Source organism: Aythya fuligula, chromosome W (genome assembly GCF_009819795.1).
Source record: "Aythya fuligula isolate bAytFul2 chromosome W, bAytFul2.pri, whole genome shotgun sequence".
Lineage (NCBI taxonomy): Eukaryota > Metazoa > Chordata > Aves > Anseriformes > Anatidae > Aythya > Aythya fuligula.
In genome coordinates, this window is record NC_045594.1 from 17,280,833 (window position 1) to 17,425,011 (window position 144,179).

Genomic DNA, 144,179 nt, shown 5'->3' on the forward strand with positions numbered 1-144,179 from the left:
GAGATAATTTTCTTCCTAGTAGCTGGTAGAATGCTATGTTTTAGATTTATGATGAGAAGAGTGCTGATAACATGCTGATGTTTTAATTGTTTCAGAGCAGTGCTTACACCAAGCCAAGGACGTTTCTGCTTCTCACTCTGTCCTGCCAGCAGGCAGGCTGGGGATGCAGCAAGAGCTGTGAGGGGACAGACCCAGGACAGGTGACCCAAACTAGCCAAAGGGGTATTCCATACCATCTGACGTCATGCTAAACAATATATAGGGGTGGCTAGCCGGGGGGAGGGGGGCCGGACTGCTCGGGGTTAGGCTGGACATCGGTCAGCAGGTGGTGAGCAATTGCATTGTGCATCACTTGTTTGTACATATTATTATTACTTTCCGATTATCACCATTGTATTATTATTATTATTATTGTTATTATTACTTTTGTTATTATTATTTTCCTGTCTTATTAAACTGTCTTTATCTCAACTCACAGGCTTCACTTTCCATTTCTCTCCCCTGTCCCAGAGAGGGAGGGTGAGGGTGAGGGTGAGCAAACGGCTGCGTGGTGTTTAGCTGCCGGCCGGGTTAAACCACGACACTGGTCATGACTCTAACCTGGTATTTCTACTCAGCACTGTCGTCGACTCTATACTTTGGAAACCATATCTCGGAAACTATAAACAATTACACCTATTTCCTTTTTTCGTCAGGGAGCCAATCTGTGGAGGGGAAAGGGGGAGATATTTTTTCTTACTTGATCACTCTGCCTTTCTCCTTCACCACTCTTATTCTCCGAGCTTGTTACGATAGTTCTCCAAGATGTTGAATATCCTTGGGATACTCAGACCAGCATGTTCTTGTTGTTATGTCTCCTGAATGCGCTTCAGGTTTTGTTTAAGGTTAAACAACTATTTAAGAATCTCATCCAGAGATCTGTCCTGAGGCAGGATAGTTGTGAGTGGCAGGGAGTATGGGAGGATATGGGCAGGTTTCTAGAGCAGTGGGCACCTCCACTGTTTTGGAAATTCACCCCTGAACAACTGCAACATCCTAAAAAACTGGTAGAATGCTTGAAAAAAGGGTGTCATGACTCTGGCAATTCCAAAGAGACACAAATCACTATAGTGTGCTGGGGTCTGGCCCATGCCTATCGAGCTGCAATTGATACTATTGTAATAAATGACTGAGTCCCAAATAGGGTTACAATCAAAGTTTACAATTTATTAAAGGAGTAGAGGTAAGCAAACAGCGCTGGGTGCGCCGGGAGGCTCTGCTCCACCAAGACGCACACCAGTTACATCAGGCGGCTGGTTTTATATGCTCCTAGGCTAATACATATTCATCACCACTTTTGGAAAAGGCGGGGTTATTATAATTAGTTTCCCAGGAGCTGAACCATCCCACGGATGCATGCATATCAGTCTCTGGTGGTCCCTCTGGGGGTCACTCGTACTGAAGGCTCGTAGTCTTCCTCCCAGGCTTTGTCCTTCAGTTGTTCTTCAGCTTCCCCCCCTCTCCTTATTTAGTAGTCTCTGGGCCAGATGTCAGAAAGTTGTGTCTCATGCAATAATCAGCAGTTATCTCAAAAAACTCCCCCCTATTCTCTTGTCTCCCAGACCTGAGTCTCAAGGTTTACCCTTCAAACCCTCTATTGACACGAATTGCTAGACCATTCTTTTGCAAGATACAAGAACTATATACACTAACCACTCTGTTTCTCTTGGACTTGTGGTTATTTATACAAGGGAATGTAAGACAGAAGGTCACATTTCATTATGAGGCCCTAGCATTGTTCCACATTGACATGAATCAGATGAACATGTTTCACACTGTCAACCTAGTGACAGACCCAACGGCCACTCCAACCCCTATGATGGACCCTGCAGCCGCTCCATTTCCAGCTCCTGCAGCCGTTCCAGCTCCTGCAGCCGCTCCAGCTCCTGCAGCCGCTCCAGCTCCTGCTCCTGCAGCCGCTCCAGCTGCTTTAGCTGGGTCAGAGAAACGAGCTGTAGCAGTGCAAGTTGCCTCTGCAGAGAAGGTGAAAAAATGGCATAGCGATTAAGGTCATTTAGAACGCAGAGAGTCTTCTGCTAAGTCTAGGTATAGAGACGACAATGCTGGGCCATCACGGATTCAGGAGGAGGAAGATGACGATCACAGAATCACAGAATCACAAAATTGTCTAGGTTGGAAGAGACATCAAGATCATTGAGTCCAACCTCTGACCTAACACTAACAAGTCCTCCACTAAACCATATCACTAAGTGTAGGATAACCCGACCGAAAGCCCCGGGACAAACGGACACAACGACCAGCGTTCTGTGCCGTAAGCCAATTTATTGCTGCGTGACAGTTTCTTATATAGTGTCAAAGCGTCCCACCCAGGAACCCAGGACCCCACCCACTGTGCTCACAGGCACCCCAGACCCCTCCTTTCGTGCACGCAGGCACAACCCAGAATAATCCCACATCTCCCCCCTCTTTATGCAGTAACGTACCCCCTTTAACCCGTTACGCTAAGCGTGATTTAATCATAATTACTTAGGGACGAGTATCTGCCCCAGGAGCAAGCGGTGACAATGGGAACCCTTCATGATTTTTGGTGAGAATGGTCATCATGCTGCGATTCATTATACTGCTTCTAGCTATTTTTGCTTTAATACATGCATATACTAGCCCTATCACAATGAATACTATTACCAGTAGCAATATTGTTTGTAAGAGCGATTTAAGCCATCCTTCTAGCTGAAAGCCTAACCCCTCGAGAGATGCCCCCAGCCAATTCTGTTCTGCGTCACACTGCTCTTCTTTTATTTTGTCTTCTACCTGGGCTATTTGGGATATGTCACGTTCTACATCGGCAGTTACATTCGGAATGTGTATACAACAATGGTCAGTCTTTTCTTTCAGGTATCCACAGACATCGTGTTCTTTTAACAGAAGCATATCCAGGGCCAATCTATTCTGCAGGGTCATTCTTGTTGTGGCTTGTAATTGCATATTCAAGTCCTTAAACCCCTTTTTGGTAATGCCGGCCAATCTATGTCTAAAGCAGTGTCACAATTGAATATTTTTGTACAATTCCACCACGGGACTGCCTTTACTCTCTCCCGACTACTAGTTTCCCTCTGAGCTGTCTCATATAGTAAACTCTGGTCATTATTCATCCTTCCTACCCATTGCAAACACCAAGGAGTATTCCCCCCATATTGGTATTTCTGCAGTATACTTAATGCCCATGCTGACTCCCAACCCTCTAATCCTGCTATCTCGTTACCTTCTTTGCACTTCCATATAACCTTTTCCTTTTGTCGTGTGCGTGGTGCATCATACTCACACATCCCTAGTCGTCCATCATCGTTGTCTAGGTCCGTAAATATGTAATTTCTTTCCTTTTGACATCCAGAACGATAGCGAAGCTAACACTCTCTATAAAACCCTCCCAGCATTACTGTCTCTATGACCTTTTCTGTTTCACATTGGATTGTTTTGTTTTTCTCAATCTGGGGTATCGGTGATGTGATTATGCCCCAGGGTATAGGATCACCTGCGGATTTAGGTATAGGTAAACAAGCGGTCACCCGACTCACATTCTGCATTTTTGCGAAATCTGTAATTAATCCTATCATTAAATTTTTCTCTTGATTGCTCCTTGCTTGCTGTGTGTACTGAGCTGACCTTTTATCTCTCATTTTTAACAACACCGGAATTTTACAGACTCCTCGGGTTGCTCGTGGGCTGCGAGCAGTGCTATGTGGCCACAATAGCAGACCCATAGAGCACAAACCAAGTGTCGTGTTAGCTGGAATCACCTTCCAAGCACGTTCCTGAGAATAGAGCAACCAATAGGGGTTAGGTAAACGCCAATGAGCAGAGTTCAAAACATGCGCGACGCGGACCAATTGATAAAGGGCCATCGCACGGCTATTTACAGTCCAAGCATCCCCAGGGAAAAAGTCCACCAGTGCAGGAGCTTGGCCCGGTGGCCCCACCCACAACCAGGCCACCGACTGATTGCACACCATGGTCTTAACTCTCCATGGCGGAACGGTCACATCCGCTATTGTCCCAAACGTCAATGGAGCCGCACAATTGCGCCACCGGCAGAACGGCTTCTTTTCTGTCCTCCGTCGCATGCGTGGTGCCGTCCAATGACAAGTGTATTTCATGTGTCAGATTGATACCTGCTTGCACAGTGGCATTGATACGGATGATAGTCAGCTTCCTTCCCCGGCAAGTAACAGGTGGGAACAGCCCACGAAGTGTCCCGTTGAGTACTGGCTCAGCAGACCGTAGGTTGTAAGCGTATGGTGTTGGAAACAGCGGAGTGGTCCGGTAGCCCACAGCATACTCCTGCCAGTAGCCCCCGTACACTGCAGGACACAAGGCGAGGACAAGCAGGAGTCGCTTGAGGGAGGACAACCCATTCATACTGGGCTGCTGGCTGCATATTGTTCAATGATGGAATGGTTAGAGCAAAACGCTTGGTGTCATCAGGATGCAAAGGTATGCAATTGTTTTCCGGCCCGAGACTGGATGGCGGACTTGTCCACCCCTGCTCGATGGGGGTTGGGACCCACGCTTGCGGCCGAGACGGAGGGTCCCTTTTCATCCCGGCGTTGGCGTTTCCCGACAGCCCCCCCCTCTTTTCCTCTTTTACCTCCCCTTTTTGTTGTGAACACTCGCGAGCGCGGTGGCCAGACCGCCCACACACCCAACAATGGACATGGCTGTTTTCAATCACAGGTTCCCTTTTCTTGGAACAATCACGAGCTACGTGACCACACTGTCCGCAATGAAAACAACCTCCAGGATGAATCTGGAGAGCAAACGCCTGGAGGGCGGATGTGACCCCAACCATCTGCTCACTGAGAGCAGCAGCAAGAGGTTGTATCTCCTGAGCCTTGACAAATGCACAGCCACGAGCAATCAGCTTGCCCGCGCTTGCAGAAGCTGGAAGCACTGCAAGAGCGGCCTTGAACTCAGGCAGAGCTCCCGTTCTTAAGCATTCTCTCAAAACAACATCTTGCGCTTCCGGTGGTAAATTACTGCTCGCCACAGCTGTCTGCACTCTATCTGCAAAGCGCCCAAAGTGTTCCTCAGGTTTTTGCCGAATATGGAGATAACTGGGAGTCGGGCTGACTACAGCATTCATCCGCTCTAATGCTCTACGGCCCAAATCGGCAGCGGCAATCAGCACGGGTTGCGGCAGCAACAGCTGTTCCTGCGGAGTATTCCACCGCCCCCGTCCCAACAACGCTTCCCCAGGCATACCATGTAAAGGATCCTGGGGATTCGCCCATGCACGCACCATTAACACTTCACCTTCCTCTTCTAGCAAAGACTCAAACATGGGTACCTGCGCTGCCGTCGGGCAAGCCCGGGCAACCTGCCGCCAATCAAACATCAGGGGCCCTTGCAAGGCCACCGCATCCAACAAAACTTGTGTCTGTGGGCTAGAGAATCCACTCTCCTGTACAGCCTTTTTTAACTGTAGCAGCATCTTATAATCTACCGGCTGCCACTGATGTCCCTGAGACCCCGCGAAGACAGGACAGCACCCTATCCGCACAGGACTAGGCATTATTTCACAACCCAAGAGAAGACATTCTCGCGCGCTAATAGTCCATTTTTCTCTTGCCTTTTGCACCTCCTCGTGGATGTGCATCGGCTGCCGCGGGGTAGCCTGTCTAGGATCCCAAGACTCCTCATCTGTTGAACTCTCACTATCCACTCGTTCTCTCTCTCGGGATGCAGCACCCGACGGAACGGGAACGCGACGCACGGACGATGGTAGGGGCTTCTCCGAAAAAAGCTCTACCCACGCTTCCCCCCCCTCCCGCTCTCCAGGGTCAAACGCGGGGGGGGCTGCATACAGCGGCGGCCGGAGGGAGCCCGAAAACGCCGGTGCCTGCCCGGATGCCACCCCTGCCCCTTCAGGACCCCCAACAGGGAATAGAATAAGGGAGCCCTTCTTATTTACCCCCCAAAAGGACCCGTCCGATGAAGTATGTACGGTGCTCCCTTCCGCCGGAGGAGCACTAGGTGTTGCTATTCTTTCACGATCCAACCAAACTCGCAGGGGGGCCACAAAAGTTTTCCCACCCTCTTCTTTCTCCTGCTCCACATTATTTTCATCCCCCGATCGAGCCTCCTCCTTCGCCTGCCCTGACCCCTCCTCTAGATTGTTTTTTATCAGCAGCTCCATAGGAGCCTGCTTATCCTCACTGTCCCCATCGGACAAAAGCATGCAGTGCACAGTAGCCCACAGGCATGCCTCGTTGGCTACCTTTTCCAAAACCGCTCGTACCGACCCATATGTCGGTAATAAAGTCTGCGCCTCTTTGTTCCCGATGCAAGCGCTATCACATAAATCCCGTCCCACTGCTTCTAAAGTAGCCTGTCTCAGGCAATGGACAGGAGACCCCGCCAGATTCTGGAGTGTCGCCCAGAACAAGAGGGACTGTATGTCCTTCTTTCGTGAAGTTATTCCTACTTCCTTGACCAAGGATTTTAAAGTACTCACCACCTCATCGACTCTAGGCCCCCTGGCCACCCGCGTACCTAGCACGTATGCGCCGCGCCTAACTCGCGCCAACCGGTTTCACGTCAGGGTTTGTATCATGTCGGGGTCACCATATGTAGGATAACCCGACCGAAAGCCCCGGGACAAACGGAGACAACGACCAGCGTTCTGTGCCGTAAGCCAATTTATTACTGCGTGACATTATCTTATATAGTGTCAAAGCATCCCACCCAGGAACCCAGGACCCCTCCCACTGTGCTCGCAGGCACCCCAGACCCCTCCTTTCGTGCACGCAGGCACAACCCAGAATAATCCCACACTAAGTTCAACATCTAAACGTCTTTTAAAGACCTCCAGGGGTGGTGACTCCACCACTTCCCTGGGCAGCCCATTCCAATGCTTAACAACCCTCTCAGTAAAGAAGTTCTTTCTAATATCCAAACTAAAACACCTCTGGCGCAACTTTAGCCCATTCCCCCTCGTCCTGTCACCAGGCACGTGGGAGAATAGACCAACCCCCACCTCGCTACAGCCTCCTTTAATGTACTTATAAAGAGCGATAAGGTTGCCCCTGAGCCTCCTTGGGTAGGCTACTCCTTGAGTAGCTTGGCCGGCTACTCCGCCAGTTCTCTCAGTACCCTCGGGTGGATCCCATCTGGCCCCATCGACTTGCATACATCCAAGTGCCGTATCAGGTCGCCAACCATTTCCTCATGGATAGTGAGGGCCACATCCTGCTCCCCATCCCCTTCCACCAGCTCAGGGTACTGGGTATCCAGAGAGCAACTGGTTTTGCTGCTAAAGACTGAGGCAAAGAAGGCATTAAGCACCTCAGCCTTTTCCTCATCTTTTGTCAGTAAGTTTCCCCCCACATCCAGTAAAGGATGATGATTCTCCTTAGTCCTCCGTTTTACGCTGATGTATTTTAAAAACTTTTTTTATTGTCTTTAACGGCAGTAGCCAGAATGAGCTCCAGATGAACTTTGGCCTTTCTAATTTTGTCCCTGCACAGACTCGCAACATCCTTATAGTCCTCCTGAGTGGCCCGCCCCTTTTTCCAAAGATTATAAGCCCTCTTTTTTTTCCTAAGCTCTAGCCACTGCTCTCTGTTCAGCCAGGCCAGTTTTCTTCCGCGTCGGATTGTCTTTGGGCACGTGGGGACAGACCGCTCCTGAGCCTTTCAGATTTCCTCCTTGAAGAGTGCCCAGCCTTCCTGGACTCCTCTGCCCTTCAGAACTGCCTCCAAGGGACTCTGCCAAACAGTGTCCTGAACAGCTCATAGTCTGCCCTCCGCAAGTCTAAGACAGCAGTTTTACTGACCCCCCTCCTGACTTCTCCAAGAATGGAGAACTCTACCATTTTGTGGTCACTTTGCCCAAGACAGCTCAAGACCCTAGATGAAAATGGTGACTAATTAGAATGTATGGAAAAGAGTGTAACCTGAGCATGACATCAATGGTACGGAATAAGGGGTGGATAGATGTCCTGGTTTCAGTTAGAACAGAGTTATTTTTCTTCCTAGTAGCTGGTAGAATGCTATGTTTTGGCTTAGGATGAGAAGAGTGCCGATAACACCCCGATGTTTTAGTTGTTGCAGAGCAGTGCTTATACCAAGCCAAGGACATCTCAGCTTCTTGCTCTGTCCTGCCAACGGGTAGGCTGGAGGTGCAGCAAAAGCTGGAAGGGGACAGACCCAGGACAGATGACCCAAACTAGCCAAAGGGGTATTCCATCCCATCTGACGTCATGCTAAACAATATATAGGGGTGGCTAGCCAGGGGAGGGGGGCCGGATTGCTCGGGGTTAGGCTGGGCATCGGTCAGCGGGTGGTGAGCAATTGCATTGTGCATCACTTGTTTTGTACACATTATTATTAGTAGTACTATTATCATCATTGTATCATTATTATTATTATTATTATTGTTGTTATTGTTATTGTTATTTTCCTGTCTTATTAAACTGTCTTTATCTCAACTCACGGGCTTCACTTTCCATTTCTCTCCCCCGTCCCAGAGAGGGAGGGGGGAGGGTGAGCGAACGGCTGTGTGGTATTTAGCTGCCAGCCGGGTTAAACCACGACACACGGGTATGTGAGTTGCAAAAGAAAACAATCAGGAAAAAGGGGTTCTCTGAAAAGCTTGCTGCTTCAGCTTCCAGCAGGCAGTTCTTCAGACACAGAAACAAAGAAGATTCTGACCAGGATTAGAGGGGCCCTGCCTCCAGCCAGGGGGAGGAAGGGACAATCGAGTTTATTGGACTGTGTGGATTTGATGGCCTGGCATGTCAGACGACACAGAAGTATAAGGCTTTAGTAGACACCGGTGCACAATGTACTCTAGTGCCATCAAGCTATTAAGGGCCAGAACCCATCTGTATTTAAGGGGTGATGGGGGGATCCCAGCAGTTGACTGTATTGGAGGCTGAAGTGAGTCTGACTGGGAATCAGTGGGAAAAGCACCATATTGTGACTGGCCCGGATGCTCTGTGCATCCTTGGCATAGACTATCTTAGAAGAGGATATTTCAAGGACCCAAAAGGGTTCTGGAGGGCTTTTGGTATAGCTGCCTTAGAGACAGAGGGCATTAAACAGTTGTCTACCTTGCCTGGTCTCTCAGAGGACCCCTCTGTTGTGGGGTTGCTGAGGGTCGAAGAACAGTAAGTGTCAATCGCTACCACAACTGTGCACCGGTGGCAATATCGCACCAACCGAGACTCCCTGATTCCCATCCATAAGCTAATTTGTCAATTGGAGAGCCAAGGAGTGATCAGCAAGACTCATTCACCTTTCAATAGTCCCATATGGCCAGTGCGAAAGTTTAATGGTGAGTCGAGGCTAACAATAGACTATCGTGGCCTGAACGAAGTGACGCCACCACTGAGTGCTGCAGTTTCGGACATGCTGGAACTTCAATACAAACTGGAATCGAAGGCAGCCAAGTGGTACACCACAATTGATAATATTGATAATGCTAATGCATTTTTCTCCATCCGTTTAAAAGCAGAGTGCAGGCCACAATTTGCTTTCACTTGGAGGGGAGTCCAATATACTTGGAATCGGCTGCCCCAGGGGTGGAAACACAGCCCTACCATTTGCCATGGACTGATCCAGTCTGCGTTGGAGCAGGGGGAAGGTCCTGAACACCTGCAGTACATCGATGACATCATTATGTGGGGTGACACAGCAGAGGAAGTTTTCGAGAAAGGGAAGAAAATAGTCCAGATCCTTCTGAAGGCCGGTTTTGCCATAAAACAAAATAAAGTCAAAGGACCTGCATGAGAGATCCAGATTTTAGGAATAAAATGGCAAGATGGACGCTGTCAAATACCAATGGATGTGATCAACAAAATAACAGCTATGTCTCCACCAACTAACAAAAAAGAAACACAAACTTTCCTAGGTGTCGTGGGGTTTTGGAGAATGCACATTCCAAATTACAGTCTGGTTGTAAACCCGCTCTACCAATTAAGCCATAAGAAGAATGATTTCAAATGGGGCCCAGAGCCATGATAAGCCTTTGAATAAATTAAACAGGAGATAGTTCCTGCAGTAGCACTTGGGCCAGTCCAAACAGGACCAGATGTAAAGAATGGGCTCTACACCGCAGCCAGGGAGAAGGGCCCCACCTGGAGCCTCTGGCAGAAAGAACCTGGGGAAACTCAAGGTCGACCCCTGGGGTTTTGTAGTCGGGAATACAGAGGATCTGGGGCCCGCTACACTCCAACCGAAAAGGAGATATTGGCAGCATATGAAGGAGTTCGATCTGCTTCGGAGGTGGTCTGTACTGAAGCGAAGCTCCTCCTAGCACCCCGACTGCCAGTACTAGGCTGGATGTTCAAGGGAAGGGTCCCCTCTACACATCATGCAACTGATGCTACATGGAGCAAGTGGGTTGCACTGATTACTCAGCAGGCTCGAATAGGAAACCCCAGTCGCCCAGGATTACTGGAAGTGATTATGGAATGGCCAGAAGGCAAATGCTTTGGGATGTCATCAGAGGAGGAGGTGGGTCGTGCTGAAGAAGCCCCACTGTACAACCAGTTACCAGAGAATGAGAAGAAATATGCCCTGTTCACTGATGGGTCCTGTCGTATTGTGGGGAAGCATCGGAGATGGAAGGCTGCTGTATGGAGTCCTACACGACGAGTTTTAGAAGCTGCTGAAGGAGAAGGTGAATCGAGTCAGTTTGCAGAAGTGAAGGCCAATCAGCTGGCTTTAGACATTGCTGAACGAGAAAAATGGCCTGTTCTTTATCTCTACACTGACTCATGGATGGTAGCAAATGCCCTGTGGGGATGGTTACAGCAATGGAAGCAAAACAACTGGCAGCACAGGGGCAAACCCATCTGGGCTGCTGCATTGTGGCAAGATATTGCTGCTCGGGTGGAGAACCTGGCTGTAAAGGTACGCCACGTAGATGCTCATGTGCCCAAGAATCGGGCTACTGAAGAACATCAAAACAACCAGCAGGTGGATCAGGCTGCTAAGACTGAAGTGGCTAAGGTGGACCTGGATTGGCAGCATAAAGGTGAATTATTTATAGCCCGATGGGCCCATGACACCTCAGGCCATCAAGGTAGAGATGCAACATACAGATGGGCTCGTGATCATGGGGTGGGCCCGACCATGGACACTATAGCACAGGTTATTCATGACTGTGAAAGATGTGCTGCAATCAAGCAAGCCAAACGGTCAAAGCCTCTTTGGTATGGAGGACAATGACTGAAATATAAATATGGAGGGGCCTGGCAGATTGATTACATCACACTCCCTCAAACCTGCAACGGCAAGCGCCATGTACTTACCATGGTGGAAGCAACCACCGGATGGCTGGAAACATATTCTGTGCCTCATGCCACCACCCGGAACACTATCCTGGGACTTGAAAAGCAAGTCCTATGGCGACATGGCACCCCAGAAAGAAGTAGTCACTACCATGACTACTATAGGTGACTAATTAGAATGTATGGAAAAGAGTGTAACCTGAGCATGACATAAATGGTATGGAATAAGGGGTGGATAGATGTCCTGGTTTCAGTTAGGACAGAATTAATTTTCTTCCTAGTAGCTGGTAGAATGCTATGTTTTGGCTTAGGATGAGAAGAGTGCTGATAACACCCCAATGTTTTAATTGTTGCAGAGCAGTGCTTACACCAAGCCAAGGACATCTCAGCTTCTCACTCTGTCCTGCCAGCAGGCAGGCTGGGGGTGCAGCAAGAGCTGTGAGGGGACAGACCCAGGACAGGTGACCCAAACTAGCCAAAGGGGTATTCCATACCATCTGACGTCATGCTAAACAATATATAGGGGTGGCTAGCCGGGGGGAGGAGGGCCGGACTGCTCGGGGTTAGGCTGGGCATCGGTCAGCGGGTGGTGAGCAATTGCATTGTGCATCACTTGTTTTGTACACGTTATTATTAGCAGTACTATCATCATCATTATTGTTATTATTTTTGTTATTTTTATTTCCTCTGTCTTAATAAACTGTCTTTATCTCAACGCACAGGCTTCATTTTCCCGTTTCTCTCCGCCATCCCAGAGAGGGAGGGGGGAGGGTGGGCGAACGGCTGTGTGGTGTTTAGCTGCCGGCTGGGTTAAACCACAACAGCCGGGGGGTGTTTACGGCTGAGCTAGGAGTTTCAGCGCTATTGGCAGGTCTGAGGGCGGCCGTTCCCCGGAGCGGCTCATCTGGCCGGCAATAAGCAGCTGCCCGCCAAGTAACGCCTCCGGCGAGCAATCGAGTTCGCCGCTAGAGCGTGTGAACACTGGGACGCTCTGGCGAGCGCCGCACATTCTTGTCTGTCGTCAGGTCCGTCTCTCTGGCTGCGTGTGACACTGTCGCGAGCGGAGCGGTCGTGCGGACTCCGCCATGATGAACAGCGGAGGAATCGGAATGCCGCTGGGTTTTCCTTTGGGCCCCACATCTATCATCCAGGTCACGAACCTGTCCTCGGCGGTAACCAGTGAGCAGATGCGGACTCTCTTCGGCTTCCTGGGAGATATTGAGGAGCTGCGTCTCTATCCCCCAGAGTAAGTGGGGCCTGCACCGGTCTCCGGAGCGATGGGAGAATGAAACGGTCTAGAGGAGTTGGGAGGGTTGTGAGAAGGCCCTACTTGATTTCCCCACATCTTGATTGTGGGCACCGCAACCTCCCACACAGAGAGCGGGGTCACGTGGTCCTACCCCTTTGTATAACAGGAACGGTAGGGGAAAGGAGCTCCATCCGAGCTTAAGATGGCGGTCCTGTCCTGAAGTACCTGCGGCATCTCCGGAGTGGCCTGTAGGAGCACGGCGGGTTCTGTGGCTTAGTGGTAGCGGCAAGAGCTCGGCCGTTCGCTGGATGATGCCGGCACTGAGTCACAGTTTAAGGCCTAGGGAGACGCGTGCTCAGAGATTGTCCCCAAAGCGCTTCCGCGGCGCACGTCTCTCTTTTTCCTCCTTTTACTGAAATACCTATTCTGTAGTCCACTTCTTTTCGCTCAGGCACTTCCCTGAGTTATGTGTGTGTAGGTTGGGGGGGGGGGGGGGGGGGATGGGGATCAGACGGGAGGATGGTGGCATGGTAGTGTTCAGTCATTCCAGAATTCCAGTTCTTGTTTAAAGAATAATATAAGGTGTAATATTAAGAGTATTAGACTAACTTTTTAATAGATAAAAGCGTCAAAGAAAATTACATGTTGCACTGTGTACAATTGTAACCTGTTTTTTTTTTTTGTTTGTTTGTTTTGTTTTTCTAATTTGGTATTGCAGATATTTAGTGTACTCACTATTTTTATGTAATCAAGCATGATTTTTCAGAACGGTGAAGTTGTACTCTCCTGTATGTTTTTTTTTTTTTTTTGTTTGTTTGTTTTAAAGGGGCATTCAAGTTAAGAGGTTTGCTGTAACGTTTGTAATCCCATTCCCTTTGCTGGGCATGCTTATTTCTAATGGATGTGAACTTCCAATTCTGTTGATGATGCACAAGAGTTAACAGAACGTATATATGTGCATACACTTTATAAAGAATATAAGCTTTCTTTTCTTTTTTCCTAATCAAGTATTAAGGTATTTCCAAATAAAAGTATAAATTATTCCTTATCTCTTCCAAGTCAGTCATGTTTGTCAGCCTTCTACTTCTTCCCCTTAATTTTAGTATTTCATAGAATAGTTTTTATGGATTTAATTTAAAAAGATTTTTCATTAAAAAAGCTAGTTTTTTGGTTGAAAGGAAATAAGTTTTATTCTGGTATTTATGAATTAACTTGGTTAAAGACATATACATTTTGGAACATTGCTCTTGACAACTTTTTTTTTTTAATATCTTCCTATTTCTGGAAGATGCAGCATTATGTGTTATCAGAGGATTGGAAGGGAAAATTCTGAAGTTATTTTCCTCTGTCAGAGCAATCCAAAGCATTTGTAGCAATGGTGAATTTAATCAGGTGATAATTTCCACCTTATAGGAGATTCCTTTGATAGCACCATTCCCCTATAACTCATTATTAGCCACTTTACTGCTGACTTGAATGAAAAAAGAAGGCTATGACTTAATAGGAAGCAAGGATGATGTATCTGGTATCTATGGTGTTTCAGTGATTTTAGAACAAAATATAGGGCTATGCCATGGTTGTCTGAACTAGTATTATTAGAGAGAAGAATTCCTTTTTACTGATTTTTTTTTTTCTACTTTTTTCTAGTCTCCTATCACTAACATCCCTTGGTTTTATAGGATGTAGCAGAAAAATTATTAAAGGAAAAAACAAACAAACAAAAAAAAAACACACAAAAAACAACTAAAAGGAAGTCTCCAATGCTGAGTGTAATTAGGCGATTTAAAGTTCTTGTAAGCATGCAAAATGTGGAGGGGGAGAGAGAAACCACCTCAGTTTTCTAATGCATTAAATCAAATGTGAGTTCTTTAAGATGACTCTTTAGTGTTCTCAGTGAACTTCCTGAACCCAGTGACTTCTCCCAGCAATTAGTATCTGAAAGCTGGTTTTAAAGTAGTAGTTTCTGTTACAGTCCTTTATTTTGTATCCCAGAACGGATTGAGCAGACTTCTTAATGTTAAGTTAAATCGTGCAGTTTTGGTAGTTTGTCAATTCGTGTTTTATTTTCATTAATCAAAACCCTTTGGTTTCAGTACTTCTTGTGTGGTAAGCGATGCCAACATTTGAATATACAGTAACATGAGATAGAATGCTGTGTCCCCTGTTTTGTAGGCTATTCCATGAAATTTTTGTCTCTGCTGTGTGGTGTGTTTTTTGTTGTTGTTGTTCATTTTAACAGCCTAAAATTATTTATATTGAATCTTACAAAATGTGGTGATCAATTAAGTATTAATTTGGTATCTTTCTTTTGATTACTTAGAGTTTTGTGAGAACAGGACATATGGCTACTCTTCCATTATTCTAAACAAGACAAAACAGTTTTTATAAATCACTATGTTTGCAGTACAGTTGAAATCTGAAGCTGGTTTGCAGGGTGTGACAGGTCTTTTGCCTTGAATGTGTACTCCAGTATGCTAAATACTCATATAGCTTAGAAATGTTTTTCAACGTACTAGGAGACCAGTTATGTCTGTAATCAGATTATTAGTCCCAGTCATGCTTTGTACAGTTGAAATCTGTTTCAGAGAAGCCTTCAAAATTCAATTTGTAGTGATAAGCCTTCAAATGTGACTGTAAGATGATTTTCAAGTGGTTAAACGTTGAAAATCTTTGAGAAAAAAATTGGATTTTTGCAGACCAAGTTGTTGGAAAGCAGAGAGAGATGAGATGTCTGTATTAGGTGTTGAAAACCCTGCTATAATACTGTTTGCTTCTGGATGATCTGGAGTGGTCTTGGAAGATAGTACAATCTTCAAATGGAACTTGCTGATGTTCCAGCAATATTCTTTCTTTCTTTGAAGTATTCTTTCTTTGAAGACTTTATGTGTATTTTCTTCATATGAAGAAATATAAAAGAAAAAAGCTTGTATAAAGGATATAAACCTCAACTAAAGAATACATTTTTTAAAAACAAATATTTTTGACTTTGATTAAGATTACAATGTTTACATATTTTGCTTTCTGACATCTTTCCTGGTGTACTTTTTAATGAAAAAGCAAATTACCCAACATATATATTTGTAATTGTCTTCCTAATGCATAATACGATGAGTGAATTCCTATTACTTCTTCCAATGTTATTGCTTATTATACTATGTCAAACTAGGGTAGATGATATAAAGGATTTCTGTTACATTAGTGAACTAAGACCAAACACTTGAAAGAATTCTCAAGAATCACTTTAATATGAATAAGAATTAACAAAACACTTTTGGTGAAGACCTAAGACACTTTTTCAGTTAGTATGGGCTAATATTTGAAGGACTTGCTGAAAATGGCCAGACTTATTGTTTGAATTCCCTGAACAAGGCTTATACAGTGTAGGGGGAAAAAAAAAAGATTAACTATAAAATATTTACTTGACAAATGGGATGTAGTTTGTTTTGTGTTACTTAGAATAGTAATTGGAAATGTTGTATAGCGAGATCTGTAAAGAGAATAAGTCTTGTTAACTTGGCTTTTTGGCTTCTATAAGTTTCCAATAAAAAGGAGGAGGTGTTAATATCACTTTTTAGTGATATTAAGTAGACAAGTTAGTAAATTTCTATAGTCTTTTGGGTATTTTTTCCAGGAAGTCTAAAAAATATTATTTTTTAAAAATAAAAAATATATAATAATCATTGGGTTGAGAAGGACCTTGAAGATCATCTCGTTTCAACTCCCCTGCTCTGGGCAGGGTTGCTGTCGTGGTTTAACCCGGCTGGCAGCTAAACACCACGCAGCCGTTCGCTCACCCTCCCCCCTCCCTCTCTGGGACGGGGGAGAGAAATGGAAAGTGAAGCCCGTGAGTTGAGATAAAGACAGTTTAATAAGACAGGAAAATAATAATAATAATAATAATGATGATACAATGGTGATAATACGAAAGTAATAATAGTATGTACAAACAAGTGATGCACAATGCAATTGCTCACCACCCGCTGACCGATGCCCAGCCTAACCCCGAGCAGTCCGGCCCCCTCCCCCCGGCTAGCCACCCCTATATATTGTTTAGCATGACGTCAGATGGTATGGAATACCCCTTTGGCTAGTTTGGGTCACCTGTCCTGGGTCTGTCCCCTCCCAGCTCTTACTGCACCCCCCCAGCCTGCCCGTTGGCAGGACAGAGCAAAGGCTGAGATGTCCTTGGCTTAGTATAAGCACTGCTCTGCAACAATTAAAGCATCGGGGTGTTATCAGCACTCTTCTCATTCTAAGCCAAAACACAGCATTCCACCAGCTACTAGGAAGAAAATTAATTCTGTGCTAACTGAAACCAGGACAGTTGCCAAGCACTAGAGTAGGCTGCCCAGAGCTGCACCCAGCCTGGCCTTGAATGCCTCCAGGGATGGGGCATCCACAGCCTCCCTGGGCAACCTAACCTGTTCCAGTGCCTCACCACTCTGAGTGAAAAACTTTCTCCTAATTTCTAACCTAAATCTCCCCTGTCTTAGTTTAAAACCATTCCCCCTTGTCCTATCACTATCAACACATGTAAACAGGCATTCCCCCTCCTGTTTATACACCTTCCTTCAAGTACTGGAAGGCCACAATGAGTACACTTAAACACATATATACAAAAAAAAACCCAAAAAAAAAAAAAAAAAAAAAACCACACAAATGTATTCAATGTAACTAATTGTTTTTTTTTTTCTTCCCCTTTTATCTTGCAGCAACGCACCTCTTGCTTTTTCTTCCAAAGTATGTTATATTAAGTTTCGTGAGGCATCAAGTGTTGGTGTGGCCCAGCATCTAACTAACACAGTTTTTATTGACAGAGCTTTGATAGTTGTGCCATGTGCTGAAGGTTGGTATTTTAGACATTCTTCTGTAATTTTGGTCTTTGTCCTGTCTGCTAGTTGTTTTAAGCTTTCCATGTAAGGAGGTAGTGCTCTGTTATTTTGTTTTATTGCTTTTTGAAAAAAATATTATTGAAATAAAATTGAATGGAGTAACCTAATTGTATAGATTTAATTCAATTCAGCATTAGGGGGGAAAAAAAAGTCGCTTTTAATTAGGATAATTCTGTTTTCCATAGTTATATATTTTGGGGGAGAAAAAGGTAAAATAAATTGTTTTCCCCTTCAATATGATTAGTATTGGCAAGCTTATTCCCATATAAAGTTCTTACTGAAGTCAGTGGAGCACTGAAAAGATTAGGCAATTTCCTGTCACAGGTAACATTACAGTTTGGATCTTAATGTATCACCTTTGGTATGAGTGATGGTGGTGTTTTTAAGACTGAATTCCAGTATGTCTTATAGACATGTTATATATGCATTTGGCCACTTCAGTTTTATCTAACTTAAAATATTTGTTATTTATGGTGATAATTACTTTTCACATATAAATGTTTACCTGCTAGTTTAATAAAAAGACTTAAGTTTTCCCTTCTTACTGTGGAAAATATTACTTTATTTGCAATAAAAAAGCTTTCTTATGCATTCTGGTACTCCTTTTTGATTTTTAGATATCTCTTGTGCAATCATCTGCACAGAATGCTTTCAGTGTAAAATACTTCTATAACTCTTAATAAAATAAAAATGTTTGATTACTAAATTTACAGGTGTTCCTTTAATTAGCTCTGAGGCCATACTTTTAAAAATACATGGAATATAAGGAAATTCTTATTGTTAATGTAATATCCCAGATCTGAGTACAATTCTATGAAGAATGTCCCTACTATTGCTGAAGTGTATATATAGGCAGATAACTGCAGTTAGGTGAAGCCCCATTGACTTTGTTGGGATCTTAGTGGAATTGAGCATCTGCCCATTTGAATCTAGATATTTTTTTTAACCTATTTGGAGTGGAAACATGCCAGCTGGTGGAATAAAGCTAAATTCACTTCGAACATGGTAGCTGTTTTGCCACGAACAACAATATTTAGAATGATTGAACCATAAACTATAGCAAGTACAGAAATATCTGCTATTAACATGACTTTTCTAACGGCAGGAGCCAGGTTTTGGCTCAAAAAATGCTGTTGACTTCTTGGAGTTCATTAACAGTGGTCCCAGAGTACTATTTTTTTTTTTTTTTTTTTTTATTCTTTTGGCATGTTTGCAAAATCATGGCATGGATAGTATGAGATTAGTGCTGCTGTAATAATGGTCTGGGATGTTCATAGCAAACTCTGACGTGTCTCCAAAACTTCATAGATTCTAAAACTAGTTTAACTAAGGGTTATACTGACCTACAATATACTGTCAATTCTCATAGTCTTGTTAATATAGGCACATATTTTTTGTCTTTGTGAAACATAAATTTTTTTAGTTGATTTTATCCTTTGCTTCGGGAGCTTTTTGATTTTAATTTTTGAACTTATTCTTAAACCCTGAAGAAGTTATTGCTATAACTTGAAGCTTTTGTATAAGCAAAATGTATTAGACCAGAGTCCTTAATACTGTAAAATTGCCCCTAAATAATTGACTCTAAATTATTCAGGATCTTAGTTTTATGTTTCATCCAAAAGACCTTAACACTGGTTCAGTACTACCAGAGAGGGAAGATTGCCACCTAATGAACGAACGACACTTCCTGGTGTTTTTCTTGTGATGAGATCACTGCCTGACATGATAGGAGAACAGGCAGGTAAAGCTACATTTTTCCTGTCTCTTAGTGGTAGACAATGAATGGAAGGAAAATCAAGTCAGAGTTCTGAGAACTCTTCTTCCAATGCCATTTGTAGCTGACTTATTAGGTATTTCTGATGAAAATGTATTATGGAGAAAGTATTACTGTTCCAAATCATTCTAGACCCCAGAGATTTGTATGTAATTAGGTAAACAAGTGATTGGGTTGTGAGGTCAATTTTTTTCTTTAATGTCAGAATGCTGTTTGCTGTTTCCATGCAAGTTTTTAACAGAGTCACTGATCTTAAATTGTAAAGATGTGAAATCATATAGGTTTAACTTTCTGAGGAATTTATTGTGTAGAAGTATGGTTCTGGAGACCACAGTGCAACATTTTTTGATTTACTATGTATCATATAATACGTTGTTAATGGAATCAGTGGAGTGTATCACAGACTTTAAAAGTAGCAATGGCTATATTCTACTGGGAGGTTAAATTATATTGGTGGCCAACAGTGCCACTAATGAAATGGTTCATGCACTGAATTGAACACAGAGGAGAGGTAAAACAGAACTCTGAAAACTTTTTAAAGAATAAAATCTGAAATTTAGAGTGCATTTAAACAGTGGTAAATCAAGGGAGCATAAGGAGGGAATCACTACACAATTAAATCTGTGGGAAAGGAATTAGCAGGTGGCTCCGTGCTGTTTCACACGTTCCTGAATTGGAGATAATGAGGAAACAAGCGGTAGAAACAAAAGCTTGAGCAAGGCTGAGATAAAGTAAATTGGTTACAGTGTTAAAGATGAGCTTTGGGCAGTGGCCAATTACTGGCTGGCTTGAGACGCGTGTCTGAGGGTCTCTAACCAATTGTATGACAGATCCAGGCGCGTGGACAGCGTGTGGGGCTATGGGGAAAGCATATGTAGTAGTGAAAAATGGCAATAAATGTTTCCTGTTCAAGAGCCATCAGGAGTCCATGTCTTGCATCCCTTCATAAATCAATGTTAGTTTTGTGACGTTTATTAAACAATTTAACAAAATGTAATTGTAAATGATGTGGCATCAAACTGTCAAAATATTTCTTTTGTATCAGTAGTTTTTTCTTTAAATGTTATACTTCGAGAGCTCAAAGGTTAAAAGAAAAAGATGCCATCCTAACCATTCTAAATCTTATGACCATGCTATCTGGTAGATGAATTTTGACTATTAATTTGGTTGTGTATGTTTTCTGTGGGATATTTGTGCATTATTAGATGACTAGACTGGCCAAGATAGACCTGTTACACTTGCCTGACTTAGGTGTTGTTTGCCATGCCACTAAACCTGCCATCAAGTGATGGGGGAAATGAGTTTGAAGCCTGGCCTGCTGAAGATGGACGCCTTGTCTCAGTTTTTATTTTATTTTGCTTTATTTCCTTGGTTTTATTTTGTTTTGTCCCTTTTTTGTTTTGTTGTGTTCAGTCTCTTTCCCTTGTGTACTGGTACTTTGGTTCTTTAAAAATGGTATTTTGTAAAGAGTTCATGATGTTTTATTTTGAAGTTGACCTAAAGCTGTTTATCAATGGTGGATGGTACGTACTGAATATGGTTAACTAAGTTTCATGCTGTGAATGACAGACAAATTTGGTTTGGAATACATTTAAGCATCTAAAATCAACAGATGAGCACATCGTGTTAGAAGATTAGAATAGTGAAAAATATACCAATTTGCATGGTCTGTTTAAAAGAAGTCTTTCTATTTATGTCTAATATAAAGAGTTTAATTATTTCTGAAATTGAACTTTCATGGATATTGAATGTAATGAAATAATTGTGAATATAGTCTTGTTCCAGTGAGATCAGTGGCAGTAAGACTTCATCCTTCTCTAGTTGTAATTTTTAGAGAAAAGTGGGAAGATTGAATCAGTTTTGTATGTGTGTATTGCACTTCTACGTGCTCCAGTGGTGGTTATTTCTAAAAGAGGTTTTAACACTTTTTTTTTTTTTTGTCTTGGTCATCTCATAATCTTACAAGCCTTGGCAGTTCATGCTGGAGTGACTGAGAAGGTTATCGTCTCTAGGTGATGGTCTTACTTCTTTCTTGTGAAATGGAACCACTGAAGTAGAAGTGATGGGGTGGGTGGTGTATCTCATCTCAGACACTGTTCTTCCCAGCTAAGTGCATTTAAATCAATGGGTTTCACTTTGGTAATGCACCAAGCTGTGAACTGCAGCTGGAGAGAGCTTCATGATCTCTGTTGGATTTAGTTGTGGCAGTTGAGGTAATTGCCAGTAGTTGTAATCTCTTTAATCACTACTGCTAAATCCAATAAGAATCATAAATGGAATCACACAAATTATTTTATTTATAAGTGTGTGTTTGCCATTGATTTAAAAAAAAAAAAAAAAAAAAAAAAGCAGAAAAAATCTTTATGTTTAGAGTAGATGTGAACAGAATGTATTTTTAAAACAAACTTAATGTCAAAGCAGTTTTGGGGGGAGGATTAAGCATTTATTTTCAGTAAGAAGAATACGAAATTATTTTTTTCTGAGTACTTGGAGAAGAATAAAATACTGTGATTAGCACTTGCTTAACATAGATACTTTTATTCAGCGTTTAGCAAAATGAATGCTGGTATGGATTAGGTTAACTATAGGGCTCTTAAGCACTTTGGAAAAAGTAACAATCATAACTTATATTTAGGATAACTGTATGCTTCCTAAGAAGCATAAAATATTTCTAGACAATGCAGAGCTAATCTGTTTGCTTACAGATTGCTTTACAAAGCAAGGAGTAAATAAATAAAGATGTGAGGATCAAACTCATAGAATGCTCTGAGTTGGAAGGGACCTTAAAGATCATCTGGTTCCAACTCTCTGAGTATGTGAAGGCCAGTTCAGGAGTTTCATCTCAGTTGGGTGTGCAAACATCAGTTCTGTTCATTGGAAGATGTTGATCTGAAAGTAGCCAGATATAGCCTAAGACCAGACTCTTAACTCAAATACGTAGTATTAACAGAACAGGCTTCAACTGGCAAGAGACATAGGAGGACACCTGCTTGATGTGCCAGCCCTTTAATGAAAAAGATCTCAGAGTACTATTTCTATTTATAGAATCACAGAATGGTTTGGGTTAGAAGGGACCTTAAAGATCATCTAGTTCCAACCCCCCTGCCATGGGCAGGGACACTTTCCGCTAGACCTGGTTGCTCAAAACCCCATCCAACCTGGCCTTAAACACTTCCAGGGATGGGGCATCCACAGCTTCTCGGTCAACCTGTTCCAGTGCCTCACCATCCTCAGAGTAAAGAATTTATTCCAAATATCTAATCTACACATCCCCGCTTTTAGTTTAAAACCATTGCTCCTTGCCCTGTCACTACACTCCCAAAGAGTCCCTTCCCAGCTTTTTTGTAGGCCCCCTTTAAGGTACAGGAAGGCCTCTATAAGGTCTCCCCAGAGCCTTCTCTTCTCCAGGCTGAACAACCCCAACTCTCTCAGCCTCTCTTCATAGGAGAGTTACTCCAACCCTCTGATCAAGGTAAAGCTCAAAAACTTCTAGGAAATATTTCTAAGTATGTGGTATATATGCGGCATATTTATTTTTGACAATAGCCCCTTATTAGAACATAAATATCTTTACTTCGTTTCCATTTGTCTTAAGATTAAAAGCATTAATTTAAACACCAAAGCAGTTATTTTAAATAATTCTTAATGTCCAAAATAGTTGTATTAACTGATATGTTCTGCTGTATATATTTGTGAGCTTTGTATTCCTTTTCTAAATATTAAGGAGATAAAATTCCAAAACCTAATGGCTGTTAGGTTAGTTTAGCTTCACTTATTGATTTATTTTTCAAAAATGTCTAAAGAACAGGAAAGGAAATTTATAAGATATTTTAGCCCCCCCTCTCCCCAATTCATTTTCTATAGAATTGTTAAAGTTTGATTAGTTTGATCTGATTTTAAAAACTGGAGGGTGAACTTGTGAAGACAGTTTATCTGAAAATACAGACAAATTTTCAGGGTTCTGTCTGTAGAGAGGGACCCTTCTCCATTACTGAATAAAATAAATGAGGACATCTTTGTCTGTGGCATGGAACTCACCATTGGGATTTTGTACTTAAAACAAAGCATTACGTTGTTGAGAGACCAAAATATCTTTGAAAAAATGCTGCTAACATATAATTTAGATATGTATGTTTTTCATTCTTTAAACTGCTATAATAGTTGACTATTGAATATGAAAGTGCTTAGCGTATTCCTTAAGCAACATTTGAGCAAATTAATAATCCAGTTATTCGGTAAGATGGGCTGTATTCTTAAAGTTTAGGCTTTTCATTTAAGTACATTTTTGAACTGAACTCATTGTTTAGTTATGTGCTTAACTCAATTCCTATTTATGTAAAAAGGCTAAATACCTTAATCTGTTAAGTGTGTATTAATTGGCTGTGTTTAAGTGCATACTTAAATTAGGCATGTTTATGTACATGACTGACCAAGGATCTAAATTAGAATGCAGTTGCACAGTTTTAGGAACCATTTCTGTCACTGGATTTACTTGAGCTGTCTGTTGGTCCTGTGGAAACCTGCATGAGTATACAGTTAATTGCAAGATGCTGGCTGTTCAGAATAAGGTCCAGTAAGTTAATGGTCTAGTTCATCAATTGTTTGAAAACAATTATTTTGATTTTTTTTCAGAAGAGCTGGTATATAATTGAATGCCTAATTTGCGTGCAGTTACTGCAAGCATGTATTTGGAAGGTTATTTAGTTAGATGCAGAGTACCTCATTCTCATGAACAGTCGGGCAAATCAGGTACACCTCTCGTTGCATGCCTGCCTTCAAAATGCCTGACTTTCTCTTCTATTCCACCCATGCTGCATATTTCTTAAATATTTTTAATTGTTTAATAATTTTAATTTAGATTTTTTTGTGCTTTGGTTGCATCCTATTGTAACTCAATCCTTGCTGCAGACCTGCGGAGTACTGGCTTGCAACAGTACTTTTAAGTACTTTTTTTTTTTTTTTAGGTAGTATGATTCCTGTGGAGTTTATTGGAACTTGCGTAGCTAAAATTGAACAGTTTTGAAAATTCTCCAGTATTTTGTTTTTGATAAGAATATTAATATATTCTTTTTAAATCCCTAAAGTTAGGGGGTTTGTATTAAAAATACACAGTTCTAACCAAAGCAGTAAAAGACACTGGCACATTCTTTGTAGATATCTTGCTTTTATTTAAATGTTCTAAAAGTCATTTACTTCAATAAAATCTATGGGGTAATACCAGAGGGTTCAGTTAGGTGTCATTTATAGTTACACCAACAATTTTGAAAAGATGATCGATACCTAGTATAATTAGAACTTTTCAAGTGTTTGTACTAGTTCAAATCCTTTTGCATTTCAAATTTAATATGTCCATTTAATAAATTGCTTAACTATTGTATCTTTTACTTTTTGAAGATTTTGGGGGGTTAATTTAGCAGTCTAATTGTAACTGACTTTGAATTAAACCTGCATTTAGTTTAGATAAGATATTACTTAAACTGTTATCATGACAGGGATAATATAATCTGTTTGAAATTGTAGTAAATACATATTTTAGGAAAATATAGCTTGCTTAGCTGATTGGTTATGATTTTCTTCAATCTCAGTAAATTTGCAGCTTACATCGAAGCTTCAGATAACCTGAGGTGACCTAGAATGTAAGACAGTAAAAATCTAAATTTTTCTGCCCTCCTCAACTCCCAACTTCACTTGTAGTATTTATTGTGTAGAATCACAGTAGTTTATTTTTATTTATTTTTATATCAGAGATAGGTAACACCAGATTTGGGGGGGGGGGGGGTTGGCACAAATTTCAGATAGCAAATACTTTTTTTTTCTTCTTCTCCCCCTCTTCTTTTACTGATTGGGTTATTTGCCATTTATGGGGATTAAACTTTAAAAACTGATATTCTTTTCTGTATCTGATGTTCTGTGTGCTATTAGTGATGCAGCTAACATGAACAGTTTTCATGTGTAAAACAACTTTCGATCACCGTGAAAACATCGTCCTGGGAAATCGTCCATGCTTGATATCGTTTGGTTCATGAACATTTAATTTCCAGTACAGGTGATCCACAGTTCAAAGTGTTAAATGATTGTGTGCATTGTTCAGTTTTTAAAATAATCCATTAATGAAATTGCTAGTCTTTGAAGTATTGCTCACTTGTGTTTTTTAAAGTAGAGCAGGTTAAAAGGGAAAACTTATTCCTTGCATTTGTTCTTACTACTTTCTTTGTAAGGATCTCATAGACAGGTAATAAATAAGAATGAACCTTTTTAAATGTAAGGATAATTGTAAAATCATAGAAAATGTGTAGAAAATCTGTGTAGTGTTCCAACGCCGTATAACGCTTTCAATTGCTTCTTCAGGTAAAATCCCAGATGAAGCCAAAGCCCTTTCTCTATTGGCACCTGCTCCTACTATGACAAGCCTGATGCCTGGTGCAGGGTTGCTTCCTATACCTACACCAACCCCTTTGACTACAGTAAGTAAAATTCAGTTGCTATTTGATTTCTGGTTTCTTCTATACTCGATAGCCTTTTCTGTGTTCAGAGAACAACAGCTATCTGATCCATGGATGTTGTCCTCTTATATGCTAAATAAATGAAGATTTAGCTGTGGTGCCTCTTCTGAGGGTAGACTGCAAGATGTGCATGTGCAGAGTCCCAAATCTGTCCTTAAATTATTCTTTTGTCTCCATTACTAGAAACAATATTTCCACTTCTATATTCTTAACATTCTTGATCAGCATCCTAAAATAAATTAATGTTTAGTATCTTCCTTCTTTCCTTCCTTTCGTAAAAAAAAGAAGTTGCAGAATAAAACTTGGTTAAAACAACATTTAATAAATCTGCACATACAGGTCAGCATCCTTTTTGAAGATTGTCCTCCAACACCTGTTTTAGAGCATACAAATAATTAAACAGTGGGATCAAAATCACCAATTAGATGTTTTGATGTTAATTCCATGTATGGTTCATAATGGTCATTGTATAAGAGAAATTGCATGGATTTGAAAATCACTTTTAGTTGACAAGAATGATGGCTTTTATTTTCCTCTCTTGAAATAGGCGATATTGCACTCATTGACTTGGGAAGTGATAGTTCAGGCACTTCACAGACAAAAACGTGCTTACTTGTGCTTCCACTTTATAATTGTTTCTAATCAAGTATAATTGTGTTATTTAGAGACGTTTGTTTCTAAATTAACCTTCCAAGGTAAATTTGCTTGTTTTTTATATAAAATATCTAATAAATTATTTGTGAATTTTACACTATAAAAGAGGAAGTCAAGCTATCTGACCCTTCCTGTTGAATAATGAAAGGATGATTTCAAGACAAAGCTAAGTAGTATCTTTTTGTTACATTAAAAAAAAAAAAAGTTACTGGTGTCTTGCTGAAGATTTCTAACACCTTAGAATTGGGCCACTGAAGGACATCAAAACAACCAGCAGGTGTATTGGGCTGCTGAGATTGAAGTGGCTCAGGTGGACCTGGACTGGCAACATAAAGGTGAATTATTTATAACTCAATGGGCCCATGACACCTCAGGCCATTGAGGTAGAGATGCAACATACAGGTGGGGTCATGATCAAGGGGTGGACCTGACTATGGACACTATAGCACAGGTTATTCATGATTGTGAAACATGTGCTGCAGTCAAGCAAGCCAAATGGTCAAAACCTCCTTGGTATGGAGGATGATGGCTGAAATATAAATATGGGGAGGCCCAGAAGACTGATTACATCACACTCCCTCAATCCTGCATTGGCAAGCGCCACATACTTCCAATGGTGGAAGCAACCACCGGATGGCTGGAAACATATCCTGTGCCCCATGCCACTGCTCAGGACACTATCCTGGGCCTTGAAAGAAGGACATCGAGGTGCTCGAGCGAATCCAGAGAAGGGCGACGAAGCTGGTGAGGGATCTGGAGAACAAGTCTTACAAGGAGCGGCTGAGGGAGCTGGGTTTGTTCAGCCTGGAGAAGAGGACGCTCAGGGGCAACCTTATCGCTCTTTATAAGTACATTAAAGGAGGCTGTAGCGAGGTGGGGGTTGGTCTGTTCTCCCATGTGCCTGGTGACAGGATGAGGGGGAACAGGCTAAAGTTGTGCTGGGGTGTTTTAGGTTGGATATTAGAAAGAACCTCTTTACTGAGAGGGTTGTGAGGCATCGGAATGGGCTGCCCAGGGAAGCGGTGGAGTCACCACCCCTGGAGGTCTTTAAAAGACGTTTAGATGTAGAGCTTAGTGATATGGTTTAGTGGAGGACTTGTTAGTGTTAGGTCAGAGGTTGGACTTTATGATCTTGAGGTCTCTTCCAACCTAGAGAGTTCTGTGAAAAGCAAGTCCTGTGGTGACATGGTACCCCAGAAAGAATTGAGTCATACAATGGGACTCATTTCCGAAAGAACCTTATAGACACTTGGGCCAAAGAGCATGGTATTGAGTGGGTGTATCACATCCCCTATCATGTACCAGCCTCCGGGAAAATCGAGGGTGGATAGGGTGAGCAAACATCCATGTGGTTCTTAGCTGCTAACTGGGTTAAACCACTACAAAAGCACACAGAAAATCTTAACTATATATGGTTATTTGTGGGTAGATTTTTATTCTTAAAAAAATAATTACTCAATTGGGATCATGCAGTTTAAAATAGTGTCTACATTCATTGAGTTGACTTTTACAGAAAGGCACAAGGAAGATAAGTATTAACAAGTGAAGTATATTCTGCCTGTGTATATTCTTTTTTTTTTTTTTTTTTTCTCTCCTCCAGCTCAGTGTTTCACTTGGCAGTTTGGGGGCAATATCAGCAGCATCATTGGACCCTAACATTACAGCACTGGGAGAAATACCACAGCCACCAGTTATGGGGAATGTGGATCCATCCAAAATTGATGAAATCAGGAGAACTGTCTATGTTGGAAACTTGAATTCACAGGTAGATTTTTTTTTTTTTGTTGTTGGAAATAGTAATGGAGGATGTAGAGTTGTAACTCATAAATTACAATCTTAAGTGTTAAGAACTTTTGTTAATCAATTTCAATAGGAATTTAAACAACCAAAAGAAAAAAAGAAAGGTTCTTATTGTTTACTAGTGATATTTTGAATGTTCCTGTGACAATAAGTTCAGTCTAGGCTGTGGAATTCATTCTAGCAAGATACCAGAGAAATCATACTCTACTTGAATTCAAGAAACATGCATATAATTGTGTGCATTGATGAAATATCCATCTGGGTTGTGTTAGCTGAGCAGTGTCTCAGAAGTTGTAAGATCATGGTAGCTGTCTCATATAACAGCATGCAGTTCCCTAAGTACAGTAAGAAGGAATTTACTTTTTGACATACAAGGGATTAGCTATGGCAAAAGGTTAATGATTTTTCCTAGTGGAAATTTGCAAAATTAGCATAAATATCTTTGAGTTTCATAAATATCTTGTGACCACACACAAATAACTCAAAACTCAAAGGCTATGATTTCATTGTAATCACAGAGACATGGTAAGATGGCTCACACGAGTGTAATGCTGTCGTGGAGGACTACATGCTTTTAGAGAAGATCGACCAGGAGAAGAAGGTAGTGGAGTTGCTCTTTATGTGAGAGAGCAACTGGAATGTGTGGAGCTGTGCCTAGGGGTAGATGAAGAGCGAGTTGAGAGCTTATGGGTAAGGATTAAAGGGCAGGCTTCCATGGCTTTCACTGCCTCCCTGGGGCCTGGGTCAGGGACATTACCAGGAAACTTCCTGACATTTTTTGCCCCTCTGATTATTACCCCTTACTGATAATTCAGGCTGGCAGTGAAGAAATTGCTGAGAGAAGCTGAAAGGCTATCAAAAGCGACTTCAGGGGACTGGGGTGGTTAGTGGGTGGACTGGGAGCACAGGTGGTGTTTCCCCTCTATCCCTTCAGTGGAAGGGAAGGACACTGAGTGGACCTGGAAGGCCCAGATGATTAATACATGGCTGAGAGGCTGATGCTGTCACAGGAGATATATATATATATATATATGTATATATAACTTCTTTTTTTATCATGAGGAGGTTTACTTGGCACCTGGCCTGATGGCTGGAAATGGGTCCCACCTGTCTCAAAGGGGGGAATGGATTCTAGCCCAGGAGCTGGCAGGGCTTGTTGAGAGGGCTTTAAACTAGGTATGAAGGGAGATGGGGAGGGTATGAGGCTTGATAGAGATGAACCTGGGGGAGAAGTCCCAGGGTTAGGGGCAAGGGCAATGGTGGAACTGAAGTGCATCTATACTAATGCATGCAGCATGGGCAACAAACAGGAGCAGCTGGAAGCCACTGTGGGGCAGGCAAACTATGTCCTACTTGCCATCACTGAAACGCAGTGGGGCCGCTCCCATGACTGGAGTGCTGCAGTGGATGTCTGCAAGCTCTTCAGAAGGGACAGGCAACAAAGGAGGGGAGGTGGTGTGGCTCTCTATATTAGAGAGTGTTTCTATGCTGTTGAGCTCGAGGTTAGCAATGATAAGGTAGAGTCCCTGTGGATAAGGATCAGGGGGAAGGCCAAGAAGGTGGACATCCTGGTGGGGTCTGTTATAGACCACCAAACCAGGATGAAGAGGTGGATGAGGTGTTCTGTAAGCATCTGGTGGAATTTGCTCAATCACCAGTGCTTGTTCTCGTGGGGGACTTCAACTTCTCAGACATATGCTGGAAATAAAATGTAGCCCTGAGGAAGCAGTCTAGAAGGTTCCTGGAGTGCATGGAAGACAGCCTTCCTGCCTCAGCTGGTTAATGAGCCTCCGGGGGGGGGGGGTGACCTACTAGACCTGCTGTTCATGAACACAGAACTGGTGGGAGATGTGGTGGTCGGGAGCTGTCTTGGGCAGTGACCACAAAATGGTAGAGTTCCGTATTCTTGGTGAAGTCAGGAGGGGGGTCAGTAAAACTGCTGCCTTGGACTTCTGGAGGGCAGACTTTGAACTGTTCAGGACACTGGTAGGGAGGGTCCCTTGGGAGTCAGTCCTGAAGAGGAGAGGGGTCTTCCAGGAAGGGTGGATGCTCCTCAAGAAGGAAGTCTTAAAGGTGCAGGAGCAGGCTGTCCCCTTGTGCTGTAAGATGAGTCAGTGGGGAAGAAAAATGAGTGTTGCTGAACAGACAACTTTTTCTGAGTCTCCAGCAGAAAAAGAGAGTTTGTGTGGTGGAAGAAGGGGCAGACAACTCAGAGAGAGTACAAGGAAGTTGCTAGCATATGCAGAGAAAAAATCAGGAAGGCCAAAGCCCAGCATGAGCTTAACCTGGCCACTATGGTTAAGGATGATTTAAAAAAAAAAAAAAAATTTTTTTACAAATATATTAACGGCAAGAGGAGGGCCAAAGAGAATCTCCTTCCTTTACTGGACGCAGGGGGATACATGACTACTGAGGATAAGGAATCTTTCTTTTCCTTATGCCTTCTTTATGTCTGTCTTCACTTATCCTCAGGGTACTCAGCCTCCCCACCTGGAATTTGTCTGGGACAGGGTGCAGAAGAAACCCCCCACAGTTCAGGTGGAAACAGCTAGAGACCTGGTGCTCCACCTATACTGTCACAAGTCCATGGGGCCAGATGGGATCCAACTGAGGGTGCTGAGGGAGCTGGTGGATGTGACTGCTGAGCTGATTTCCATCACCTATCAGCAGTCATGGTCATCTGGAGAGGTCCTGTATGACTGGAAACTTGCTAACGTGTCACCCATCTATAAGGAAGGTCGTAAGGAGGACCTGGGGAACTACAGGCCTGTCAGCCTGACCTTGGTGCCAGGAAAGGTGATGGAACAGGTCATCCTGAATGCAATCACGCAGCATATGCGGGACAACCAGGGGTCGGACCCAGTCAGCATGGGTTCATGAAAGGCAAGTCCTGCCTGACCAACCTCATCTCCTTTTATGACCGGGTGACCCGCCTGGTGGATGAGGGAAAGGCTGTTGATATAGTCTACCTAGACTTCAGCAAAGCCTTTGACACGGTCTCCCATAGTATTCTCCTTGAAAAGCTGGCAGTCCATGGCTTGGACAGGTACACTCTTTGCTGGGTAAAAAACTGGCTGGATGTCTGGGCCCAGAGAGTGGTGTTGAACAGAGTGAAATCCAGCTGGTGACCAGTTACCAGTGGTGTTTCCCCAGGGTCAGTGTTGGGGCTCATCCTCTTGAATATCTTTACTGATGATTTGGATAAGGGAACTGAGTGCACCCTCAGGAAATTTGCAGATGGCCCCAAGTTGGGGGGAAGTATCAGTCTGCTGGAGGGTAGGAAGGCCCTGCAGAGGGACCTGGACAGGTTGGATCGATGGGTAGAGGCCAGTGGGGTGAGGATCAACATGGCTACGTTTGGTCACAACCCCATGCAGCGCTACAGGTGTGGGGCAGAGTGGCTCGAAAGCTGTGCAGAGAAAAATGATCTGGGGGTGCTTATTGATGCTCACCTGAACATGAGTCGGCAGTGTTCCCAGGTGCCCAAGAATGCCAGCGGCATTCTGGCTTGTCAGGAATAGGTTGGCCATCAGGATCAGGGAGGTGATCAACCCCCTGTACTCTGCTCTGTTGAGACCACACCTCCAGTACTGTGTTCAGTTTTGGGCCCCTCACTACAAGAAGGACCTCTAGGCCCTGGAACTTGTTCAGAGAAGGGCTACGAAGCTGATGATGGGCCTGGAACACAAGTCCTATGAGGAACTGCTGAGGGAACTGGGATTATTTAGTCTGGAGGAAGCTCAGGGGAGAGCTTATTGCTCTCTACAACTACCTGAAAGGAAGTTGTGTGGAGCTGGGGATCGGCCTCTTCTCACAGAAAACTAGCGATAGGACTAGAGGGAATGGCCTCAAGTTGGGCCAGGGGAGCTTTAATTTTTGAAATTAGGGGACTGTTCTTCTCAGAAAGAGTAGTCAGGCATTGGAACGGGTTGCCCAGGGAGGTGGTAGAGTCACCTTAAATAGCCACACAGGGATGTTTAAGGGGAGGTTGTACATAGTACTTATGGACATGGTTTAATGGGTGACATTGGTAGTAGGGTGATGGTTGGAGCGGATGATCTTGAAGGTCTTCTCCAACCTTAATGATTCTATGATATGATTCTATATTATGAGCAAGGCCAAGTGCAAGGTACTGCACCTGGGTCACGGCAATCCCAGGCATGGGTACAGACTGGGAGAAGAACTCATTGAGAGCAGCGCTGCGGAGAGAGACTCGGGGGTTCTGGTGGACAAAAAGCTCAACATGAGCCAGCGGTGTGTGCTTGCAGCCCAGAAGGCCAACTGCATCCTGGGCTGCATCAAGAGAGGTGTGACCAGCAGGTCAAAGGAGGTGATTGTGCCCCTCTACTTTGCTGTCATGAGGCCCCACCTGGAATACTGCGTCCAGGTCTTGGGCCCCCAGCACAAGAAGGATGTGGACATGTTAGAGCAAGTCCAGAGAAGGACTACAAAGATGATCAGAGGACTGGAGCACCCCTCCTATGAAGAAAGGCTGAGAGAGCTGGGGCTGTTCAGCCTGGAGAAGAGAAGGCTCCAGGGAGACCTCATTGCAGCCTTTCAATACTTAAAGGGTTCTTGTAAAAAGGATTGAGAAGGACTCTTTTCTCAGGTAGATAATGAATAGGACAAGGGGTAATGGTCTTGAACTAAAAGAGGATAGATTTAGACTCTGGTTACCCAGAGAGGTTGTGGAGTCTCCTTCTTTGGAGATATTCAGAACCCTCCTGGATACCATCCTGCGCAATGTGCTGTAGTTGATCCTGCTTGGCAGGGGGGTTGGACTAAATGATCTTCAGAGGTCCCTTCCAATCTCAGTCATTCTGTGAGTTTCTGACAGGAAAACTAGGACTGTCAGAGATTTTCTTTTTTCCAGCAATTTTTTTATTTAAAAAAATAATTATTTTTATTTAAAAAATAATTGGTTTTGACTGATGACAATTTAAGTATTTGATTTTGGTGTTTATTTGACTGCTGAAGTATGTACTAGAGTATTATCAATCACAAAAAAATAAAAGTAGTTGAAGTTATTGGAGAAACAGATTAAAAGCTGACTTAGTTGTTCTGGTTTTGTTTTTATTTGTTTGTTGTTGTTTCTATTGATCAAAAATCACAACCAGTACCAAAAATAGCTTGGATGTAGGTGTATAAAGAATTCCCTCATCAATTATTTCAATTTAGTTGCCTGAAAAGTGCAATATCCTGTGCAAGTGTATTTATAACCTAAACATAGCTCTTCAGGGTTTTACTTGAGGGCTTGTGGTTGTACTGTCTTAAATTATAGTATATTCTTTATGTTAATGGAAGAAAAAAAATAGTATCTGTATTTCCTGAAGTGTAACATCACCAAATTCACGCTGCCTATGTAATAACGGTGTGATGTCTTTCCAAAACCTATATAGTCTTTAGATTATCTGTTATAATGAAAACCACTTATCCAACATATGTTTTAAATCAGCTGAGCTCTGCATCTTCTTCATCTCTTTCTAGACTACAACAGCAGATCAACTGCTTGAATTCTTTAAACAAGTTGGAGAAGTCAAATTTGTGCGAATGGCAGGTGATGAGACACAACCAACACGGTTTGCTTTTGTGGAATTTGCAGACCAAAATTCTGTACCACGAGCTCTTGCCTTTAATGGAGTTATGTTTGGAGACAGGCCACTGAAGTAAGAAATTAATTACCAATATGAATATTGAATGAGAGGTTTCTTAGTATCCTTATGTTTATGATTTTGATCTAAAAGAAACTGCTGTGATTAATATTTATTCAATATAAGGACCTGTTAGCAAACTGGAACACTTTCATAAACTCCAATTTCAAGGTTGGGCATAACTTTCTCTAAGAAGAATCTGGATGGCATAGAGTAAAATATAATTACATCTAATCTTAAGGTAGTGAAAGCTATAACAACAAAGAGAATCTGCAAAGTCCTTGGTACTAATTAAACTTTATATATGTTGTCTATGCAATCAGTAGGCCTTAGAGATTTTATCTAAAATAGAGAAACAGATTTCTAGACTTTAATCTGTATTTGTATAGAATAATATAAAAGTGTTGTGCCTCACTTATTTAAAAGCTGTAAGATTTGAAAGCAGTAAAAGCCAGATATTTTAGATATTTAGACATGGCATAAAATGAGTGTTAGGGAAAAATCTGTAGTTTTGCTTGAACTTCAGAGTTCTCAGTTATATGTGGGAGTTAAGGTGTTTTCCTTTCTTATTTTTCATTTTTCCTTCTAAAGTGTTTGTGGGTTAAAGGCTTTTTTCCCTAATTTAGAATAAACCACTCCAACAATGCAATAGTGAAGCCTCCTGAAATGACGCCACAAGCTGCTGCCAAAGAACTGGAAGAAGTGATGAAGAGAGTAAGGGAAGCCCAGTCTTTCATATCTGCTGCTATTGAGCCAGGTAGGTATATTAGGTTTGCTACCTAACAGATATGTTTGTACCTTGGTACATGCCAATGAAAATAATACATGGTCATTATTTTTATTATTTTCATTTTTATTATTATTTGCTTCAATAATATAATTATGAAATAATATAATCAAAACTGTTCTCATGGAAGAAAGCAGTAGAATGAAGTTGACTTTTTATTTCCTCATATCTTATTTTCAGATACATGCTCGCTGAATGTTTTCAAAAACATGTAGTCAGTGCTAAACTAAATAATACTTGATGTTGGCATCATTTCAGTTTAAAGCACTTACAGACTTTTAAAAGAAATTGCTTTGTTTTGTTCTCTAGCACACATTAATGCCGTAGTTTCATGATCAGAGGGAAGCTAGCGTGCTGATGAAAGCATCAATATTATGCTTTCTTTACTTTCAGTGGGTTAAGTTTGTCCCTGTGCTATGCTCTTATACTAGCTCAAGACTATGTGCAGCCTCATAGCAAATGGGATCAGAGAATGAATCTGGGATAAAACTTAATGGACTTTTTTTTTTTCCATCCAAGATGGTTTCTTGATCCCTGTTAATGCTGAAACACAAGGTCAAAGAAAGGAAGGTGTCGATGGGTTGAGAGATTAGATGGACATTTCAGTGCTAATTTCTGCTGACTTAAACTGCTTGGAAAACCATAGCATAAAAATTCTCAACTCGTTAAGCTTTCAACTGAAATCTTCCTTTTTCTTTTGATCAGTGGGATTTTGTTATTCTTATTAACAAACCCAGGCTTTGACTTATGTAGGTTAGGTAGTAGAGTAGGTGTTGGTGGGCTTGATTTTATTTTTATTTTTTTCCCTATTGTGTTTTTTTTTTTTTTTAGGGTTGGAAGAAAATAGCTCTAACATTTCCTTAATGTTAAGCAGCAGAATAACAATCCTTTAGAGTCTGAACCAAAGTCTTCTGAGGTCACTAGTAAGCTTTCCATTGACTTCCTGGCCTTTGGATCAAACTTTTCACCCCCCTTCTCTCCTTCCTTCCTCCTCCAAATAATGTTTAAGCAATAAAACTTCAATATTTTTACAATGGTTAAAATATCAAAAAAGTATAGAAAGTCCTAATTTTGAAAAATGAGCATAAAATGTAAACAGTAATTATGCCCTCTAAATTTATTCTTCTCAGGTTATTTAAAAAATAAAATACATTAGCTGTATTAAATAATACACTAGGAGGAGAATATGTTGCTGTAATCTTATGCATTGTGGCAGCACCATAAATCCCCTTCCTAATAGAGCTAGCTTTTTATAATTATCTGGTTTATGTGTACTGCTGCAGGATGGCTGCACTCAATGAATATATGCAATGACTTTCTTGGATGTTTCTGAAGGATATTTGCAAAGAAGGAAGATGTGCAAAGAGTAGGCCCCTTGCACTATATTTGGTACATTCCACTTATGCCAGACTGTTAACTAGGATCTTTAAATGTTCTGAGCTTACACTGCAAAGTGTTTTTTTCCCTCTCAGAGTCTGGAAAGAGCAGTGAAAGAAAAGGGGGTCGATCTCGTTCCCATTCTCGTTCAGAATCCAGGTCTAGCTCAAAATCCCAATCTAGAAGGAAAAGATCACATTCAAAACACAGGTAGGTATCTTTTATTTTGGACTAAGATCATACTATTTTTCTTGAGCGATGGTGGTTACTAAGATTTCTTATTGAGTTATGAAACAAGTATCACTGTAGGGAAGATAAGTAACTTTTACTAACCAGATCAGAGTAACTGTGATCTTTATCTCAGAACAGATACTCTTTCCCTCTAAATGCTAAATGTTTTCAGGATTGCTTTCAGTTAAAACACACTAGAAGGTACTTTTGTGTCATGAAAACCATATTTCTGACTTACATATTTTTAAAATAGTTATCTGTATTTTGTGTATGGAACATCTAGTTTACTGTTAACACCCTCAACTCTGATAGGCTATCTGGTTTTGCTAGTAGAAAGTTCCTGCTGTCCTGAACTTCTAAACATCTAGTTAACAAATGCAGTGTTTCTGTTTACTGTACTTAAAATGTAAAGTTAAATTTTTAAAAGTCAGAAGGAAAAAAAGGTTTTAGGGGCAGTTTTTCATTCTTCAGTGTTTGCTTTGCTAAAATCGTTAACTTCTGAAACAGTCCTTGGAATATGGGAAGAAATTAAATTACTAGATAACCCTTAATGGTTATCCATTAATGTTTTTTCAAAGAATGAGACAGTCTAGCGTGTGTAATACTTTCTGAAATGGTTCATATTCTTCCAATGTCAAGAATGTCTTCTGAGCATTCAGTCTGTGTAAATCACTTTTCTTTAATTTTTATTTTTTTATTTTTTTCCTGTTAACTTTTCTGTAAGTTCTTTTTTCTCTCATTCTGGGGAGCGGGGAGAAACTCAATGCATTTGATAGCTTAAACTTTAAAAAGGTGTCAGTGTTGCACCAACAGCTCTATTGCATCCTTTCATGCATTGCCTTTTAACAGGGCAACTAGAATTCTTTTACATACAGAAAAGCTGGTCAGAGGGGTATACCACATAAGTTATACAACCAAAGAAATGTGATTTAAGTGCAGGCTTTTTTTTGTTTTTTAATAACATGTACTGCAGTATCTTGCTATCTAATAACATTAAACCATTGGGTACCTTTTTAATGCAAGAAAAATCATTTGCAGGCTTCCTTATTGTATGCTTCTCTATTGTTTCTGTAACTCAGGATACAACTGAACAATAATCTTTGTGTAACATTCCAGTAATCTGTGGTATTTTGTATCCACACAAACCAAATTGAGCTTTAGAAAATAAATTTGCATTTTTTCACTTGCAGAAAACCTGTGTTTTAAACATCTGTTGATAGTTATGTTTTGTTTTAATGATTTACCACTGTTACTGTCAGTTTTGAGTACATGCTGAAAAAGAGCCTCTGGGCTGTTGAAGCAGTTTCATCTGTAAGAATAAACTATGCTGACCACTTCCTTTTTTTAGTGTTTTATAAAACCCCTAAATCCATTTCATCACTATTATATAAATTTTATTAAAGGGCTTACTTGACTAAATTGTAAGTAATTTGCCCTCTAATTAGTTTTTCTAAACTGATATGTGGAGCAAAGCTGTAGGTATAAAGTGGTTAACTCTCCTACCCTCTTGGTATATTTTTACTCTGTCTTGAGCTGCAGAAGAAAGGTGGAGCTGGTATTTTTTGTACCTTTCTGTTCAGGATTAATTGAGTAATATACATGACATTTCTGTCTTTGGTAAGTTTAACTTCAAGGTACCTTAACCTCTCAGGCAAAGTATCCAATGATGTGTTTTGTGAAACTTGAAATAAAAAGCTGAATTTGAAGATTCATTTTCCTAGGGACTACAATCTTATAAAAATGGGGAATATTTTTTTTTGTGGGGGAAAGAGTATAGTAATTTTTAAGTTGTTTTCTTCATCAAATCTGAGACTATACTATATATGTGTATCAGGAGACTTTAAATGTATTTCTATCATAGTATTTGCACATTATTTGCATTCCTTATTTATCATGTAGCAAATGCTTACAAATACTTTCAACTGAGAAAGTAACTTGACTAAATGCTGAACCACAAGTAGTGGTTTTTTTTGTTTTTTTTTTGTTCACTCAAATTGTAAGGCTGGAGAACCAAGCAAAAAGAGGCCAGTTAATGCTATCTATCTTCAGTGACCAAGACTACAATAAGTGACTGGGCCTGGAGAAGAAGAAAAATGCAACTAACTATTTTTATGTGCTGCTTGAAATTGTTTATAGTAGATTTTATGCACTGTAATCTACTAAGGAAAGCTATCCTAGTATGATGATAATTGATATTTTCCAGAATATTTATGGAGGTCATAATAAAATACGAGCGTTACTTAAATGGTGTATTGTTTCAAAAGAGAACATGTGCAACTGGTGAAACTTAAAGTATGCATATTTGCAAAAATGTTGGTAGGCAGTATGTTACTGAGATGTAATTATATACTTTTCTGTAGTGAGGTGAGATTTGCATGCTGTTCTCCCCCTATATCTTGGCTGACCTAATTATTCTGAAGTTTCAGTATTAAAGTATTTTTCTTCTGGTGTTGTTCATATAGGAGTAGATCTGGTAACAGGTCAATCTCAAGACAAAAGGACAGATGCAAATCCAGAAGTCCTCTGAAAAAACGGTCTAGATCTAGGGAAAGGCAGAAATCAAGTAGTCGCTCTCGTTCTCGGTGAGTTTCCATTCCTGAGAAGTGATATTGTTCATCTTAGCACACAGTACAAAGTTTTGTTGTTTTCTTTGGGGGGGGGGGAATCTAACCAGCATTGTAGGTGATGGGTAAAGGATGGAATCTCTAAATGGTTTATTCTGTTCCTAGGCTTGTCCCATCCCCTACAATAAGAGAAAAGAATAGGTACCTCAGTATAAAAAGTTACTTTCTAAACTTTGATACCAAAGTCTATTCTACGTTAATACCAATGTTTAAGCTCACCAAAAAAAGGTAACTTTAACTGCCAGACTTTAACCAACAGGTGATAATATAATTTTCCGAGGATGAAATAGTGAATATTCACAAAACTGAAGTGCCTATAAAAGTAGCTTCATGATTAGAAGACTTGGTACTTTTTTTTCTGGTTCATCTCTGTAATGCCCCTAACTCATTTAAAGAGACCTTCATACTTAGGTTGTGCAGGTTTTTGTTTGTTTGTTTTTGTTTTTTTTCTTCTGGGAAAGAAAACTGCAGATCTGCTGACATCAGTGGGAACACTTAGTAGGCTACATAGCTGGGCTTTGATGGATGATGGAATCCTTTTGATTCTTATTTACTCATCTGATGGAGCTTCCTGAGAGATCTAATCACTGGAAAGGGAAGTCCAATGAAATCTCTGCGATAAATAACTGGAAGGGTTTTCTTGGGGTGCTGTGAGACCTGTTGGTATTGCAGGGATTGTGTGCTGTTTCATTTTTATGATCTTGCATACCTTCTGTGAGATACCTAAAGAGATATTTGCTAAAACCTGATAGGAACCAAAGTCATAATGTAATAGAACATAAAATGGCCTACTATTCAAGTTGAAAAAAAGATACAGTCAAACACTTGTTCCAATGAATGAAAGTGTGGGTTGTGCTTAGGGCCTTTAGTGTCTGAAGGAGTCTCCTTGAGAATCCTAGAATAGGTACCAATACCAATAGACATAACTCTTTTTCAGGCTAGTTCTGGATTTGAATCTGCCTGTTAATTAAGTCCTCCTATTGTACTTTCTCCTGTTTTCTCTCTGAACAATTGTTCATTTTCATACGTCCTTGAGGCAACTCATGTCTGCTAAGAAAGGAAAGACGGTTTGGAGTCTAATGCTTTCAAATGATCTTATATAAAAATGTACTCTTCCAGCCAAAGCTGTAATCTAATCATTTTTTATTCATCTCAACAACTAGAACATCCCTTTTTTTCTTGCTGTTTTTCTTTTTATGAATAGGTATCATTCTACCTGTCCTAGAGAAGGTGACTTGTTATCCTTCCTTCTTTTACCATCCTACTGGATTTTCTTATACTTCAATTGTTTTTGAATTCCTAATTACATTACAGATGATTGAATTGTCTTGACTGAGTTTAGACCTTACATTTGTCTTTTGAGAGTATTTGTTTGGTGAAACTTTATCCTTGTATTTTTCTTTCTGTATATTCACTGATGTTGGACTATCAAGCAGTTCCAGGATGTGTGTGTGAGAGAACATTAGAATAAGGACTTCTGTCTGGTCAGCTATCATTATTCATGTGGGGGTGGTTAATCTGCAGTCTATTTTACACTTTCACATATTTGACATATTTCACAATTTTAGTAAAGAATGGATTTACAAGTTGTATGCTTTGTTGCACTCCTGAGAAAATGCTGAAAATCTACGTACATATAGTAATGTAACTGTGAGGTGAAGAAACTTATTCTCTTAAAGTATAGTAACATCAATCTGAAGATCACAGTTTGATTTGATTTTTGCCTCCTTCCCCCCCCCCCCCCCCCCCCCCCCCCCCAAAAAAAAAAAAGTTGGGTTTCAAAACTTTTCCTAGCTGTTATAGCCACTCTCTCATGGTAAACAGGTAGCAAATGAAAATTAGGAATTATTATAAAATTTTAAACAGAGACATATTTTCTCTTGAGCAATTAATATATGCTGAAGAGTTGCTTGTATTTTTTTTTATTAGAAAGTTCAAAGATGAATTAATGGATTTGTGTTTGGCTTTTCACAGGGAAAATAAGAGAGACAAAGAAAAGGTCAAGGAAAAAGAAAAGACCAAAGAAAAGGAGAAAGAGAGAGATGGAGAGCGAAACAAAGATCGAGAGAGTGTTGGAGACAAGGATAAGGACCAAGATAGGGACAGAGACAAGGAAAAGGAGAAAGATAAGGAGAAGGAAAAAGACAGGGAAGAAGTACACCAGAACAAGGAAAAAGAAGATATTAAGGAAGGGGGGGTAAAAGACAGAGAGAAGGTGAAGGACAAAGAGGGAGATAAGGATAAAGGAGGGGACAAAGAGAAAGACAGAGACAAAGAAAAGGAAAAAGATGGGGATAAGTTGAAGGAGCAACAAAAAGGAACAGATGATAAAAGAAAGAAAGAGAAGCGATCCAGAACACCCCCAAGAAGCTATAGTTCTTCAAGAAGATCTTGCAGCTCTAGCAGGTTTGTTTATTTTTTTCGTGCTTTTTTGGACTTGTCGGTACAGTGAGGCACCGTGAAATACATGCATTCTAATGTTTATGTATCAATATCATCTCACTAATTCAGTTTGTATTCTTGCTGTTTGTAGATTTTAGTATAAAGTAAAATCTATTACAAAGAGCTCTGTATATTACCTGACAGAACATAGTTGGTCTGCTGGTGCTTGCCTTACACTTAACTGTGTAGTATAGTCCTTGAATATAGTAAATAGATAATTCTTGTGCTGTTTCATTGTGTTGGAGCCATCCAGAAGTTTTGACAGAGGGTCATTGCATATTATCTTTGTCCTGATTAATCATTGTTACATTGTTCTTTGCTTGCTTACATACTGTGCGGTGTTACATACTGCAGACCTTTCCAAAACCTTATCATGTAAACCCAATAGAGCTAGTTAGATGGACAGGTAAAAGTAAAAAAAAAAAATAATGTTCCTTAACCATACTGATAGTAAACAAGAAAGCATTCAAGGTTAATCTAGCTGTTGTTTTTGCCTCTGAAGGAGGATAAACTGGATGAAAATATGAAAATGTTCAGCATAGTAAAAGGAAGCTGTGAGATTGATTATGAATTCTGTAAGTGGGTTAACTCAGGCATATTCTAAAGTGTTGCATCTAACTTAGCATCTAACTTAAGTTCAGAAGCTTAGGTGGAGAAAATCTTTTCCGAATACCTCAACAATTCCATAGTTCAGTAGTGTCATGTGTCAAATTTAGATACAGAATTTCATCTGTTACCTTGAGAGAATGTAATGCTGGATGAATTGTGGAAAAATTCTACATATTATAATCACCAGACAAAAGTAAAGTTCCCATGGCCACCAGAGTTCAGGAGTTTGTGATGCATATAACACAGAAAAGGCTGTAATGGTTTCTGTTTGACTTGGATGAAGTGTCCATGCTGTTTTGGGAGGTTTATGAGCAAAAAATTGTGGTTTCTTTGAGCAAATGCAGATTCCTATTTTAATTTCTAACATTATTTCATGGGTTGAAGATTTGTTAACTGCATGAAGTTTAACAAGGCCAAGTGCCGGGTCCTGCACCTGGGGCGCAATAACCCCAAGCAGAGCTACAGGCTGGGAGAGGAATGGTTGGAGAGCTGCCAGGCAGAGAAGGACCTGGGAGTGATGGTGGATAGTCGGCTGAATATGAGCCAGCAGTGTGCTCAGGTGGCCAAGAAGGCCAACGGCATCCTGGCTTGTATCAGGAACAGTGTGACCAGCAGGGCTAGGGAGGTGATCGTCCCCCTGTACTCAGCTCTGGTGAGGCCGCACCTCGAGTACTGTGTTCAGTTTTGGGCCCCTCGCTACAAGAAGGACATCGAGGTGCTTGAGCGGGTGCAGAGAAGGGCGATGAAGCTGGTGAGGGGCCTGGAGAACAAGTCCTACGAGGAGCGGCTGAGGGAGCTGGGCTTGTTCATCCTGGAGAAGAGGAGGCTCAGGGGTGACCTTATCGCTCTTTTTAGGTACCTCAAGGGAGGCTGTAGCGAGGTGGGGGTTGGCCTGTTCTCCCACGTGCCTGGTGACAGGACGAGGGGGAATAGGCTTAAGTTGAGCCAGGGGAGTTTTAGGTTAGATGTTAGGAAGAACTTCTTCACTGAAAGGGTTGTGAGGCACTGGAACAGGCTGCCCAGGGAAGTGGTGGAGTCACCATCCCTGGAAGTCTTCAAAAGACGCTTAGATGTAGAGCTTAGGGATATGGTTTAGTGGAGGGCTGTTAGCGTTAGGTTGGAGGTTGGACTCGATGACCTTGAGGTCTCTTCCAACCTAGAAAATTCTGTGATTCTGTGATTTGTAAAGAGTTCTGCCAGCTTTGAAAATGTAAGATTTTCTGCCTGTATACCTCAGGAGTATTGAATTAAAATACAGAAAAAAGATTTCAGGATCTTGAAAATGTATAGCTTATATAAGAGCACTGGTGGAAAACCCACCAAGTATATTTTAAAAATTAATATTTTAGTGTTAATTATGTTCCCCTTTAAGAATCTTGCTATTTAAGAAAAGAATATGGAAGGATCAAATGCTATATATTGAGGTAGAGAATTCTAGTGAAATTTAGTGCATATCTTCTAATGTACTCACTACAAAGCTCTATTTTGATAAGAGTTAAATTTATATGAAAATTTTAACTTTTTAACTTTGTAAAAATTGAATTCTGTAATACACGGCTACGTCCCAAATAAGGTTACAATCAAAGATTTACAATTTATTAAAGGAATAGAGGTAAGCAAACAGCGCTGGGTGCGCCGGGAGTCTCTGCTCCACCAAGACGCACACCAGTTACATCAAGCAGCTGATTTTTATGCTCCTAGGCTAATACATATTCATTACTACCTCTAAAAAAAAAAAAAAAACACAACAGGGTTATTATAATTAGTTCCCGGAATCCAAACCCTCCCCCTGGAGCATGCGTATCAGTCTCTGGTGGTTCCTCTGGGGGTCTCTCGTGCTTAAGGCTCAGAGTCTTCCTCCCTCTTGTCCTTCTCCTTTGTCCAACTTGGCTGTATGTCAGAGACTTGTGCAGAGTCCCCTGCAAGCTTTGTCTTCTAGTCGTCCTTCAGCTTTCCCCTTCTCCTTAATCTCCTGGCCAGATATCAGAGACTTGCATAGTGTCCCATGCAATAGTCATAATAGTTAGCAGTTATTCTGAAACCCCCCAGATATCAGAGACTTCAAGGAAAAGTCTACAAATACATTTCCCTTCAAGCTCTCTATTGACACGAATTGCTAAAACATTCCTTTGCAAGATACAAGAACTATATACATTAACCACTCTGTTTTTCTTAGACTTGTGGTTATACAAGGGTATGTAAGACAGCAGGTCACATTCATCATACCATGCGGCCCTAGCATTGTTCCATATTGACACGAATCAGAGGAACACATTTCACAATCCCCTATCTCCTTTTTCATGGTATTGATTTGTGTTTTCCTTTCCAATCGAGTCAATAGAATTGATACCAATTTTGGATCTTTGTTTTTATTATCATCAGGGAATGGGTTTTCACTTTCCCTGGTTCTGGGTCAACAGGTACCGCAGATATTTGCATTCCTTGTATATTCGAGTGTATTAGTTTGGTAATACAAGGTATTAAACATGGAATTATTAACAATCCTCCACAGATCCCCAATACAACAGTCCTTATTTTAGCAAACCAATCACCACCCATAAAGCCCCCTCCCGTAATCCTCTTAGATCGATTCCATTCCAAATTTGAACTGGGACACGTGCAATTTTCTTCATTTCTTTTACAAGTTCATTTACAGCTTTTCTTTCTGTTGTGGTTTAACTCAGCGGGCAGCTAAACACCACATGGTGGTTTGCTCGCCTCCCCCCCCCTCCCTCTCTGGGATGGGAGAGAAATGGGAAAGTGAAGCCTGTGAGTTGAGATAAAGACAGGAAAATAATAATAATAACAATAAAAATAATGACAATAATGATGATGATAGTACTACTAGTAATAATGTGTACAAAACAAGTGATGCTCAATGAAATTGCTCATCACCTGCTGACCGATGCCCAGCCTAACCGAGCAGTCTGGCTCTCCTCCCAGCTCTTGCTGCACCCCCAGCCTCCCCATTGGCAGGACAGAGTGAGAAGCTGAAACATCCTTGGCTTGGTGTAAGCACTGCTCTGCAACAATTAAAACATCAGCATGTTATCAGTACTCTTCTCATCCTAAGCCAAAACATAGCATTCTACCAGCTACTAGGAAGAAACACCCTCATCATCAGTCTCTAAACAGCAATTACTAAGGTCAAATTTTCCACAGACTCCTCCTTCTTGTGCTAGTAAATAATCCAAGGCTAAGCGATTTTGATACAAAGCAGTTCTCATCTTGGTATTTTGCTTTGCAATTAATCCAAGTGCATCTCCAGTTTTATTTACAACTATTTCTATTACAGCTTGTAACCTAATTATTCTATTAAGCATATATATTGGGGTCCTATAGCCCCGGGATCTGTCTTCTGCCCACATAGCTGGATCATAATAGGCAAATGCCTTCAATCAAGGGGTTGGGCCTGCTTTCAGGGTCGATTCAGGCTTGTGTTACCGTTCAGCCTGTCAGGGTGATCCAGCTCCTGGAAAATGAATCACAATTTTATATGGGTTTAAAAAAAGGTTCTTATGTTATTTTCTCAGGACAACCACAACCTGACCTTAGTGTGGGAGAAGCCCGGTCGAGGCCCTCTCACTCGGCAGTCAATACCCATAGGGGTTGCCTCCCTCGGTAGACCATACACACCGCAGTGGAGGGTCCTGCCCCGGTCTTGCCTTCTCCCTTTCCTCCCTTCAGGCTTGTCCCCTTTATTTGGCATCCTTAATTCATGCAGAGCCTCATTGCCAGAATATTAGTTCTTCTTTAACCTTAGTTTCAGTTCCCCAGGAGCAGACTCAACCTTCCAAGTTTTGGTAGTTACTGGTCCTTTTTATTCTGGATGCGTGGGTCCAACCCCTTTCTGTGGTTCTCACAGCTGTTTCAGTTGTAAGTAAAACAAGGTACAGTCCCTCCAAATAAGGATTCAATGATTCTTCCCTCCAGTTTTTTTTTTTTTTTATTAAGACCTTGTCTCCTGGTTGTATCTTATAAATAGCAAATCCTAAAGGTGGTGTTTGAGCCATCATTCCAATTTCTCTTAGCTCTTTTAATCTCCTTCCAATAGTAATTATATATTTTTGGATGCTACAATCCTAAAGGCGTCCCCTGAGAATAAGGCATACCATATAACATTTCATATGGCGATAATCCAGTCTCACTGTGTGTTTCACTTTTTATGTTTAAAAGTGCCAATGGTAAGCATTTTGTCCAAGGCATTTGTGTCTCGATCATTAATTTAGCTAATTGTTGTTTTATTGAATCAAACAATCTTTCTACTTTCCCTGAGCTTTGTGGGTACCACAGAGTATGGTATTCCCACTGAATACCCAATGTTGACATAATAATTTTATTATTTTAGAAGTAAGGTGTGTGTCCTGATCAGAATCAGTATGTACTAGATTATCCCATATCTAGGTATCGGGTGTTCTAATAGAATTTTTACCACCATTTTTGCTGTAGCTCATGCTATGGGATAAGCTTCTACCTATTGTGTTAAATGATCTACTATTACCAATAAATATTTTATCCTCCCTACCTTGGGCAATTCATTGAAATCAACTTGTACTTTCTCAAAAGGCCTATAAGCCTGATGTGGCAACTTGCTTCGGTTATATGCAGTAAAGAGTTACATATGCATGGAGTTTCCCAATACACCTATACATATGCATAACCTGTCCCCGCTTAGTATTAAAATTAGCTACAAGAAATCATTTCCATAAATTCCTCTTGTCTGCGCTTGCTCAGTACCTTATGGTGGTAGTCTCTGAGGGTCATGGGGATGAAGTAAGATGTCTTCAGCAGGGTTGAGCTTTTCACCTTATCTCTTTGTGCATGCTCTCTGAGGCCTTGGTCCCAATCTAGGCCATAAGGTTGTTTTGATCTGGTTCTCGGGGTCTAAGGGGCTCCTGTTATCTGGAGGTCTAAGTGCAGCACAGACACAGTACATCGCAAATGTAGCGCACATTCATTCTTAATCAGTTGCTCTCTAATTTCTAATTCCATGTTTCAGTCCCCTCTTTTCTAGAAAACCTAGTAAATTATTTTACTTAATACAAAATTCTTCCCAATCTCTATGATATGTATCTCTCAATACCTTGCCATGTACTTTTATCAAGGAAGCTAATATAGCAATTCATTGTAACAATTTCCAATTCCAAACAAGTATTACAAAGGACAATATTAAACTTATACCAACTAATATCAATAAAACAATAATTGGGTGACACAATGTGTTCAAAATCCCAGTTGCAGTTGGCGACCACCCAAAGAATGCATCCCACCAGTTGTGATTTGTGTCTTGTTTTACTCTTTGCAAAACTCTGCTTATTTAAAATTTTGATCAGGTCTTGGTGTTAAACTAGTTGCTTCACTAATGTGAGGTTCATCCCAATAAGTGTAAGTAATAACTTGTGATACGTTGTGTTGTTAGACTTGATCAACTGCTGGGATACCACTGATGCCAAATAGAGAAAATCACGGCCGACGATTCTAACAAAGTTACAAATACAAAAGTTAGGATGATTTTTGCTAGGGAGGATTATGTTCTCCTTATCTACTTCTACAAAAGCACAAGCAGTTCTTAAACACACACAGCCTTGCCCAATATATGCAAGCACAGTCTTTTGACTAGTATTTGGATGAATTTCAAAGTGGCAAACACCTTGCTCCGTGTCAAGACATACATCCTGAGCATCAATTGTGTTGCTTTCACAAATAAATCCTTGTTGTTCTCAGGTAACATATGATTGTAGATTTACAGACTGCCATTTCCCATTCTCCATCCGTGCCCATGTTCTATGCTCCAAAGGATAGAGCACTGTCTTCTCATGGTGTAATCCTATGGGTGGATAGCATAAACTGTGGCATTACTTATAGTAGGCACAAAGGCAGTAGCCATGTTAACAATGGGATCATAGGTAAAATTTACCAGAGTCCACCAACATTAGAACTTCTCAAAATCATTTGCATTGTCCTGAACAGTCTTTCGGACTTCAGCCGGAAAAATGCCTTCACTTCCTTCCCTAATGATAAAGGCAGTTGTTGCCTGCATCCATAACTGTGTTTGTATGCAACAAAGAGCTAAAGATACCTTATCTTGAACCATACTAAGTGTATCTATTATTAGTTTGTGGTCTTGGTCTTCAGCCTTTTCCCATCTCGGTAACACCTTTGAAACTTGCCATTGGCTAGTTCCCAATGCCAATAAAGGCTGATTGTAGGGGCTGTTTTAGTTTTGTCCCACTGTTGTAGGAAGTACAGCCAAAAACAGCTAATTACTATAGTCTGTGTTAACATAAAATTATACCAGCAATCTGATTTACCTGGGCAGATACAACGTTCTTGTTGGCCAATTTTGGAAATCGGTTTTACTAAAATCCCCGTTACTTTCTCGTGGGTCGTTCCATTAATCATTTGGCACCCTTTTTTAATTTCGTCCCCTACGGTTCTTTGGTGTGTCCGTTCTTCCCCTAATTTTTGCCAATCTTATAATGTATATAAACGGTCACCATTTGTTCGCCAAATAACCACAACTGCTAACTTTCCATTAATGCTCTTATCCTCTGCTGTTATGGCTTCGGACCAAGGCCACTCACCGTTCTCTATTATCATAGAGGCATCTTCTTGAATCACAATTACAATTTATAAGCCATAGAAATAAAACAATTCTAAATTCCTGCTAACAATATTACTAAATACTCCTGACCGTAATGTCCTCATTTTACTCGACTGAGCTTTAGTTTCAGTTCACCGTCACCTGGCATTACTTTCCAGGGGGTTCTGGAGCTTTCTTCACTTGAGAATGGTGAATCCAGGCACTCTGTTCCTTGATCTTAATTGCGGTGAAGGTTGTAAGGAGCACCTGGTATAGTCCTTCCCACTGTGGTTTCAAAGTTTTCTCTACAAGAGACTTAGTTACCTCTCAGGCTTTGGCAGTCCTAGTGGGGAAAGCCTCTGGCCAACCTGAAAAGGTATCTGTTAACACCAGTAAATGTTGACACCCCCCTTTTCTTGGAAATTCAGAAAGGTCAATTTGCCACTGTTGCCCGGGCCCATGGCCTTTTCCAATTTGACACAGTTTTGGTTTGGGGGCATTTTTGGGGTTAGTCTGGAGACAAAGATCACATTGTTATTTGAGTGATGGTAGCGTATAAGTTCCTGGCAATGCTTTTTTCAATTAGATAATTATACAAAGCGTCTGTTCCCTAATGTGTTTTCTGGTGTTCCTTCTTTACCAGTGACCACAATAAGTTGGAGGGGATGACTAGCTTCCCCTTCCCTTCTTTGGTAATAGCCCAACCCTCTTGGTTGTATTTTCCCTTCTGACTTTCGATTAATTTTCTATCCTTTTTGTTATATACAAGCTTACCTTCAAGGGGAATTTGCCTGTCTGGAATCAGGGCTCCCTCAGTTGCTACCTCACCTTCTGCTGCTTCTTTTGCCCCTCTGTCCGCCAGATCATTTCCTTCCTCCAATTCTGAGCTCACCTTCTGGTGTGCCTCAGTGTGCATGATTGCTATCTTTTCAGGCAGCTGAACTGCTTCCAATAATCTCATTATTTAGTCTCTTTAGATGTAATAGAATCTGGAAAATAAACATCTTTGCAAATGGTAACTGCATACCCAGCATGTCGTTTTCTGCTGACAATGTAACTGCTCCCATATTTCCACATCATCGAAAGGAGTGTCCTTCAGATCTGGATGGCTGGAGTAGGTAGCTTCAATGGTCTGTCTCCAGGCAGTCATGGTGTACTGGCTCCCCTTGGTTTCTGCTGATTTCAGGAACCTTTGTGGGGAAAGCCGGTGACCGCCTTTCACTTCCAGCACTGTGGACACTGTGTGAGACACTAGCATAGTTATTTTCTGTCCCAAGGTGAACTTGCGTGCTTCCTGGATATTTAGCACCACTGCTGCAATGGCTCTGAGGCATCCCAGCCATTCCTTGACGGTAGCATCCAGCTGCTTAGAAAAATAAGCAACTGCCCTTCGATATGGGCCCAGGTCCTGTGCTAGTATTCCCAGGGCAATCCCCTGTTTCTCATGGGAGAAAAAGAATAGTTTGTTTACATCTGGAAGTCCCAGAGCTGGGGCTGACACGAGAGCCTTCTTTAGTTGGTCAAAGGCTCCTGTGGCCTCCTTTGTCCATTGGAGGTCCTTGTTCCCATTTGCAATGAGCACATACAGTGGTTTTATAAGCGATCTGTAATTATAGATCCACAATCTGCACCACCCTGTCGTTCCCAAAAAGGTTCGCAGTTCTTTTATTGTCTCAGGTTTTGGGGTTTAATGTACCACTTCTTTCCGATCTTGCCTCAAGGTCTGTTGTCCGGCACTAACCTCATAACCCTGGTAGGTCACCTTCTGCTTAACCACCTGAGCTGCCTTCTTCGACACCTTGTACCCCTGTAGTCCCAGAAAGTTTAGGAGGCTTACCGTCCAGGCCACACATGCTTCTTCCATTTGGGTGGCTATTAGGAGGTCATCTACGTACTTCAACAGCCTTCCTTCTGACGAGGCTTCCCAGGTCTCCAAGTCCTTTGCAAGTTGTTCTCCGAACAAGGTGGGTGAGTTCTTAAAGCCCTGAGGCAACCTTGTCCATGTGAGCTGTGTTTTGCGCCCACTCTTAGGGCTTTTCCAATCAAATGTAAAGATTTTCTGACTGGCTTCACAGAGAGGGAGGCAAAAGAAGGCATCCTTCAGGTCTAAAACGGTAAACTAAGTTAGCTCTGGTGTTAAGCATGTTAATTATCAGGCTAATTCCTTCTCTATCTTCCTTTTTCAAGGGGTACTGTTTAAGTGCATTTTTTGCTTTCCCTGGTACATTAGAAGATCATACTCTGGAAAACACTTGACTTAGGATTTCCTCACTAATTTCCTCTTTGGTCTCAATAGCTGTCAATATCAAACTCAACACTTCCACATATCTTTGATCATTTACCTCCAGAATAATCTCCCCATTTTTAAATGAAACGGTTGCTTGTAATCTTTCCAATAAATCTCTCCCTAGGAGCGACTCCGGGGAGTTGGGCATGTATAGGAACTTGTGAATGCCCCACTGTTTCCCATATTTATATTTCAATGGTTTGCAGAAATATGCTATTTCAGATTGGCCAGTTGCCCCCTTTACTACAATGTAATCATTCCCCACTGATACCAACGCTTTATTTAAAACTGAATATGTTGCCCCCGCATCTACCATAAGTTCCACCTCTTTTCCCTCCTTCCCCAGCTTCATTTATATAACCAGTGGATCTGCTGGGGTAGATTCCCATGGTCCTCTTCAGTCATCTTTTGCATGCACTGTTGAGGGATTTTTGAAACAGCAAAGATCCCACAGCTTGCTGCAGCTGAGCAAACCAAGCTACCAGGGCAACTATGAGAAGTTCCCATGACAGTGTTCCCACATCGCCCAATTGAGGAATTTAGAAAAATATTGTTACCAGCAGCTGGCTTCAAGGACAAGGTCTACGTGACTGCTAATCACAAGGGGGTTGTTTTCTTGCAGGTGGGATTGTTTTCTTGTAGTTGTTTGTCTGAGTGCTTTTGACCAATAATCTTGTGCGAGGCACTATCCGCCCTTGTTAAGTTCACTATAAAAGCTAGGCTATTCGGGTAATAAAAGGGGAGCATGATCTGACCATACTGGTGTCTGTCGTGCTTTCGGCTGTTCTTCCTGCAACAATGCACGACCACCACCTCCCTTCCACGGTTCACTTTTCTGTTTCTTTTCTGTTCTGGGCATTTGTTTTTCCAGGTGGAGCTGGAAGCCATCGTGCAGCAGGCAGGCTACGACTTGGTTGCCATCACAGAGATGTGGTGGGACCAGTCTCATGACTGGAGTGCTGCAATGCCTGGCTATAAGCTCTTCAGAAGGGACAGGCAGCACAGAAGGGGTGGTGGTGTAGCTCTCTATATTAGAGAGTCTTTCGAGGTTGTAGAACTCGAGGCTGGGAATGACAAGGTCGAGTCCCTTTGGGTTAGGATCGACAGGGACAACAAGGCTAGTGTCCTGGTCGGGGTCTGCTATAGACCGCCGAACCAGGATGAGGAGACGGATGAGGAGTTCTACAGGCAGCTGACAGAAGTTGCGAAATCTTCAGCACTTGTACTCGTGGGGGACTTCAACTTCCCTGACATATCCTGGAAGCACAACACAGCCCTGAGAAAGCAGTCTAGGAGGTTTCTGGAGAGCGTGGAAGATAGCTTCCTGACACAGCTGGTTAGTGAACCTACCAGGGGTGGTGCCCCGCTAGACCTTCTCTTCACAAATAGAGAAGGACTGGTGGAGGATGTGATTGTCGGGAGCTGTCTCGGGCAGAGTGACCACGAAATGGTGGAGTTCTCTATTCTTGGCGAGGCCAGGAAGGGGACCAGTAAAACCGCTGTATTGGACTTTCGGAGGGCTGACTTTGAGCTGCTCAGGACACTAGTTGGTGGAGTCCCTTGGGAGGCGGTTCTGAAGGGCAGAGGGGTCCAGGAAGGCTGGGCGCTCTTCAAGAGGGAAATCTTAATGGCGCAGGAACGGTCTGTCCCCACGTGCCCAAAGACGAGCTGGCGGGGAAGAAGACCAGCCTGGCTCAACAGAGAATTGTGGCTTGATCTTAGGAGAAAAAAGAGGGTTTATAATCTTTGGAAAAAAGGGCGGTCCACTAGGGAGGACTATAACGATGTTGCGAGGCTGTGCAGGGACAAAATTAGGAAGGCCAAAGCTCATCTGGAGCTCAATCTGGCTACTGCCGTTAAAGATAACAAAAAACGTTTCTATAAATACATCAACACAAAAAGGAGGACTAAGGAGAATCTCCATCCTTTACTGGATGCAGGGGGAAACAGTTGCAAGAGATGAGGAAAAGGCAGAGGTGCTCAATGCCTTCTTTGCCTCGGTCTTTAGCGGCAATACCGGTTGTTCTCTGGATACCCAGTACCCTGAGCTGGTGGAAGGGAATGGGGAGCAAGATGTGGCCCTCACCATCCACGAAGAACTGGTTGGTGACCTGCTATGGCACTTGGATGTGCACAAGTTGATGGGGCCAGATGGGATCCACCCAAGGGTACTGAGAGAACTGGCAAAGGAGCTGGCCAAGCCACTTTCCATCATTTATCAGCAGTCCTGGCTATCGGGGGAGGTCCCAGTTGACTGGCGGCTAGCAAACGTGACGCCCATCTACAAGAAGGGCCGGAGGGCAGACCCAGGAAACTGTCAGTTTGACCTCAGTGCCAGGGAAGCTCATGGAGCAGATCCTCTTGAGAGTCATCACGCGGCACTTGCAGGGCAAGCAGGTGATCAGGCCCAGTCAGCATGGGTTTATGAAAGGCAGGTCCTGCTTGACGAACCTGATCTCCTTCTATGACAAACTGACACGCTGGGTACATGAGGGAAAGGCTGTGGATGTGGTCTACCTTGACTTCAGGAAGGCTTTTGACACTGTTTCCCACAGCATTCTCCTGAAGAAACTGGCTGCTCTTGGCTTGGACTGGCGCATGCTTCGTTGGGTTAGAAACTGTCTGAATAGCCGGGCCCAAAGAGTCGTGGTAAATGGAGCCAAGTCCAGTTGGAGGCCGGTCACTAGTGGCGTCCCCCAGGGCTCGGTGCTGGGGCCGGTCCTCTTTAATATCTTCATCGATGATCTAGATGAGGGCATTGATTGCACCCTCAGTAAGTTTGCAGATGACACCAAGTTAGGTGCGTGTGTCGATCTGCTTGAGGGTAGGAAAGCTCTTCAGGAGGATCTGGATAGGCTGCACTGATGGGCTGAGGTCAACTGCATGAAGTTCAACAAGGCCAAGTGCCAGGTCCTGCACCTGGGGTGCAATAACCCCAAGCAGAGCTACAGGCTGGGAGATGAGTGGTTGGAGAGCTGCCAGGCAGAGAAGGACCTGGGAGTGATGGTGGATAGTCGGCTGAATATGAGCCAGCAGTGTGCTCAGGTGGCCAAGAAGGCCAACGGCATCCTGGCTTGTATCAGGAACAGTGTGACCAGCAGGGCTAGGGAGGTGATTGTTCCCCTGTACTCGGTTCTGGTGAGGCCGCACCTCGAGTACTGTGTTCACTTTTGGGCCCCTCGCTACAAGAAGGACATCGAGGTGCTTGAGCGGGTCCAGAGAAGGGCGACGAAGCTGGTGAGGGGCCTGGAGAACAAGTCCTACAAGGAGCGGCTGAGGGAGCTGGGCTTGTTCATCCTGGAGAAAAGGAGGCTCAGGGGCAACCTTATTGCTCTCTACACATACCTTAAAGGAGGCTGTAGTGAGGTGGGGGTTGGCCTGTTCTCCCACGTGCCTGGTGACAGGATGAGGGGGAATGGGCTAAAGTTGCGCCAGGGGAGTTTTAGGTTAGATGTTAGGAAGAACTTCTTTACCGAAAGGGTTGTTAGACATTGGAACAGGCTGCCCAGGGAAGTGGTGGAGTCACCATCCCTGGAAGTCTTTAAAAGACGTTTAGATGTAGAGCTTAGGGATATGGTTTAGTGGGGACTGTTAGCGTTAGGTCAGAGGTTGGACTCTATGATCTTGAGGTCTCTTCCAACCTAGAAATTCTGTGTTTCTGTGATTTCCAATGCACAAATTTCTTACATAGGGCACATTGCTCGTTGCCTAGTCGGGGCTGTTCCTGTCTGTGCCTCCTTTTTCCTTCTTCCCTAATAACTGCGATCAGCCTCTTCTGCATGTTTAATTGAGGAAGATAAAAGTCCTCTCTCCTTCCAAATTGCCCTGTGTGCATGCACCACACCAAAGGCATTTTTCAATTCTGTCCAAATGTTTGCCAGCTCAAAAGCTCTTATCAAGGCGATGATTTCCACCTTTTGGGCTGATTGTTACCACATATCCTGTGAGGCGAAATCCTTGGCACAGACGAAGCTGCTGCCATCTATATACCAAATTTCTGTGTCTTCTAGTTGTCTTTAAGTCTGGTCAGCTGGAGTCCATGGTCTTGATGCAATCATGAATGGGTGATCTGGAAACTCTGTTACTGGGGAAAGAGGGTGGGTTCACAGTATTAGTGCCAAAAAAATGTAGTGAACTAACAGTCCATTATACACATTCCTTTTCTTCTTCAGTAGCTATCATTTGCATATTGCAACAGTGTCCCCTTTTCCCGAAGAGGTCTTTCAAATTTCAAGATCACAGTTCCCGAATATGGTGGGGCTATTCTTGAACCCCTGTGGTAACACTGTCCAAGTAAGCTGAGTTTTCCGTCCTCTACTATTATTTTCCCATTCAAAGGCAAAGAGTTTCTGGTTTTCAGTTGCCACGGGCAGGCAGAAAAAGGCATCCTTTAAATCTAGTACCATGAACCAAACATGACTGTTTTTCTCATTTTGTAATTCCAATCACTTTCCCCAATTTAAATTTGAAGTATTGAAAAAAAATGCCTTTTCCTGTTGGCCAGTTGCTCCTTTTACATTTACAGACTAACGCAGAGAAAGAAGCTCCCGTAACCAACAAAAAATTCAAGCTTCACTTCTTCTTTACCTAGCTTTATTTCAACCAGTAGACCTGCTAGGCTAGATGCACCAGGTCCCCATCATTCCTGACTGTTGTAAGTTTATCCTGCAACCTAAGACAATTTCTTTCTGATATCAGGGGCTGATTGCCCTAGAAAGAGGCTAACCAATTGCCTCTGTTTGTTTTCTGAAGCCAGGTCCAAATTATTTATTTATTTATTATTATTTTTTTCTTTGAAAGTTCCCTGAGCGGTCCCATTAGCAATCTGAGCTCACACATGAACTCAGGTCCCTCTTCCCCAGAGGGCTCACACCCGTGATTTTGAGATCTCAGCCTCGGGTTGAGGTGAAACTATTAACATTCCTACATCCTCTTTCCCTGCTCATTCAACTTCAAAGAGCTTTGTCAAATACTACATGCCACACCTTTAACACCTTCAACGACCCTTTTAACACTTCCTTTATCTTTCTCCAGCACCAAAGGCTCAGCCAGGGGCCAACTTAATTCCATACCTTTTCCCTCCACGATACTGAAACAACATGTGAGTATACTACATTTCATCCCATTTTCCTTCTCTCCTCAGAAACATTAATTGCAAGATAGCGTTATAGACGATTGATCCGTAAAGTGGCCATTTTGCTTATATAGTGGCCACCATTGATTGCAATACTTAGTGAAAGTCCTCTTACTTTCTGTGCCTCCAGTTCTAACAATATCCTTCGAATGTGACAATATGCACCCAAGGAGGCTTTCTTTAAAACGTCTTTGTTTTAGATATTACTTATTTCTTTGATTTCCCATTCCCTTTTATTTATTTATTTATTACTATTCCTTACTAGTTACTGTCCCTTGTTTCAATTTCTACACAGACCTTTTTATTGCAGGTTTTTACTATCTTTTCCTAATCTTCTTCCCCAATGTCCCAATTCTCTGGGATTAAACTCTTCTTCCCACATACAAACTTTACTATTTCAGATTCTTAATGAGCCCCATTCCAAACACAAATCCTCGGGATTTCGGGAAAACACCTGAAGCACTCAGACTTCCGTCTTCTAGACAATCATTACCACCTTTTCCACAAAATTTACATTTCAACAGGACCGAATTTCAAGCCCAATGCCAATTTTTCTCATGCACTTTGTTAGTAAGCCCATACAAAACAAGGAATCACTCCTGTGCATCCATCAATAAAGAGGTTTAAAAAGATATTGAGACTTAAATAAATTCCCTCTCCCCCTTCTTACCAAATTCCCAGGGCTCAAGCCCAAAACACCAAAGAAATGATTCTCTCCGTTCTACCGCTTTGATAATCAGTCATGTGAGAAACACTCTGTAGCCAATAACTTAGGCTCCAGCAAGGATCTCAGTGAAGTAGTAATTTATTCGCGATTGCAATGGCGGGCGCCCCACAAGCAGGAAAGCTCACCTACTAGTTCCAAAACACAGTTTATATACTTTTTGATGATAGGACCCTCCCCTGTTTCCCCACTGAGTGGGTAATCCAGGTTCACAATCTATCTGATGCTTCACAAACAATGCATGGCCTTCGGTCGCCGGCCTGTTAAATTTCAAATTTCTTTTGACATTTTTACTGCTTGAAGTGGTAATGTTTCTTCACTTATCTGACTTGACTTAACACCATGATTTTCATCTAATTGTCCTAAGGAGTCTGATTGTCTGCATTTTACAAGGTCGCCTTCTAAGCTTTCTTATCACTGTAAGCATATCTCAGTACCACATTCCTTCCCTCTAAACAATGTAACTCTGCAAAAACAACATTTCTATTCCCACAATTCCCCCGTTTTCCTTTTTTTATAAACTGTTGATTTTTGCAAAAACTCTTTTTAAACTCTTTTTTTCTTTTTTTTTTTTTTTTTAAGTGTAATTTGGTAAATATCTTCCTCTTCTTCACTTTCTTTGCTCTGCATTTCCTCTAATATCATCCTCTTATCTGAGTAGGGTGGTGGATCCATGGTCATTTGTTTCAATAATGCGGTTTCAATTAACCGCTGGACAAGTCCCCTTACACAGGGGGTAATGCAACAGCCAATGGCTGTCAAAACTCCTGCTACTACAATCAAGGATGTAAATATGGACATTACCATCCCTTTCCATTTACCAAACCAAGATTTTAACCATCCTGTGATGGAAGTGTCTGCTCCCGAATTTTCTGCCAATTCATTGGCAAGGGTGGTAAGCCCTTGTGGTGGTTTTACCGTGCTGGGCAGCTAAACCCCACAACCGCTCTCTCACTCCCCCTCCTTTAGATAAGGAGGGGGAGAAGTAAAGCAAAGAACAACTCACGGGTTGAGATAAGGATAATTTAATTAAAGGGAAATAATTATAATAATTAAATAAAGACTACCATGAACTAAACAATTTAACTAAGGGGAAATAAAAGGGAAAGGGGAAAAAGGGAGGAAAACAAACAAACAAAATAAATGAAAGCTATATGGAAGTGCAGAGGAAAGAAAATACTCTCTACTTCCCACAAATGAGCGATGATTGACCACGTCCTTGAAACAAGGCCTCAACGCACGCAGCCGGTGTTCGAGAGGAGGACCGACGTCTTCTCAACGAGAGCCCACCCCTCCCCTCTTCTTCCTGTTTCCACCTTTTATTGCTGAGTGTGACACCACATGGTATGGAATATCCCTTTGATTGGTTTAGGTCAGCTGCCCTAGTGATGTTTCTCTCCTCACTTTTTTGCCCACCCCCTAGGAGGGTTAGAGAAAGGCCCAATGCTGTGCCACTGCTGCTCAGCAGTAGACACAACACTGGTGTGATACCAGTGCTGTTCCAGCTACAAGTACAGAGTACGGCACTGAATGGGCTGCTGCCGGGAAAGTTAACATTCCAGCCAGACCCAGTACAGCCCTTGCAATGCTCTTGTTACTGTGCCATCCGGGGCAGTATTATTAGGGATGAAAGTACAACAACGGTTGCCCAGCATCACGCATACACCACCCTTCTCTTTAATATCTTTATCGATGATCTGGATGAGGGGATCGACTGCACCCTCAGTAAGTTTGCAGATGACACCAAGTTAGGTGCGTGTGTCGATCTGCTTGAGGGTAGGAAGGCTCTGCAGGATGATCTGGATAGGCTGGTGTGGTGGTTTTACCATGCTAGGCAGCTAAACACCACAACCGCTCTCTCACTCCCCCTCCTTAGATGAGGAGGGGAAGAAGTAAAGCAAAGAACAACTCACAGGTTGAGATAAGGATAATTTAATTAAAGGGAAATAATAATAATAATTAAGGAAAGATTATTATGAACTAAACAATTTAACTAAAGGGGAAAAAAAAAGGGAAAGGGGAAAAGGGAGGGGGAAAGCAATAAAAGGGAGGAAAACAGACAATCAAAACAGATAATGGCTATGTGGAAGTGCAGAGGAAAGAAATTACTCTCTACTTCCCACAAATGAGCGATGATTGACCACGTCCTTGAAGCAGGGCCTCAATGCCCGTAGCCGGTGTTCGGGAGGAGGACTGACGTTTTCAAAACAAGAGCCCACCCCTCCCCTCTTCTTCCTGTTTCCACCTTTTATTGCTGAGTGTGACGTCATATGGTATGGAATATCCCTTTGGCTGGTTTAGGTCAGCTGCCCTGGTGATGTTTATTTTCTCACTTTTTTGCCCACCCCCTAGGAGGGTTAGAGAGAGTCCCGATGCTGTGCCAGCACTGCTCAGCAGTAGACACAACACTGGTGTGATACCAGTGCTGTTCCAGCTACAAGTGCAGAGCACAGCACTGTATGGGCTGCTGCAGGGAAAGTTAACATTCCAGCCAGACCCAGTACAACCTCCACCCCTTATTCCATAACATTTGTGTCACACTCAGATCCCCCATACTTTAGCATACAAGTATTCTCATCATTATTCCTTGTCCTTTAACAGGGCAAGGATTTAACAGGACAGGATTAATAGGCAGGTATATCTTTTCATTCCATAGGTCTTTCTTGGAAAATGTGCATAAGAACTGTTGATGATTAGGTCTTCATCTGCCAAAGTGGCCACTCAGGGCAGGCGGAGTTGGATGTCTGGACACCAGCACCAGTTTAGCTCAAGTCCTTGTTGCACTGCCTGGTTCCTTGCAAAGTTGACCTGTCACTGATCCTGCAGCGTCTTCCTACAACATATAACTTAGATTACAGATTAGTTTTCGCTCAAGGTCAAATCTCCTTGAGGCACACACTTGATATCCCCATTCTTTTGCATGACCCACCAGGTATACCCTGGTCCTTGGGTGAAGACAATCCCACGAGTGGGTTTGCCTTTTCCCGAGGCAGGAGCAACCCACACTGCCTTCCCCATCCACCTTCCTATATGCACTACGGGAACTTTAGCTCCTTTCACAGTGTGTAGGGGTTTTGTTTCAGCAGGACCAGCACGACTGTCAGACCCCCTATTGTTAACTAGCCAAGTGGCTTCTGGTAGATTTATGTTCCATTGTTTCCATGTCCCAGAACCCAGTGCTCGTAACATAGTCTTTAACAGTCCATTGTACCTCTCAATCTTCCCAGAGGCTTGTGGGTGATAAGGGATGTGGTACACCCACTCAATACCATGCCTCTTTGCCCAGGAGGTAACAAGATTGTTTTGGAAATGACTCCCATTGTCAGACTCAATTCTCTCTGGTGTACCATGACGCCACAGCACTTGTCTTTCCAGGCCCAAGATAGTGTTTCGGGCCATGGCATTGTGTATAGGATATGTTTCCAGCCACCCAGTAGTTACTTCTACCATGGTGAGTATGTACCGTTTGCCTGGGAGAGTTTGTGGGAGTGGTCCAATGTAGTCAATCTGCTAGGCCTCACCATATTGAAACCCTAGCCACCTCCCCCTATTCCAAGGACGTTTTACCTTCATGGCTTTCTTGATTGCAGCACAGGTCTCACATTCATGGGTAACCTGAGTGATGGCCTCAATGGTCAAGTCCACCCCTCAATCACGAGCCCATCTATATGTGGCATCCCTCCCCAGATGTCCTGATGTTTCATGGGCCCATCGAGCTAGAAACAGCTCACCCTTACGTTCCCCGTCTAGGTCCACCTGAGCCACTTCAATTTTCAAAGCTCAATCCACTTCTTCGTTGTTCTGATGTTCTTCAGTAGCACGACTCTTAGGCATGTGGGCATCTACATGATGTACCTTTACATCCAGGTTTTCTACCCGGGCAGCAATAACTTGCCACAGGGTAGCAGCCCATATAGGTTTACCTCTGTGCTGCCAGTTGCTCTGTTTCCATTGCTGCAGCCACCCCCACAGAGCATTTGCCACCATCCATGACACAGTGTAGAGATACAGTGCTGGCCATTTTTCTCTTTTGGCAATCTCTAGGGCTAGTTGTATGGCTTTTACTTCTGCATACTGACTCGACTCGCTTTCCCCTTCCATGGCCTCCACAACTCGTCATGTGGCACTCCACACAACAGCTTTCCATTTCTGATGGCTCCCTACCACATGGCAGGATCCGTCAGTAAATAACAGATACTGCTTTCTGTCTTCTGGCAACTCATTGTATGGTGGTGCCTCTTCAGCATGGGCTACCTCTTCTTTCGGCACTCCAAAATCTCTGTCTTCCAGTGTCCTGGTTTCGGTTAGAACAGAGTTAATTTTCTTCCTAGTAGCTGGTAGAATGCTATGTTTTGGCTTAGGATGAGAAGAGTGCTGATAACACCCCGATGTTTTAATTGTTGCAGAGCAGTGCTTATACTAAGCCAAGGACATCTCAACTTCTTGCTCTGTCCTGCCAACGGACAGGCTGGGGATGCAGCAAGAGCTGGGAGGGGACAGACCCAGGACAGGTGACCCAAACTAGCCAAAGGGGTATTCCATACCATCTGACGTCATGCTAAACAATATATAGGGGTGGCTAGCCGGGGGGAGGGGGGCCGGACTGCTCGGGGTTAGGCTGGGCATCGGTCAGCGGGTGGTGAGCAATTGCATTGTGCATCACTTATTTGTACACATTATTATTAGTAGTGCTATTATCATCATTGTATTATTATTATTATTGTTATTGTTATTATTATTTTCCTGTCATATTAAACTGTCTTTATCTCAACTCACGGGCTTCACTTTCCATTTCTCTCCCCCGTCCCAGAGAGGGAGGGGGGAGGGTGAGCGAACGGCTGCGTGGTGTTTAGCTGCCGGCCGGGTTAAACCACCACAGTCTTTTTGGTGCCCAACGTGGGGCTCGAAAGGTTGAGATAACGGCAGATCTGACCAGAGTGTGTTAAACTAAAATTGTTATAAGTATTAGACCTGCTTAATAGTCACTTGTCATAATGCTGATTGCTTTAATCTCAACTGTGCTGCGCCTGTTTTCCAAATTGAGTATTATAACACATTATTTTCTGTATGTGCTCTCTGTCATGTTGTTTATCCTCTCCGGGCCCTGGTTTCAGATCATTATGGTACTGTGTGTTGTAACAGTGGCTTATGAGACGATGAGATATCTGGTCATGACTCTAACTTGGTATTTGTACTCAGTAACATCGTCGACTCTATACTTTGGAAACCGTATCTTGGAAACTATTAGCAATTATACCTGTTGCCTTTTTTCATTAGGGAGTCAGTCTGTGGAGGGGAAAGGGGAAGATAATTTTTCTTACTTGATCACTCTCCCTTTCTCCTTCACCACCCTCTTATCCTCCGAGCTTGATACAATAGCTCTCCAAGATATTGAATATCCTTGGGATACTCAGACCAGCATGTTCTTGTTGTTATGCCTCCTGAATGCACTTCAGGTTTTGTTTAAACAACTACTTAGGAATCTCATCCAGAGATCTGCCCCGAGGCAGGATATTTGTGAGTGGCAGGGAGTATGGGAGGATATGGGCAGGCATCTAGAGCAGTGGGCACCCCCAGTGTTTTGGAAATTCACCCCTGAACAACTGCAAAATCCTCAAAAACTGGCAGAATGCTTGAAAAAAAGGTGTCATGATTCTGGCAGTTCCAAAGTAACACAAATCATTGTAACGTGCTGAGGCGTGGCTCATGCCTATCGAGCTGCCATGGATACTGCTATCAACTTAGTGACAGACCCTGCGGCCACTCCAAGTCCTGTGACAGATCCAAAATCTTTTCTGGTTTCAGAAAAGATTTTGGTTGTTGTATAGGTGAGCAGCTTGTCACCTGGCTGCTCCGGTGCTGGGACACTGGAGCCAATTGTGTGGAATTAGAGGGCAGGGAAGCCAGGCGGCTGGGATCCCTTGCTAGAAATGCAGGCATTGACAAAGCAATTGGAGATGGAGCACAATCTCACAGCCTCTGGAGGCGTCTCCTCTCAGCTGTGAGGGAAAGATATCCCTTCAAGGAAGAACTTGTATGTCTACCAGGCAAGTGGACCACTATGGAGAAGGGAATCCAGTACCTGAGGGAATTAGCCATACGGGAAGTGATTTATGAGGATCCAGACCTCAGACAAACATCCACAGATCCAGATGAAGTCAGGTGTACACGACCCATGTGGCGGAAGTTTGTACGGAGTGCACCATCATCATATGCCAGCTCATTGGCAATAATGGCCTGGAAAGAGGATGAGGAACCCACAGTGGATGAAGTGGCTAAACAACTCCGGCAGTACGAAGAAAGTCTCTCCTCTTCCTTACAGGCCTGCGTCTCAGCTGTGGAGAAACTTTCTGAAGAGGTCCACCAACTTAAAGAGAATCTATCTTCTTCCCCAGCTGAACCAACCAGTGTCCACCGACCGAAAGAGAACATTTGGGAGAAACTTTCTGAAAAGTTTCACCAACTTGAAGAGAGATTATTCTCCTCCACACCTGTACAAAGCAGTGTCTCAGCTATCAGGGGTAGGCGTTCATCCACACAAGGAAGACGATATGGTGGGTACTCACCCCGTGCCACCCTGTGGTTTTACTTACGAGACCATGGAGAGGACATGAGAAAATGGGATGGAAAATCTACCGCGACCCTAGAGGTACGGGTACGTGAGTTGCGAAATAAAACAATTGGGAAAAAGGGATTCTCTGAAAAGTTTGCTGCTCCAACTTCAAGCAGACAGTCCTTCAAACACAGAAACGAAGAAGATTCTGACCAGGGTTAGGGGGGCCCTGCCTCCAGCCAGGGGGAGGAAAGGGACAATCGAGTTTATTGGACTGTGTGGATTCGATGGCCTGGCACGTCAGACGCACAGAAGTATAAGGCTTTAGTAGACACCGGTGCACAATGTACTATAATGCCATCGAGCTATAAAGGGCCAGAGCCCATCTGTATTTGTGGAGTGACGGGGATCTCAGCAGTTGACTGTATTGGAGGCTGAAGTGAGTCTGACTGGGAATGAGTGGGAAAAGCACCGCATTGTGACTGGCCCGGATACTCCATGTATCCTTGGCATAGACTATCTTAGAAGAGGATATTTCAAGGACCCAAAAGGGTTCCGGTGGGCTTTTGGTATAGCTGCCTTAGAGACAGAGGGCATTAAACAGTTGTCTACCTTGCCTGGTCTCTCAGAGGACCCCTCTGTTGTGGGGTTGCTGAGGGTCAAAGAACAGCAAGTGCCAATCGCTACCACAACTGTGCACCGGCGGCAATATCACACCAACCGAGACTCCCTGATTCCCATCCATAAGCTAATTTGTCAATTGGAGAGCCAAGGAGTGATCAGCAAGACTCATTCACCTTTCAATAGTCCCATATGGCCAGTGCGAAAGTCTAATGGTGAGTGGAGACTAACAGTGGACTATCGTGGCCTGAACGAAGTGACGCCACCACTGAGTGCTGCAGTTTTGGACATGCTAGAACTCCAGTACGAACTGGAATAGAAGGCAGCCAAGTGGTACGCCACAGTTGATATCGCTAATGCATTTTTCTCCATCCCTCTAGCAGCAGAGTGCAGGCCACAATTTGCTTTCACTTGGAGGGGAGTCCAATATACTTGGAATCGGCTGCCCCAGGGGTGGAAACACAGCCCTACCATTTGCCATGGACTGATCCAATCTGCGCTGGAGCAGGGGGAAGCTCCTGAACACCTGCAGTACATCGATGACATTATTGTGTGGCATGGTGACACAGCAGAGGAAGTTTTTGAGAAAGGGAAGAAAATAGTCCAGATCCTTCTGAAAGCCGGTTTTGCCATAAAACAAAATAAAGTCAAAGGACCTGCACGAGAGATCCAGATTTTAGGAATAAAATGGCAAGATGGACGTCGTCAAATCCCAATGGATATGATCAACAAAATAACAGCTATGTCTCCACCAATTAGCAAAAAAGAAACACAGACTTTCCTAGGTGTTGTGGGGTTTTGGAGAATGCACATCCCAAATTACAGTCTGATTGTAAACCCGCTCTACCAAGTAACCCGTAAGAAGAATGAGTTAGAATGGGGCCCTGAACAACGACAAGCCTTTGAACAAATCAAGCAGGAAATAGTCCATGCAGTAGCCCTTGGGCCAGTTTGCACAGGACCAGATGTAAAGAATGTGCTCTACACTGCAGCTGGGGAGAACGGCCCCACCTGGAGCCTCTGGCAGAAAGAACCTGGGGAAACTCGAGGTCGGCCCCTGGGGTTTTGGAGTCGGGGATACAGAGGATCTGAGGCCCGCTATACTCCAACCGAAAAGGAGATATTGGCAGCATATGAAGGAGTTCGATCTGCTTCGGAGGTGGTCGGTACTGAAGCGCAGTTTTTCCTAGCACCCCGATTGCTTGTACTAGGCTGGATGTTCAAAGGAAAGGTCTCCTCTACACATCATGCAACTGATGCTACATGGAGCAAGTGGGTTGCACTGATTACTCAGCGGGCTCGAATAGGAAACCCCAGTCGCCCAGGAATATTGGAAGTGATTATGGACTGGCCAGAAGGCAAATACTTTGGGATATCATCAGAGGAGGAGGTGGCCTGTGCTGAAGAAGCCCCACTGTACAAACAGTTACCAGAGAATGAGAAGAAATATGCCCTGTTCACTGATGGGTCCTGTCGTATTGTGGGGAAGCATCGGAGATGGAAGGCTGCTGTATGGAGCCCTACACGACGAGTTGCAGAAGCTGCTGAGGGAGAAGGTGAATCGAGTCAGTTTGCAGAAGTGAAGGCCATTCAGCTGGCTTTAGACATTGCTGAACGAGAAAAATGGCCAGTTCTCTATCTCTACACTGATTCATGGATGGTAGCAAATGCCCTGTGGGGATGGTTACAGCAATGGAAGCAAAACAACTGGCAGCACAGGGGCAAACCCATCTGGGCTGCTGCATTGTGGCAAGATATTGCTACTCGGGTAGAGAACTTGGCTGTAAAGGTACGCCACGTAGATGCTCATGTGCCCAAGAATCGGGCTACTGAAGAACATCAAAACAACCAGCAGGTGGATCAGGCTGCTAAGATTGAAGTAGCTCAGGTGGACCTGGATTGGCAGCATAAAGGTGAATTATTTATAGCCCAATGGGCCCATGACACCTCAGGCCATCAAGGTAGAGATGCAACATACAGATGGGCTCGTGATCGAGGGGTGAACCTGACCATGGACACTATAGCACAGGTTATTCATGACTGTGAAAGATGTGCTGCAATCAAGCAAGCCAAACAGTCAAAGCCTCTTTGGTATGGAGGACGATGGCTGAAATATAAATATGGAGAGGCCTGGCAGGTTGATTACATCACACTCCCTCAAACTCGCAATGGCAAGCGCCACGTACTTACAATGGTGGAAGCAACTACCAGATGGCTGGAAACATATCCTGTGCCCCATGCCACCGCCCGGAACACTATCCTGGGCCTTGAAAAGCAAGTCCTATGGCGACATGGCACCCCAGAAAGAATAGAGTCAGACAATGGGACTCACTTCCGAAACAACCTTATAGACACTTGGGTCAAAGAGCATGTTATTGAGTGGGTGTATCACATCCCCTATCATGCACCAGCCTCCGGGAAAGTTGAACGATACAATGGACTGTTAAAGACTACATTGAAAGCAATGGGCGCTGGGACATTCAAAAACTGGGATACGCATTTGGCAAAGGCCACCTGGCTAGTCAATACTAGGGGATCTGCCAACCGAGCTGGACCTGCCCAATCAAACCTGTTACGTACTGTAGATGGGGATAAAGTTCCTGTAGTGCATGTAAAAAATATGCTGGGTAAAACAGTCTGGGCTACTCCTGCCTCAGGAAAAGGCAAACCCATTCGTGGAATTGTTTTCGCTCAGGGACCTGGATACAGTTGGTGGGTGATGCAAAAGAACGGAGAGGTCCGGTGTGTACCTCAAGGGGATTCAATACTGGGTGAGAATAGCCCATGAACTGAATTGTACCATGTTAATTACTATATAATACTGTATGTTATCACTACCAGGACTACTATACAACCTAGATGAAAATGGTGACTAATTAGAATGTATGGATGTCGTGGTTTAACCCGGCTGGCAGCTAAATACCACGCAGCCGTTCGCTCACCCTCCCCCCTCCCTCTCTGGGACGGGGGAGAGAAATGGAAAGTGAAGCCCGTGAGTTGAGATAAAGACAGTTTAATAAGACAGGAAAATAATAATAACAAAATAATAATAACAATAATAATAATAATGTTACAATGGTGATAATAGGAAAGTAATAATAATATGTACAAACAAGTGATGCACAATGCAATTGCTCACCACCCGCTGACCGATGCCCAGCCTAACCCCGAGCAGTCCGGCCCCCTCCCCCCGGCTAGCCACCCCTATATATTGTTTAGCATGACGTCAGATGGTATGGAATACCCCTTTGGCTAGTTTGGGTCACCTGTCCTGGGTCTGTCCCCTCCCAGCTCTTACTGCACCCCCAGCCTGCCTGTTGGCAGGACAGAGCAAAAAGCTGAGATGTCCTTGGCTTGGTATAAGCACTGCTCTGCAACAATTAAAACATCGGGGTGTTATCAGCACTCTTCTCATCCTAAGCCAAAACACAGCATTCCACCAGCTACTAGGAAGAAAATTAATTCTGTTCTAACTGAAACCAGGACAGTGTGACATCATATGGTATGGAATATCCCTTTGGTTGGTTTAGGTCAGCTGCCCTGGTGATGTTTATTTTCTCACTTTTTTGCCCACCCCCTAGGAGGGTTAGAGAGAGTCCCGATGCTGTGCCACTGCTGCTCAGCAGTAGACACAACACTGGTGTGATACCAGTGCTGTTCCAGCTACAAGTGCAGAGCACAGCACTGTATGGGCTGCTGCAGGGAAAGTTAACATTCCAGCCAGACCCAGTACAGCTGGACTGATGGGCTGAGGTCAGCCGTATGAAGTTCAACAAGGCCAAGTGCCGGGTCCTGCACCTGGGGCGCAAGAACTCCAAGCAGAGCTACCGGGTGGAGCAGGAAGGGCAGATTATTCCCCCCCCCCGCCCATACAAACTCCTCTAACGGTGGTCTACTGCTAGCTAGGCTGCAATGGTCTCCACCAGGTACAGTGCTCTCTCTAGAAAGTCTGTACACACCCAGACCGACTGCCCGCTCAAAAATGCAGCAGTTCAGGTCTCTGGATTCAGGGAGTGCCTGAGTCTTTTGCTACCATGTGTGGAGGGCAGAGGGACTGTGTGCGTGGGGTGCGAGCAGGTGGATGACCTGGTCCGCCTGGTGGCAGAAGTCAAGGAGGAGGTCGAGAGGTTGAGGGATATCAGGGAGCGTGAGTGGGAGATACACTTGTGGAGCAACTCCCTGCAGGGCCTGAAGGAGAGGTACCAGGGTGAGACACTCCAAATGGGGGTGGACCCCCTGCCCTGTTGATGTCGGGCAGAGGGTGGGGACCTAGGAGTTGAGGAGGAATGGAAACAGGTCCCTGCTCGACATCGCAGGCGAAGCCCCCCCCTGCTGGCCCCGCCTTCCCAGGTGCCCTTACACAACAGGTTTGAGGCCCTGGAGCTTGAGAGACCGCTAAGTGAGGACGAGGTAGAAAGTCCACCCAGGAGGATGCCTAGGGCGAGGAAGTCGACTCCACACCTCAGGACTGCCTCCACCAAGATAGAAAGAAGGGTGATTGTTGTGGGCGACTCCCTCCTCAGGGGAACAGAGGGCCCTATTTGTAGGCCTGACCCTACCCGTAGGGAAGTCTGCTGCCTCCCTGTGGCCAAGGTCAGGGACATTGCCAGAAAGCTTCCCAACCTGGTTCACCCCTCTGACTATTATCCTCTTTTAATAGTCCAGGCTGGCAGTGATGACATTGAGGAGAGAAGCCTGAAGACTATCAAACGGGACTTTAGGGGACTGGGACGGTTAGTGGATGGAGTGGGAGTATAGGTGGTGTTTTCGTCTATCCCTACGGTGGTGGGGGGGGTACAGAGAGGAAGAGGAAAGCCCACCTGATAAACACGTGGCTCAGAGGCTGGTGCCAACACAGAAATTTTGTGTTTTTTTGACCATGGGGAGCTTTACTCGGCACCCAGCCTGATGGCCACAGATGGGTCCCACCTATCTCTAAGGGGAAAACAGATGCTAACCCAGGAGCTGGCAGGGCTCATTGAGAGGGCTTTAAACTAGGTAAGAAGGGGGACAGGGATGAAATAAGGCTCGTTAGAGGTGTGCCAAGGGTAACAACAATGGCTAGGCCAGAGGAGAAGGCAATGGCCCGACTGAAGTGCATCTACACTAATGCATGTAGCATGGGCAACAAACAAGAGGAGCTGGAAGCCATTGTGCAGCAGGCAGGCTAAGACTTGGTTGCCATCATTGAAACGTGGTGGGATCACTCCCATGACTGGAATGCTGCAATGTCTGGCTATAGGCTCTTCATAAGGGACAGGCAGCACAGAAGGGGTGGTGGTGTGGCTCTCTGTAGTAGAGAGTGTTTTGATGTTGTAGAACTCGAGACTGGGAATGATAAAGCTGAGTCCCTATGGGTTAGGATCAGCGGGAAGGCCAACAAGGCAAGCATCCTGGTGGGGATCTGTTATAGACTGCCGAACCAGGATGAGGAGACGGATGAGGAGTTCTACAGGCAGCTGGCAGAAGTTGCGAAATTGTCAGCACTTGTTCTCGTGGGGGACTTAAACTTCCCAGACATATCCTGGAAATACAATACAGCTCAGAGGAAGCAGTCTAGAAGGTTTCTGTAGAGCGTGGAAGATAGTTTCCTGATTCAGCTGGTTAGTGAGCCTACCAGGGGAGGTGGCCCGCTAGACCTTCTGCTCACAGAGGAGGACTGGTGGGAGATGTGGTGGTCGGGAGCTGTCTTGGGCAAAGTGACCACAAAATGGTAGAGTTCTCCATTCTTGGAGAAGTCAGGAGGGGCGTCAGTAAAACTGCTGTCTTAGACTTGCGGAGGGCAGACTATGAGCTGTTCAGGACACTGTTTGGCAGAGTCCCTTGGAGGCAGTTCTGAAGGGCAGAGGAGTCCAGGAAGGCTGGGCACTCTTCAAGGAGGAAATCTGAAAGGCTCAGGAGCGGTCTGTCCCCACGTGCCCAAAGACAATCCGACGCGGAAGAAAGCTGGCCTGGCTGAACAGAGAGCAGTGGCTAGAGCTTAGGAAAAAAAAGAGGGCTTATAATCTTTGGAAAAAGGGGCGGGCCACTCAGGAGGACTATAAGGATGTTGCGAGTCTGTGCAGGGACAAAATTAGAAAGGCCAAAGTTCATCTGGAGCTCATTCTGGCTACTGCCGTTAAAGACAATAAAAAAAGTTTTTAAAATACATCAGCGTAAAACGGAGGACTAAGGAGAATCATCATCCTTTACTGGATGTGGGGGGAAACTTACTGACAAAAGATGAGGAAAAGGCTGAGGTGCTTAATGCCTTCTTTGCCTCAGTCTTTAGCAGCAAAACCAGTTGCTCTCTGGATACCCAGTACCCTGAGCTGGTGGAAGGGGATGGGGAGCAGGATGTGGCCCTCACTATCCATGAGGAAATGGTTGGCGACCTGATACGGCACTTGGATGTATGCAAGTCGATGGGGCCAGATGGGATCCACCCGAGGGTACTGAGAGAACTGGTGGAAGAGCCGGCCAAGCTGCTTTCCATCATTTATCGGCAGTCCTGGCTATCGGGGGAGGTCCCAGTTGACTGGCGGCTAGCAAACGTGACACCCATCTACAAGAAGGGCCGGAGGGCAGACCCGGGAAACTACAGGCCTGTCAGTTTGACCTCAGTGCCAGGGAAGCTCATGGAGCAGATCCTCTTGAGAGTCATCACACGGCACTTGCAGGGCAAGCAGGCGATCAGGCCCAGTCAGCATGGGTTTATGAAAGGCAGGTCCTGCTTGACGAACCTGATCTCGTTCTATGACAAAGTGACGTGCTGGGTGGATGAGGGAAAGGCTGTGGATGTGGTCTACCTTGACTTCAGCAAGGCTTTTGACACTGTTTTCCACAGTATTCTCCTGAAGAAACTGGCTGCTCGTGGCTTGGACTGGCATATGCTTCGTTGGGTTAGAAACTGTCTGGATAGCAGGGCCCAAAGAGTCGTGGTAAATGGAGTCAAGTCCAGTTGGAGGCTGGTCTCTAGTGGCATTCCCCAGGGCTCGGTACTGGGACTAGTCCTCTTTAATATCTTCATCAATGATCTGGATGAGGGGATTGAGCGCACCCTCAGTAAGTTTGCAGATGACACCAAGTTAGGTGCGTGTGTCGATCTGCTCGAGGGTAGGAAGGCTCTGCAGGAGGATCTGGATAGGCTGGACCGATGGGCTGAGGTCAACTGTATGAAGTTCGACAAGGCCAAGTGCCAGGTCCTGCACCTGGGGCGCAACAACCCCAAGCAGAGCTACAGGCTAGGAGATGAGTGGTTGGAGAGCTGCCTGGCGGAGAAGGACCTGGGAGTATTGGTGGATAGTCGGCTGAATATGAGCCAGCAGTGTGCTCAGGTGGCCAAGAAGGCCAACAGCATCCTGGCTTGCATAAGAAGCAGTGTAGCCAGCAGGTCTAGGGAAGTGATTTTCCCCCTGTACTCGTCTCTGTTGAGACCACACCTCGAGTACTGTGTTCACTTTTGGGCCCCTCGCTACAAGAAGGACATCGAGGTGCTCGATCGAGTCCAGAGAAGGGCGATGAAGCTGATGAGGGGTCTGGAGAACAAGTCCTACGAGGAGCGGCTGAGGGAGCTGGGTTTGTTCAGCCTACAGGAAAGGAGGCTCAGGGGCAACCTTATTGCTCTTTATAAGTACATTAAAGGAGGCTGTAGCGAGGTGGGGGTTGGTCTATTCTCCCACGTGCCTGGTGACAGGACGAGGGGGAACGGGCTAAAGTTGCGCCAGGGGTGTTTTAGGTTGGATCTTAGGAAGAACTTCTTTACTGAGAGGGTTGTGAGGCATTGAAATGGGTTGCCCAGGGAAGTGGTCGGGTCACCATCCCTGGAGGTCTTTAAAAGACTTTTAGATGTTGAACTTCGTGATATGGTTTAGTGGAGGACTTGTTAGTGTTAGGTCAGAGGTTGGACTCGATGATCTTGACATCTCTTCCAACCTAGACAATTTTGTGATTCTGTGATCACTAGGGGAGCATTGATGGGGCCAGCATTGTTGAATGTAGCCCATCAAAAAGCACACAAACACCTTTATCTCACAGAAATCAACAAAATCTTAAATGTTACTTTGACTTGTGAAGAGTCTCATCCTCTTATTAGGCACAACTGAAAAGAGACTGGCTCCACCTCTTGACACCATCTTCTCAAGTATTTATACACAGTGATGAGATCTCCCGTTTTCTCTTTTCCAGGCTAAACAGGCCCAGTTCTCTCAGCCTGTCCTTGTATGACAGGTGCTCCAGTCCTCTAATCATTTTAGTAACACTCCTCTGGATATGCTCTAGTAGTTCCATGTCCCTCTTGTACTCGGAGCCCAGAACTGTACACAGTACTCCAGGTGTGGCCTCACCCGTGCTGAGTAGAGTGGGAGGATCACCTCCCTTGACCTGCTGGCAACACTTCCAAATGCACCCCAGGATACTGTTGGCCTTCTTGGCCACAAGGGCACATTACTTACACATGGTCAGCCTGGTGTCCACCAGGACTCCCAGGCCCCTCTCTGCAGAACTGCACTCCAGCAGGTTAGCCCCCAGCCTGTACTGGGGTTTGGGGTTATTCCTCCCTAGATGCAGGACCCTATGCTTGCCCTTGTTGAACTTCACGAGGTTCCTTTAAACCCAACCCTCAAGCCTGTTGAAGTACCTCTGAATGACAGCACAGCCCTCTGGGGTATCAGCCACTCCTCCCAGCTTTGTGTCGTCAGCGAATGTCCTGGTTTCAGTTAGCACAGAATTAATTTTCTTCCTAGTAGCTGGTGGAATGCTGTGTTTTGGCTTAGAATGAGAAGAGTGCTGATAACACCCCGATGCTTTAATTGTTGCAGAGCAGTGCTTATACTAAGCCAAGGACATCTCAGCCTTTGCTCTGTCCTGCCAACGGGCAGGCTGCGGGGTGCAGTAAGAGCTGGGAGGGGACAGACCCAGGACAGGTGACCCAAACTAGCCAAAGGGGTATTCCATACCATCTGACGTCATGCTAAACAATATATAGGGGTGGCTAGCCGGGGGGAGGGGGCCGGACTGCTCGGGGTTAGGCTGGGCATCGGTCAGCGGGTGGTGAGCAATTGCATTGTGCATCACTTGTTTGTACATACTATTATTACTTTCGTATTATCACCATTGTATCATCATTATTATTATTGTTATTATTATTTTTGTTATTTTTTTTTTTCCTGTCTTATTAAACTGTCTTTATCTCAACTCACGGGCTTCACTTTCCATTTCTCTCCCCCGTCCCAGAGAGGGAGGGGGGAGGGTGAGCGAACGGCTGCGTGGTGTTTAGCTGCTGGTCGGGTTAAACCACGACAGTCTTTTTGGCGCCCAACGTGGGGCCCGAAAGGTTGAGATAACGGCAGATCTGATCAGAGTGTGTTAAACTAAAATTGGTGTAAGGATTAGACCTGCTTAATGGTCACTTGTCATGATGCTGATTGCTTTAATCACAACTCTGCTGCGCCTGTTTTCCAAATTGAGTATTATAGTACATTATTTTCCGTATTTGCTCTCTGTAGTGTTGTTTCTCCTCTCCGGGCCCTGGTTTCAGACCATTATGGTACTAAGTGTTATAGCAATGGCTTATGAGACGATAAGATATCTGGTCATGACTCTAACTTGGTATTTATACTCAGTAACATCGTGGACTCTGTACTTTGGAAACAGCATCTTGGGAACTATTAGCAATTATACCTATTGTTTTTCTCCATTAGAGAGTCAATCTGTGGAGGGGAAAGGGGAGGATATTTTTCCTTACTTGCTTACTCTCCCTTTCTCCTTCACCACCCCTGTATCCTCCTGGGTCACTCTGCCTTCCTCCTTCACCACCCTCTTATCCCCTGAGCTTGTCACAATAGCTCTCCAAGATATTGAATATTTCTGGAATACTCAGAATACCATAGTCTTGTTGTTCTGCCTCATGAATGCACTTCAGATTCTGCTTAAAGTTAAACAACTACTTATGAAGCTCATCCGGAGATCTGCCCGGAGGCAGTATAGTTGTGGGTGGCAGGGAGTATGGGTGGATATGGGCAGGCATCTAGAGCAGTTGGCACCCCCAGTGTGTTGGAAATTCACCCCTGAACAATGGCAAAATCCTCAAAAACTGGCAGAATGCTTGAAAAAAAGGTGTAATGATTCTGGCAGTTCCAAAGTAACACAAATCATTGTAACGTGCTGGGGCCTGGCTCATGCCTATCGAGCTGCCATTGATACTGCTGTCAACTTAGTGACAGACCCTGCGGCCACTCCAAACCCTGTGACAGATCCAACGGCCACTGTGACCCCTACGGTGGATTCTGCAGCCGCTCCAGTCCCAGCTCCTGCAGCCGCTCCAGTCCCAGCTCCTGCAGCCGCTCCAGTCCCAGCTCCTGCAGCCGCTCCAGCTCCAGCTCCTGCAGCCGCTCCAGTCCCAGCTCCTGCAGCCGCTCCAGTCCCAGCTCCTGCAGCTGCTCCAGTCCCAGTTCCTGCAGTTGCTCCAGTTCCAGCTCCGGCCGCTACTCCAGTCCCAGTTCCTGCAACTGCTCCAGTCCCAGCTCCTGAAGCCGCTCCAGCTCCAGCTCCTGAAGCCGCTCCAGCTCCAGCTCCTACTGCTGCTCCAGTCCCAGCTCCTGCAACTGCTCCAGCTCCAGCTCCAGCTCCTGTAGCCGCTACAGCTCCGGTTCCTGCAACTGCTCCAGCTCCTGTAGCCGCTCCAGCTCCTGTGGCCGTGTCAGAGAAACGAGCTGTAGCAGTGCAAGTTGACCCTGCAGAGGGCATTCCAACCCCTGTGGCAGACCCTGTAACAAAGTCAGAGAAACGAGCAGTAGCAGTGCAAGCTGCCCCTGTAGAGAAGGTGAAAATATGGTATAGAAATTCAAGTCGTTTAGAACGCAGAGAGTCTTCTGCCAATCCAGGTAAGGCTTCTGCCAAAACTAAGTATAGAGATGACGAAGATGATGACGACGCTGGGCCGTCAAGGATTCAGGAGGAGGAAGATGAGGATGCCGAAAGAGCAACAGTAACTACCCGAAGCCTAAACGAGCGCGAGCTACGAGATGTGCGAAAAGATTTTGGTCGCTGTATAGGTGAGCAGCTTGTCACCTGGCTGCTCCGGTGCTGGGACTCTGGAGCCAATTGTGTGGAATTAGACGGCAGGGAAGCCAAGCGGCTGGGATCCCTTGCTCGAGACGCCGGCATTGACAAAGCAATTGCAGATGGAGCACGACCCACCAGCCTCTGGAGGCGTCTCCTCTCAGCTGTGAGGGAAAGGTATCCCTTCAAGGAAGATATTTTATGTCTACCAGGCAAGTGGACCACTATGGAGAAGGGAATCCAGTACCTGAGGGAATTAGCCGTACGGGAAGTGATTTATGAGGATCCAGACCTCAAACAAACATCCACAGATCCAGATGAAGTCAAGTGTACACGACCCATGTGGCGGAAGTTTGTACGGAGTGCACCATCATCATATGCCAGCTCATTGGCAATAATGGCCTGGAAAGAGGATGAGGAACCCACAGTGGGTGAAGCGGCTAAACAACTCCGGCAGTACGAAGAAAGTCTCTCCTCTTCCTTACAGGCCTGCGTCTCAGCTGTGGAGAAACTTTCTGAAAAGGTTCACCAACTTGAAGAGAATCTATTGTCCTCCCCACCTGAACCAACCAGTGCCCACCGACCAAAGGAGAACACTTGGGAGAAACTTTCTGAAAAGGTTCACCAACTTGAAGAGAGATTATTCTCCTTCGCACCTGTACAAAGCAGTGTCTCAGCTGTCAGGGGTAGGCGTTCACCCACACAAGGAAGACGATATGGTGGGTACTCACCCCGTGCCACCCTGTGGTTTTACTTACGAGACCATGGAGAGGACATGAGAAAGTGGGATGGAAAATCTACCGCGACCCTAGAGGCACGGGTACGTGAGTTGCAAAAGAAAACAATCAGGAAAAAGGGATTCTCCGAAAAGTTTGCTGCTCCAACTTCCAGCAGACAGTCCTTCAAACACAGAAACGAGGAAGATTCTGACCAGGATTAGGGGAGCCCTGCCTCCAGCCAGGGGGAGGAAAGGGACAATCGAGTTTATTGGACTGTGTGGATTCGATGGCCTGGCACATCACGCGCACAGAAGTATAAGGCTTTAGTAGACACCGGTGCACAATGTACTATAATGCCATCGAGCTATAAAGGACCAGAGCCCATCTATATTTGTGGAGTGACAGGGGGATCTCAGCAGTTGACTGTATTGGAGGCTGAAGTGAGTCTGACTGGGAATGAGTGGGAAAAGCACCGCATTGTGACTGGTCCGGATGCTCCATGTATCCTTGGCATAGACTATCTTAGAAGAGGATACTGCAAGGACCCAAAAGGGTTCCGGTGGGCTTTTGGTATTGCTGCCTTAGAGACAGAGGGCATTAAACAATTATCTACCTTGCCTGGTCTCTCAGAGGACCCCTCTGTTGTGGGGTTGCTGAGGGTCGAAGAACAGCAAGTGCCAATTGCTACCACAACTGTGCACCGGCGGCAATATCGCACCAACCGAGACTCCCTGATTCCCATCCATAAGCTAATTCGTCAATTGGAGAGCCAAGGAGTGATCAGCAAGACTCATTCACCTTTCAATAGTCCCATATGGCCAGTGCGAAAGTCTAATGGCGAGTGGAGACTAACAGTGGACTATCGCGGCCTGAACGAAGTCACGCCACCACTGAGTGCTGCAGTGCCGGACATGCTGGAACTTCAGTATGAACTTGAATCGAAGGCAGCCAAGTGGTACGCCACAATTGATATCGCTAATGCATTTTTCTCCATCCCTCTAGCAGCAGAGTGCAGGCCACAATTTGCCTTCACTTGGAGGGGAGTCCAATATACTTGGAATAGGCTGCCCCAGGGGTGGAAACACAGCCCTACCATTTGCCATGGGCTGATCCAGTCTGCACTAGAGCAGGGGGAAGCTCCTGAACACCTACAGTACATCGATGACATTATTGTGTGGGGTGACACAGCAGAGGAAGTTTTCGAGAAAGGGAAGAAAATAGTCCAAATCCTTCTGAAAGCCGGTTTTGCCATAAAACAAAATAAAGTCAAAGGACCTGCACGGGAGATCCAGTTTTTAGGAATAAAATGGCAAGATGGACGTCGTCAAATCCCAATGGATGTGATCAACAAAATAACAGCTATGTCTCCACCAACTAACAAAAAAGAAACACAGACTTTCCTAGGTGTTGTGGGGTTTTGGAGAATGCACATCCCAAATTACAGTCTGATTGTAAACCCACTCTACCAAGTAACTCGTAAGAAGAATGAGTTTGAATGGGGCCCTGAACAACGACAAGCCTTTGAACAAATCAAGCAGGAAATAGTCCATGCAGTAGCACTTGGGCCAGTTCGAACAGGACCAGATGTAAAGAATGTGCTCTACACTGCAGCCGGGGAGAACGGCCCCACCTGGAGCCTCTGGCAGAAAGAACCTGGGGAAACTCGAGGTCGGCCTCTGGGGTTTTGGAGTCGGGGATACAGAGGATCTGAGGCCTGCTATACTCCAACTGAAAAGGAGATATTGGCAGCATATGAAGGAGTTCGATCTGCTTCGGAGGTGGTCGGTACTGAAGCGCAGCTCCTCCTAGCACCCCGATTACCGGTACTAGGCTGGATGTTCAAGGGAAGGGTCCCCTCTACGCATCATGCAACTGATGCTACATGGAGCAAGTGGGTTGCACTGATTACTCAGCGGGCTCGAATAGGAAACCCCAGTCGCCCAGGAATATTGGAAGTGATCATGGACTGGCCAGAAGGCAAATACTTTGGGATATCATCAGAGGAGGAGGTGGGTCGTGCTGAAGAAGCCCCACTGTACAACCAGTTGCCAGAGAATGAAAAGAAATATGCCCTGTTCACTGATGGGTCCTGTCGTATTGTGGGGAAGCATCGGAGATGGAAGGCTGCTGTATGGAGTCCTACGCGACGAGTTGCAGAAGCTGCTGAGGGAGAAGGTGAATCGAGTCAGTTTGCAGAAGTGAAAGCCATTCAGCTGGCTTTAGACATTGCTGAACGAGAAAAATGGCCAGTTCTCTATCTCTACACCGATTCATGGATGGTAGCAAATGCCCTGTGGGGATGGTTACAGCAATGGAAGCAAAACAACTGGCAGCGTAGGGGCAAACCTATCTGGGCTGCTGCATTGTGGCAAGATATTGCTGCTCGGGTAGAGAACCTGGCTGTGAAAGTACGCCACGTAGATGCTCATGTGCCCAAGAATCGGGCTACTGAAGAACATCAAAACAACCAGCAGGTGGATCAGGCTGCTAAGATTGAAGTAGCTCAGGTGGACCTGGATTGGCAGCATAAAGGTGAATTATTTATAGCCCGATGGGCCCATGACACCTCAGGCCATCAAGGTAGAGATGCAACATACAGATGGGCTCGTGATCGAGGGGTGGACTTGACCATGGACGCTATAGCACAGGTTATTCATGACTGTGAAACATGTGCTGCAATCAAGCAAGCCAAACGGTCAAAGCCTCTTTGGTATGGAGGACGATGGCTGAAATATAAATATGGAGAGGCCTGGCAGATTGATTACATCACACTCCCTCAAACTCGCAATGGCAAGCGCCACGTACTTACAATGGTGGAAGCAACCACCGGATGGCTGGAAACATATCCTGTGCCTCATGCTACCGCCCGGAACACCATCCTGGGCCTTGAAAAGCAAGTCCTATGGCGACATGGCACCCCAGAAAGAATAGAATCAGACAATGGGACTCACTTCCGAAACAACCTTATAGACACTTGGGCCAAAGAACATGGTATTGAATGGGTGTATCACATCCCCTATCATGCACCAGCCTCCGGGAAAGTTGAACGATACAATGGCCTGTTAAAGACTACCTTGAAAGCAATGGGCGCTGGGACGTTCAAAAACTGGGATACGCATTTGGCAAAGGCCACCTGGTTAGTCAATACTAGGGGATCTACCAACCGAGCTGGACCTGCCCAATCAAACCTGTTACGTACTGTAGATGGGGATAAAGTTCCTGTAGTGCATGTAAAAAATATGCTGGGTAAAACAGTCTGGGCTACTCCTGCCTCAGGAAAAGGCAAACCTATTCGTGGAATTGTTTTCGCTCAGGGACCTGGATATACTTGGTGGGTGATGCAAAAGAACGGAGAGGTCCGGTGTGTACCTCAAGGAGATTTAATACTGGGTGAGAATAGCCCATGAACTGAATTGCACCATGTTAAATAGTATATTATACTGTATGTTATCACTACCATGATTACTATAGATGACTAATTAGAATGTATGGAAAAGAGTGTAACCTGAGCATGACATAAATGGTATGGAATAAGGGGTGGATAGATGTCCTGGTTTCAGTTAGCACAGAATTAATTTTCTTCCTAGTAGCTGGTGGAATGCTGTGTTTTGGCTTAGAATGAGAAGAGTGCTGATAACACCCCGATGCTTTAATTGTTGCAGAGCAGTGCTTATACTAAGCCAAGGACATCTCAGCCTTTGCTCTGTCCTGCCAACGGGCAGGCTGCGGGGTGCAGTAAGAGCTGGGAGGGGACAGACCCAGGACAGGTGACCCAAACTAGCCAAAGGGGTATTCCATACCATCTGACGTCATGCTAAACAATATATAGGGGTGGCTAGCCGGGGGGAGGGGGCCGGACTGCTCGGGGTTAGGCTGGGCATCGGTCAGCGGGTGGTGAGCAATTGCATTGTGCATCACTTGTTTGTACATACTATTATTACTTTCGTATTATCACCATTGTATCATCATTATTATTATTGTTATTATTATTTTTGTTATTTTTTTTTTCCTGTCTTATTAAACTGTCTTTATCTCAACTCACGGGCTTCACTTTCCATTTCTCTCCCCCGTCCCAGAGAGGGAGGGGGGAGGGTGAGCGAACGGCTGCGTGGTGTTTAGCTGCTGGTCGGGTTAAACCACGACAGCGAACTAGCTGAGGGTGCACTCTGTTCCATCGTCCAGGTGGTTGATGAATAAGCTGAACAACACTGGACCCAGTACTGACCCCTGGGGGACATCACTAGCTACAGGCCTCCAACTAGACTGCACCACTGAGCACAACCCTCTGAGCTCTGCCATCCAACCAATCCATCCATCCAATCGATCCATCCACCTCACTGACCACTCATCTAGAGGACAGTTTGCTCTTCTGAAGTCCAGGGTCACAATCCTACTTTTTGCCCTGCTTCCTCCTCAATGCAATTGTGTGATGCACAATGCAATGGCTCACTACTCACCGAACAATGCTCAGCCACTCCCCAAGGAGCAGTCCTATGTTTCCCTGACAACACTCCCAGTTTTTATTGTCCCACATGATGTCGCATGGTATGGAATATCCCTTTGGTCACCTGTCCTGGCTCTTTCCCCTCCCAGCTTCATATGCACCTGCAGCCTCCTCAGCTTCTCATACCATCCTGTCAGCAAGAAGTCCTTGGTTTAGTTTAAGCACTGGTGTGCATTATTTTTCTCATGGTGCTTACCAGCCCCCTATGCGGAAAATTAACTCAGTCCCATCCAAAACCACAACACCAGGAATGCAATCAGAAAACATATAAGCTTCAATTTCTAATGCTGACAGTCAATCAAATTGAGTAAGATGCCTTCAACCACTGCTAATATTCCTTTTTGCCACAAGCATTATAAGTGGATAAGGAATTACTGAGGTCTGATCTAATTTGGGTTATAAAGAATTTCATCTTTAAACTGCTAACAGCCACAAAGGAAGAAGCATCAAGACAAAACATTGCACTCAGATTGCCACAGCCATTGAATATAGCCCATCAAAAAGCACACAAACGTCTTTACCTCACAGAAATCAACAAAGTGTTACTTTGACTTGTGAAGAAGATATACTACTTTCTTTTGCTAGTATTGCTGCACCAAAAAAAAAGCCCTGTAGCTGATATTTAGCCTTCAAATGAAATTCTTTCAGTAGCATAAGTTCCAGCTATATTTCTTTCATCATGTACTTAAGAGCAAGGAAGAGATCGTCATGACTACAGAACACTGATGAAGTATGCTTATTTATTTATTTTTACAACACATTCATCTGATCAAGTGTGACAATAAAACATAGTACAGATCCTGCCTTACCAATAGAAGGTAAGAGAAATTGTGTCTGAACATACTCTGTTATTATGCATGTGCAACAAAAGAATCTCACGTTTGATTATTTTCTAGTTCATCTTGTGGCTTCTGCTTAGTTACTTACATTTTAACATTTTTTTTAAACAGTCATCAATATTGACAAATAAGGAATGAAAACTTTTTTTTTTTTTTAAACCATATAACAGGTATAAATTGCTAATCACAAAGTGATTTATTCTGTTCACAAGCATAGCTAGTTTACTGTTTCTGGTGAAGGGAAGTAAAACTAAAGGAAAAGGAAATAGTGGCATGATGGCATGGTTAATTAATATTGTATGGGAGAGAAAGGGAAATTTGACAGATAGTACCTCTGCTTTCCATTTTCTTGTTTCACTGGTTACCCAATGGAGTCCATCTGTCCAAGAAACCAATAGCTAGCACTTAATGATACAGCAGCAGAACAAGCTATTCTTATTCAGCCTAGAAGATATCACATTATAAGCAATGCTGAATTTTTGATTCATGGAACGAAGTATGTAGAAACAATTTAAACAAAACAATTAAAAATACATCTGAAACTTTCCTAGGGCTGGATTTGTTTTCCCTGCTATATGCGCAAAAGAAATTTTCCCTCCACTAATTTAAGACAGCAAGTTGGGAAGATAGTAAGAGGTGGTGTGTCTCTCCATTACGGTAAATCCAACAGGAGTTAAGTATTTTTATTTTCAAATATATCAGCTGATAAAGTCATGCCACAGATTTCATGCTGTTTTCCACTCTGAATTATCTCATTAATGAAGTTTCCTTTATCATGAGCTGTTTCCCAGAACCAATTATTTTCTAGTAGCATATAAATGGATACTTAAAGACCCAATAACCTGTTGCATTGCTGTCAACACAAAATCTTAAGTAAAGCACAGTCCCTTTTTAAATAACACTGGAATACTGGTCAGTAATACCTGCTCTCTTTAAACAAACATAAAATAAACAACAAAAAAAAAACAACTCTTCAAAACTGCATGAAGTCTGGCTGAAAAAAAAACAATTAATAGTGGCATACCCCAGAGATCAGTACTGGGGCCAGTATTATTGAACATCTTCATCAATAGCCTAGACAGTGGAACAGAGCACACCCTTGGCAGGTTTGCAGATACAGAATTGGGAGAAGTGTCTGGTATACCAGAGGGGTGTGCTGCCATTCAGAGAAATTCATGGCATTGAACACAAGGGAAATGCAAAGTCCTTCACCTGGGCATGAATAACTCCATGCACCAGTACACTGTCCAGCTGACCAGCTGGCAGAAAAGGACTGGGGGAATTCTGATGGACACCAAAGGGAACATGAGGCAGCAATGCACCCTTGCCACCAAGAAGGCCAGCAGTATCCTGAGCTACATTAGGAAGAGTGTTGTGAGCAGGTCAAAGGTGGCGATTCTTTCCTTCTCCTCAGCACTGGTGAGGCCAGATCTGGAATCCCAGGTCCAGGTCCAGGCTCCCCAGTACAAGAGAGACAGACATACTGGAGCAAGTCTAGTAAAGGGCCACAAAGCTGATGAAGGGCATGGAGCATACAAGGAAAGGCTGAGAAAGCCATGTTTGTTTAGCCTGGAGAAGAGAAAGCTGAGGGGACATCTTATCAACGCATATAAATACCTGATGGGAGAATGTAAAGATGGAGCCTCTCTTCTTGGTGGTAGCCAGTGAAGTGGCAAGAAGAAGTGGGCACATACCGAAATACAGAAATTAGAGTTTTTTTCCCCTAATGTTTAAATTGTGTGGTTTTGTGTGTGTGTGTTTTTTGTTGACCTTGCTTTACTGACAAACAGCATGCAAGTACTAGAAATAAGATGGCTATTTATCATTCCTAGCTGAAAGAAGACAGACAGACCAGAGGAAGTTAAGGATCAGGATCCTTTTCCAACAGTCCATCAATAGGCTAGCAGAGATAGGAAATAATTTTGTCCAAAGAGATTTCTCGATGGCTGAAGTGGTATCTTCATTCATAACCCAGTAATTGCCCAATCTGAAGGCTATGTAATATCAATTTCAGTCAGTCTTAGACATGGAATATTGTCTGTCAGATATTTTTTTCTTAAATTTTTGTTTCTTTTTGCATGAAGAAGGCAGTGGGATTCCATACGTTCCACTGGCAATTTCTGCTGGTATTAGCAAGGCTCATTCCATTAAATGTTGTGTTCTGTTCGAGATCAGATTCCAGAATAGCAACTTCAACAAATTCCATACCTGCATAAAACAGCTGGTTTCCAAAGTATTACGAGCTATTTGGTGCATTATAGAATGATAAATAATAAATATAAACTTAATCCATTTTGATTTTGACAACAACTTGAGCTTCACTTTACACTGACCGTTTGCTTCTAAACCAATAGGAATGCTAGCTCATATATTCAGGAATTAAACTTGAGCCAGGTTGAACTGAAATTCCAGTGATCTTGAACTTGTAATGTTTTGAAGTTCACATTACTGAAGTTATGTATCTTGTTGTCTTGTGGCTCCTCATTCAATTGCATTCTTTTCTTGACTGGAGAAACTCTTATTTAATACAGTATTAGTGAATTCATTGTGCTTCCATTGTTATCAGGTGTGAGAAACCCTCTACTGCAAAAACACAACTTTGTTTCTCACACAGGTGTGAATACAAGCATGTGAAGATTAACATAAAACTGAAATCTGAAAGGGCACAACTTTTTTTTTCTCCCTCCTTTCCACTTCCATTCTCCGCTTTTCCACCAAACTGAAACATGAAAAAGCTTTTTTTTTTTTTTTAAACTATGTACAATTCATATACTGTTGGTGATATATAATGTTAAACTTGGGGATATTTACTTAGTTGTTGTGGCAAATCATTTTAAGAGCTTTCTTTTTTATGCAGTTTCTGAGTTTATTCTTGGTTGTCTTTGCTGATCTTGAATTTCTTGGTCCTGCAGAGAAAGACATAAAAGGAAGAGTAGAAGTCCTTCCAAGTCTCCTAAAACATCCAAAGCAACAAAAAGAAAGTCTTCACAAACTCCTTCTCCAATAAGGTCAGTTTGATGTAAACATAAAAGTTAATAAGCAGTAATGGAGGAAAAAGTTGTAATATTTTTGTTAAATTTAAATGGGACATAGAGATCACCATTATGAAAGGAACTGAACTCAATTTGTGGTTCTTCTGATTTTATTTATATTTTTGTTATACAAGGAGCTCTTTAATATTTGTCATTCATTTTTCTAAGTAAAGGGTCAGTGTTTTTCAATGAACAGAGCAATCAAATATGGATACAGATACAATTTTGGAAGTGTTCTCACTGATTTACTGTCTTTGCACTAGTCATCTCAGATGACTATGGCCAGTATGATTCAGTTTCAATTAAATAACAACAACAAATGTTCATAGGATTTGAGCTTCAGTATTCTTTAGAGTTTCTAATCTGTCAGCAATGCAAATACACTTGTACAATACTTGTACTTGCAAATACATATGTACAATACACTTGATGTAACTGTTGTTAGTACATTTGCATTTGGATCAAATTCTGATTTGAGTAAAAGTTTTCTTAAACAGAAACAAGAAAGAAAAAAAAAGAGAAAGGGATACAAATAATGAAAGAAGAGAGAGAGAATGTTCCACCTCCAAGAAAAAAAGTGATAAAGAAAAAGGTAGAAAGGAGCAATCTGACCAAAGCACCACTACTTTGAAGGTAAGCTGTGTGACCAAATGGTAAGTAGTGGAGTGCTGCAAGTGGAGTGATTATTGGAATTCCTTCCCTCTTTTTCTTATTTCCCTCCTTCTTTTTTTTCTCCTTTTTCCTTACCAAAATATTGCCACTTGAGACACTTGGGTTTAGCTTTTGCCAGTAGGAGACATGAAAGTCATTCTGCAACAAGTAGTCTAGTTTGATAAGTCTCTGTGTTTGAACTTTACTGGACCCATAAGAGCTTGTATGTATAGGCTATGGAAACGCTTGGTTTTAGTTTTTCTCTTTTTTTCTGTTTGGGGCCATATGTTAGGAGTTGTCTGGCTGCCTATCTGTATGAGGAGGCAGGAAGCAGATTGTTTAGTCAAAAAGTAGGGTTCAGGAACATCTTGGCTGTCAAGCTCAAAAGATTTTATTTTTAATAAATTTCCACTCTGCAGTTCAGCCTCTCCCTGCTTGCTTTGATCGTGGGTTGCATATTGCACTCTGCAGGAAGTAAAGTTGAAGATTTGGGGAAGAATAGTATGGGATTTTCTTTTGCAAAATAGAGGGTGGTGTGATTAAAAGAAACATCTTCAAATTGTTTGATCTTAGAATTTGAAAAGCAGTGTGCCTTTAAAAAGTAGATTGTACTCAGAATTATTCAACTGTTATAAAACAACTGATTTAGGTGATTGTCCACAGTATGTTTAAGTAATTCTCTTACACAAGAAGTCTCTTAAAATGCATTAGTTATCTGACAAAAAATATGAATGAAAATTCGTAATCCTGTTTTATTTAGAAAATATGAATAAGTCTTAATTTCTGGAGCTGTTTCTCATAGATTCCATGATACTATTTGTTCTGTTTTATGTCAATATTGATGATCAAGACAGATTACAGCAATGATTTCTTGGATGACAGGTTGTTACAAGTGCCTAACTTCAGTCACTTGAAAAGAAAGCCTTTTAAAAAAATGTGTTGACATATCTATTCTAAAAATTGCCAACACAAGATAGGCATGTGAAAATTGAGACAACCAAAATACCAAGAGTTGGTTGGAAGTCATATACTGTCATATCCTCTAATGCTATGAGCATTTTTTTTTTTGTAAATAACTTTGTCTCTGGTAGGACAAAGATCACAAGGATCAAAATTCAGAAACTGTCAAGGAAGTAAACAACAGAGATACACAAAGGACAGATAAAATCAAATTACAACAGAATGGGAACTCTCAACCAAATGAAGAAAGCCTCTCAATTAAAATGGAAGAGGTTTAGAGCAAAGAATGGACGTTTGACTCAACTAAGGAATGAAATCCAAATATTTTTATTTCCCAGAATGAGGAAGAAAATGTCAAAACAATCAACTTGAATATGTTGATAGTACTAGTAGCTCTTCCAATTCTTTTGATAACTTTTTTGTCGTCATACTCTAAAGCAAGAGAGCACGGACCAGTAGTTATACCATAAAAAGGCAGATGTTATCAGAACTATTAGTCTAAAAATACATGCATTTCTGTGATGGCTGTACTTATTTGTAAAATGATTTATGTTAAGTCTTGTTGTAAGCTATTCCAAATAAATAGAAACTCAAAGATGTAAACCTGTCCTATCAAAAAAGTTGATATGCATTGAAAGTTGTTTAAAATATTGCTTGTTGATGAATTCTGTATTGTCTTACCTTATAGGTTAAAAAATCCACAAAAACAATATGTACTGTTTATTCTTGGAAGTGGTGTGTAAGTATATATGTTTTCTTTTGTTGCAAATGGCAACTATAGAAAAAGGGTTTTTAAACATAAACAAAGTTTTATGGTTATGTTTAATGCCCACTGACTGCTATGTTTTTCATTTGCTCATTGCTTGAGTTTCTTGGGGTTTATTATTTAAAACAATTTCTTACTAATATTCCTAAAACAAATATTTCTTTTAAAGTATTTGAGAAGTGCATGCTACTTTCCTGTTCTTAAAAGGAATATTGTGATATTATAGATAATAGGTTAGCTTATTGGATTATTTTGGGGTTTGGTTTTGTTGTTTTCTTTTCTCCTTCCAGAAGTGAGCACACCTGTATGATATTATCAGACGTTATATCTTTGTTTTGAGACATACTGCAGTGTCTGTTCAGTTGCAAATAGTACAGGTGCCACTATGAAAATATTTTTTTATTAAAAAAAAACAACAAACGAGAGCACAAGCAAAAGCTTTAGTGCCTTCTTAAAATGTGGTATTTTCTAGAAACATATATGTGATAATACTCCTTTTCAGCTAAATCTTACATGTTCTCTTTTGCTATTTTGCCATCACGTTACTGTAGACAAGACTAAGTCATTTGTCAGAATGGTTGCTTAATTCACTTGTTAAAATATTCAAGTTCCATTTTTATTTTTTTATTTTTAGAAGAGATTTATAGGTGAAAACAAAGATTAATTTTGGGGACCACCAGTGTACTAAAGTAGCATCTGAATACAAAGTATTTTTTGATCACCTACATCAGACAGCCCTTTAGACATTTGATCTACATTTGGATGGCTTTAATCATTACCTCTCCATCATTTTCTCTAATACCTGTTGAGTGATATCAAAGGAATTGTACTGATGGGGGGACAAAAAATTTGGGGAAAAATGTTCTAATTTACAAAGGATTTGTATGGTAGGTTGTTGTTTTTTTTTCATTCTTTGGGGAGAAAGCATGTAAGAAAGAGAATGAAAAGCAAATATTTTTGTCAAGTCAAAATATGACTTGTGCTATTTGAACTAATCAGTTTCATCATTGTGAGATGTCTTAAAGTCATATCTTTAGAACTTGTACCTAATCAAGTAGATTATTTTTAATACAACTTAATACAATCAAATGACTATATTGCCTTAATTCATGGGAAGAATTTCTTTCAGTTAAAAGCAAGAAACAAAACAAACAACAACAACAAAAAACAGTTTCTTTTCATTTGCATAGTTAATTCTTATGGAAGGAAAATCAAAACACAGTAAAGGGAATGAGAAATAAGCCCAATTTATAAGGTAATGAAACCCAATTTGACAGTGAAGCTGATTAATTGTTCTTATTTTTTGTAGGATTTAATGTTCTTGCCACTGTGTCCATTTAAGACTAGAAAGTGCTTTACCGTATAAAGTATAGACAGTAATTTTTGTAATATTTAAGCCATATGCTGTTGGCTGGTAAACAGCTTATTCTGATTAAAAAAATAATAAATCTGTATGCTTATGGAAAGACTGTGAAGTATCATGTCTTGCAACAACAGCTGTCTTATAATGTGTAAGTAGCATAAAGCAAAGAGATTGTATACTTGTTATCTTTGGCACCGTTTCACTAATAAAATTAGGTATTTTAGAGGGAAGTTTCTGTTGGCATGTACATATTAAAGGAATAATTTTAGTTGATCATCTGGTCTTATTCAGGTAGCTTATTTTGATTTGAAATGTGGATACAAGTGAAAATATACATATATTATTTATAATATCTTAAAAAAGCTAAGTTTCTCCTCTGAGAGAAATTAGAATTCTTGTAGCATATTGTGTTTCAGTTACTTAGTTTGATTTCCTGCATTTTGTTATTCTAAAATTGCATAGCTTTACTATATAGCAGTTACATAGTTTAATATGTAAAGGATTGTGCACAGTTAGATAAGAAAAAATACGTTAAAAAAAATGATAAATAAGGATGGCAGCCTTACTAGCTAGTTTATCACATGTAAGTCCATATGCAACATATTATGTCATATTGTATGTGAATTAAAGGTTAGTTTAGAAAAAAGTGTTAAAGACCAAAAGGAGGGGGGGAGGAAATACACCAAATACACACACTTCCTTCACACCCCAAGCCATACCTTTATATTTTCTAGTTTTGCTTTGCACATACTTTACAGATTTGTGAGGGTTGTAAAGTTTTATTTATTTGTATTAGGGGGTTTACAGTTCTCCTCTTCCTAAAATGCTGCCACTAGAGAACTAATGTTCTGCAAAACACCTGTCTCCATAGAGGATAGATCATTTTTAAATCAGTAGTGTAGCACAGTAATGAAGTTCATGCTTGCTTCACCAGGATTGTGTAAATTAATCGTGTTTGTGCTTGCTACACACATTAAATGTGTCTAACTTTCACTGGAAGCCCATTATCTTCATTGTAATAAGTTTGCATGCTGAGCTCCAATGACAGGTTGTTTGGGTTTGCACTTTATAAAATAGATTTTCTTACTCGTTCACTCTCCCTTTCTCCTTCACCACCCCCTTATCCTCCTTGATCGCTCTCCCTTCCTCCTTCACCACCCTCTTATCCTCCGAGCTTGTTACAATAGCTCTCCAAGATATTGAATATCCTTGGGATACTCAGACCAGCGTGGTCTTGTTGTTATGCCTCCTGAATGTGCTTCAGGTTTTGCTTAAAGTTAAACAACTACTTAGGAAGCTCATCCAGAGATCTGCCCGGAGGCAGGATAGTTGTGAGTGGCAGGGAGTATGGGAGGATATGGGCAGGCATCTAGAGCAGTGGGCACCCCCAGTGTTTTGGAAATTCACCCCTGAACAACTGCAAAATCCTAAAAAAACTGGCAGAATGCTTGAAAAAACGTGTAATGACTCCGACAGTTCCAAAGTGACACAAATCATTGTAACGTGCTGGGGCCTGACTCATGCCTATCGAGTTGCAATTGATACTACTATCAACTTAGTGACAGACCCTGCGGCCACTCCAAGTCCTGTGACAGATCGAATGGCCACTCCGACCCCTACGATGGGCTCTGCAGCCGCTCCAGCTCCTGCAGCCGCTCCAGTTCCTGCAGCCGCTCCAGCTCCTGCTCCTGCAGCCACTCCAGCTCCTGTGGCTGGGTCAGAGAAATAAGCTGTAGCAGTGCAAGTTGACCCTGCAGAGAAGGTGAAAAAATGGTATAGAGATTCAGGTCGTTTAGAACACAGAGAGTCTTCTGCCAAATCTAGGTATAGAGACGACGATTCTTGGCCATCAGGGATTCAGGAGGAGGAAGGTGAGGATGCCGAAAAATCAACAGTAACTACCCGAAACCTATACGAGAGTGAGCTACAAGATGTGCGAAAAGATTTTGGTCATTGTATAGGTGAGCAGCTTGTCACCTGGCTGCTCCGGTGCTGGGACACTGGAGCCAATTGTGTGGAATTAGAGGGCAGGGAAGCCAGGCGGCTGGGATCCCTTGCTAGAGATACAGGCATTGACAAAGCAATTGGAGATGGAGCACAATCTCACAGCCTCTGGAGGCGTCTCCTCTCAGCTGTGAGGGAAAGATATCCCTTCAAGGAAGAACTTGTATGTCTACCAGGCAAGTGGACCACTATGGAGAAGGGAATCCAGTACCTGAGGGAATTAGCCATACGGGAAGAGATTTATGAGGATCCAGACCTCAGACAAACATCCACAGATCCAGATGAAGTCAGGTGTACACGACCCATGTGGCGGAAGTTTGTACGGAGTGCACCATCATCATATGCCAGCTCATTGGCAATAATGGCCTGGAAAGAGGATGAGGAACCCACAGTGGATGAAGTGGCTAAGCAACTCCGGCAGTACGAAGAAAGTCTCTCCTCTTCCTTACAGGCCTGCGTCTCAGCTGTGGAGAAACTTTCTGAAGAGTTCCACCAACTTAAAGAGAATCTATCTTCTTCCCCACCTGAACCAACCAGTGTCCACCGACCAAAAGAGAACACTTGGGAGAAACTTTCTGAAAAGTTTCACCAACTTGAAGAGAGATTATTTTCCTCCCCACCTGTACAAAGCAGTGTCTCAGCTATCAGGGGTAGGCGTTCACCCACACAAGGAAGATGATATGGTGGGTACTCACCCCGTGCTACTCTGTGGTTTTACTTACGAGACCATGGAGAGGACATGAGAAAATGGGATGGAAAATCTACCGCGACCCTAGAGGCACGGGTACGTGAGTTGCAAAATAAAACAATTGGGAAAAAGGGATTCTCTGAAAAGCTTGCTGCTCCAACTTCAAGCAGACAGTCCTTCAAACACAGAAACGAAGAAGATTCTGACCAGGGTTAGGGGGGCCCTGCCTCCAGCCAGGGGAAGGAAAGGGACAATCAAGTTTATTGGACTGTGTGGATTCGATGGCCTGGCATGTCAGACGCACAGAAGTATAAGGCTTTAGTAGACACCGGTGCACAATGTACTGTAATGCCATCGAGCTATAAAGGGACAGAGCCCATCTGTATTTGTGGAGTGACAGGGGGATCTCAGCAGATGACTGTATTGGAGGCTGAAGTGAGTCTGACTGGGAATGAGTGGCAAAAGCATCATATTGTGACTGGCCCGGATGCTCCATGTATCCTTGGCATAGACTACAGAAGAGGATATTTCAAGGACCAGTATTTAAGAAAACAGATTCTGACATTTGAGAAGGAGAGGAACAGTTGATGTTTTTTTGATTGCTATTGTGGGTAACTTCATTTGATAACGAATCAGCATCTTTTGAATAATCTGAAACAAAAATTTAATTAGACATACATCTGTTTAATAACCATTTGAAGTGTTTATGTTATGGTGTTTAGAAACTGTATCTTGTTCTTCAGTGATATTTATTACTGGAAAATAGCATATAAGCTAACACCTTTGCAAACTATAAACTCACAAAAGACTGTTGGCGATAGTTCCTATTTTATGAAATATTGGGCTTGACATAAATAGCCCTCAACTGTTAAAGAAATTGAACTTGTTGCTTTATTCCAAGTTTCCTTGGTATAAGCTAGTGTTACATACTGTTGCATAATGCAATATTTCCCAAAAATATCCATCAAATGATTTTCTGTTTTTGCAATAACTCCAAAGTTTTCAATTGCATGAATCTATTAGCCCCTATGAAAACCAAGTACACTGCTTCACATGCAGAACTTTGAAAGCATACACAGTTCCTTCTTAAACATATCAAGTGTGTTCAAGCTAACAGTCCCCCAAAAGAGAAGACACACTTTCCCCCTCTGCTTTTAAACTGATGACAAGAATCAAGAAAATTAGGATGTCAATACAACTTTCTTTACCCCATACTCAAGTAAGTGTAAGATACTAAAGAATTCTTTTCTACTTTCATTGCTTAACATGAGAATTGATCGTCTTTCTTTTAAAACACACAAATTAAATAATATTTTACATAATTTAATTAGAAAAAATAGCCATTTTGAGTCAAGAAATCATCTGAATCACATAACACCTGTTGCTTTTTATGTTATCTAACCTTTATTATTGCTGAGAGCTACCATTTTTGGTTGGTTTATCAAGGTTTCTATCCGCAGTGGTTGCATTTCTGCCATTTTCATCTCTTCATCAGAGGAGAGTTCTGAATCCTGTTAAAGGAAAAAAAAACTGAATGCTGTGCATTTTAAATAAGTACTTAAAGGTTAAGTAAGTGCCATCTAAACTGTCATCCACTAAATAATAAAAGAGAAAAAGAGTAATGAGCAACATAACATAACAGCTGTGTAGTGCGTTTGTAGTGCAAGTCAACTGAACTTAGTAACTTTTGCCACAGAATTATCTTTAGGAAGCAGCATATACTGGCTTGATTGTCAGTGATGAACGCCATGGGAATGATAGTCAAACTGGTGGTAACTTCGGCTGCAAGAACCTACTCAGAGCAAGGAGATGCAACTTCTGTTTCACCGCTGGAGAGAACCTCCAGTTCAGCTTATATCAGAAGAAAACAACACCTATCATTTTACATCATCATTTAATGACATAGTAATAGATATTAACATGATGTGACAAATAGTAACAGATAAGGAAGTATTTATGCTATTGCATTACAACTTTTTTTGTCCCACTATCAGTGGAAAAGGGGTTGCAATTTATTCCTTTTCTCTCTGCAGTTACTTTCCACGTGTTGTAAAGCTGTTCTTGTGCATCTCCTCCCCTGCCTCTTGCCCCAAGGACTTCACATATTTAGACTAAAGGACACCAATACTTTCAGTTTTCCTTACAAGTTCTCTAGACCTTTGATAACTAATACTTGTTATTGCTCTCTTTGGACTCTTTATGTAATTGCTCTCCACCTTCATTGAATTTCAGTGCTCAAAACTGCACACCCTGCTCTATCTGAGGTCTTAAATGTACTAAGGAATTACCAGTTTACTCCTGTTAAAACACATCAATCATGTTTGCTTCTCTCCTCCCAGTGTTGACTCCCATTACATTATCACTGAACCAGCAAACACCCCAAACTGATGAGCTGGGTATTGATTCTGCAGAAAAGAGCTCAAACTGAAACAATAACAGCTACAGAGTAGCATTATCAAGATTATTTTAGGAATGGCGATATGCTGCGAGAAAAGATTGAATGAGCTTGGCTTGTCTAGTGTAGCAAAAAAAAAAGAAAAATAAAGTGTTTGGGTTTATATCTTGAAATTTATATTGGAGGGTGAATTTCAAAAGGAAGAGAAATTATTTAACTTCAAGAACAACCGTGACAGAGGAGTAAAGTGATGTTGAATAGATTTAAGATAGAAATCACTAGTTCCTGAACATAAGATGGAACTCAGTGCACTTATGAAAGAGATTAACTGACGAAGCTGCCTGCAAAAGCAGCCATGCAATAGATTTGGTATCCTACTGCCAGACTTATACTCCTATCATCTTTAAAAAAGCAGTTGTTTTCAGTAATATTTTGAAGAAAAAAAAAAAGAAAAAAGAAAAAAAAACTTCCTTACCCAAAGTGAAATTTTCTTTCTAACAAGCATACTTCTTACAAATGCTACAAAATCCATGTCACAGATTGCAGAATAAGTCTGTCAATGTTCACTTTTTCTTACAAGTTTCATAAAATTTAATGTGTAGAACCTACTGGAGCACCACCTAACTACCTGGCCAGTTCTTTAGACTGGAGTAGAGGAGGACAAACCTGACTGAGAAGTAGCAAACACGGTACGATAGTCTCCATAAAAAAAAAAAAAAAAAAAAAAAAAAAAAAGATTAAAAACAAAACAAACAAAAAAAAACAACAATCTATTTCTCCACAACCAGAACAGATACCTGGGTTCACCTGTAACAGAGTTGCCAGCAGGTTATTATGTGGAAGTAAGGAATTCAGTATTCCTGACTGACTATGTACTACTGCCTCACTAACTAGCATACAGCCAGATTCAAAGAATTGCTGCCACTGTAGTTAGACAACTAATATGATTTTCTGAAATTACGTTTTTAAACCAAAGAAAAATGTTAAAAACCAGTATTTTCTGAAAGCATGTAGAAGCAGGAACACGCTAGTGGGGAAAGAGTCAGCAACAGCCACAACCACTTGTTACAAAGCTTCTTCAACACATAATATACACGTGCTCCACTGCTTACACAACACAGGCAAAATAATCTGTGTGTGAAATTGTCCTGGTTTCAGCTAGGATAAAGTTAATTTTCCTCCTAGTAGCTCGTAGGGTGCTATGTTTTGGATTTAGGATGAGAAGACTGTTTATAACACACTGATGTTTTAATTGTTGCAGAGCAGTGCTTACATTAAGCCAAGGACTTTTCAGCAAGAAACCCGTAAGAAGAATGATTTCAAATGGGGCCCCGAGCAACGACAAGCCTTTGAACAAATTAAGCAGGAAACAGTTCATGCAGTAGCCCTTGGGCCAGTCCAAACAGGACCAGGGGTAAAGAATGGGCTCTACACCGCAGCTGGGGACAATGGTCCCACCTGCAGTCTCTGGCAGAAAGAGCCTGGAAAACTCGAGTTCAACCCCTCGGGTTCTGGAATAGGGGATACAGAACATCTGAGGCCCACTACAGTCCAACCAAAAAAGAGATATTGGCAGCATATGAAGGAGTTTGATCTGCTTCAGAAGCGGTTGGTACTGAAGCGCAGCTCCTCCTAGCACCCCGACTGCCGGTACTAGGTTGGATGTTCAAAGGAAGGGTTGTTGGATGTTCTACACATCATGCAACTGATTCTACATGGAGCAAGTGGGTTGCACTGATTACTCAGCGGGCTCGAATACAAAACCCCAGTCGCCCAGGAATCTTGGAAGTGATTATGGAATGGCCAGAATCACAGAATCACAGAATTTCTAGGTTGGAAGAGACCTCAAGATCATCGAGTCCAACCTCTGACCTAACACTAACAGTCCTCCACTAAACCATATCCCTAAGCTCTACATCTAAACGTCTTTTAAAGACTTCCAGGGATGGTGACTCCACCACTTCCCTGGGCACCCTGTTCCAATGTCTAACAACCCTTTCGGTAAAGAAGTTCTTCCTAACATCCAACCTAAAACTCCCCTGGCGCAACTTGAGCCCATTCCCCCTCGTCCTGTCACCAGGCACGTGGTAGAACAGACCAACCCCCACCTCGCTACAGCCTCCTTTGAGGTATCTGTAGAGAGCAATAAGGTTGCCCCTGAGCCTCCTTTTCTCCAGGCTGAACAAGCCCAGCTCCCTCAGCCGCTCCTCGTAGGACTTGTTCTCCAGGCCCCTCACCAGCTTCGTCGCCCTTCTCTGGACCCGCTCAAGCACCTCGATGTCCTTCTTTAGCGAGGGGCCCAAAACTGAACACAGTACTCGAGGTGCGGCCTCACCAGAGCCGAGTACAGGGGAACGATCACCTCCCTAGCCCTGCTGGCCACACTGTTTCTTATGCAAGCCAGGATGCTGTTGGCCTTCTTGGCCACCTGAACACACACTGCTGGCTCATATTCAGCCGACTATCAACCAATATTCCCAGGTCCTTCTCCGCCAGGCAGCTCTCCAACCACTCATCTCCTAGCCTGTAGCTCTGCTTGAGGTTATTGCACCCCAGATGGAGGACCCGGCACTTGGCCTTGTCGAACTTCATGCAGTTGACCTCAGCCCATAAGTGGAGCCTATCCAGATCCTTCTGCAGAGCCTTCCTACCCTCAAGCAGATTGACACACGCACCTAACTTGGTGTCATCTGCAAACTTACTGAGGGTGCACTCAATGCCCTCATCCAGATCATCGATGAAGATATTAAAGAGGACCGGCCCCAGCACCGAGCCCTGGGGAACGCCACTAGAGACCAGCCTCCAACTGGACTTGACTCCATTTACCACGACTCTTTGGGCCCGGCTATCCAGCCAGTTTCTAACCCAACGAAGCATGTGCCAGTCCAAGCCAAGAGTAGACAGTTTCTTCAGGAGAATGCTGTGGGAAACGGTGTCAAAAGCCTTGCTGAAGTCAAGGTAGACCACATCCACAGCCATTCCTTAATCTACCCAGCACGTCACTTTGTCATAGAAGGAGATCAGGTTCGTCAAGCAGGACCTGCCTTTCATAAACCCATGCTGACTGGGCCTGATCGCCTGCTTGCCCTGCAAGTGCCGCGTGATGACTCTCAAGAGGATCTGCTCCATGAACTTCCCTGGCACTGAGGTCAAACTGACAGGCCTATAGTTTCCCGGGTCTGCCCTCCGGCCCTTCTTGTAGATGGGCGTCACGTTTGCTAGCCGCCAGTCCACTGGGACCTCCCCCGATAGCCAGGACTGTTGATAAATGATGGTAAGCGGCTTGGCCAGCTCCTCTGCCAGTTCTCTCAGTTCCATTGTGTGGATCCCATCCGGCCCCATTGACTTGTGCACATCCAAGTGCCGTACCAGGTTACCAACCATTTCTTCATGGATAGAAGGCAAATGCTTTGGGATATCATCAAAGGAGGGGGTTTGCCTGTGCTGAAGAAGCCCCACTGTACAACAAGCTACCAGAAAATAAGAAGAAATATGCCCTGTTCACTGATGGGTCCTGTCGTATTGTGGGGAAGCATCGGAGATGGAAGGCTGCTGTATGGAGTCCTACACGATGGGTTGCAGAAGCTGCTGAGGGAGAAGGTGAATCGAATCAGTTTGCAGAAGTGGCCAGTTCTCTATCTCTACACTGATTCATGGATGGTAGCAAATGCCCTGTGGGGATGGTTACAGCAATGGAAGCAAAACAACTGGCAGCGCAGGGGCAAACCCATCTGGGCTGCTGCACTGTGGCAAGATATTGCTGCTCAGGTGGAGAACCTGGCTGTAAAGGTACGCCACGTAGATGCTCATGTGCCCAAGAATCGGGCTACTGAAGAACATCAAAACAACCAGCAGGTGGATCAGGCTGCTAAGATTGAAGTAGCTCAGGTGGACCTGGATTGGCAGCATAAGGGTGAATTATTTATAGCCCGATGGGCCCATGACACCTCAGGCCATCAAGGTAGATTGCATTGTCCATCACTTGCTTTGTACAGATTATTACTATTATCATCATTATTATTATTTTCTCTTTTTTTTCTGTCTTATTAAACTAAGAGAACCTGCAGAGGAGCTGGCCAAGCCGCTTTCCATCATTTATCAGCAGTCCTGGCTGTCGGGGGAGGTCCCAGTGGACTGGCGGCTAGCAAACATGACGCCCATCTACAAGAAGGGCCGGAGGGCAGACCCGGGAAACTATAGGCCTGTCAGTTTGACCTCAGTGCCAGGGAAGCTCATGGAGCAGATCCTCTTGAGAGTCATCACGCGGCACTTGCAGGGCAAGCAGGCGATCAGGCCCAGTCAGCATGGGTTTATGAAAGGCAGGTCCTGCTTGACGAACCTGATCTCCTTCTATGACAAAGTGACGTGCTGGGTAGATTAAGGAATGGCTGTGGATGTGGTCTACCTTGACTTCAGCAAGGCTTTTGACACCGTTTCCCACAGCATTCTCCTGAAGAAACTGTCTACTCTTGGCTTGGACTGGCACACACTTCGTTGGGTTAGAAACTGGCTGGATAGCCGGGCCCAAAGAGTCGTGGTAAATGGAGTCAAGTCCAGTTGGAGGCTGGTCTCTAGTGGCATTCCCCAGGGCTCGGTGCTGGGGCCAGTCCTCTTTAATATCTTCATCAATGATCTGGATGAGGGCATCGAGTGTACCCTCAGTAAGTTTGCAGATGACACCAAGTTAGGTGCGTGTGTCAATCTGCTTGAGGGTAGGAAGGCTCTGCAGGAGGATCTGGATAGGCTCCACTTATGGGCTGAGGTCAACTGCATGAAGTTCAACAAGGCCAAGTGCCGGGTCTGGCACCTGGGGTGCAAGCAGACCTACAGGCTGGGAGATGAGTGGTTGGAGAGCTGCCTGGCGGAGAAGGACCTGGGAATATTGGTTGATAGTCGGCTGAATATGAGCCAGCAGTGTGCTCAGGTGGCCAAGAAGGCCAACAGCATCCTGGCTTGCATAAGAAGCAGTGTGGCCAGCAGGGCTAGGGAGGTGATTGTTCCCCTGTACTCGGCTCTGGTGAGGCTGCACCTCGAGTACTGTGTTCAGTTTTGGGCCCCTCGCTAAAGAAGGACATCGAGGTGCTTGAGCGGGTCCAGAGAAGGGCGACGAAGCTGGTGAGGGGCCTGGAGAACAAGTCCTACGAGGAGCGGCTGAGGGAGCTGGGCTTGTTCAGCCTGGAGAAAAGGAGGCTCAGGGGCAACCTTATTGCTCTCTACAGATACCTCAAAGGAGGCTGTAGCGAGGTGGGGGTTGGTCTGTTCTACCACGTGCCTGGTGACAGGACGAGGGGGAATGGGCTCAAGTTGCGCCAGGGGAGTTTTAGGTTGGATGTTAGGAAGAACTTCTTTACCGAAAGGGTTGTTAGACATTGGAACAGGCTGCCCAGGGAAGTGGTGGAGTCACCATCCCTGGAAGTCTTTAAAAGACGTTTAGATGTAGAGCTTAGGGATATGGTTTAGTGGAGGACTGTTAGTGTTAGGTCAGAGGTTGGACTCGATGATCTTGAGGTCTCTTCCAACCTAGAAATTCTGTGATTCTGTGAAACTGTCTTTATCTCAACTCACAAACTTTTAGTGTTGTTTTTTTCTGATTCTCAACCCCATCCCACTGGGTAGGTGTAGGGTGAACTAACAGCTGTGTGGTGCTTAGCTGTTTGCTGGGTTACACCACTACTCACTGTATAAAAGGGATTTTTTTTAATTTATTTTTTAATGCTAGTATTTATTTATATTTCAATTTCAAGAATACTTCATTTTTGGGTAAGCTCCATTGCAGAATCTGAGCATGTTAGTATGGGATTTTCTGCTGCACTTTCTTTAGTATTAAACAGCTTAAGAAACTTTGTCTGACACTATGTGGAGGCAGCTACTTTACCACTCGTTTGAGGACACTTCTTGAACACTTTAATTCTGTACTAAGTAAATAATACTGTTGAGAAGCTAACTATGAATTCTGTTTTTTATGATGTTTTCTGAAGCAGTGAACTCTTCTTATGCAAGAGGGCAAGAAAAATGCTGTGGCAGTTTCATGATTATTGAGCTTAATAGAGGAAGACACTGACAGCAAAATTGAATTTGGACTGTTTATATATTTTGTTCTGGTAAATTTCAGTTTACACTTAATTTTAATTCATTATCTATATTAAAATAATCGAGTGCCAAATTTGATACAAGGCAAGGTTTTTGTTGTGCAACGTACCATATTGTGTTAATGATTTTTTTATTCTGATATTGAAAAGGTTGCATGCCTCTTTTTTGACCTGAAAGACTGTTACTAGCAGTAGTAGAGTCTCATTACAACTTCCCTTCCCTGGGGTCAGCTGTCCAGCTGTGTCCTTTCCCAGCTTCTTGTGCATTCCCAGCTTCTTCACTGGCTGGTGACTATGAGATGCAGAAAAGTCCTTAAGTTTGTGTAAACACTGCTCAGCAACAACTAAAAAGCAACACTGTGTTATCAGCATTATTCTCATCGTAAATTCAAATCACAGCACCATACCAACTACTAAGAAGAAAATTAACTCTATCCCCATCAAAACCAGGACACAAGTATTTTTTCCAGTGATGCAGGAGCCATGATAAATTTGTTTTACGAAACATCAACTAGCTTCCTTAGACATGGAAAAAGCTGAGGTACTCAATAAGTGCTTTGTCTCGGTCTTCACTGGTGGTCAAGTTTCCTATGTCTGTCAGGACCCTGAACCTCGAGGAGAGGGTGAGAGGAGCAGATTCCGTCCCACTGTGACAGTGGAACAAGTCCGGGAGTGCCTAATGAAACTGAATGTGTATAAGTCCATGAGACCAGATGGTATACATCCCAGGGTGCTGAGAGAGATGGCTGATGTGGTTGCCGAGCCGCTCTCCATCATATTTGAAAAATCATGGCTGTCGGGTGAAGTCCCGGGTGACTGGATAAAGGGAAACATTACTCCCATTTTTAAGAAAGGGAGAAAGGAAGACCCAGGGAACTACAGGCCGGTGAGCCTCACCTCTGTGCCTGGGAAGATCATGGAGCAGATCCTCCTGGAAGACATGTTAAGGCATGCACAAGATAAAGAGGTGATCTGAGACAGCCAGAAGGGCTTCACCAAAGACAGGTCTTGCCTAACCAATCTGGTGGCCTTCTATGATGGAGTGGTGGCATCGATGGACAAAGGAAAGACGATGGATATCATCTACCTGGACTTGAGCAAAGCCTTTGATATGGTCCCTCACCATATTCTTCTCTCAAAATTGGAGAGGTATGGATTTGAAGGATGGACTGTTAGGTGGATAAAGAATTGGTTGGCCATTCGCAGCCAAAGGGTTGTGGTCAGCGGTTCTATGTCTGGGTGGAGGCTGGTCACAAGTGGTGTCCCTCAGGGGTCCATCTTGGGACGGACATCTTCAATATCTTTATCAACGACATAGATGATGGAATCGAGTGCACCCTCAGCAAGTCTGTAGATGACACCAAGCTGAGTGGTGCAGTCGATACAATAGAGGAAAAGGATGCCATCCAGAGGACCTGGACAGGCTGGAAAAGTGGGCCCATGAGAACCTAATGAGGTTCTCATGCTGTCTCAAGGTGTTGCACTTGGGCTGGGGCAATCCCAGGTATTTGTATAGACTGGGTGAAGAATAACTTGAGAGCAGCCTTGCGGAGAAGGACTTGGGAATCCTACTGGACAAGAAGCTGGACATGAGCCAGCAGTGCACGCTTGCAGCCCGGAAAGCCAGCTATGTCCTGGGCTGCATTAAAAAAGGGGTGGCCAGCAGGGAGAGGGAGGTGATTGTTCCCCTCTACTCTGCTCTTGTGAGACCCCACCTGGAATACTGCATGCAGGCCTGGGGCCCCCAGCACAAGAAGGATGTGGAGCTCTTGGAATGGTCCAGAGGAGGGCCATTAAGATGATCAGAGGGCTGGAGCACCTCTCCTATGCAGAAAGGTTGAGGGAACTGGGCTTGTTTAGCTTGGAGAAGAGAAGGCTCTGGGGAGACCTCATTGTGGCCTTCCAATACTTGAAGGGAGCGTATAAACAGGAGGGGGAACGCCTGTTTACATGTGTTGATAGTGATAGGACAAGGGGGAATGGTTTTAAACTAAGACAGGAGATTTAGGTTAGAAATTAGGAGAAAATTTTTCACTCTGAGGGTGGTGAGGCACTGGAACAGGTTGCCCAGGGAGGCTGTGGATGCCCCATCCCTGGAGGCATTCAAGTCCAGGCTGGGTGCAGCTCTGGGCAGCCTACTCTAGTGCTTGGCAACCCTGCCCAGAGCAGGGCGGTTGAAACTAGATATCTTTAAGGTCCTTTTCAACCCAGGCCATTCTATGATTCTATGATTCTATGATTCTATGATTCTATGATTCTATGATTCTATGATCTATATCAAATTGGGCTCACATATAGCTGGGGATTCTAACCACTACAGCAACAAAAATCGTATTTTCCCCTCCTCTAAATCTGATGTTTTATAGAATCTTAAAATGATTTGGGTTGGAAGGGACTGTAAAGATCATCTAGTTCCAACCCCCCTGCCATGGGCAGGGACAACTCCCACTAGACCAGGTTGCTCAAAGTCCCATCCAACCTGGCCTTAAACACTTCCAGGGATGGGGCATCCACAGCTTCTCTGGTCAACCAGTTCCAGTGCCTCACCACCCTCATAATAACAAATTTCTTCCTTTTATCTAACCTAAATCAACCCTGAATCAAAAAGATTTAATTAAATTCCATTTAAACCATTACTCATTGTTTCAATACACTCCCTGGCTGAGCTGTTGACCACAACTCTCTGAGTGAGACCATCCAGCCAATTCCTTACCCACCAAATGGTCCCTCCGTCAGATCCATGTATCTCCAACTTAGAGACAAGGATATCATGAGGGACAACGGCAAATGTTTTGCACAAGTCCAGGTAGATGATGTCAGTTGCTCTTCCCCTATCTACCAATGCTGTAACCTCATTGTAGAAGGCCACCAAGTTAGTCAGGCATGATTTGCCCTTAGTGAAGACATGGTGGCTATCACCAATCACCTCCTTGTTTTCCATGTGCCTTAGCGTAGTTTCCAGGAGGATCTGCTCCGCAATCTTGCCAGGCACAGAGGTGAGACTGACTGGCCTGTAGTTCCTTGAATCTTCCTTTTTTCCCTTTTTAAAAATGGGGGTTATGTTTCCCCTCTTCCAGTCAGTGGGAACTTCACTGGACTGCCACGACTTCTCAAATATGATGGATAGTGGCTTAGGAACTACATTTGCCAGTTCCCTCAGGACTTATGGATGCAACTCATCAGGTCCCATGGACTTGTGTACCTTTAGGTTCCTTAGCTGTTCTCAAACCTGATCTTCTCCTACAGTGGGTGGTTCATCATTCCCCTACTCCCTGCCTTTGCCTTCTGGGACTTGGGTGGTGTGACTAGAGCTCTTGTTGGTGAAGACAGAGACAAAAATGTCATTGAGTATCTCAGCCGTCTCCATATCCCAGGTGACCAGGTCTCCTGTTTTCTTCTGGAGAGGGCCCCAAATTTCCCTAGTCTTCATTTTATCATTGATGTACCTTTCTTGTTGCCCTTCACATCCCTAGACAAATTTAGTTCTGATAAGGCTTTAGCTTTCCTAACCTGATCCCTGGCTGCTCAGACAATGTCTCTGTATTCCTCCTAGACTATCTGTCCTTGTTTCCACCCTTTGTAGGCCTCCTTTTTGTGTCTGAGTTTTTCCAGGAGCAACTTCTTCATCCAAGGAGGCCTCCTGGCATTTTTGCCTGACTTCCTCTTTGTTGGGATGCATCACTCTTGAGTTTGATGGAGGTGATCCTTGAGTATTAGTCAGCTTTGTTGGGCCCCTCTTCCCTCCAGGGTCTTATCTCACAGGACTCTACCAAGCAGATTCCTGAAGAGGCCAAAGTCTGCTCTCCCAAAGTCCAGGGTAGAGAGCTTGCTGTGCTCTCTCTTCGCTGCCCTAAGGATCTGGAACTCCACCACATCACAGTCACTGCAGTCAAGGCTGTCCTTGAGCTTCATATTTCCCACAAGCTCCTCCTTGGTGGTGAGAATGAGGTCCAGCATAGCACTTCTCCTTGTTAGCTCCTCTACCACCTGGAGAAGGAAGTTATCATCAGTGTATTCCAGGAACCTCTTGGATTGCCTTTTCCCTGCTGTGTTGTCCCTCCAACAGATATTGGGGTGGTTGAAGTCCCCCATGAGGACCAGGACTTTTGAACATGAGTCTGCTTCTATCTGTCTATAGAGCCTCATCTGCTTGTTCTTCCTGGTTGGATGGCCTGTAGCAGAACCCCACTACAATGTTACCTGTCCCTGCCCTCCCTTTAATCCTGACCCATAAGCTTTCTGTCATCTCCTCATCCATCCCCAGGCAGAGCTCCATGCACTCCAGCTGGTTACTGACATAGAGGATGTCGTGGTTTAACCCGGCTGGCAGCTAAACACCACACAGCCGTTCGCTCACCCTCCCCCCTCCCTCTCTGGGACGGGGGAGAGAAATGGAAAGTGAAGCCCGTGAGTTGAGATAAAGACAGTTTAATAAGACAGGAAAATAATAATAATAATAATAATAATAATAATACAATGATGATAATAGTACTACTACTAATAATATGTACAAACAAGTGATGCACAATGCAATTGCTCACCACCCGCTGACCGATGCCCAGCCTAACCCCGAGCAGTCCGGCCCCCTCCCCCCGGCTAGCCACCCCTATATATTGTTTAGCATGACGTCAGATGGTATGGAATACCCCTTTGGCTAGTTCGGGTCACCTGTCCTGGGTCTGTCCCCTCCCAGCTCTTCCTGCACCCCCAGCCTGCCTGTTGGCAGGACAGAGCGAAAGGCTGAGATGTCCTTGGCTTGGTATAAGCACTGCTCTGCAACAATTAAAACATCGGGGTGTTATCAGCACTCTTCTCATCCTAAGCCAAAACACAGCATTCCACCAGCTACTAGGAAGAAAATTAATTCTGTTCTAACTGAAACCAGGACATCTATCCACCCCTTATTCCATACCATTTATGTCATGCTCAGGTTACACTCTTTTCCATACATTCTAATTAGTCACCTATAGTAGTCATGGTAGTGGTAACATACAGTATTATATAGTAATTAACATGGTACAATTCAGTTCATGGGCTATTCTCACCCAGTATTAAATCTCCTTGAGGTACACACCGGACCTCTCCGTTCTTTTGCATCACCCACCAAGTGTATCCAGGTCCCTGAGCGAAAACAATTCCACGAATGGGTTTGCGTTTTCCTGAGGCAGGAGTAGCCCAGACTGTTTTACCCAGCATATTTTTTACATGCACTACAGGAACTTTATCCCCATCTACAGTACGTAACAGGCTTGATTGGGCAGGTCCAGCTCGGTTGAAAGATCCCCTAGTATTGACTAGCCAGGTGGCCTTTGCCAAATGCGTATCCCAGTTTTTGAATGTCCCAGCGCCCATTGCTTTCAATGTAGTCTTTAACAGTCTGTTGTATCGTTCAACTTTCCCGGAGGCTGGTGCATGATAGGGGATGTGATACACCCACTCAATACCATGTTCTTTGGCCCAAGTGTCTATAAGGTTGTTTCGGAAATGAGTTCCATTGTCTGACTCTATTCTTTCTGGGGTACCATGTCGCCATAGGACTTGCTTTTCAAGGCCCAGGATAGTGTTCCGGGCGGTGGCATGAGGCACAGGATATGTTTCCAGCCATCCAGTGGTTGCTTCCACCATTGTAAGTACGTGGCGCTTGCCATTGCGAGTTTGAGGGAGTGTGATGTAATCAATCTGCCAGGCCTCTCCATATTTATATTTCAGCCATCGTCCTCCATACCAAAGAGGCTTTGACCGTTTGGCTTGCTTGATTGCAGCACATGTTTCACAGTCATGAATAACCTGTGCTATAGCGTCCATGGTCAGGTCCACCCCTCGATCACGAGCCCATCTGTATGTTGCATCTCTACCTTGATGGCCTGAGGTGTCATGGGCCCATCGGGCTATAAATAATTCACCTTTATGCTGCCAATCCAGATCCACCTGAGCTACTTCAATCTTAGCAGCCTGATCCACCTGCTGGTTGTTTTGATGTTCTTCAGTAGCCCGATTCTTGGGCACATGAGCATCTACGTGACGTACTTTCACAGCCAGGTTCTCTACCCGAGCAGCAATATCTTGCCACAATGTAGCAGCCCAGATGGGTTTGCCCCTACGCTGCCAGTTGTTTTGCTTCCATTGCTGCAACCATCCCCACAGGGCATTTGCTACCATCCATGAATCGGTGTAGAGATAGAGAACTGGCCATTTTTCTCGTTCAGCAATGTCTAAAGCCAGCTGAATGGCCTTCACTTCTGCAAACTGACTCGATTCACCTTCTCCCTCAGCAGCTTCTGCAACTCGTCGTGTAGGACTCCATACAGCAGCCTTCCATCTCCGATGCTTCCCCACAATACGACAGGACCCATCAGTGAACAGGGCATATTTCTTTTCATTCTCTGGTAACTGGTTGTACAGTGGGGCTTCTTCAGCACGACCCACCTCCTCCTCTGATGATATCCCAAAGCATTTGCCTTCTGGCCAGTCCATATTCACTTCCAATATTCCTGGGCGACTGGGGTTTCCTATTTGAGCCCGCTGAGTAATCAGTGCAACCCACTTCCTCCATGTAGCATCAGTTGCATGATGCGTAGAGGAGACCCTTCCCTTGAACATCCAGCCTAGTACCGGCAATCGGGGTGCTAGGAGGAGCTGCGCTTCAGTACCGACCACCTCTGAAGCAGATCGAACTCCTTCATATGCTGCCAGTATCTCCTTTTCAGTTGGAGTATAGCGGGCCTCAGATCCTCTGTATCCCCGGCTCCAAAACCCCAGGGGCCGACCTCGAGTTTCCCCAGGTTCTTTCTGCCAGAGGCTCCAGGTGGGCCGTTCTCCCCGGCTGCAGTGTAGAGCACATTCTTTACATCTGGTCCTGTTCGAACTGGCCCAAGGGCTACTGCATGGACTATTTCCTGCTTGATTTGTTCAAAGGCTTGTCGTTGTTCAGGGCCCCATTCAAACTCATTCTTCTTACGGGTTACTTGGTAGAGCGGGTTTACAATCAGACTGTAATTTGGGATGTGCATTCTCCAAAACCCCACAACACCTAGGAAAGTCTGTGTTTCTTTTTTGTTAGTTGGTGGAGACATAGCTGTTATTTTGTTGATCACATCCATTGGGATTTGACGACGTCCATCTTGCCATTTTATTCCTAAAAACTGGATCTCTCGTGCAGGTCCTTTGACTTTATTTTGTTTTATGGCAAAACCGGCTTTCAGAAGGATTTGGACTATTTTCTTCCCTTTCTCAAAAACTTCCTCTGCTGTGTCACCCCACACAATAATGTCATCGATGTACTGCAGGTGTTCAGGAGCTTCCCCCTGCTCCAGCGCAGACTGGATCAGTCCATGGCAAATGGTAGGGCTGTGTTTCCACCCCTGGGGCAGCCGATTCCAAGTATATTGGACTCCCCTCCAAGTGAAAGCAAATTGTGGCCTGCACTCTGCTGCTAGAGGGATGGAGAAAAATGCATTAGCGATATCAATTGTGGCGTACCACTTGGATGCCTTCGATTCAAGTTCGTACTGAAGTTCCAGCATGTCCGGCACTGCAGCACTCAGTGGTGGAGTGACTTCGTTCAGGCCACGATAGTCCACTGTTAGTCTCCACTCACCATTAGACTTTCGCACTGGCCATATGGGACTATTGAAAGGTGAATGAGTCTTGCTGATCACTCCTTGGCTCTCCAATTGACGAATTAGCTTATGGATGGGAATCAGGGAGTCCCGGTTAGTGCGATATTGCCGCCGGTGCACAGTTGTGGTAGCGATTGGCACTTGCTGTTCTTCGACCCTCAGCAACCCCACAACAGAGGGGTCCTCTGAGAGACCAGGCAAGGTAGATAATTGTTTAATGCCCTCTGTCTCTAAGGCAGCAATACCAAAAGCCCACCGGAACCCTTTTGGGTCCTTGCAATATCCTCTTCTAAGATAGTCTATGCCAAGGTACATGGAGCATCCGGGCCAGTCACAATACGGTGCTTTTCCCACTCATTCCCAGTCAGACTCACTTCAGCCTCCAATACAGTCAACTGCTGAGATCCCCCTGTCACTCCACAAATATAGATGGGCTCTGGTCCTTTATAGCTCGATGGCATTATAGTGCATTGTGCACCGGTGTCTACTAAATGCATTCCCAGTCAGACTCACTTCAGCCTCCAATACAGTCAACTGCTGAGATCCCCCTGTCACTCCACAAATATAGATGGGCTCTGGTCCTTTATAGCTCGATGGCATTATAGTGCATTGTGCACCGGTGTCTACTAAAGCCTTATACTTCTGTGCGTCTGATGTGCCAGGCCATCGAATCCACACAGTCCAATAAACTCGATTATCCCTTTCCTCCCCCTGGCTGGAGGCAGGGCCGCCCTAATCCTGGTCGGAATCTTCTTCGTTTCTGTGTTTGAAGGACTGTCTGCTGGAAGTTGGAGCAGCAAACTTTTCAGAGAACCCCTTTTTCCTGATTGTTTTCTTTTGCAACTCACGTACCCGTGCCTCTAGGGTCGCGGTAGATTTTCCATCCCATTTTCTCATGTCCTCTCCATGGTCTCGTAAGTAAAACCACAGGGTAGCACGGGGTGAGTACCCACCATATCATCTTCCTTGTGTGGATGAACGACTACCCCTGATAGCTGAGACACTGCTCTGTACAGGTACGGAGGAGAATAATCTCTCTTCAAGTTGGTGAACCTTTTCAGAAAGTTTCTCCACAGTGTTCTCTTTTGGTCGGTGGACACTGGTTGGTTCAGGTGGGGATGAAGATAGATTCTCTTTAAGTTGGTGGAACTCTTCAGAAAGTTTCTCCACAGCTGAGACGCAGGCCTGTAAGGAAGAGGAGAGACTTTCTTCGTACTGCCGGAGTTGTTTAGCCACTTCATCCACTGTGGGTTCCTCATCCTCTTTCCAGGCCATTATTGCCAATGAGCTGGCATATGATGATGGTGCACTCCGTACAAACTTCCGCCACATGGGTCGCGTACACCTGACTTCATCTGGATCTTTGGATGTTTGTCTGAGGTCTGGATCCTCATAAATCACTTCCCGTATGGCTAATTCCCTCAGGTACTGGATTCCCTTCTCCATAGTGGTCCACTTGCCTGGTAGACATAAAAGTTCTTCCTTGAAGGGATACCTTTCCCTCACAGCTGAGAGGAGACGCCTCCAGAGGCTGTGAGATTGTGCTCCATCTGCAATTGCTTTGTCAATGCCTGCATCTCTAGCAAGGGATCCCAGTCGCTTGGCTTCCCTGCCATCTAATTCCACACAATTGGCTCCAGAGTCCCAGCATCGGAGCAGCCAGGTGACAAGCTGCTCACCTATACAGCGACCAAAATCTTTTCGCACATCTCGTAACTCACGCTCGTTTAGGCTTCGGGTAGTTACTGTTGATTTTTCGGCATCCTCATCTTCCTCCTCCTGAACCCTTGATGGCCCAGCGTCGTCGTCGTCTCCGTCGTCTCTATACCTAGATTTGGCAGAAGATTCTCTGCGTTCTAAACGACCTGAATCTCTATACCATTTTTTCACCTTCTCTACAGGGGCAGCTTGCACTGCTACTGCTCGTTTCTCTGACCTTGTTACAGGGTCTGCCACAGAGGTTGGAATACCCTCCGCAGGGTCAACTTGCACTGCTACAGCTCGTTTCTCTGACCTTGTTATAGGGTCTGCCACAGAGGTTGGAATACCCTCTGCAGGGTCAACTTGCACTGCTACAGCTCGTTTCTCTGACCCAGCTACAGGAGCTGGAGCGGCTGCAGGAGCTGGAGCAGCTGCAGGAACCGGAGCTGGAGCAGCTGCAGGAGCTGGAACTGGTGCGGCTGCAGGAGCTGGAACTGGAGCAGCTGCAGGAACCGGAGCTGGAGCAGCTGCAGGAGCTGGAACTGGAGCAGCTGCAGGAGCTTGAACTGGAGCAGCTGCAGGAACCGGAGCTGGAGCGGCTGCAGGAACCGGAGCTGGAGCGGCTGCAGGAGCTGGGACTGGAGCAGCTTCAGGAGCTGGGACTGGAGTGGCTGCAGGAACTGGGACTGGAGCGGCTGCAGGAACTGGGACTAGAGCGGCTTCAGGAGTTGGGACTGGAGCGGCTGCAGGAGCTGGGACTGGAGCAGCTTCAGGAGCTGGGACTGGAGCGGCTGCAGGAACTGGGACTGGTGCGGCTGCAGGAACTGGGACTGGAGCGGCTGCAGGAGCTGGGATTGGAGCATCTGCAGAAGCTGGGACTGGAGCGGCTGCAGAGTCCACCGTAGGGGTCACAGTGACCGTTGGATCTGTCACGGGACTTGGAGTGGCCGCAGGGTCTGTCACTAAGTTGATAGCAGTATCCATGGCAGCTCGATAGGCATGAGCCAGGCCCCAGCATGTTACAATGATTTGTGTTACTTTGGAACTTCCCGAATCGCGACACCTTTTTTTCAAGCATTCTGCCAGTTATTGAGGATTTTGCACTTGTTCAGGGGTGAATTTCCAAAACACTGGGGGTGCCAACTGGTCTAGATGCCTGCCCATATCCTCCCATACTCCCTGCCACCCACAACTATACTGCCTCCGGGCAGATCTCCGGATGAGCTTCCTAAGTAGTTGTTTAACTTTAAGCAGAACCTGAAGCGCATTCAGGAGGCAGAACAACAGGACTATGCTGGTCCGAGTATCCCAAGGATATTCAATATCTTGGAGAGCTATTGTAATAAACTCGGAGGATAAGAGGGTGGTGAAGGAGGAAGGGAGAGTGATCAAGGAGGATACAGGGGTGGTGAAGGAGAAAGGGAGAGTGATCAAGTAAGAAAAATTATCTTCCCCTTTCCCCTCCACAGATTGACTCCCTAATGAAAAAAGGCAACAGATATAATTGCTAATAGTTTCCAAAATACAGTTTCCAAAGTATAGAATCGAAGATGTTACTGAGTACAAATACCAGGTTAGAGTCATGGCCAGATATCTCATCGTCTCATAAGCCACTGATACAACACACAGTACCATAATGGTCTGAAACCAGGGCCCGGAGAGGATAAACAACATGACAGAGAGCACATACGGAAAATAACGTGCTATAATACTCAATTTGGAAAACAGGCGCAGCACAGTTGAGATTAAAGCAATCAGCATTATGACAAGTGACTATTAAGCAGGTCTAATACTTATACCAATTTTAGTTTAACACACTCTGGTCAGATCTGCCGTTATCTCAACCTTTCGAGCCCCACGTTGGGCGCCAAAAAGACTGTCGTGGTTTAACCCGGCTGGCAGCTAAACACCACGCAGCCGTTCGCTCACCCTCCCCCCTCCCTCTCTGGGACGGGGGAGAGAAATGGAAAGTGAAGCCCATGAGTTGAGATAAAGACAGTTTAATAAGACAGGAAAATAATAATAATAATAATAATAATAATAATAATAATAATAATAATAATAATAATAATAATAATAATACAATGATGATAATAGTACTACTACTAATAATATGTACAAACAAGTGATGCACAATGCAATTGCTCACCACCCGCTGACCGATGCCCAGCTTAACCCCGAGCAGTCTGGCCCCCTCCCCCTGGCTAGCCACCCCTATATATTGTTTAGCATGACGTCAGATGGTATGGAATACCCCTTTGGTTAGTTCGGGTCACCTGTCCTGGGTCTGTCCCCTCCCAGCTCTTACTGCACCCCCAGCCTGCCTGTTGGCAGGACAGAGCGAAAGGCTGAGATGTCCTTGGCTTGGTATAAGCACTGCTCTGCAACAATTAAAACATCGGGGTGTTATCAGCACTCTTCTCATCCTAAGCCAAAACACAGCATTCCACCAGCTACTAGGAAGAAAATTAATTCTGTTCTAACTGAAACCAGGACAGAGGGCAACACCCCCTCCTTGTTTCTCATGCCTGTCTTTCCTAAAGAGCCTATATTCTTCCATTCCAACACTCCAATCATGTGAGCCATCCCACCATGTGTCTGTGTTGCCAATAAGATTTTAGCCCTGCAGGCATGCACACATCTCTAACTCCTCTTGTTTATTCCCCATGCTATGTTCGTTAGCATAGAGGCATTTAAGTTGGGCCCCTGATGAGGCTGACTTACTGGCTGGAGTGGCTGGACTTCCTTTGAGCTGCTCTCCTGCTGACCCATGACCCTTCTCCAGGCTCTGGACAGCTGTCACTGACACTGGAGTCAAACTGGGAGGAGTGGGATGGACTGAGGTTCCCCTTCCCCAGGAACTTTAGTTTAGCTCTCTTCACCTTCAGAGAAGGTTCACCTTCACCTTCTCTGACAGGTGGACTCCATCAGCCCCCAGCAGACCAGTAGCTGAAACCCTGTCTGTGGCACCAGTCCTGTAATCATCTGTTGATTTGCCAGATTCAGCTGGCCCTTTCAATCCCCTCCCTTTGACCAGCAGGGCTGATAAAAAAACAAAAACAAAACAACAAAAAACAAACAAACAAACAAACAAACAAACAAAAACACAACAACAACAAAAAAAACTACCTGCACTCCTGAGTCCTTTGCTGCTGCAAATACTGTTCCCCCCCGCCACAGGGGAACTTCTGCTCCGGCACCTGGAGCGCCTCTTCCCCCTCCTTCTTCACTCTTCACTGACCTTGGTGTCTTCAGGATTGTTTCTCACTCCTCACTCTCCCAACTGCTGTTGCACAGCAGTTTTTTCCCTTTCTTAAATATGCTTTCACAGAGGCTCAAACAACATTGCTTATTGGCTTGGCTCTAGTCAGTGGCAGGTCCCTTTTGGAGCTGGCTGGAACTGGCCCTTATCTAACATGGGGCAACTTCTGGATTCTTCTCACAGAGGCCATGCCTGCAGCCCCTCGCAGTGGACTATCGTGGCCTGAATGAAGTCATGCCACCGCTGAGTGCTGTGGTGTTGGACATGCTAGAACTTCAATATGAACTAGACTCAAAGGTAGCCAAGTGGTATGGTACAATTGATATCCCCTGGGGCAGTTGTTTCCAGGTGTACTGGACACCCCTCCAAGTAAAAGCAAACTGTGGCCTGCACACTGCTGCTGCCACCAAATGGATAGAGAAAAATACATTAGTGATATTGATTGTGGTGTACCACTTAGCTGCCTTTGACATACTGTTCATACTGAAGTTCTAGCATGTCCGGCACTGCAGCACTCAGTGGTGGCGTGACTTCGTTCAGGCCTCGATAGTCCACCGTTAGCCTCCACTCGCCATTAGACTTTCGCACTGGCCATATGGGACTACTGAAGGGTGAGTGAGTCTTGCTGATCACTCCTTGGCTCTCCAGTTGACGAATCAGCTTATGGATGGGAATCAGGGAGTCTCAGTTGGTGTGGTATTGCTGCTGGTGCACCATTGTGTTAGCAATTGGCACCTGCTGTTCTTCAACCTTCAGCAATCCTACAACAGAGGGGTCTTCTGAGAAGCCAGGCAGGGTAGACAGCTTGCTTTATCTTTTCTGTACTGAAGATGGCTATGTGAAAAGCATACCAGTACCCTTTTGGGTCCTTGAGGTACCTTCTCCTGAAGTAGTCTATGCCAAGGATGCACAGAGCCTTCGGGCAGTCACAATTGGTCTGCTTTTGCCCCTTATTCCTAGTTAGGCTCAGTTCAGCTTCCAATAAAGTTAGCTGTTAGGATCCCCCTGTCACTCCAGAGGTACAGATGGGTTCTGCCCCTTGGTAGCCTGATGTCATTAGGGTACACTGCACGCTGGTGTCCACTAGAGCGTTGTACTCCTGCGGGTCCAATGTGCCAGGCCTTCGGATCCACCCAGTCCAGTAAATCCTGTTGTCCCTTTCCTCTGCCTGGACAGAGGCAGGCCTCCTTTAGTCTTGGTTGGAGTATCTTGTCACTTAATTCTTGCAAATGCCAATCAGAAGTCCTTCCATCAGGGTCAAGAATATCATCAGCCCTTTTACTCTCTCTGGGGGACTGTCCAACAGAAACTGGAACAGTAATTTTCCTGGGGGACACCCTTTTGGCTGCTGTATTTCCTTGCAGTTCACGTACTTGAGCTACTAGGGTCGAGGTAGGTTCACCATCCCACTTCCTCATGTTCTCCCTGTGGTCGTGCAGATAAACCCCAGGGTACTACATACTGTGTGTCTATGGTACTCTCTCCCTCAAGCAGGAAAATGCTGACTCTTAGGAGCTGAGATACTGGTCCATCTGGGTGAGGAGGAAGATATATGTTCTTCAAGGTGATGGACCTGTTGGGACAATATCTCCACAGTCAAGATGCAGGCCCATACAGAGAGATTTCCTTCGTATTGCCTAAGTTGACTAGATACACTAGATACACTGTTGGTCCCATCCCATCTCTCCAATTCATCGCTGCCACCGTGCTGGCATGTGATAATGCTGTGCTCTGTACAAACTTCCGCCACATGGATAGCATGCACTGGACTTCATCAGAATCTTGGACTGTCTGGTCATTGTCCCAGTCGCTATAAACAATGTCCAGCACAACTAATTACCTCAGGTGCTGGAGATCTTTCTCCATGGTGATCCACTTGCCTAGTTGATATACAGTATCTTCCTTGAAGGGATACCTGGAATACTGCATGCAGGCCTGGGGCCCCCAGCACAAGAAGGATGTGGAGCTCTTGGAATGGTCCAGAGGAGGGCCATTAAGATGATCAGAGGGCTGGAGCACCTCTCCTATGCAGAAAGGTTGAGGGAACTGGGCTTGTTTAGCTTGGAGAAGAGAAGGCTCTGGGGAGACCTCATTGTGGCCTTCCAATACTTGAAGGGAGCGTATAAACAGGAGGGGGAACGCCTGTTTACATGTGTTGATAGTGATAGGACAAGGGGGAATGGTTTTAAACTAAGACAGGAGATTTAGGTTAGAAATTAGGAGAAAATTTTTCACTCTGAGGGTGGTGAGGCACTGGAACAGGTTGCCCAGGGAGGCTGTGGATGCCCCATCCCTGGAGGCATTCAAGTCCAGGCTGGGTGCAGCTCTGGGCAGCCTACTCTAGTGCTCACCCTCCCCCCTCCCTCTCTGGGACGGGGGAGAGAAATGGAAAGTGAAGCCCGTGAGTTGAGATAAAGACAGTTTAATAAGACAGGAAAATAATAATAATAATAATAATAATAATAATACAATGATGATAATAGTACTACTACTAATAATATGTACAAACAAGTGATGCACAATGCAATTGCTCACCACCCGCTGACCGATGCCCAGCCTAACCCCGAGCAGTCCGGCCCCCTCCCCCCGGCTAGCCACCCCTATATATTGTTTAGCATGACGTCAGATGGTATGGAATACCCCTTTGGCTAGTTCGGGTCACCTGTCCTGGGTCTGTCCCCTCCCAGCTCTTCCTGCACCCCCAGCCTGCCTGTTGGCAGGACAGAGCGAAAGGCTGAGATGTCCTTGGCTTGGTATAAGCACTGCTCTGCAACAATTAAAACATCGGGGTGTTATCAGCACTCTTCTCATCCTAAGCCAAAACACAGCATTCCACCAGCTACTAGGAAGAAAATTAATTCTGTGCTAACTGAAACCAGGACATCTATACACCCCTTATTCCATACCATTTATGTCATGCTCAGGTTACACTCTTTTCCATACATTCTAATTAGTCACCTACAGTAGTCATGGTAGTGGTAACATACAGTATTATATAGTAATTAACATGGTACAATTCAGTTCATGGGCTATTCTCACCCAGTATTAAATCTCCTTGAGGTACACACCGGACCTCTCCGTTCTTTTGCATCACCCACCAAGTGTATCCAGGTCCCTGAGCGAAAACAATTCCACGAATGGGTTTGCGTTTTCCTGAGGCAGGAGTAGCCCAGACTGTTTTACCCAGCATATTTTTTACATGCACTACAGGAACTTTATCCCCATCTACAGTACGTAACAGGCTTGATTGGGCAGGTCCAGCTCGGTTGAAAGATCCCCTAGTATTGACTAGCCAGGTGGCCTTTGCCAAATGCGTATCCCAGTTTTTGAATGTTCCAGCGCCCATTGCTTTCAATGTAGTCTTTAACAGTCTGTTGTATCGTTCAACTTTCCCGGAGGCTGGTGCATGATAGGGGATGTGATACACCCACTCAATACCATGTTCTTTGGCCCAAGTGTCTATAAGGTTGTTTCGGAAATGAGTTCCATTGTCTGACTCTATTCTTTCTGGGGTACCATGTCGCCATAGGACTTGCTTTTCAAGGCCCAGGATAGTGTTCCGGGCGGTGGCATGAGGCACAGGATATGTTTCCAGCCATCCAGTGGTTGCTTCCACCATTGTAAGTACGTGGCGCTTGCCATTGCGAGTTTGAGGGAGTGTGATGTAATCAATCTGCCAGGCCTCTCCATATTTATATTTCAGCCATCGTCCTCCATACCAAAGAGGCTTTGACCGTTTGGCTTGCTTGATTGCAGCACATGTTTCACAGTCATGAATAACCTGTGCTATAGCGTCCATGGTCAGGTCCACCCCTCGATCACGAGCCCATCTGTATGTTGCATCTCTACCTTGATGGCCTGAGGTGTCATGGGCCCATCGGGCTATAAATAATTCACCTTTATGCTGCCAATCCAGATCCACCTGAGCTACTTCAATCTTAGCAGCCTGATCCACCTGCTGGTTGTTTTGATGTTCTTCAGTAGCCCGATTCTTGGGCACATGAGCATCTACGTGACGTACTTTCACAGCCAGGTTCTCTACCCGAGCAGCAATATCTTGCCACAATGTAGCAGCCCAGATGGGTTTGCCCCTACGCTGCCAGTTGTTTTGCTTCCATTGCTGCAACCATCCCCACAGGGCATTTGCTACCATCCATGAATCGGTGTAGAGATAGAGAACTGGCCATTTTTCTCGTTCAGCAATGTCTAAAGCCAGCTGAATGGCCTTCACTTCTGCAAACTGACTCGATTCACCTTCTCCCTCAGCAGCTTCTGCAACTCGTCGTGTAGGACTCCATACAGCAGCCTTCCATCTCCGATGCTTCCCCACAATACGACAGGACCCATCAGTGAACAGGGCATATTTCTTTTCATTCTCTGGTAACTGGTTGTACAGTGGGGCTTCTTCAGCACGACCCACCTCCTCCTCTGATGATATCCCAAAGCATTTGCCTTCTGGCCAGTCCATATTCACTTCCAATATTCCTGGGCGACTGGGGTTTCCTATTTGAGCCCGCTGAGTAATCAGTGCAACCCACTTGCTCCATGTAGCATCAGTTGCATGATGCGTAGAGGAGACCCTTCCCTTGAACATCCAGCCTAGTACCGGCAATCGGGGTGCTAGGAGGAGCTGCGCTTCAGTACCGACCACCTCTGAAGCAGATCGAACTCCTTCATATGCTGCCAGTATCTCCTTTTCAGTTGGAGTATAGCGGGCCTCAGATCCTCTGTATCCCCGGCTCCAAAACCCCAGGGGCCGACCTCGAGTTTCCCCAGGTTCTTTCTGCCAGAGGCTCCAGGTGGGGCCGTTCTCCCCGGCTGCAGTGTAGAGCACATTCTTTACATCTGGTCCTGTTCGAACTGGCCCAAGGGCTACTGCATGGACTATTTCCTGCTTGATTTGTTCAAAGGCTTGTCGTTGTTCAGGGCCCCATTCAAACTCATTCTTCTTACGGGTTACTTGGTAGAGTGGGTTTACAATCAGACTGTAATTTGGGATGTGCATTCTCCAAAACCCCACAACACCTAGGAAAGTCTGTGTTTCTTTTTTGTTAGTTGGTGGAGACATAGCTGTTATTTTGTTGATCACATCCATTGGGATTTGACGACGTCCATCTTGCCATTTTATTCCTAAAAACTGGATCTCTCGTGCAGGTCCTTTGACTTTATTTTGTTTTATGGCAAAACCGGCTTTCAGAAGGATTTGGACTATTTTCTTCCCTTTCTCAAAAACTTCCTCTGCTGTGTCACCCCACACAATAATGTCCAAAAAGCCCACCAAAAGCCCACCGGAACCCTTTTGGGTCCTTGCAATATCCTCTTCTAAGATAGTCTATGCCAAGGTACATGGAGCATCCAGGCCAGTCACAATACGGTGCTTTTCCCACTCATTCCCAGTCAGACTCACTTCAGCCTCCAATACAGTCAACTGCTGAGATCCCCCTGTCACTCCACAAATATAGATGGGCTCTGGTCCTTTATAGCTCGATGGCATTATAGTGCATTGTGCACCGGTGTCTACTAAATGCATTCCCAGTCAGACTCACTTCAGCCTCCAATACAGTCAACTGCTGAGATCCCCCTGTCACTCCACAAATATAGATGGGCTCTGGTCCTTTATAGCTCGATGGCATTATAGTGCATTGTGCACCGGTGTCTACTAAAGCCTTATACTTCTGTGCGTCTGATGTGCCAGGCCATCGAATCCACACAGTCCAATAAACTCGATTATCCCTTTCCTCCCCCTGGCTGGAGGCAGGGCCGCCCTAATCCTGGTCGGAATCTTCTTCGTTTCTGTGTTTGAAGGACTGTCTGCTGGAAGTTGGAGCAGCAAACTTTTCAGAGAACCCCTTTTTCCTGATTGTTTTCTTTTGCAACTCACGTACCCGTGCCTCTAGGGTCGCGGTAGATTTTCCATCCCATTTTCTCATGTCCTCTCCATGGTCTCGTAAGTAAAACCACAGGGTAGCACGGGGTGAGTACCCACCATATCATCTTCCTTGTGTGGATGAACGACTACCCCTGATAGCTGAGACACTGCTCTGTACAGGTACGGAGGAGAATAATCTCTCTTCAAGTTGGTGAACCTTTTCAGAAAGTTTCTCCACAGTGTTCTCTTTTGGTCGGTGGACACTGGTTGGTTCAGGTGGGGATGAAGATAGATTCTCTTTAAGTTGGTGGAACTCTTCAGAAAGTTTCTCCACAGCTGAGACGCAGGCCTGTAAGGAAGAGGAGAGACTTTCTTCGTACTGCCGGAGTTGTTTAGCCACTTCATCCACTGTGGGTTCCTCATCCTCTTTCCAGGCCATTATTGCCAATGAGCTGGCATATGATGATGGTGCACTCCGTACAAACTTCCGCCACATGGGTCGCGTACACCTGACTTCATCTGGATCTTTGGATGTTTGTCTGAGGTCTGGATCCTCATAAATCACTTCCCGTATGGCTAATTCCCTCAGGTACTGGATTCCCTTCTCCATAGTGGTCCACTTGCCTGGTAGACATAAAAGTTCTTCCTTGAAGGGATACCTTTCCCTCACAGCTGAGAGGAGACGCCTCCAGAGGCTGTGAGATTGTGCTCCATCTGCAATTGCTTTGTCAATGCCTGCATCTCTAGCAAGGGATCCCAGTCGCTTGGCTTCCCTGCCATCTAATTCCACACAATTGGCTCCAGAGTCCCAGCATCGGAGCAGCCAGGTGACAAGCTGCTCACCTATACAGCGACCAAAATCTTTTCGCACATCTCGTAACTCACGCTCGTTTAGGCTTCGGGTAGTTACTGTTGATTTTTCGGCATCCTCATCTTCCTCCTCCTGAACCCTTGATGGCCCAGCGTCGTCGTCGTCTCCGTCGTCTCTATACCTAGATTTGGCAGAAGATTCTCTGCGTTCTAAACGACCTGAATCTCTATACCATTTTTTCACCTTCTCTACAGGGGCAGCTTGCACTGCTACTGCTCGTTTCTCTGACCTTGTTACAGGGTCTGCCACAGAGGTTGGAATACCCTCCGCAGGGTCAACTTGCACTGCTACAGCTCGTTTCTCTGACCTTGTTATAGGGTCTGCCACAGAGGTTGGAATACCCTCTGCAGGGTCAACTTGCACTGCTACAGCTCGTTTCTCTGACCCAGCTACAGGAGCTGGAGCGGCTGCAGGAGCTGGAGCAGCTGCAGGAACCGGAGCTGGAGCAGCTGCAGGAGCTGGAACTGGTGCGGCTGCAGGAGCTGGAACTGGAGCAGCTGCAGGAACCGGAGCTGGAGCAGCTGCAGGAGCTGGAACTGGAGCAGCTGCAGGAGCTTGAACTGGAGCAGCTGCAGGAACCGGAGCTGGAGCGGCTGCAGGAACCGGAGCTGGAGCGGCTGCAGGAGCTGGGACTGGAGCAGCTTCAGGAGCTGGGACTGGAGTGGCTGCAGGAACTGGGACTGGAGCGGCTGCAGGAACTGGGACTAGAGCGGCTTCAGGAGTTGGGACTGGAGCGGCTGCAGGAGCTGGGACTGGAGCAGCTTCAGGAGCTGGGACTGGAGCGGCTGCAGGAACTGGGACTGGTGCGGCTGCAGGAACTGGGACTGGAGCGGCTGCAGGAGCTGGGATTGGAGCATCTGCAGAAGCTGGGACTGGAGCGGCTGCAGAGTCCACCGTAGGGGTCACAGTGACCGTTGGATCTGTCACGGGACTTGGAGTGGCCGCAGGGTCTGTCACTAAGTTGATAGCAGTATCCATGGCAGCTCGATAGGCATGAGCCAGGCCCCAGCATGTTACAATGATTTGTGTTACTTTGGAACTTCCCGAATCGCGACACCTTTTTTTCAAGCATTCTGCCAGTTATTGAGGATTTTGCACTTGTTCAGGGGTGAATTTCCAAAACACTGGGGGTGCCAACTGGTCTAGATGCCTGCCCATATCCTCCCATACTCCCTGCCACCCACAACTATACTGCCTCCGGGCAGATCTCCGGATGAGCTTCCTAAGTAGTTGTTTAACTTTAAGCAGAACCTGAAGCGCATTCAGGAGGCAGAACAACAGGACTATGCTGGTCCGAGTATCCCAAGGATATTCAATATCTTGGAGAGCTATTGTAATAAACTCGGAGGATAAGAGGGTGGTGAAGGAGGAAGGGAGAGTGATCAAGGAGGATACAGGGGTGGTGAAGGAGAAAGGGAGAGTGATCAAGTAAGAAAAATTATCTTCCCCTTTCCCCTCCACAGATTGACTCCCTAATGAAAAAAGGCAACAGATATAATTGCTAATAGTTTCCAAAATACAGTTTCCAAAGTATAGAATCGAAGATGTTACTGAGTACAAATACCAGGTTAGAGTCATGGCCAGATATCTCATCGTCTCATAAGCCACTGATACAACACACAGTACCATAATGGTCTGAAACCAGGGCCCGGAGAGGATAAACAACATGACAGAGAGCACATACGGAAAATAACGTGCTATAATACTCAATTTGGAAAACAGGCGCAGCACAGTTGAGATTAAAGCAATCAGCATTATGACAAGTGACTATTAAGCAGGTCTAATACTTATACCAATTTTAGTTTAACACACTCTGGTCAGATCTGCCGTTATCTCAACCTTTCGAGCCCCACGTTGGGCGCCAAAAAGACTGTCGTGGTTTAACCCGGCTGGCAGCTAAACACCATGCAGCCGTTCGCTCACCCTCCCCCCTCCCTCTCTGGGACGGGGGAGAGAAATGGAAAGTGAAGCCCATGAGTTGAGATAAAGACAGTTTAATAAGACAGGAAAATAATAATAATAATAATAATAATAATAATAATAATAATAATAATAATAATACAATGATGATAATAGTACTACTACTAATAATATGTACAAACAAGTGATGCACAATGCAATTGCTCACCACCCGCTGACCGATGCCCAGCTTAACCCCGAGCAGTCTGGCCCCCTCCCCCTGGCTAGCCACCCCTATATATTGTTTAGCATGACGTCAGATGGTATGGAATACCCCTTTGGTTAGTTCGGGTCACCTGTCCTGGGTCTGTCCCCTCCCAGCTCTTACTGCACCCCCAGCCTGCCTGTTGGCAGGACAGAGCGAAAGGCTGAGATGTCCTTGGCTTGGTATAAGCACTGCTCTGCAACAATTAAAACATCGGGGTGTTATCAGCACTCTTCTCATCCTAAGCCAAAACACAGCATTCCACCAGCTACTAGGAAGAAAATTAATTCTGTTCTAACTGAAACCAGGACAGAGGGCAACACCCCCTCCTTGTTTCTCATGCCTGTCTTTCCTAAAGAGCCTATATTCTTCCATTCCAACACTCCAATCATGTGAGCCATCCCACCATGTGTCTGTGTTGCCAATAAGATTTTAGCCCTGCAGGCATGCACACATCTCTAACTCCTCTTGTTTATTCCCCATGCTATGTTCGTTAGCATAGAGGCATTTAAGTTGGGCCCCTGATGAGGCTGACTTACTGGCTGGAGTGGCTGGACTTCCTTTGAGCTGCTCTCCTGCTGACCCATGACCCTTCTCCAGGCTCTGGACAGCTGTCACTGACACTGGAGTCAAACTGGGAGGAGTGGGATGGACTGAGGTTCCCCTTCCCCAGGAACTTTAGTTTAGCTCTCTTCACCTTCAGAGAAGGTTCACCTTCACCTTCTCTGACAGGTGGACTCCATCAGCCCCCAGCAGACCAGTAGCTGAAACCCTGTCTGTGGCACCAGTCCTGTAATCATCTGTTGATTTGCCAGATTCAGCTGGCCCTTTCAATCCCCTCCCTTTGACCAGCAGGGCTGATAAAAAAACAAAAACAAAACAACAAAAAACAAACAAACAAACAAACAAACAAACAAAAACACAACAACAACAAAAAAAACTACCTGCACTCCTGAGTCCTTTGCTGCTGCAAATACTGTTCCCCCCCGCCACAGGGGAACTTCTGCTCCGGCACCTGGAGCGCCTCTTCCCCCTCCTTCTTCACTCTTCACTGACCTTGGTGTCTTCAGGATTGTTTCTCACTCCTCACTCTCCCAACTGCTGTTGCACAGCAGTTTTTTCCCTTTCTTAAATATGCTTTCACAGAGGCTCAAACAACATTGCTTATTGGCTTGGCTCTAGTCAGTGGCAGGTCCCTTTTGGAGCTGGCTGGAACTGGCCCTTATCTAACATGGGGCAACTTCTGGATTCTTCTCACAGAGGCCATGCCTGCAGCCCCTCGCAGTGGACTATCGTGGCCTGAATGAAGTCATGCCACCGCTGAGTGCTGTGGTGTTGGACATGCTAGAACTTCAATATGAACTAGACTCAAAGGTAGCCAAGTGGTATGGTACAATTGATATCCCCTGGGGCAGTTGTTTCCAGGTGTACTGGACACCCCTCCAAGTAAAAGCAAACTGTGGCCTGCACACTGCTGCTGCCACCAAATGGATAGAGAAAAATACATTAGTGATATTGATTGTGGTGTACCACTTAGCTGCCTTTGACATACTGTTCATACTGAAGTTCTAGCATGTCCGGCACTGCAGCACTCAGTGGTGGCGTGACTTCGTTCAGGCCTTGATAGTCCACCGTTAGCCTCCACTCGCCATTAGACTTTCGCACTGGCCATATGGGACTACTGAAGGGTGAGTGAGTCTTGCTGATCACTCCTTGGCTCTCCAGTTGACGAATCAGCTTATGGATGGGAATCAGGGAGTCTCAGTTGGTGTGGTATTGCTGCTGGTGCACCATTGTGTTAGCAATTGGCACCTGCTGTTCTTCAACCTTCAGCAATCCTACAACAGAGGGGTCTTCTGAGAAGCCAGGCAGGGTAGACAGCTTGCTTTATCTTTTCTGTACTGAAGATGGCTATGTGAAAAGCATACCAGTACCCTTTTGGGTCCTTGAGGTACCTTCTCCTGAAGTAGTCTATGCCAAGGATGCACAGAGCCTTCGGGCAGTCACAATTGGTCTGCTTTTGCCCCTTATTCCTAGTTAGGCTCAGTTCAGCTTCCAATAAAGTTAGCTGTTAGGATCCCCCTGTCACTCCAGAGGTACAGATGGGTTCTGCCCCTTGGTAGCCTGATGTCATTAGGGTACACTGCACGCTGGTGTCCACTAGAGCGTTGTACTCCTGCGGGTCCAATGTGCCAGGCCTTCGGATCCACCCAGTCCAGTAAATCCTGTTGTCCCTTTCCTCTGCCTGGACAGAGGCAGGCCTCCTTTAGTCTTGGTTGGAGTATCTTGTCACTTAATTCTTGCAAATGCCAATCAGAAGTCCTTCCATCAGGGTCAAGAATATCATCAGCCCTTTTACTCTCTCTGGGGGACTGTCCAACAGAAACTGGAACAGTAATTTTCCTGGGGGACACCCTTTTGGCTGCTGTATTTCCTTGCAGTTCACGTACTTGAGCTACTAGGGTCGAGGTAGGTTCACCATCCCACTTCCTCATGTTCTCCCTGTGGTCGTGCAGATAAACCCCAGGGTACTACATACTGTGTGTCTATGGTACTCTCTCCCTCAAGCAGGAAAATGCTGACTCTTAGGAGCTGAGATACTGGTCCATCTGGGTGAGGAGGAAGATATATGTTCTTCAAGGTGATGGACCTGTTGGGACAATATCTCCACAGTCAAGATGCAGGCCCATACAGAGAGATTTCCTTCGTATTGCCTAAGTTGACTAGATACACTAGATACACTGTTGGTCCCATCCCATCTCTCCAATTCATCGCTGCCACCGTGCTGGCATGTGATAATGCTGTGCTCTGTACAAACTTCCGCCACATGGATAGCATGCACTGGACTTCATCAGAATCTTGGACTGTCTGGTCATTGTCCCAGTCGCTATAAACAATGTCCAGCACAACTAATTACCTCAGGTGCTGGAGATCTTTCTCCATGGTGATCCACTTGCCTAGTTGATATACAGTATCTTCCTTGAAGGGATACCTTTCCTTCACACCTGACAGGAGTCGCCTCGGGAGACGGAGAACCTGTGCCTCTCTCCCAGTTTCTCTGTCAGTGACCCTTTCTTTAAAGAGGGATCCCAGCTGCTTAGCTTCCTTGCCTTCTAATTCCTGGCTACCGGCCCCAGTGTCCCAGCATCCAAGCAGCCAGCTGAGAATTTGATCACCTTGGTAATGGTTGAAATCCTTTTATATATCTTGCAATTCACTCAGGGACAGGGATCAGATGTTTTCTGACTCCTTTATGATTTCTGTCTCCTTTTCCTCCTGTTTTTGTGATTGCACCTCCTAGGAGGAGCTTCTTCCCTTACTAAATGAGGCCAACCCCCAGCTCCTCACAACTTCCTTCCAGGTCATTGTAGAGAGCAATAAGGTCTCCCCTGAGCCTTCTCTTCTCCAGACTAAACAACCCCAGTTCCCTCAGCGGCTCCTCATAGGACTTGTGTTCCAGGCCCTTCACCAGCTTTGTAGCCCTTCTCTGGACATGCTCCAGGGCCTCAATGTCTTTCTTGCCAAGGCGATTGGCTCCGGGGCAGACGCGTTCTGCAGCAGAGCAGGTGATCGAGACAGGCAGGGCTTTTTTTTTGGCATCGAGGCCACTTGAAGCAGCCGAGGTTGCTGCCAGGACCCGGCAGCCATCACAAGGGAGGCTGACAAGGCATAGGCGGAGCCAGCAGCGTCAGTGGCGGGCCATTTAAATAGGGCACCTCCACCATTTTGCAGCCACTTGCCGAGGCGATCAGCTCCGGAGCAGACGCGTTCTGCAGCGTAGCAGGGGATTGAGACCCAGGACCCAGCAGCCCTCGCGAGGGAGGCTGATGAGGCGTAGGCAGAGCCAGCAGCGCCCCATCCCTGGCCATTCAAAAGCAGCCCCTAGGGAGCACGAGCGACCAGGAGTGCGGCGAACAGAGTGGGCAAACAGGGCCTGGTGCGTCAGAAGGGAGTGGAGCGGCAGTTAGTGCAGGCAGGGTGAGCAGGGAGGGCCCCTTGCCGCTCTCTTGCAGCGGTCTCTCCCTTCGGTACTGATAGCCTGTTTGCAAGAAACCTGGCCATGGTATCAACCAGGCAGAAAAACATGGCATCCGCATCTCTTGCGGCCTCTCCAGCCGCTGTCACTGATGTGGCTACTCAGACAGAGGGCTCAGGGAAACACATTGCCATCCAGGCCTTGGGCTGCAGGGTGTGCCCGAGTCTTCTGTCCGTATCCGATAGCAGCAGCGAGGGGTATGCTTGTGGAAGGTGTGCCCAGGTTGAAGAGCTGCTCAAACAGCGGAACTTCGGGAGGAGGTGAGCAGGCTCAGGAGCATCAGGGAGTCAGAGAGGGAAATTGACTGGTGGAGGTGTACTCTGTCCTCTCTGAGACAGACTCAGGAGCCTGCCACAGCACAGGTGCCTCCTGCTGCACAGAAGACAAAAGTCCCCTCATCCCACCAGGCAGTAAGAGGGGGCATAGGCCACGGGGGGAAATGGAGGCAGGTTCCTGTTCGGGGTGGTAGGCGAGCCCTGTCCCTGCCCACCTCACCTTCCCATCTACCCTTATATAACAGGTATGAGGCTCTAGAACACCATAGTCAGAACAATCACAGAATCACAGAATCACAGAATTTTCTAGGTTGGAAGAGACCTCAAGATCATCGAGTCCAACCTCTGACCTAACGCTAACAGTCCCCACTAAACCATTTCCCTAAGCTCTACATCTAAACGTCTTTTGAAGACTTCCAGGGATAAATGAAGTAGTCAAAGGCCCATCCCATTTGGAGAGGGTGCCTAAGGCAAGGCAACCTACCCCCCTGCATTGCTACATCATCTGTCAAGAAAGACAGAGGGGTTATTGTCATGGGGGACTCCCTTTTGAAAGGGACAGAGGACCCGATATGCCAACCGGACCCAACTGACAGGGAAGTCTGTTGTCTCCCCGGGGCTCAGGTGAGAGACACTTAGCTAAGAAAGTCAAGCGCCTGGTACGGCCCACCGACTACTACCTGCTACTGGTCTTTCAGGCTGGTAATGACGAGGTAGCAACGAGAAGTCCGAGATCAATCAAAAGGGACTTTAGGGCTTTGGGCAGACTACTTAAAGAATCAGGGGCACAGGTTGTGTTTGCCTCTGTCCCTTCAGTAGGGGGGATCAATGCTGACAAGCGGGCTCACCACATTAACACGTGGCTTCGGGACTGGTGCAACCAACAAAACATCGGGTTTTTTGATCATGGGAAGGTCTACGTGACACCAGGCCTGCTGGCACGAGATGGGATGCGCCTCTCTCAGAGAGGGGTAAGGATTTTGTCTCAGGAGTTGGCAGGGCTGATAGATAGGGCTTTAAACTAGAGTCAAAGGGGGAAGGGGATAAAACCAGGCACGCCGGTGATGAGCTAAGGGATGGTGCGCTAGAATCAGAGGGACTGTGTGCCAGTGAGGTCCTTCGGTCGGCTCCGCAAGGTGTCTTTCGCTTTATTGTCTGTGATAGACAATAAAAAAGTTTTTTTTTAGATATGTTAACAGAAAAAGGAGAACCAAAGAAAACATAGGTCTGATACTTGACAGGGAAGGTCTCCTCACAGACAATGACATCAGCAAAGCAGAGACATTTAATGCCTTCTTCACCTCTGTCTTCAACACTGATGATGGGCTTCGGCACCCTGGGTGCCCTGAGCTGGAGGACCATGACGGTGGGAATGACAAACTCCCAACCGACCCTGAACGTGTGCGGGATTTGCTGCTCCGCCTGGATCCATACAAGTCCAGGGGGCTGGATGGGATCCATCCCAGGGTGCTCAAAGAGCTGGCTGATGTCATCGCGGGACCTCTCTCAATTATTTTTCAACGATCTTGGAAATCTGGAGAGGTCCCAGTAGACTGGAAGCTGGCAAATGTTGTGCCAATTTTCAAGAAGGGTAAGAAAGAAGACCCTAGCAATTACAGGCTTGTCAGTCTCACGTCAGTGCCTGATAAAATTATGGAGAAGATGATTCTTGAAGTTATTGAGGTGCACCTGGGGGACAATGCAGTCATTGGTCCCAGCCAACATGGGTTCATGAGGGGTAGGTCCTGCCAAACAAATTTGATTTCCTTTTATGATAAGATCACCTGTCTAGTTGATCAAGGGAAACCAGATGATGTGATCTTTTTGGACTTGAGCAAGGCTTTTGACATGGTTTCCCATAGGATCCTACTGGACAAAATGTCCAGCATACAACTCTACAAAAGCATCATACGATGGGTGAGCAATTGCCTGACAGGCAGGGCTCAAAGGGTTGTGGTAAATGGGGCCACATCTGGCTGGCAGACAGTCACTAGTGGGGTCCCTCAAGGCTCTATTTTATGGCCAGTCCTCTTCAATGTCTTTAAAAATGATTTGGATGTAGGACTAGAAGGTGTTCTGAGCAAATTTGCCAACGACACCAAACTTGGAGGAGTTGTGGACTCTGTTGAGGGTAGAAAGGCCTTGAAGAGAGAACTAGACAGATTGGAGAGCTGGGTGATCACCAATCACATGAAATTTAACAGAGGCAAGTGCCAGGTCCTGCACCTGGGATGGTGAAACCCTGGCTATACATACAAACTGGGTGATGAGACGTTGGAGAGCAGCCCCGCAGAGAGGGATCTGGGCGTTGTGGTCAACTGCAAGTTGAATATGAGCCAGCACTGTGCCCTGGCAGCCAGGAAGGCCAACCATATCCTGGGATGCATCAAGCACAGCATCGCTAGTCGATCGAGGGAGGTGATTGTCCCGCTGTACTCTGCGCTGGTCCGGCCTCACCTCAAGTACTGTGTCCAGTTCTTGGCACCACAGTACAAGAAGGACATTAAACTGTTGGAGAGTGTCCAGAGGAGGGCAACGAAAATGGTGAAGGGCCTAGAGGGGAAGACGTATGAGGAGCGGCTGAGGTCACTGGGCCTGTTCAGCCTGGAGAAGAGGAGGCTGAGGGGGGACCTCATTGCAGTCTACAACTTCCTCGCGAGGGGGAGTGGAGAGGCAGCTGACCTATTCTCTGTAAACACCAGTGATAGGACCCGTGGGAATGGTGTTAAGCTGAGGCAGGGGAAGTTTAGGCTGGACATCAGGAAGATGTTCTTCACCGAGAGTGTGGTTGCACACTGGAACAGGCTCCCCAGGGACGTAGTCACTGCACCAAGCCAGTCTTAATTTAAGAAGCGATTGGACTGTGCACTTAGTCACATGGCCTAAACTTTTGGGCAGACCTGTGCGGTGCCAGGAGTTGGACCTGATGATCCTTATGGGTCCCTTTCAACTTGGGATACTCTATGATTCTATGAAGACTCGGGGACTTTTACCTTCTGAACTCTTTGTACACCTCTTTGACAAACACCATATATTGTTTTTTTATTATTATTATTTTAGAATGGGTTTCAGACTCTGAATTCAACCTCTGATTTTTTTTTTCATAGCTTCTGTTGGGTTTAAACAAGCTGGCAGCTAAGCACCACACAGCCGTTCGCTCACCCTCCCCCCTCCCTTTCTGGGATGGGGGAGGGAATCAGGAAAATGAAGCCTGAGGGTTGAGATAGAGACAATTTATTTGGAAAGGAAAAAAAAAATAATAGTGATAATAGTACTACTAATGATAATGAGTACAAAACAAGTGATGCACATTACGTAACAGGTTTGATTGGGCAGTTCCAGCTTGGTTGGCAGATCCCCTAGTGTTGACCAAACAGGTGGCCTCTGCCAAATGTGTATCCCAATGTTTGAATGTCCCAGAACCCACTGCCTTCAGTGTAGTCTTTAACAGTCCATTGTATCGTTCAACTTTCCCGGAGGCTGGTGCATGATAGGGGATGTGATACACCCACTTGGGTGTATCACATCCATGTTCTTTGGCCCAAGTGTCTATAAGGTTGTTTCGGAAATGAGCCCCATTGTCTGACTCAATTCTTTCTGGGGTGCCATGTTGCCATAGGACTTGCTTTTCAAGGCCCAGGATAGTGTTCCGGGCGGTGGCATGGGGCACAGGATATGTTTCCAGCCATCCGGTGGTTGTTTCCACCATTGTAAGTACGTGGCGCTTGCCGTTGCAGGTTTGAGGGACTGTGATGTAATCAATCTGCCAGGCCTCTCCATATTTATATTTCAGTCATTGTCCTCCATACCAAAGAGGCTTTGACTGTTTGGCTTGCTTGATTGCAGTACATGTTTCACAGTCATGAATAACCTGTGCTACAGCATCCATGGTCAGGTCCACCCCTCGATCACGAGCCCATCTGTATGTTGCATCTCTACCTTGATGGTCTGAGGTGTCATGGGCCCATCGGGCTATAAATAATTCACCTTTATGCTACCAATCCAGGTCCACCTGAGCTACTTCAATCTTAGCAGCCTGATCCACCTGCTGGTTGTTTTGATGTTCTTCAGTAGCCCGATTCTTGGGCACATGAGCATCTACGTGGCGTACCTTTACAGCCAGGTTCTCCACCTGAGCAGCAATATCTTGCCACAATGCAGCAGCCCAGATGGGTTTGCCCCTGCGCTGCCAGTTGTTTTGCTTCCATTGCTGTAACCATCCCCACAGGGCATTTGCTACCATCCATGAATCAGTGTAGAGATAGAGAACTGGCCACTTCTCTCATTCAGAAATATCTAAAGCCATATGGATAGGTTTCACTTCTGCAAACTGACTCGATTCACCTTCTCCCTCAGCAGCTTCTGCAACCCATCGTGTAGGACTCCATACAACAGCCTTCCATCTCCGATGCTTCCCCACAATACGACAGGACCCATCAGTGAACAGGGCATATTTCTTCTTATTTTCTGGTAGCTTGTTGTACAGTGGGGCTTCTTCAGCACAGGCCACCTCCTCCTTTGATGATATACCAAAGCATTTGTCTTCTATCCATGAAGAAATGGTTGGTGACCTGGTATGGCACTTGGATGTGCACAAGTCAATGGGGCCGGATGGGATCCACCCAAGCGTACTGAGAGAACTGGCAGAGGAGCTGGCCAAGCCGCTTACCATGGAGCTCATGGAGCAGATCCTCTTGAGAGTCATCACGCGGCACTTGCAGGGCAAGCAGGCGATCAGGCCCAGTCAGCATGGGTTTATGAAAGGCAGGTCCTGCTTGACGAACCTGATCTCCTTCTATGACAAAGTGACGTGCTGGGTAGATTAAGGAATGGCTGTGGATGTGGTCTACCTTGACTTCAGCAAGGCTTTTGACACCGTTTCCCACAGCATTCTCCTCAAGAAACTGGCTGCTCTTGGCTTGGACTGGCACATGCTTCGTTGGGTTAGAAACTGGCTGGATAGCCGGGCCCAAAGAGTCGTGGTAAATGGAGTCAAGTCCAGTTGGAGGCTGGTCTCTAGTGGCGTTCCCCAGGGCTCGGTGCTGGGGCCGGTCCTCTTTAATATCTTCATCGATGATCTGGATGAGGGCATTGAGTGCACCCTCAGTAAGTTTGCAGATGACACCAAGTTAGGTGCGTGTGTCAATCTGCTTGAGGGTAGGAAGGCTCTGCAGAAGGATCTGGATAGGCTCCACTTATGGGTTGAGGTCAACTGCATGAAGTTCGACAAGGCCAAGTGCCGGGTCCTCCACCTGGGGTGCAATAACCCCAAGCAGAGATACAGGCTGGGAGATGAGTGGTTGGAGAGCTGCCTGGCGGAGAAGGACCTGGGAATATTGGTTGATAGACGGCTGAATATGAGCCAGCAGTGTGCTCAGGTGGCCAAGAAGGCCAACAGCATCCTGGCTTGCATAAGAAACAGTGTGGCCAGCAGGGCTAGGGAGGTGATCGTTCCCCTGTACTCAGCTCTGGTGAGGCCGCACCTCGAGTACTGTGTTCAGTTTTGGGCCCCTCGCTAAAGAAGGACATCGAGGTGCTTGAGCGGGTCCAGAGAAGGGCGACGAAGCTGGTGAGGGGCCTGGAGAACAAGTCCTACAAGGAGCGGCTGAGGGAGCTGGGCTTGTTCATCCTGGAGAAAAGGAGGCTCAGGGGCAACCTTATTGCTCTCTACAGATACCTCAAAGGAGGCTGTAGCGAGGTGGGGGTTGGTCTGTTCTACCACGTGCCTGGTGACAGGACGAGGGGGAACGGGCTTAAGTTGCGCCAGGGGAGTTTTAGGTTGGATGTTAGGAAGAACTTCTTTACCGAAAGGGTTGTTAGACATTGGAACAGGGTGCCCAGGGAAGTGGTGGAGTCACCATCCCTGGAAGTCTTTAAAAGACGTTTAGATGTAGAGCTTAGGGATATGGTTTAGTGGAGGACTGTTAGTGTTAGGTCAGAGGTTGGACTCGATGATCTTGAGGTCTCTTCCAACCTAGAAATTCTGTGATTCTGTGATTCTGGCCATTCCATAATCACTTCCAAGATTCCTGGGCGACTGGGGTTTTGTATTCGAGCCCGCTGAGTAATCACTGCAACCCACTTGCTCCATGTAGAATCAGTTGCATGATGTGTAGAACATCCAACAACCCTTCCTTTGAACATCCAACCTAGTACCGGCAGTCGGGGTGCTAGGAGGAGCTGCGCTTCAGTACCAACCGCTTCTGAAGCAGATCAAACTCCTTCATATGCTGCCAATATCTCTTTTTTGGTTGGACTGTAGTGGGCCTCAGATGTTCTGTATCCCCTATTCCAGAACCCGAGGGGTTGAACTCGAGTTTTCCAGGCTCTTTCTGCCAGAGACTGCAGGTGGGACCATTGTCCCCAGCTGCGGTGTAGAGCCCATTCTTTACCCCTGGTCCTGTTTGGACTGGCCCAAGGGCTACTGCATGAACTGTTTCCTGCTTAATTTGTTCAAAGGCTTGTCGTTGCTCGGGGCCCCATTTGAAATCATTCTTCTTACGGGTTTCTTGCTGAAAAGTCCTTGGCTTAATGTAAGCACTGCTCTGCAACAATTAAAACATCAGTGTGTTATAAACAGTCTTCTCATCCTAAATCCAAAACATAGCACCCTACGAGCTACTAGGAGGAAAATTAACTTTATCCTAGCTGAAACCAGGACAATTTCACACACAGATTATTTTGCCTGTGTTGTGTAAGCAGTGGAGCACGTGTATATTATGTGTTGAAGAAGCTTTGTAACAAGTGGTTGTGGCTGTTGCTGACTCTTTCCCCACTAGCGTGTTCCTGCTTCTACATGCTTTCAGAAAATCACAGAATCACAGAATCACAGAATTTTCTAGGTTGGAAGAGACCTCAAGGTCATCGAGTCCAACCTCTGACCTAACGCTAACAGCCCTCCACTAAACCATATCCCTAAGCTCTACATCTAAACGTCTTTTGAAGACTTCCAGGGATGGTGACTCCACCACTTCCCTGGGCAGCCTGTTCCAGTGCCACACAACCCTTTCAGTGAAGAAGTTCTTCCTAACATCTAACCTAAAACTCCCCTGGCTAAATACTGGTTTTTAACATTTTTCTTTGGTTTAAAAACGTAATTTCAGAAAATCATATTAGTTGTCTAACTACAGTGGCAGCAATTCTTTGAATCTGGCTGTATGCTAGTTAGTGAGGCAGTAGTACATAGTCAGTCAGGAATACTGAATTCCTTACTTCCACATAATAACCTGCTGGCAACTCTGTTACAGGTGAACCCAGGTATCTGTTCTGGTTGTGGAGAAATAGATTGTTGTTTTTTTTTGTTTGTTTTGTTTTTAATCTTTTTTTTTTTTTTTTTTTTTTTTTTTTTTTTTTGGAGACTATCGTACCGTGTTTGCTACTTCTCAGTCAGGTTTGTCCTCCTCTACTCCAGTCTAAAGAACTGGCCAGGTAGTTAGGTGGTGCTCCAGTAGGTTCTACACATTAAATTTTATGAAACTTGTAAGAAAAAGTGAACATTGACAGACTTATTCTGCAATCTGTGACATGGATTTTGTAGCATTTGTAAGAAGTATGCTTGTTAGAAAGAAAATTTCACTTTGGGTAAGGAAGTTTTTTTTTCTTTTTTCTTTTTTTTTTTTCTTCAAAATATTACTGAAAACAACTGCTTTTTTAAAGATGATAGGAGTATAAGTCTGGCAGTAGGATACCAAATCTATTGCATGGCTGCTTTTGCAGGCAGCTTCGTCAGTTAATCTCTTTCATAAGTGCACTGAGTTCCATCTTATGTTCAGGAACTAGTGATTTCTATCTTAAATCTATTCAACATCACTTTACTCCTCTGTCACGGTTGTTCTTGAAGTTAAATAATTTCTCTTCCTTTTGAAATTCACCCTCCAATATAAATTTCAAGATATAAACCCAAACACTTTATTTTTCTTTTTTTTTTGCTACACTAGACAAGCCAAGCTCATTCAATCTTTTCTCGCAGCATATCGCCATTTCTAAAATAATCTTGATAATGCTACTCTGTAGCTGTTATTGTTTCAGTTTGAGCTCTTTTCTGCAGAATCAATACCCAGCTCATCAGTTTGGGGTGTTTGCTGGTTCAGTGATAATGTAATGGGAGTCAACACTGGGAGGAGAGAAGCAAACATGATTGATGTGTTTTAACAGGAGTAAACTGGTAATTCCTTAGTACATTTAAGACCTCAGATAGAGCAGGGTGTGCAGTTTTGAGCACTGAAATTCAATGAAGGTGGAGAGCAATTACATAAAGAGTCCAAAGAGAGCAATAACAAGTATTAGTTATCAAAGGTCTAGAGAACTTGTAAGGAAAACTGAAAGTATTGGTGTCCTTTAGTCTAAATATGTGAAGTCCTTGGGGCAAGAGGCAGGGGAGGAGATGCACAAGAACAGCTTTACAACACGTGGAAAGTAACTGCAGAGAGAAAAGGAATAAATTGCAACCCCTTTTCCACTGATAGTGGGACAAAAAAAGTTGTAATGCAATAGCATAAATACTTCCTTATCTGTTACTATTTGTCACATCATGTTAATATCTATTACTATGTCATTAAATGATGATGTAAAATGATAGGTGTTGTTTTCTTCTGATATAAGCTGAACTGGAGGTTCTCTCCAGCGGTGAAACAGAAGTTGCATCTCCTTGCTCTGAGTAGGTTCTTGCAGCCGAAGTTACCACCAGTTTGACTATCATTCCCATGGCGTTCATCACTGACAATCAAGCCAGTATATGCTGCTTCCTAAAGATAATTCTGTGGCAAAAGTTACTAAGTTCAGTTGACTTGCACTACAAACGCACTACACAGCTGTTATGTTATGTTGCTCATTACTCTTTTTCTCTTTTATTATTTAGTGGATGACAGTTTAGATGGCACTTACTTAACCTTTAAGTACTTATTTAAAATGCACAGCATTCAGTTTTTTTTTCCTTTAACAGGATTCAGAACTCTCCTCTGATGAAGAGATGAAAATGGCAGAAATGCAACCACTGCTGATAGAAACCTTGATAAACCAACCAAAAATGGTAGCTCTCAGCAATAATAAAGGTTAGATAACATAAAAAGCAACAGGTGTTATGTGATTCAGATGATTTCTTGACTCAAAATGGCTATTTTTTCTAATTAAATTATGTAAAATATTATTTAATTTGTGTGTTTTAAAAGAAAGACGATCAATTCTCATGTTAAGCAATGAAAGTAGAAAAGAATTCTTTAGTATCTTACACTTACTTGAGTATGGGGTAAAGAAAGTTGTATTGACATCCTAATTTTCTTGATTCTTGTCATCAGTTTAAAAGCAGAGGGGGAAAGTGTGTCTTCTCTTTTGGGGGACTGTTAGCTTGAACACACTTGATATGTTTAAGAAGGAACTGTGTATGCTTTCAAAGTTCTGCATGTGAAGCAGTGTACTTGGTTTTCATAGGGGCTAATAGATTCATGCAATTGAAAACTTTGGAGTTATTGCAAAAACAGAAAATCATTTGATGGATATTTTTGGGAAATATTGCATTATGCAACAGTATGTAACACTAGCTTATACCAAGGAAACTTGGAATAAAGCAACAAGTTCAATTTCTTTAACAGTTGAGGGCTATTTATGTCAAGCCCAATATTTCATAAAATAGGAACTATCGCCAACAGTCTTTTGTGAGTTTATAGTTTGCAAAGGTGTTAGCTTATATGCTATTTTCCAGTAATAAATATCACTGAAGAACAAGATACAGTTTCTAAACACCATAACATAAACACTTCAAATGGTTATTAAACAGATGTATGTCTAACTAAATTTTTGTTTCAGATTATTCAAAAGATGCTGATTCGTTATCAAATGAAGTTACCCACAATAGCAATCAAAAAAACAGCAACTGTTCCTCTCCTTCTCAAATGTCAGAATCTGTTTTCTTAAATACTGATAGTAACCAAGATATTTCTCTCTGTTCTCCAGACAAAATAGCATGTGCTGCTGTTTTATCCAAGATAAGGTTTGTAAAATACAATATACCACTGAGCAAGTATAATAGAAAAATATTACTTAATCTTTTATATTACATGTCAATTTCTTAATTTACTAATCATTCATTTATCATTTATCAAATAATTTAAATGTTAATGTTTTAAAGTAATGTTAAGTAACAAAATAGTTCTTTCTAAACAAAACTTTAGAACAATTAAATTCAGAGATCAATTTTAGTATCCAAGACATCTCTTCTAATAATAGGGTATAATAATCTCATCCTTAATAATTTCTGTTATCCCAGTCTAAAGAACTGGCCAGGTAGTTAGGTGGTGCTCCAGTAGGTTCTACACATTAAATTTTATGACACTTGTAAGAAAAAGTGAACATTGACAGACTTATTCTGCAATCTGTGACATGGATTTTGTAGCATTGGTATTCCCATTTAATGCCTAGGGCTGTGGTTAAGTCCTGTAACACCTTAGATGTGAAATGTGTCCCCTGGTCAGAGTCAATACTCCCTACCAACGCAAAACGCGGTATTATTTTTTCCATCAGAATTTTAGCTACCATAGCGGCAGTTGCCCTCGCCACAGGGTAGGCCTCTTCCCAATGGGTTAGTTGATCCACTATCACCAACAAATATTTATATCGTCCTGTTTTCGGTAGCTCGGTGAAATCAACCTGGCCTATATGCGATCCTCCGTCCCCCAGTAGGTGCTTGCCTCACACTTTTCTTATTTCTTTTCTGACATGTTAGACACCCTTGAGTAATTTGCCGAGCAATCTCATATATCCCAATGTACCGGTAAAATTTTAAAAACTGATCGCTCAGTGCTCGAGTTCTTGAGTGCTTGAGTTTGCAAATGCATCTGAAATAGCAGCTTCTTTGCTTGACTCTTAGGCAGTATCTCTCTGCAGTATCTCTCTGCCATCTGGCAGGATCCGCTTTTCTCCCTCCTGCTCAAAAGATTGTAATAATTTTTCCAAAGTTTGTTCAAACAGGTTAGGAGACTCAGTAAACCCCTGTGGTAATACTGTCCATCGTAACTACTGTCTCCTTCCTGTTGCTGGGTTCTCCCATTCAAAAGCAAAATAATCCCTAGATTTTCTTCTAATGGACATGCCCAAAAAGCATCCTTCAGGTCTATTACACTATACCAAATATGTTGTAGGGTCAAATGATTTAATAGTGTATAAGGATTTGCCACTACTGGGAATTTAGTCACTGTTCTTCGATTTACAGCTCTTAGATCTTAGACCAATCGGTATGTCCCATCAGCCTTCTTTATGGGTAATATAGGCATATTATGGGGAGACATACATGGTTTTAAAGACCCTTCTTGTAATAGCCGATCTATGACTGGTTTTAATCCCTTCCTTCCTTCTAATGGAATGGGATACTGTTTTACTCTTACAGTTTCCGGAGTTCTGTTATTTCTACCATTAGGGGTTCCATTTCCAACTTTCCCAATTCTCCTTCCTCATACCATACTCGGGGATCTATATCGCCCTCATCTTCTTTTGTTAATGTATATAACCGGATTTTCCCATTCTCCCCTACAAGCTTTAAGCCCATTTTGATAATCAAATCCCCCCCCAATAGGTTATATTCTGCTTCTGGAACAAGCAAGAGATCATTAAGACCCACATAGGTCTCAGATTCCACCTCAACATTTTCTAGTATTGACACAGGGAAGGACTCCCCTTTTGCCCCTACCACAGACATTTGCTTTTTCCCTTTTTTGGGTCACAGAATCACAGAATCACAGAATTTCTAGGTTGGAAGAGACCTCAAGATCACCGAGTCCAACCTCTGACCTAATGCTAGCAGTCCCCACTAAACCATATCCCTAAGCTCTACATCTAAACGTCTTTTAAAGACTTCCAGGGATGGTGACTCCACCACTTCCCTGGGCAGCCTGTTCCAACGCCTAACAACCCTTTCAGTAAAGAAGTTCTTCCTAACATCTAACCTAAAACTCCCCTGGCGCAACTTAAGCCCATTCCCCCTCGTCCTGTCACCAGGCACGTGGGAGAACAGACCAACCCCCACCTCGCTACAGCCTCCCTTGAGGTACCTATAGAGAGCGATAAGGTTGCCCCTTAGTTCCAGTGAGTCATTTCCATAAAGTCCTCCCATCTGCGCTTGCTGATGGTGGTAGTCGGAGGTTGTGGGGATGAAGGTTGATAAGTCTTCCCTGTCACCGCTAGTTGACCTTTTGTCTTTGCGCAGACTCAGTTGCTCCTTGGCTCTTGTCCATCCGCAGGACCAGTTTCTACCAGTTTCTTAAGATAGGCTCGCACTCTCATTAGGAGACTGACCTTGGTAAGGGGCCCAAGGCTTCTTGCTTTAGTTAATTTGCACAATGCACAACAGTTAGCAAAGACACTAAGTAGCATACTAGCGCCTTCAGCGCTCTATCACTACTTGATAAGATTCTCCTTACTACCTCTCTCAGTTCCCCCTTTTCTAAAAAGTTAGCAAAATTCTTTTACTATTTATAGGTTCAATATAGTGTTTCCCTATCTAACACTCTTTCAAAATATCTGTTAGACTCCAGTTTCCATCTGAGTTGGTTCTTTTTCCACTCGCTGTAGGAGTTTCCTGTACTCCTGTACACCGTAAGGTACATCGGATCACTACACAAAGAACCATAGACAAAACCACGACCATGATTATTGTGATAAACAACTGTTTCAGCCAGGTTACTTTTGGCAACCAGGAAGTTAATTTTTCTACCAAGTCTGTAAATCCCCAGGATGTGTCATCCTGTGCTACTGCATGCAAAATTTTATTCTTTTCCCAAATCTTCTCCAGGTCAGTCTCAATCTGGTTTTGTTTGTTAACATATACACAGCAAGTTTGGTTTATGACTGTACACAATCCTCCCTCCTTGGCTAAAAGCATATCTAATCCCATCCTATTCTGAAGCACTACTTTGTGTAGGGAGGAAATTTCTTCCTATAATGCCGACAGAGCATTGGCTGTGGCATAGATATTTAGGATAGCTTTTTCTAATTCACTTATTCCCAAGGATGGAATCAACCACCTTACAAAACTATGGAATCCCGTGGGTCTCATCACGAGGGGGTTATTCGAAACAGTATATGTTTGTCTCCATAAAGGTCCGGACTATTCCCGGAGGTGGTTCAGTGAATATACCCCCTCGAGGGCTAAGATAGTCCCTGATACAATGACCCTTCCAATTTAAGGGTAAGCTTTTTCTGGCATGTCCATCTCCACATAGCCAATATAATCCTGTTTGTAGCTTGCAGATTTGCGTGAGAGAACTGAAGCCGTGAGATCCTGAGTTTGTATCCTTTAATCAGCACATATTGTGACACCTACACCATAATCTCTAATTTTAGTAAGATTAAAATTTCCTACATATTCTGCCATGCTACAGTTGTCAGGTTCCAGGGCTAAATAACTAAGTGGACCTGTACCTATGCATGGGGTTTTATTGTTTAAGTATATATTAACGTTTTCATGTGGGAGTAGTTCAAATCTCTCCCCTAGATGTTCACGATCATCCCTGCCAAATCGACATGTTCCATTTCTTGGGTGCGCAAAGGTCAATGTCCAATTCATAAGTCTAGGTTGCCTCTAGGCAGCACTATGTACACCCAGCAGTCAGAAAGGTTGAAACTATCACTCACTGCCTGGGTGAGTTTCACATGGGTATTTTGCACCCACTGTTCAGTTTCCTTGACCAATGATACCATTAAGACCGTGAGAAATGTAACCTTCCAGGTTGCACCTGAGTAACCTTCCATGGGGTCTTGGGTGCCCTTTTCACTCTGGTGTGATAGATCCAGGCATTCTGCTCCTTGATTCTGATTGCTGTGAAAGAGGTAAGGAGTACCTGGAATGGTCCTTCCCAGTGTGGTTTCAAGGTCTTCTCTGCAAGAGACTTTACATACACATTATCTCCAGGTTGTCTATTGTGCACTGGTCCATCTAACCCTCTACCCAGAGTCCCACTCACATGCTTTCCAATTTCATTAAGCTGTTTACCTAAGGCCACCATATAGGAGGTCATAATTTCATCCCCAGCTTGCATGGATATTCCTCTTTGTATTCCATAGGGTCATCCGTATAAGATTTCAAAGGGGCTTAACCCTTCCTTTGCCCTTGGTCTATTTCGTATACGCAAAAGGGCTAAAGGAAGAGACTGAGGCCAGACCAAACTTGCTTCTTGGCCCAGTTTCACAATTTGCTGTTTGATTAAGTGGTTCATTTTTTCTATTTGGCCACTTGACTGAGGGCGATATGTAGTATGAAGTAATTTGTTGTACCACTTTTGCCCCTGTCAGAGGATATAGTTGCTGAAGCTCCAAAATGAGGTATTATTTCTTGTATCTTAATTACCTCCCGAGCCTTGGCTGTTCTAGTCGGGAATGCTTCTGGCCATCCTGAAAAGTTGTCAGTTAATACCAATAAATGCTGATACCCCCCTTTTCTTGGGAGTTCGGTGAAAAAAAATAATTTACCACTGTTTGGAGCTTGATTCTTGTCTGTGGTTTACTTTTCAGCTCCCCAGCATGCTTTATTGCATTCTCCAATTACCGTTCAATTTAATATCACAATTCTGCCATCATTTATTTACATTAAACCTGTAGGTAACATTTTCCGTTTACATCTTAGAATATTCTACTTCATTTTCTAAAGCTTTTGTTAATGCCTGGTTTTTTTGTTGTTTTTTTTTTTTTGTTTGTTTGTTTTGTTTGTTTGTTTTTGTTTTTGGTTTTTTTTCACATCTTTGTGTAGTGAGGACCCAGATTCTCCCAGTAAAAAAAGAGAATTTCATGCTTGTTTTTATGCTTCTGTGGCCTTGGTCTAGAATGTACCAAGATATATCTAAGTGTGTATGAATCAAGTTATGAATTTTTGCAAATGTCTAAATTCTGTTGTATGGATATAAATTTTTTGATTGCTTCAACTGCTCGCATATATCCTACCAGTGTTGTGTGTTCAGAAATTTGTGGTGATAAACTTTTTTTTTTTCTCTCCGAGATGGAGTGTGAGCATATGTGCTTGCTCTTTGTTTTGATGGTATAGATGGGAGTCTTTATAGGATTTGGGCTCAGCTTTTCTGTAGTGACTTCTTACAGAGTATGAGGAAAAATTTGTTGGTGATGTAGTTGTTATAAGGGCATCTCAATGTAGTATTGTCAGTGTTATAAATGGCTCAGGATTCAAATTAGGATTAAATAAAAAAATAGGATTTATTGAAAGAATATAAAGGAATAGAGGTAAGCAAACAGCGCTGGGTGCACCGGGAGTCTCCGCTCCACCAGGACGCACACCAGTTACATCAAGCAGCTGATTTTTATGCTCCTAGACTAATACATATTCATTACTACTTCTAAAAAAAATAGATTATTATAATTAGCTTCCGGGGTCCAGTCCCTCCTACTGGAGCATGCGCATCAGTCTCCTCTGGGGGTCTCTAGGGGTCTTTCATGCTGAAGGCTCGTAGTCTTCCTCTCCCCTTTGTACTCACTTGGCACCATACCAAGTTTATAGAACATTTTCCGCAGGTCTTGTCTCCCAGCCGTCCTTCAGCTTCTTTTTCCTTCCTCTTAATCTCTTGGCCCCCTGGCCAGATACCAAAGATCCGCATAGTATCCCATAACAGTCACTAGTTGTTATCAGTTGTTCTGAAACTCCCAGACATCAAACAGCTTTCTTATTGACGCTTCACGAGTAATTAAAACATTCTTCCCCAGCCATTCACAGTCACATCTATAGCAGTGTTAAGTTAATCTCGAAGAAGACAGGAAAAAAAAGGCTGTAACTGTTAGAAATAGAAGTCCGGAATAACAAAAGCAAGCAGGTTCATAAATTTAAGGAGTATTTTCTGAAGACTTGATAAATTGACTAGAATGAGGGGGAGACTGGGACACACTGCATCTGTGGTTCAAGAATTAAATTGCCAGTGCAGAGCCCAGAGGCAGACAGGATTCAAACAGAATTGTTCTTTATGGACACGAATTGTTAAAACATTCCTCACAATCCCTTATCTTCTTTTTAATATCCCCAATTTCTGTCTCTTTTGTTATTAATAATTGGATTTCATCAGTTTGTTCTTGGAGGGTCCAATTCTTAAGCATCATAATTGACATATTCCCTTCCTTTTTTAATGAAGTTATTACCAATGTACTATTTATCACCCGGTGTATTAATAATGTAAGACAAGGTATCATACAAGGTACAAATAATAACGTAATTACACCACATAACAATAAAAATAACACTCTTTTAACCCATGGTCCACCAGGCAGCCATGAAAATAAATCCCATTCCATATCCTTCCAGGTTTGTGCTCACTTGCTCACCTCCCCCCTTCCTTCTCTGGGATGGGAGAGAGAAATGGGAAAGTGAAGCCCGTGAGTTGAGATAAAAACAAGAAAATAAAAACAATAATACTACCAATAATAATGATGATAATATTACTACTAGTAATAATGTGTACGAAACAAGTGATGCACAATGCAATTGCTCACCACCTGCTGTCCGATGCCCAACCTAACCCCGAGCAGTCTAGCCCTCCTCCCAGCCTGCCTGCTGGCAGGACAGTGAGAAGCTGAAACATCCTTAGCTTGGTGTAAGCACTGCTCTGTAACAATTAAAAACAATTAAAACGTCAGCATATTATTAACATTCTTCTCATCCTAAACCAGAACATAACATTCTATCAGCTACTAGGAAGAAACACCCTTTTCATCAATCTTTAAACAGCAATTACTAAAGCTAAATTTTCCACAGACTTCTCCTTCTTGTGCTAGTAAATAATCCAAAGCTAGGCAATTTTGATACAAAGCAGTTCTCATCTTTATAACTCATTTAGATCAGTTCTCATCATTTATAACTAATTCTATTACAGCTAATAACCTAATTATTCTATTAAGCATATATATTGGGGTCCTATAGCCCCGGGATCTGTCTTCTGCCCATGTAGCTGGATCATAATAGGCAAACGCCTTCAGGGTCGATTCAGGCTTGTGTTACCGTTCGGCCTGTCAGGGTGATCCAGCTCCTGGAAAACGAATCACAATTTTATATAGGTTAAAAAAAAACGGTTCTTATGTTATTTTCTCAGGACAACCTGACCTTAGTGTGGGAGAAGTCCGGTCGAGGCCCTCTCACTCGGCAGTCAATACCCATAGGGGTTGCCTCCCTCGGTAGACCATACACACTGCAGTGGAGGGTCCTGCCCCGGTCTTGCCTTCTCCCTTTCCTCCCTTCAGGCTTGTCCCCTTTATTTGGCATCCTTAATTCATGCAGAGCCTCGTTGCCACAATATTAGTTCTTCCTTAGCTTGAGTTTCAGTTTCCCAGTAGCGGACTCAACCCTCCAAGTTTCAGTAGTTACTGGTCCTTTTATTCTGGATGCATGGGTCCCTTTCTGTGGTTCTCACAGCTGTTTCAGTAGTCAGTAAAACAAGGTACAGTCCCTCACATCGAGGGTTCAGTGATTCTTCCCTCTCGTGGCTGCTTGTTGAAACACTTTCTTTTTTATCTTCTGACAAGTTAAATAACAGTTACCTAATTTGCTTTGCCGTATGGCCCTTTCCAGGTTCCTGTAGTAGGATTCATCTGATAGCCTTTCAGGTTGATACAGATTTGACTACAGATACCAGGGTTTTGGCATTCATCACTATCTCCACAGTTTCCCAGCTGGACAGTCACATTCATTTATGTTGCATTCCTTCAGGGGCTCATCACCCCAGTCCTTGCAGTCTCTCTGCTGGTTACACACTTTATTGATATCTATGCATTCTCCACTTCTGCACTTGAATTTGCCAGGTCCAGAGCACTGAATAACATTGTTACAGTTTGCTTCATCAGTGCCATCCAGACAGTCTCTCACACCACTGCACTGCCTACTCCCATGGACACAGTTCCCATCTTCACATCTGAACTGGTCCAGGAAGGGCAGTTAATTTCATCACTTCCATCCTTGCAATAAGGATCTCTGTCACATCACCACTTCTTGTAGATACATTCACCTGAGCCGCACTGCACCTCACTCGTAGAACACTTCACCGGAGGTGCAGGCTGGCAGCCACACTGCTCCAAAGATTCATCCGAGTGGTCAGAGCAGTCACCTTGACCATTGCAGACAAAGCTTTTGGAAATACATTGTCCACTACTGCATGTGAACTCTGCTGCACTACAAGTCACATTGCCACAATTCTCTTCATCTTCTCCACTGTCACGGTCTTTTTCACCATCACATTTCCATGACACTGTTCTCATATGACACAGCTCAGCACTTTCGTCAGACCCATCTTCACAATCCGGATCCCCATCACACTGCCATCTGTTTGGCACACACTGACCACTGTTGCACACAAAGTCAGATTCAGCACACATCTTCTTCACATATCTTCTTCACAAAAGCACTCTCATCACTGCCATCTGAGCAGTCTTCACATTTTGCTCTAGCACCATCGGCAGCAGTGCACAGTCAGGTGAGGGCGAGCAGCAGGCAGAGCGCCCCGCACCATCACCCGTGTCACTTATACTACTCCTATTACCCGTGCTGTTAGTGTCAGTGGCATCCTCCTTTTCTTTTTGCCACTGACCATTCACCACGAATGGATGAGACACATGATTACTAGTTAGGAAAGAGAGTGTAACGTCTGCTATACAGCTGCAGGCAGTGCCAGCTGCAACCTTAGGTTTGTGAAAGAGCCTGCCGGTGGTCATTTGGCAGTGTAATCTGCGTTTCTGCACTCCTGCCCCGCAATAGAGCTAAGTCGTCATTAGTAATAGTTATAACACCGATCTGGGGACGAATAGTCTTTTTTGCATTGCAAGATAAACCTCTTATAAAAAGAATGCTAGAGTGAAGCAGCACAGCCGCTGCTGCCGCTGCCTCCATGGTTACGTCAGACAGGCTGCAGGGTCCTGATCTCCGCCCCTCTGCTATGTGCCGACTCGCCACACGGTGAGGGTCAGCTGCCGGTGTCCACTGACGCCTCTGGTCTCCCGTAGCAACTCGATCTCGGATATCCCGCAATTACTTCAATTTCCCCGCGTTTTGCAGCTTCTGTCAGGTCTATTCTGTGTCTCTCAGAGCCGTCCGTGGCTCTGCAGCGTCTCTCAGGGCTCTCTCCGTCCAGCGGTAGTTCCCTCCGTAGTGTCTCAGGTCTCCCGGCGCTGCTCCAGGCTCTCGGCCTGTTCAGGTCTCAGCGAGTCTGGGTCTTAGTGAGTCCAGGTCTCAGCCTGTGCGGGTCTCAGCCTGTTCGGGCCTCATATGTTGCAGGAAGCACGGCCGAAAGCACCAGTAGAGTCAGATCATGCTCCTGATCATGCTCCTGCCTTTTTCTTGTCACAGTCAAAACATTTAAGAGCAAAAATAGGATACACAAGATACACTGCCAGGCCCATATATTAGGCACCACCACACAAAACTTGGATAAAACAGCACTTCTTTTCAGTCTGTCAGGCACTTCGTTCATCTCTGCCCACTCCCCTTGCAGAGAGTACGGAACCATGGATCGGAACTCTGCACTCGCTTTGCAGCAACGCTGCGTCTCACTCACACAGCACAATCGCACATGGAGGCCTCC

At 44.4% G+C, this 144,179-nt stretch overlaps 1 protein-coding gene across 1 annotated transcript; it reads left to right on the top strand.

The window, feature by feature from the left end:
- Positions 1-12,183: 12,183 nt before the first annotated feature.
- On the top strand, positions 12,184-87,460 carry LOC116501395 (splicing regulatory glutamine/lysine-rich protein 1-like). The gene is made up of 12 exons (XM_032206927.1): positions 12,184-12,539; positions 17,255-17,388; positions 25,557-25,672; positions 27,966-28,130; positions 33,653-33,831; positions 34,443-34,573; positions 36,076-36,190; positions 38,674-38,793; positions 40,810-41,241; positions 83,803-83,898; positions 84,420-84,555; positions 85,665-87,460. The coding sequence occupies exons 1-12, from the start codon at positions 12,379-12,381 to the stop codon at positions 85,809-85,811; spliced, it is 1,932 nt and encodes a 643-aa protein (XP_032062818.1). The 5' UTR covers positions 12,184-12,378; the 3' UTR covers positions 85,812-87,460.
- The last annotated feature ends 56,719 nt before the right edge of the window (positions 87,461-144,179 follow it).

Excerpts from the sequence above, each read along its gene's own strand:
- LOC116501395 (XM_032206927.1), top strand. The coding sequence starts at position 12,379 with ATGATGAACAGCGGAGGAATCGGAATGCCGCTGGGTTTTCCTTTGGGC. Across the intron at positions 33,832-34,442 it reads TTTGGAGACAGGCCACTGAA|AATAAACCACTCCAACAATG; the intron begins GTAAGAAATTAA and ends TCCCTAATTTAG. Across the intron at positions 34,574-36,075 it reads ATCTGCTGCTATTGAGCCAG|AGTCTGGAAAGAGCAGTGAA; the intron begins GTAGGTATATTA and ends TTTCCCTCTCAG.